The 123,434-nt window shown below is 45.1% G+C and overlaps 3 protein-coding genes across 6 annotated transcripts; 2 read left to right on the forward strand and 1 right to left on the reverse strand.

The window, feature by feature from the left end:
- Positions 1–8,617: 8,617 nt before the first annotated feature.
- On the forward strand, positions 8,618–34,969 carry NEK3 (NIMA related kinase 3). Of its 4 annotated transcripts, XM_074987296.1 has the most exons (17): positions 8,618–8,781; positions 11,225–11,335; positions 11,615–11,855; positions 12,211–12,304; positions 12,502–12,599; positions 15,536–15,619; positions 16,773–16,840; positions 17,570–17,656; positions 19,563–19,617; positions 21,802–22,002; positions 23,075–23,144; positions 24,870–24,904; positions 26,799–26,901; positions 27,777–27,929; positions 28,521–28,655; positions 32,063–32,189; positions 34,720–34,969. In XM_074987296.1, exons 3-17 carry the CDS (start codon positions 11,739–11,741, stop codon positions 34,784–34,786), a joined length of 1,494 nt encoding a protein of 497 aa, XP_074843397.1. In that variant the 5' UTR covers positions 8,618–8,781; positions 11,225–11,335; positions 11,615–11,738; the 3' UTR covers positions 34,787–34,969. The 4 variants fall into 4 exon arrangements, with proteins under 4 accessions (XP_074843397.1, XP_074843409.1, XP_074843420.1 ...); XM_074987308.1 differs by lacking the exon at positions 11,225–11,335; XM_074987319.1 differs by lacking the exon at positions 8,618–8,781 and having other exon boundaries at positions 8,830–11,335; positions 27,780–27,929.
- An 11,092-nt stretch (positions 34,970–46,061) lies between these two features.
- Positions 46,062–87,007, forward strand: NEK5 (NIMA related kinase 5). The gene is made up of 22 exons (XM_074987331.1): positions 46,062–46,178; positions 47,236–47,332; positions 50,348–50,445; positions 52,646–52,729; positions 52,823–52,893; positions 56,606–56,692; positions 58,851–58,905; positions 61,261–61,461; positions 64,331–64,416; positions 65,964–66,123; positions 69,991–70,184; positions 71,473–71,539; positions 71,891–72,010; positions 74,055–74,138; positions 74,241–74,345; positions 75,953–76,033; positions 77,356–77,418; positions 79,003–79,126; positions 79,327–79,458; positions 82,705–82,842; positions 84,304–84,418; positions 84,896–87,007. Exons 1-22 carry the CDS (start codon positions 46,062–46,064, stop codon positions 85,062–85,064), a joined length of 2,448 nt encoding a protein of 815 aa, XP_074843432.1. The 3' UTR covers positions 85,065–87,007.
- A 263-nt stretch (positions 87,008–87,270) lies between these two features.
- Positions 87,271–94,259, reverse strand: ALG11 (ALG11 alpha-1,2-mannosyltransferase). The gene is made up of 4 exons (XM_074982600.1): positions 94,187–94,259; positions 91,637–91,870; positions 90,203–91,134; positions 87,271–87,915 (listed from the first exon to the last, which is right to left on the reverse strand). Exons 1-4 carry the CDS (start codon positions 94,222–94,224, stop codon positions 87,644–87,646), a joined length of 1,476 nt encoding a protein of 491 aa, XP_074838701.1. The 5' UTR covers positions 94,225–94,259; the 3' UTR covers positions 87,271–87,643.
- Between the last annotated feature and the right edge of the window lie 29,175 nt (positions 94,260–123,434).

Here is a 123,434-nt window from a genome sequence, read left to right on the forward strand (position 1 = left end):
GAGAGATCGAGAATCTCAGAGAGACCGGTTCCTGAATGTACGACAGAGGGGACCACCTCTTGGGCAGGCCCAGGAAAGAGGGGCCAGCCACCCACCCCCCAGAGAGCCAAGCAGAGCCTGGACAGAGCACCCAGCCTGAGGGACACAACAAGACCCAGGCTGTTATCGCTGTGGGCGAAAGGGGCATAGAGCAGCCCAGTGCCCCAAGCTCCCAGACAGGTTGAGCAGCCCGGGGGGTCATGGAGTCAACTGGGTGGAGTCCCAGAAGCCAGAGGGGCTGGCGGCCAAGGCGGGTGATGCTGACATTGGGCACTCGGTTTGGGCCGAGTCCACCCCACAGACCAGCTCCTCAGGGGGACCAAATGCTGAGAGGTCAGTTTACAGAGTGGGGGCGGCACTGCCTCTGCGGAGCAAGTGTCTCTAACACCTCGAGGTAGACGGGAAAAAGGTCACAGGGTTCTGGGACACAGGCGCTGACATGACGCTGGCCCAACCTGGGGTGGGTGGCACCGGGACGCATGATACCCCATTCCCACCTGACGATAACAGGAATTGACGGGACCCCTTTGAAGGTGCCCATGGCGAGGGTGCACCTGAAATGGGGGAACAAGGAAGGCTCCAAGGAGGTGGGCGTGCACAGCCATTTGCCAGTGGATGTACTGATGGGGGGTGACCTGGAGAACTGGCCAGGTGAACACCCTCGTGCCCTGGTCCTGACCTGTAGCCAAAGAAAACAAGGGGTGCGTTTCCCAGATTCAGGGGTACAGGCCCAGCCAAAGTCACAGGAGCCACAGGGGCCAACCCTGAGAGAAAGGGGGTCCCCAAAAACCAGATCTCTCAGGCCAGGGGTGCTGGAGCCAGGCAGGCTTGGGGAAGTAGCATCCGCCCCTGCCCCAGCCGAAGAGTTCCAGTCAGAGCAGCAGAGAGCCCCCTCCTTGCAGAAGCTGAGGGAACTGGCCAGTCTCAGCCCAGCTCCACAGCTGGGGGAGGGCTGCAGGGAGAGATTCCTGTGGGAAAAGGGATTTCTGTACCGGGAATGGGCTCCCAGACGCAAAGCGGAGCCATGGAAGGTCCAGAGGCAACTGGTGGTTCCCCAAAAGTACCGGCGCAGGTTGCTATACCTAGCCCATGATGTCCCGCTCGCAGGACACCAGGGGATCCACCGCACCAGGAGAAGGTTGTTACAGAACTTTTTTTGGCCAGGGATCTTTGCAGCTGTCCGCCTATACTGCCTGTCCTGCGATCCCTGCCAGAGGGTGGGGAAGACCCAGGACAAGGGGAAAGCTGCCCTGAGGCCACTGCCCATCATAGAGGAGCCCTTCCAGAAAGTGGCTATGGACATAGTGGGACCCTTCAGCAAGGCAACACGTTTGGGGAAGAAATATATTTTGGTGGTGGTAGATTTTGCCATGCGATACCCAGAAGCAGTGGCCTTGACCTCTATCGACGCTGACACCGTGGCGGATGCACTGCTGTCCATTTTTAGTAGAGTGGGGTTCCCCAAGGAGGTCCTCACAGATCAGGGGTCCAACTTCATGTCGGCCCTGCTGCAAAGTTTGTGGGACAAGTGTGGGTCCGGCACACCTGGGCCACAGCCTACCACCCGCAGACCAATGGACTGGTGGAGAGTTTCAATGGGACTCTCAAGCAGATGCTGAGAACCTTCATGAATCAATACCCCCATGACTGGGACAAGTACTTACCCCACCTGCTGTTTGCGTACAGGGAGGTCCCCCAGGAATCCACAGGGTTCTCCGCGTTTGAGCTGCTGTATGGAAGGAGGGTACGGGGACCCTTGGACTTGCTCAGAGAAGAGTGGGAGGGGACGGCCTCTCCCGAAGGGGAGTCAGTGGTACAGTATGTACTGACCTTCCGGGAAAAACTCACTGAGCTCATGGGCCTGGCCAGGGAGAACCTCTCCATGGCCCAAAGGAAGCAAAAGGTCTGGTATGACCGTAACGCCAGGGCCCGAGCCTATGCCACCGGGGACCAAGTGATGGTCCTTGTACCTGTGCGGCGGAACAAGCTGCAAGCGGCCTGGGATGGGCCCTTCAAGGTCGTCAAACAGCTAAATGATGTAAATTATGTGGTGGAACTGTCAAACCGGGCCCACAGCCACCGGGTCTATCATGTGAACATGATGAAACCTTATTGGGACAGAGACAACTTGGTGCAGGCCGTGTGCAGACACTGGGAGGGGCAGGGGGATGATCCCTTGGTAGATTTGCTCACAAGGACTGGAGCCGGCTCCTTGCTGGAGTCTATTTCCCTCTCGGACCAGCTGACCCCTGCCCAGCAGACAGGGATCAAGGAGGTGTTGCATTCACACCAACAGCTGTTTTCTGACAGACCCGGATGCACTGACCTAGCTGTCCACCGAATAGAGACAGGCACCCACGGCCCTATCAAGTGTGTGCCATTCAGAGTCACAGGGAAGACGGCTCACAACTAAAGTGGGAGGTTGAAGACATGCTGGCTCTGGGGGTGATCCAACCCTCCTCCAGCCCCTGGGCCTCTCCTGTGGTGTTAGGCCCTAAAAAAAGATGGGTCTGTTCGGTTTTGTGTGGACTGTCGCAAGCTTAACGCCATCACTGTATCTGACACCCACCCCATGCCCAGGCCTGATGACCTTTTAGATAAGCTGGGAGGAGCCCGTTACCTCACCACCATAGACCTCACCAAGGGGTACTGGCAAGTGCCATTAGACGAAGATGCCCAGCTCAAGTCGGCTTTCATCACTCCTCTATGAGTTCCTGGTCCTGCCCTTTGGCCTCAAGGGGGCACCTGCTACCTTCCAGCATCTGGTGGACCAGCTAGTGAAAGGGATGGAGAGCTTTGCCCTGGCTTACATGGACGACATTTGCATCTTCAGCCAGACGTGGGAGGACCATGTGTCCCAGGTCAAGCAGGTGCTGGACCGACTCCAGAAGGCTGGGCTGACTATCAAGGCAGGGAAGTGCAAGATGGGAATGGCTGAGGTGACCTACCTGGGCCACAAGGTGGGCAGTGGCTGCTTAAAGCCAGAGGCAGCTAAAGTGGAGGCTCTCAGAGATTGGCCAACACCCCAGACTAAGAAGCAGGTACAGGCCTTCATTGGGATGGCGGGGTACAACTGGAGGTTTGTGCCCGACTTTAGCTCCATCGCAGCCCCCCTCACAGAGCTGTGTAAAAAGGGAAAGCCTGACAAGGTGGTCTGGACCGAGCAGTGCCAAGAGGCCCTTGGTGCACTGAAGGAGGCTCTGGTCAAGGCCCCAGTGCTGGCAAATCCAGACTTCAACAAACCCTTCCTGGTGTTCACCGATGCCTCAGACGTGGGGCTGGGGGCTGTGCTAATGCAGGTGAATGACAAAGGGGAGCAACACCCCATCGTGTACCTGAGTAAGAAGCTGCTGCCCCAGGAGCAGAACTACACCGCCATAGAGAGGGAATGTCTGGCCATGGTGTGGGCGCTGGGGAAGCTGCAGCCGTACCTGTTTGGACGGCATTTTACTGTGTACACCGATCACTCACCCCGACCTGGCTGCATCACATAAAAGCGGCCAACGCCAAGCTCCTGCAGTGGAGTCGGCTCCTGCAGGACTACGACATGGAGGTGGTCCATGTGAAGGGGAACAACAACACTATAGCCGATGCCCTGTCACGCAGGGAGGGCCCCGAACTTCCCCAGGTCACTGGCTAAGTGACCCCGCTCAGTTTGGTCTGGAAGTGGGGAGAGATGTGATGGAGTGGGGGGAGTGCAAATGCGAGACTCAGGCTAGATATGAGAAACAAGCAGAATAGCTCCCAGTGGCTAAGGATGACCCTGGGGCTACAACTGGCAGGTTACACCTCTGCCCTGAACAAAGAGGAGGGAGGAGCCGAGCAGGGGTTTGAATCAGGGGCGGCAGTTAGAGGCTAGGGGAAGAGAGAGCTGGAAGGCAGCCAGCCGGAGGAGGGGGAAAGCTACACCCCAGAGGGGCACCCCTGAGGGTCTTCTCCCCAGGACGGGTTGGAAGGACTGTCTCTGACTGCTGTACTGTGATTCTGGGAGAAACTGGGCATCTGTTGCCTAATAAACCTCCTGTTGTACCTGATGAGTGAGAGTCACTCCTTCTGGCAGACGGGGTGCAGTGCAGGGGGACCCCTGAACCCCATCACACCTCACAGATTTCTCCAGGATGCTACTGTAGGTCTCCTTACCATCCCCAGTGTTGGGGCCACAATCCCCCCACTGGTGCAAAGTCCAGGCCAGAGGGTGACGGAGGAGTGACAGATCCAGATCACTGCCTCAGCATAGCAGGCGTTCTCATTCCCATTCATCTTATGAATGTGACTATGAATGCTACTCCCCTGCATGCTGATACTATCATTCTCCATGCTGTGCCAGTCTTTGAGACTATGAGCAGCATCGGTCTTCCAAACGCCATGTGCATTAGCCAACGGAACACCCAACAGAGAGGCTTTTGGTGGCATCCTGGTCTCCTAGTCCCTCTCCAGTGCCTCCACCTCTGCTGACCACCCAGCCATTCTCTCCACTGTCTGGAGAGGAAGAAGCTCAGTTTTCAGAGGTTGACTTCCCTCCAGGCCCTGCTTCACCATACGATCCATTCTCATCTTCGCCAGATGGGGCAGTCATTCCAGGCAATGTCTCTCCCCCAATGACCTCTGTGAATTTCAGGACTTGTTTCAGAGGGTGGCAAAATCCCAGGGGATTCAGTTAGCAGAGTTGCCTGAGAAGAGACAGTGGTTGCTGAAGAACTTAAGGCTCCCCGTCTCCACCAAAATCGCCATCCTGCTGTGGAAGGCTATTGTAGAGGCAGCCAACAATATCTGGCAAACACTTGCATCTACACTGGCCACTAACAGGAGAGTGGACAAAAAGTATTTCATCCCTTCTGCAGGTATGGAGTACTTGTTTACCCATCCATAGCCTAACTCTTTGGTGGTGGAATCCTCACTACAGAGAGTGAAGGCCTCACAATATAAGGCCCTGGACAGAGACTCAAAACAGTTGGATTTATTCGGGCATAAAGTCTATTCATCCTCCACTTGTTAAGGGAAATCGGTTAATTTTATTTATTTTCTTATTAAGGTTTATGAACAAGATTGCAGCCTTCTTGACTCCATTTTGTTTTATATGGAAGCCAGAGTGCTGAGTCATAGTTACCTCAGGTTTGTGGCAGAAAACTTTAGGTGGGAAAAACCTGGAGTTTTGGCGGCCTTTCAGAATCAGGAGCGGCATCAAACAAGGATGAGTGCTTGCTCCGACATTGTTCGGGATCTTCTTCACACTCCTCCTGAAGCATGCCTTTGGATCTTCAACAGAGGGCATCGTGCTGCACACAAGATCTGATGGGAAACTGTTTAATCTTGCAAGGCTGAAAGCTAAGTCTAAGGTGCAGGAAGTCCTCATCAGAGATATGCTGTTCTCAGACGATGCCTTTAGACATACAGTAGATGGTACGTTGGTCTTTGCACACCCAGTGACAGCACAATTCCTCAAAGGCCTAGTGAACATGTATCCACCAAGGCGGACGGTAGCGTGCCCTTGGAGCCTGGATCTGGTCTTAGACACACTGCTGAGAGTCCAATTTGAACTCCTGGCCACAACTTCGTTCAAATTGCTGGTGCAAAAGACCAACATCCTTCTTGCAATCACATCAGCCTGAAGGGTGAGTGAGCTATTGATCCTCATGGCGACCCCACTACATACGATCTTCAACAAGGACAGGGTGCCACTCAGGTTACATCCCCGCTTCATCCCTTAGGTCGCCTCTGAATTTCATGTCAACGAGCCAGCATTCCACCCTAAGCCACACGCCTCAGCATGGGAAGTGCAGTTGCATTCCTTGGACATCAGAAGAGCCTTGGATTTTTACATCGACAGGACCAAGCCCTTTCGGAAGACCAAGAGGCTGATAGTGTCCATAGCCCATCACTCTAAAGGCAAGGTGATTTCCTCGCAAAGATTCTCTAACCTTATCATGTCCTGGATCACAACCTGCTACTCACTGAGGGGCGTGTCCTTGCCGTGCCAACTGAGGGCACATTCAACGAGAGCCGTGGCAGCATCAATGGCGTTTTTCAGAGGCATCCCCCTTCAAGATATCTGCAGGTTGGCAACCTGGGCATCTTACGACACGTTCGTGAAGCATTACGCTGTCTACCAACAGATAACTGAGGATACCTCCTTGTCCACAGCGATGCTGTCTGTCTTAGACAAGACCTGAATCCGCTACCTGCCTCTTAGTTTCTCGGTGGGGGGGGCCCGCAGGGAATACTGCTACTCAGTGACCTAAGGTGAAGCACCCACGGGGACACTCAAACAAGAAAGAGAAGTTACTCACCTTTGTGCAGCAACGATGGTTCTTCGAGATATGTCCCGGTGGGTGCTCCACCACCCTCCCTTCCTCCCCGCTTCGGATTCTTCTTTCTGACTTGGGTTTCAGATCCGGAGCGGTTTTGAGGAACTGGATCAAACCGGACTGCAGAAGTGATGAAAAGAGCGTGAAGAGGAGCAGAAGAGCCGCACATGCATGGTCCGGCAGAAACAGCTATCAAGATCTCCGATCTGCAGTGCCAGGGCGAGCCCGACACCTAAGGTGGAGCTCCCACAGGGACACATCTTGAAGAACCATCGTTACTGCACAAAGGTGAGTAACTTCTCTTTTTGTGGGCAAAGACCTGCTTTTTCAGATGCAAATTTAAGACTTCATTGAACTAAACAAGCAGACCTGTGGCACCTGCAACATGTACCCTGGATTCTGTTATTTCCGCCTATCTGATGAAGGGGGTTTGCCCCCATAAGTTCATGATCTAGTAAGTGTTAAGTTCTTAAAGTGCCCCAGGACTGCTTGTTCTTTGTTTTGCAGATTAACATGGCTACACCTCTGAGACTTTACTGAATTAGTAAACAATACTTGGTATACTGCACGTCTTGAGATTACTACATTAAGAAGCAATAAAAAGCTAGCAAGTATTGTCCCGCAAGATTCATGTATATATAGAGCTATATATCTCATATAGAGCTGGCAGTGACCTCAGGAGGTCAAGTCAAGCACCATCTCCCTTTCTCCCTGCCAATTTAGTAACCTGATTGCCCCAGATCCCTAAAGGGCCCCCCCCAAGGAGTCAGCACACAACCCTGGGTTTAGCAGGCCAATGCGCAAACCGCTGAGCCGCCCCCTCTAGCCCAAACTACATTTAGGCCTACTGTACATCCATGCACTGAGTGTTTATCTATTTTCATATTCTGTATACAGATTATTTTAACTCAACTGTGCTCAGAAGTGTAGTGTAAGTATGGCTGAGTTACTTTTGATATCTTTTGTATGAGAAACAATTACTTCCCCCATGCTTGAACAAGCAAATAAATTTAACAGGTAGCAGGCATCCTTCAGTCTACGTAGACTATGGATCACGCCCTTCATAGTTCCATTTGGGATCATCATTTGCAGTGTCGACTGCGACTGTGAAGGCCCACACAAGAGTGACAGTCCTTGCTGCATCTGTTGCATGTGTAGTGGGTGTCTGGCAGGTCCTTACTGAGCTTTCTGTGGGCTCGCTTCTCCTCTGGTAGCTGTCTGATCCTCATCTCACCCTTCTGAAGGCCCTTGTGTCCCTGCCTCCATCTGCTGCGATCGTCTGCCAGCTCCTCCCAGCTGTCCGGCTCGATGTCTACCTCCCTGAGGTCCCTCTTGCAAACATCTTTATAGCGCAATTGGGGGCGTCTGAGAGGTCTTTTGCCAGAGGCTAGCTGGCCATACAGGATGTCTTTTGGGATCCTTCCATCATTCATCCTGTGGACGCGGCCAAGCCAGCAGAGTCGCCGCTGCCTGAGGAGGGTGTGCATGGTTGGGATTCCAGCTTGCTCGAGGACGGCGGTGTTGGTCACTCTGTCCTTCCATGATATTCCAAGGATGTACCTCAGGCAGCGCAAGTGGAAGACGTTCAGCCTCTTTTCCTGGCAGGCATACAGGGTCCAAGTCTCGCTGCCGTAAAGGAGGGTGCTGAGGATGCAGGCTCTGTAGCCTTGCATTTTGGTCTGTGTGTATAACTTGATGTTATTCCACACTCTCTTGCTGAGTCTGGACAGTTGTGGCTGCTTTAAGTTAACAGGTAGAGGGGCAAAAAAGCTCCAAGTACACTGACTTTACCGCACTTAAGTGAAATTGAATTTTGCCATTCAGCGTTCTCGGGGAGAGGGCACTGATAGAGTCCTACACGTATGGAGACAGAGATTAAGCTCTGGCCGCCGGGAAAGCGGGGTGGTGATTGGATGAAAGGCGTGTGGGGCGGGTAGTTTCCTCGGGGACACCAGTGCCTCTCAAGCAGCAGGCGGCGCTGATCTCTTACATGATCGGGGAAGAACTTTGGCCCTCCCTGTTTGCTCGTGCGTCTGCGTCTCCTACACTCACCCTGCCACGTCCTCTCCTTGGATGGATTTTGTCCGCTAACCATAGAAATGACCCCGTGGCCGACCCGCCCCATGACGGCAGAGGGGCGGAGCCTGGCTCTTCACTGGTGCTCGGGCTGCGACGGCCACAGGTTCGGGGGGCGGCCCCAGCACGGTTCGGAGCACGCGGGCCGCCCTGGAGGCTGAGAGGGAGGGAGCGGGGACCCCGCCTTGTGACGGGGTAGGGGGACGCTGCGTCTGTAGCGTTCGGCCGGCTGGTACGGCGCCGCGCCCAGGGCATTACGTTATCTGCGCAGGTGCAGGCGCGTAGCTTGGCACGCGGGCCGGCGCGCTGTTGTGGCTGAACAAAGGCTGAAGCTGGTGGGGAGGCGGACACTTAATCTGAAGTAAGAGTGTCCACATGTGGAGTTCCCAGCGGTGCTAATAATCTCATTGCGCGTCACACCCGCTTGATTTTCTGGGCTAGCCGAAAGCCGCCTCTGTCCAATTCACACACACCCTGGATCGACTGCTGCCCGTCAATCCAGCAGGTGGTGTAGACCTGCCCTAGGTTTGGTCTTGTCTCTGCTGTTTTCAACAACAGCTGAACTATATATACTGCTGGTGCCCATCGCTAACAATGGGTATTCTTCTGAGTGTAGTTACAGTTTTATTGTTCTATCCCTTTTGTTCCTTAAGGAGTTGTCTTCACTTACCTGGAGATTGATCTCCCGGGGTTCGATTTAACTGATCAAGTCAGGACCTGCTAAATCCACTCCTGATGGGAGCCCCTTGGACTCCAATACTCCACTTGGTTGCAAGGAGGAAGGGTAGTTGGCAAAAGAGTTTCTCTGGTTTATCTCCTGCTGTGGGGATGCTGCAGAAATTCAGCCTAAGGTACGTCTACTCCTGCTATTCTTCTAGCTGGAGTTGCATATTTTAGGTTGACTTTCTCCAGTAGTCTAGGTCTGGCCTCAGTGGCGTCCTGTCTGTCCTAATGTTAATACTGGCACAGCCTTGGTAGATAGAGCACTGTCAGAAGACCTAGTGTAGATGGCTTACCAGCTGCTGTCACTGTGCAGGCACATTTTGCTTAGAGGGTTTTATGGACCAAGCCTTAAAATGCTGGTATTTGATTTATGCAAGAGCTCCTGGTGAGCACAAACTGGCGCTTGCTCTGGTGAGAAATTTCAGAAAAACTTCCTGAGGGTGAGAGTTATGTGGGGTGAAAGTACTTTAGGCTTTATCCTTTAACCTTTCAAACTTCTCATTGTCTGACTTTGATTAATGTGCTTTACATCTAATAAATATCACTAGTGTTTTTGTTAAATCCTTAATCAAAATGAAGGGTAGATTTTGTGACTGTTATAGAAGTTGACAGTAAGGACTATAGCATATAAAATTTGCATTGATGTTTGGGATGTGTGTTACAACATCATTCCTCTTGAATTAAAGGTGTTTATCATAGTTGGCTTTAAGGTACATGCAATTTCCTAGGACAGGAAAATACAGGGTGAGAAGCTTCACAATATTTATAAGCTTTTCTATTTGCTTATGGCAGCAAAAACTGACATTGCAACCCCAATCAAATGGAGTCAGAAAAAGGCCGTCATTCAATTAAATATGTTAAAGAAAAATGCAAGTGATAATCAGAGTCCAACATGGGATTGCTGAGCAAATATACATTACCATTTTATTATTAAATATTTATACAGCACCGTAAGTGTGGATAGTACAAAATTATCAAAAAGACAGTTGAAGATGTAAATGAGATATGTGCATCAACCAATGACTGCAAGCAGCAGAGGGTGAAGAAGAAAGATGAGGGATTACAGAAAATAAAGATCACATGACTAACAAAGTTATGTTTGACTGTAATATTGGTGTATTCCTTCTCTCTCTCTGCCTGTCTTCTTTTAAAAACAAAACCTATTAATGTATTTTCAGAAGATGAACTTAGAATTGACGGAGCAAGGGGGAAGGTTCGTAGGGGAATGTGTTCTGAGGTTCTTATTCTCAACACTTGGGTAATCTTGTCCTTGTCGGATACTTAAGTGATCTGTGTTTCAGTGTGCCCTTTGTAAATCATGAGGTATGATTTATCACTTGATGTTGCTGCCATTGCCACTGGAGTTAAGAACGTTAAGCCTAAGAGGGACATGAATAAGGGCAATCTCTTGTGCCTCTTCTGCCGAAATGACTTATTTTGAATAGTTTTGCTGATAGTTTTCTGTTCTACAGTTACATTAAGAGGAAATGTAACATACCATGTACACTGTGATATGTGAGATCTGTTTTCTCTGTAACCCATTATCTCAGCACTATTTCCAGATCTCAAGAAGTGGGTCTGCCCCTCGAAAGCTCATCAGCTAATAAATTGTTTTGTTAGACTTTAAAGTGCTACATGACTGCTTTTTTTGTTTTGTGAAGATATAAGCTAACACGGCTACCTCTCTGTGACTGTTCACCATTACTGATGTTTATCACACGTCCCATGTCTTGCTCTTTTTTGGATTTTTAATTTTAAAATGACAGATTTACTAGTCTTTAGAGCAAGGTTGAATTGGATCTTTTTATTAAGACATGCTATTAATTTGTTAAAACTCTAAATTTACTTTACTGAGAGAGAAATATTATTCATCAAACCATGCAAGCACATATGTACATGTCTGCACATACATACAAAGGCTTGATGAATGATACGTTTCTCTCAGTAAAGAAAGTAAATAAAGGTACTTGGCAGGTTGGTGGCTCCTCTCAATAAAAAGTTCCAATTCATTTCTATTTAGTCAATTAGTGGGGGCATGAAGGCCATCCAAAATAAATTCCACTAACCCTTTATACACACAGAGCAACACAATGTATTTTGCTTATGCAAAATATTTTCCATATCTCCCTGCCTGTGAACCTGTCTGCTTGGAATTATGACTCCAGCTGCAAAGTTGTACGTACAGGAAGATGGTAAGTAAAAGTAATGTCTAAGCACATCAGAGGAGTACTATGGAAATTAATTCATGTTTTCAGAGTGTTTTGAGCGTTCTGATTACAAAATGGAATACATGTACAAAGTACTACCCTAGCATGGGTTTGCTTTATAGTATAATTTTCTGAATACCTTATTCTTAGTAATGTCGTAATAGCGCAGAAGAAAAATTCATTTTTGTGCAATTCTGAGCAGTTGTCATTGCAATAATCTTATAATTGCATATTGTTGTTATTTTGCCATTTTGTATGATACAGATAGTATACAAGAATACAGCTTCTGAAATTTTTCAAAACCTATCTGAGTTCAGTATACAGTTTGGAAGAAATCTCTGAGATATATGACATTTAAGGAAACGTATAAGGCGTGGACATACAAACAATGGAAGAGTACACTGTGTTAAAAGTACTTGGAGAGGGATCCTTTGGGAGAGCTCTTTTAGTCTGTCATAAGAATAGTGGCTACAAATATGCAATGAAGGAAATAAGACTTCCCAAGGTAAACGTTTATACTGTCCTTCTTTGTATTTTTCATCTTATGCTGTAATTGCTTTTAAAAGCTCACTATACCTGCCATCATAGGCAGGCAAAAAGTATTCTTGAGAAACACCAGGATTTCAGAACGTAAGCCCAGATCCTCCAAACTTGTGCCTGACTCCTAGAGTTCTTGGTTTTATAGTAATGAATGGAGTTTTAAAGTTTCCAAGTGAATTTTTTTTTTTTTAAAGCCATTGAAGAAAATAAATTGAAGTCTAGGGCTTCAAAAGCAAATCTGGCTTTGAAAATGACATAGTATATATGAAAATATTATTGCAATGTTTGTATAATTATACTTATTATCCCTATGTTTTCAGTCTTCATCTGGTGTACAGAACTCTAGGAAGGAAGCTGTTTTGTTGGCTAAAATGAAGCATCCAAATATTGTTGCTTATAAGGAATCATTTGAAGGTAAATATGTAGGTTTTCAGAATTTGTTTGTATTATTTAGACTTCAAGTTCTTATTTTGTTTGCCAGCCTTTGTTGGGTCTGGATTTTTTCTTTATATGTTATGTATTTAAACATAGATATAGTTGGAGCAGTATAATAACAATGATATATTTATCATGATAATGAAATGACTAATTTAAAATTATCTAAAATTTAGCTGATGGACATCTGTATATAGTGATGGAATATTGTGATGATGGAGATCTAATGCAAAAGATTAAATATCAAAGTGGAAAGTTGTTTCCTGAAGATACGGTAAGGAAAAGAAACAAAACTAAAGCCAGCCGCATAAGAATACACCTTCATGTGAACTGATGATTATCAAATGTTGTATTGAAAATGAGCAGGATTCTCATAACTGATGTACCAGGTAGTTGAAGAGTGTTGTAAGTATGCTCTTTGTTAGTATTGGGTAAGGTATGTGATGCCACTGTCTTCCTCTCTTGCTTCTCCCCAGAATAACAGAGCTAACAGTGGCTCTTTGGAGAGCAATGGCAATATGTCTGATAAATACTGCACCAAAGGTGTATCTACACTATGAACTAACTTTGAAGTTAGGCACTTCTTCGAAGTAGCCAGCAGAGAGTCTACACGCATTTTTGCCTTGCTTCGAAGTTAACTTCAAAGTAGGGAGCCGAACTTTGAAGTCCGTACTCCATTCCTGGGAATGGAGTAGTGCCTTACGTCGAAGTTTAATTTAGAAGTAGGGTGTGTGTAGACGCTCAGCTTCGAAGTTGAAAGTATACCTTCCAAGTAAGCAACTTCAAAGTTTTGTGTAGTGTAGACACAGCCCAAGTGTGGCAGACTTGATTGTCAAAGTGTCACTTTCAGGAGCAGTAGTTCTATGCTTTGATTATATAAAGAGCAGCACAGGGGATTTTTTTGTGCATCTACGTATTTATGTGTAAACAGTAGTGCCAATGGCAATTGTATGTGATTGCACCTGCTGGTAGATGATGACATCTAAATTCAGAAGTAGCTGAGACTTCTGAAACTAGGGAGGCCTGTCACTTTCAGGCCTCATTTTCCATTGCCTTGCACCTTATGGTCACTGGCACCAATGAAAGTGCATGTAAAATGCTAGCAAATCAGAATGGGAGTGATTGATACTCACTTTAGCCTAGTGTCTAGGACTGGCGAACCAGGCCCAGCATATTCAAGGTTGAGGTTTTAAGTAGATATACTCTTCTCAGCTACTTCTGAACTGTCTTTGAAGGCTGCTTTTGTCACTAGCAGCCAATGTCGTATAAAACAAGTTTAAAATATATAAAACCCTACAAAACTGCTTTAGATTAAATAAAGAAATTCTTATGTATGTATGACATTGGCAGGATTTCTGTCTGAAGAATGGGTAAGACGGGGCAATTTAAATAATAACAAAATAAACCTGAGTGATCTGAGAGACTCTGAACATAAACAAGATACTGCTATGAAAAACATGGTGAGATTTATATTTCTGCTGCCAAGCAGCTAATGAAAATTAAAATGAAATCTGAAGGACAGTGAAGCCAAATTTTGAGGGTGTACTGCAAATAAAAAGTGAATGAAATACTGGCTGTATCTACACTACCCCCATCAAAGAAAGTGGCATGGTAATTAGCCTGAGTGGAGAATACAAACAAGGTGATGCGATGAATATGCATCACCTCATTAGGCTAACTCTCCCCACAGCAACTTCCAAGTTGCAAACTTCAAAGCGCTGGCATGCCGTGTAGCTGCAGGCATTTCGAAGTACCCATGCAACTTGAAAGTGCCTTTACTCCCAAAAATTTGTGAGAGGAAGGGCACTTTGAAGTTGTGCTGGTACTTTGAAGTACCTGTGGTTACACGGCCTGCCGGCACTTCGAAGTTGCCGTGGAGACAATAGCCTAATGAGGTGATGCATATTCATCGCAACTCTTTGTAATATTCTCTGCTCAGGCTGATTACCATGCCCCCTTCAAAGAAGGAGGCTAGTGTAGACACAGCCTCTGTGATACAAATGGAGGTCTCTATAAGGCCAAGTACTAACTGAATATAAAGTAATGATGTAGCCCCACCCAAATTCATTTTACACATTGTTTTGTTATAGTGATGATTTTACATTTTGGAGGCATCTTTTTAGTTAAAACTACAGGGTCAGGAAATGTTGATCTAATTCTGTAGGATGGCTGAGCATCTCTAAGAACCCTACAAAAACATTTAACATATGTTTTACTCTTAAAATATAATGTCTAGTTTACAGTTTAAGGCTACGTCTACATGAGCACACTACATCAAAGTAGCCTATTTCGAAGGACATCGAAGTAGGCTACTTCGACACATATCATCTACACGTCCTCCAGGGCTGGTGCCATCGATGTTCAACGTCGAAGTAGCGACAGGAAATGTCGAAAAGAGCTGTCCCTGAAGGAAGTGCGGAGCATCCACACACACAAGTGCTCCCTGTTGAAATAAGGGGCCAGCAAACCCTCAAGCCGCTCCCTTAAAGGGGCCCTCCCAGACACACTCGGCCTGCACAGCACGAGATCCACAGAGCCGACAACTGGTTGCAGACCCTGTGCATGCAGCATGGACCCCCAGCTGCAGCAGCAGCAGCAGCCAGAAGCCCTGGGCTCAGGGCTGCTGCATGCGGTGACTGTAGAGCCCCACAGGGGCTGGACAGAGTGTCTCTGAACCCCTCAGCTGATGGCCGCCATGGAGGACCCCGCTATTTCGAAGTAGCGGGACACGGATCATCTACACACGCCCTACTTCGACTTTGAACATCGTAGGGCGCTGTTCCCATCTTCGGATGGGAATAGTGATTTCGATGTCTTGCCGCCTAACGTCAAAATAGCACACGGCACGTGTAGACACGATGCGTGCTATTTCGACATTGTGCCAGCTACTTCGAAGTAGCCGGCTAGTGTAGACACACCCTAAATGTAAAAATGGCTTAAAGGAGCAGCAGTCTTTGTCCAGCCTTTATGTATACTGGTAGTGAGTGGTTTACTTGACCCATTGAAATGTCATATATTAGCAGCTAAATCCCACGGTCTAATGGGAAGTGGCCTAAAATTTATGCCTGATTTGCTTTTAATTCCCATCTTGGAAGGCTGTTGACACTGCGTACATTTGTTTTTTGCTCTATCTTATACGTTTTCATTCCACCAATTCAGTTTGTGTAACAGATGCAAATATATTGTTATAATTTTAGTCACTTTTTTCAGATACTTCACTGGTTTGTACAGATGTGCCTGGGAGTGAAGCACATTCACGACAGACGTGTGTTGCATAGAGATATCAAGTCCAAGGTGATTGGAATAACTGTAATGGCTGTTATTACAAATTGCCAACAGCTCTTGGGATAGTCTAGTCTCCAAATGCTGCAATTCATTTTAAATTATTGCTTCCAGCATGAGCTCATTAGATTAATAAAACTGTCAGGATTATAACTCATTCACATGAAACTTTGTCTCAAAGTATCTGCAGTCTTAAAATCTGTTATTTTGCTTCTATTCCCGAATGTTGCTTGTGGCTAATCGGAGACAATTTAATTTTATAAGCCATAGAACTGGAAGGACAAACACTGCACATATCTTCTTTCATCTTCTCTTTCCCATTCCTTTCTAAAGCGGGGGTGAGCATACTGTTTCTGTTGGGCCCCACTTTTTGTCCTTGCAACTAACAAGGCTTTCCCAACCTAATGTCTAAAGTGATGGAAATTTCTCTTATGTTCATAGGAAAATAAAAAAAAACCAAAAACAACCCTGTGGAATGTAAAAACTTTATTAACTAGTATATGAATGTGAATATACATTCAGAAAAACAGTAACATATTTCAACGTTTTAATGAGATGGATGACCCTGACACTTGGCAGCTGATCATGCTGCTCCCTCATTATGAAATTTCATGCCACTTCCCAAGGAGCCCACCCCCTACTTTGCACACACCTGCTCTAAAGGGTAGTTAACTCAGAAAGAGGGGTGTGACTGTGGTTTTGAGTACTGGACTGGAATGTGTAAAATGTAGGGTTATCATATTTGATCTTTCAAAAAGAGGACACCCCTGAGAGGGAGTGTATCTGTATATAACCAACTCACGGTATATTTATATACTATAACACATTAGTACAATGTGAGTTGGTAAATGCTGTTGTTTTTTTTTTTTTTAATTGTAACCCTAGGAAGATCCTAAAGTTCAGTTCTTCTTCTGCTACTGACTCTGGCCTTGGGCAAGCCATTTATTGTTTCAATTTCCCCTGTAAATTAAGGATAATTCTTACCTTCCTTGCGGGGAAAATATGAAGATTCATTTTGCTGCAGTGACAATAAGACGTCTATCTATAGCCTTTCTAAAATGTCCCTCACTATATTATCTATAGACTGCGTGATGCAGAAACATTTGTTAGAAAACAATTTTTAAGTATAGAAATTCCTACTTCTTTTTTTTTTTTTACAATGCAGAATATTTTTCTCACTCAGAATGGAAAAGTAAAACTGGGAGATTTTGGATCTGCACGTCTTCTTAAAAAGTATGTAGATATTGCCCCTGAATTCAGTGATCTAAACTATGTTTTGCCATTGCTCAGTTATTACAGACAGGGCTGTCCCTAGGTATATGCAAAATACCTAACTGCACAGGGCACCTGAAAAGTTGGGGCACCAAATTTTGAAGTGCTTTATGCAGTCGTGTTGATTTGTATGCGTAAGTATGGTCCTACAACCTCCACTGCAGCCTTCTTGGTTACCTTCTGCCTCCTTCCTCCAGCTGCTGTGTCCTGCAGGCAGCAGCAGGTCTTCCTTCTCCCTGTGCCCTCTATTCCTGTGTACTCCTCTCAGCCAGTGAGGGTTCTCTCCTGCCAGCTGGGAGCAGAGAGGACCCCTTAGCCTTTGTGGCTCTATTCTGGCCTCAGGCTTCCTGAGCACAGGTAGAATCCACATGGGGCGGGGGGGGTGGCGGTGGAATCCCTGAGCCGCAGGCCCCCAGCAGAAGCCATATGGAGAGAGGGAGGGACATGCCAAGCCCCAGGCCCCTGGAAGAAGCCCTGCAAAAAGTGGGTGGGGTGTGGAAGGGAACCTTCCCCTCCCCTCCTGGAACAAGCCAGATGACAGGGTGAAGGGACGTCTCGAGCCCCAACAGAAGCCGTGTGGGGTGGGGGGGGGTGCTCATTTGCATAGGACTTCATAAGTGTAAGATCGGTCCTGATCACGGAAGCTTGTGTCATTTCTACTCATATGGCTTTTCTTTTTTGTTTGGCAAGTCCAATGGCCTATGCTTGTACGTTTGTGGGAACTCCTTATTACGTACCTCCAGAAATATGGGAGAACATGCCATACAACAACAAAAGGTATGCACTTAATCAGCAAACAAAAGCAGATACATTATTGCAATGTATTATTTAACACTTGTGCTGTAGAATGTCTTGGTATATCAAGAAAACTGGTTTAGAGTTTGTTCTTGTGGGCTGTGGGAGTGTTTTGGGGGTGATTATCTCAACTTTCAGATGGGAAAGCATAAATTACACCTCACTTGAGCACTTCAAGTGCTGTACTGTTACACCCAAAAGTTCAAAAATCACAAGTTATCCCTCACAGATAGATAGATAGATTTTTTTTTTTTGAAGGTGAGATTGGGTTTCTCCATGTGTGTTTGGATTTTTGAACTTTCTCCCCACCCTCTGGATGTGACGTGCCCCTTTATTCAGATTTTCCTAAATGATGTACTTGGCAATGTCGAGCATGTTTGAAGTGAAGTGACTATTAGTAGCAGTTAAAGTGATAAGCTGTGTGCTCTGTCTTTTTAAGGAGCCGGTGAACCATACTATTCCTTTGAACGATTTCGGAAATTAAAACATAGAGCTGGGCTGGGTTAGAACAAAAGTAAAACAAATTTGTTAACAAAAGGAGAAAGGAGTTTCAGTGAGTTCAACATAAAGAATAGAGTTAAGAATGGTTACAGCAGATAACAGTGAAAATTCTTGCTGAAGATAAGATTTGTACCACACGTCCTTCCAGCAATACGGTTTTGTCCCCTGTCATGCTCCGGTCAGGATCTCTCCTCAGACACTAAGTGCTCTGTTACCTTACCTTTTTATGTGAAAGGTACCTTGGGGTTCTTTTCTATTCTGTCTTATAGTCAAGTGAACCTTTGACATAGATTCTTGTGAAGTTTCTCTCACACACACACACACACACACACACACACACACACACACACACACACACACACACACACACACACACACACACACACACACACACACACACACACACACACACACACTCCCCCGCCCAAGGTAATTCAAGTGATGAAGAAGCAGACATGGATCCTGCTGGTGAAGGAAGTTTCATGCTGGTTCCTTCTCCTAATGGTAGTCCTGTAGCACTTTAAAGACTAAGAAAATAGTTTGTTCGGTGATGAGCTTTCATGGGACAGACCCACTTCTTCGGATCTGGAAGTTCTGATGAAAGTAAGCTGGCACAATGAGAATTTAACAGAGGTTAAAAAAAATGAAGTGAAAACTGACAAATTGGCTACATAGAACAGAAGGAGGGGGCGCAGAGGGGGAGAAGAAGGGGAAGAAAATTACTTACTGCAAGTGTCTGTTAAGTTAAGTGACTTGTATGAGGTCATTATGAATATCAAAGACCAGGAAGCTGTCTTTTTAATGCGTAAGGTAATTGCTCTCTCTCTCTTAAGACCTAAGCGCAAAGTGTTGAACTTGAGAATAAACTCCAGTTCAGATGTCTCCCTTCTTACTAGACTTGCGTTACACCAGACTTGTCCTTTTTCTGGTGTTTACCCTCTCCCCATACTTGCCTGGTAAATACATTTTAGTTCCATATTTCCTTTATGTTTGTACAGTCCTTTGAGTGTTTACTGTACATACACCACACAAAAATATTAACGATCAGTGTTCCAGCTAGTTTTCCAATGATACTTTTGATGACACACATCAGATACAGTTTATGATATTAATAAATTGGAGCACACTGAACTGGTTAAGCCACCTAAAACTCTATACCAGATATCAGGGAACCTGCTGCCCTCTTGCACTGGGATACTGTTAGGGTCTCTCACATGCAGTTTTATATTCTATTCTGTAAATATTTCTGTTTACTTTTAAGTCAAATGTGTTTTTATTTGCAAATGGTTGAACTCTTGAATGATTAACATAACTTCTGCTAAATATGACATTGAATTGTAATAATTTACCTACTTGTATGCTTGACTTCTTATATTTATATTTCTAGTGATATGTGGTCCCTGGGATGCATTTTATATGAGCTCTGCACTCTCAAACATCCAGTAAGTCTGCTTATTTGTATTAAAACCATTCTAATTTTGCTTTATTTTTATATATAATATATCTGACTTTCAAGTATTAAGTATTAATGAACTCTGAAACTTCATTAGCAGTAACATTTAGTTGGGTGAATTAACTGGTAATTATGCATATATTGTTTCAAAGTATTCTATGTTCACTGAATTTTACTACATTTTAAAAAAATTATTATGATGGGCAACAAGTAGAAAGTTAATGTGCAATGAGTGTTTTGTTAAATGTGTAAAAATGACAGTACAAGGTCAGATTAATGGCTCATCTGCTCCAGTATCCTGTCTTCTGACAGAGGCCTTTGCCAGATGCTTCAGAGGGAAAGAACAGAATTGGACAGTTATGAGTGATTCATTCCTGTCATCCAGTCTCAGCTAATTCATTTTTGAAACCAGTTGTACTTTTGGTCTTCACAACATGCTGTGGCAGTGAGTTCCCAGACTGTCTGTGTTTTGTGTAAGATGTATTTCTTTGGTTTGTTTTAAACTTGCTCCCTGTTTCATCAGGCTCTTCCGGGGCAGCACACAATGGAGGCTTGGGGAGGCTAAGCCTCCATAAACCTCACACCACTGGGACTGGGGAGCCCGTGGCAGACCTGGCCAACTTGGGGGCCCCCCAAAACCGTTTCCCTCCATCGCTGGAGCCGTAGTGTGGCCACAGAGCTTTTCTGCTCCCAGGGCTGTAATGTGGGGAGAGTCATAGAGGAGTGAGTTGGGGGCAGAATCAGGGTAGAAGAGGAAGGGGCAAAATGGGTTGGAGTCATGGGCAGGGCTGTGGATGGATGGGATAGAACGGGTTTGGGGAAGGGGAGCTCAAGGTTCATAGCTCTGTTGTTGGAGACTGGGCAGAGAAAAGGGCTGTGGGTGTACTTTGCTTATAAGCCGTTGGTGAGAAACCCTGTCAACAGCTTTCTGAAAGTCCATGTACATTATATCCATTGGAATTACTCTTGTCCACATGCTCTCCAACACACTTACAGAATTCTAATTGATTGGTGAGGCATGATTTCCTGTTACAAAAGCTGGGGTGATGCTTGCTTCTTTACTCATTGGCTAGCTTTACTCATGTGGTTTGATTTTAATCTCGGTTGTATGAGGACGATGCCACTGATGTGATAGCAAACTTTGCCTATGCTGTTCCTGTGGAGACCTAGTAGTGAACATAAAATTTATCTGTGCACAGAGCTTCTTTTGTAGAAAAATTTAGTATGGTTTCAATTGGTATTGTATAGTTTAAATGTGAGACTTAACGATGATTAATTGACAGCCCAAGTATAACTACAGATGATATTAGATTAGGCTTTTTTGTGGTGGTACGTGCTGACACTGATTACTGACACCTCTGCATCAGTGCTCCCCACAAAGCCAGGGATCCCTCAGGTGGGGATGCCAGCAGGCTACATGCCCCAGCCGGCTCCCAGCTATGGGGCTGCTGTAGCCCCTTTTGGCCCCACAGCATCACTGGGCCAGAGCCCCCACAGCAGAGCAGGACCAGGAGGTGGAGCTCTTGCTGCCCTGTAGCAGTGTGGGGCTGGACCTGGAGCAGTGTGGGGCCTGAGCTGGAGCTCACACTGTGGGACTGGAACAGAAGCACCCTCATGAAGCCAGATCCCCCAACGACTCCACAGCAGCAGCGTCCAGGAGCCAGACCTCTACCTGCCAGCAGCCCCAGCTGCGGAACCCCAATAGGACAGAGGCTGGGAGCTGGCTGAGTACCAGCTCCTCTTTTGCACAAAAAAGCACTGTATTAGATTATATGGGACATGAACATACAGTAGACTGAAAGTGGAACTCAAAATTTTTGTTGTTTGTGGACTTCCATGTCTAGATGACTTTATTTATTCCATCATTACAGTTACAACGTTAAGAATAAACTGTCACTATTATGTTATTACCAGAAATACTGCTCACAAAGGTAGTACAGACCGACTGATTAAAACATTTGTGTTCCTGTTTAAGTGACAAAAAGCAGAAGGTTATATATTTGCCCTAATAGCAGTTGAGACCTGATGTTTTTCAAAACTCATTGGCCATACAGTTACATAATAAGCACTAATGTAAAAATAATGAAAAGTTAATGTTGCTCTTACATTGTCAGTTTTTCTTTTCATTCACATTTGCTTTCAAGGCTTTAACATTAATTTCTTTCAAATTTAGTTTCAAGCCAAAAGCTGGAAACATCTCATCCTTAAGATATGTAAAGGATCCTACAATCCACTTCCCTCACAGTACTCCTATGAGCTACATTATTTAATAAAACAGATGTTTAAGACCAATCCCAAGAACCGTCCATCGGCCAGCACTATTCTTGGAAGAGGCTGCTTAGCAAAACTTATCAAAAATTGTTTGCCAGAAGAGGTATGGTGTACTTTTATTTTGTCTCCCACTAACAGAATTTTAAAGTAGGGCCTGCATTTTACAGGCTAACTCAAATATCAATATTATCATGTCTTTATTTACTGAAAAATTACCTTTGGGATCTGTCTAAAGAATGTTCAGAATTAATCACCATTCTTTGTTAATGCAAGTTTACAAACGAGAAATCATTGTGGTAATGTGTTTAAGATTATACAAAATCTATGTCTATCTAGAGGAGCTTACAATCTAGGCAGCTAATGAAGATAACAGATCCAGAAATCACAAAGGCCTAAATGCTCCAAAGCTGCGTCTGCGCATGCCTCTTTTTCTGGAGGGGGCATGTTAGTGAGGCACTTCAGAAGATGATAATGAGGCGCTGATATGAATATGCAGTGCCTCATTAGCATAATTGTGTCCATGTGCAATTTGAAAGTGCCACTTTCTGAACGTACACTGCCCAGATAGACAGGGGCCTTTTGAAAGGACCCCCCTCCCCGGCTTCGAAAGTCCCTTCTTCCTAGAGGATTGTAAATTCCTCTGGACAGACATAGATTCCTGTAGGAAAAAGGGGTTCCTTTCAAAAGGCCCCTGTCTACCAGGGCAGCATGCGTTCCAAAAGCGGCACTTTTGAATCGTGCATAGCTGCCATTATGCCAGTGAGGCACTGCATATTCATGCCAGTGCCTCGTTAGCATTTTCCAAAGTGACTCATTAACATGCCCTCTCCGGAAGGAGGAGGCATGTGTAGGCACAGCTCAAGTGTTTAAGCCTATAACTCCCATTGAAATCAAGTGGAGTTAGACATCTAAATACCTTTGAGGATCTTGGCCAAAACAATCAGATGATTGTGAGCCAATACAAAACCGCAGAACACTGCACACCTATAGTTTTTTCAGAAAAGTGAGTTTTGATGAGGAATTTTTAAAATGAAAAACATTGTTGTTCATTAATGATTTAATCAATAGTGTGTAGTTATTGTTAACTAGAGGATGCTTTTGTTCCTGTTGGTTAAGCTATATTTTTAATACAAAATTTGTTAAAAAATCTGAAAGCCTTTGTGTACGATTTCCAGATGACAACTGAGTTTGGACAAAGATCAGAGGAAACCAAGAAACACAAAGATGATTTAGGAAGAATAAAAGGTAATTTTTAACAGAATAACTTTATAACTGACTTAATATGTATCAAAAGTGAGTATGAAATACAGTACAGTAGTGCCTTGATTCATGCGAGGGTTGTGTTCCCATGCACCCTTGTGTAACTGGAATTTCACGAGTTGGAGGGGTGCAGGGTGGGGCGGGCGGCTTTTTTCCCCTGACGGAACACATGTTCTGTAGCTGGGGAAGCAGCAGCAGCACCTGGAGCTCCTTTTGAAAGGTAAGTCCTGGGGGTGCAATTGGGGAGGGTTAAGCCTGGTGGTAGGTTGGGGTCGTGGGAGCATGCATGGGGTTGGTGAGCTGGCGGGGGGTTTGAAACGGGGCCGACGTGGGGTTGAGCTGCAGCTGTGTGTGAGGGCTAATGGGCCAGAGCCAGAGCCGTGTGGGGGGGGTGGGGGTTGAGCCAGAGCCATGCATGGGTGGTGATGGGGGTTGAACCGGGGCCGCATAGGGCTGGGGGCATTGAACCAGGGCTGGAGGGGAGTGGGATTTTGAGTTGTGCTCATGTTAATGCAAATTAAGCATTACTCGAAATCGCACATTTCAAAGGGTTACTGTATCTTTGAGTCAGGGAACTGTACAGTTCAGCAGAGTTTGGTAGGTATTTTGATGGTTACCTTTTACCATAAGGAACACATGTATCTGATATTTTTTGGCACAAGAGGGAAACATTTATGTGCCACATATTTTGTTTGTAAGCAGTCCTTTGCTTTTGTGTGATAAATTTAAGGAAAATAGTATCATTCTATGTTCTGAAGCTCTAGTTCAGTGAAGTCCTGCTCTTGCAGAATTCAAGCACAGGAATTTTCCCATTGGCTTCCTACCTTCCTAGATTACGTCCTACGTAAATAACAGTTTTTGAATGTACATATGGTTGTGTTATGTGTTACTTCCTTCCTTTTAGAAGTGTAGTGGAAAAACTGCTGTACAGTCATTGTAACTGCTGTTCTGAGAGCAAATATGTGTTAAAATATATATGTTTACTTTTTTTAAAGAAGCCTGAAAAATTAAGAAATTTCAAGAAATTACATTATTTTACTTTAAAGGTGAGCCATGTTTGTGTTTATGATAGACTGATGTCCAAGCAGGTTAGTTCACTGGCCTTTCACTTCTAAAGAGATTGTCTCAGACCCTGTGTGATATTTTTTCCTGTGGATGTTTACCCACTACTCAAAACCTCCTGATAATCACAGATAATCAACAGTTCCTTTTTTCCTCAGGGGAGTTGAATAGCAGAAGTGTCTCAAGCTGGGACTGAGGTATATTGTCATAACAGTGAAGAAGTTTTCACAGAATTTTCCTTCAAAATTTCTGACTAAGGGCTTGTCTGCACTAAGCAAAACATAGATCCTGCTGCAGTCAATCTTCCTGGGTCCAATTTAGCGGGTCTAGTAGTAATTCACTAAAATGAACTCTGAGAGCATCCCCATTGACCACAATATCCTCTCTGGTCAGAGGAGCCAGGGAAGTTGACAGAGTTCCTCCCATTGACCTCCCACTGTGGGGTCGCACTGGAAATTCAACTTAAGGTATGTCAACTTCAGCTGCACAATTCTCATAGATGGAGTTATGTATCTTAGGTCGAATTTCTTTTGTAGTGTAGGCCTGCCCTTATTGATGTTAATTTCTTACCTTCATGAGCACCACTTTACTTCAGCTTCCCATCACAACCGTAGATTTAATTTTCGAACATGTCCTTTAATTGAGCAGGAGCTGTGAGAAGAGGTGGGCATTCTGATAACAGGGTAAGTAAGCAAATGTGAAAAATATAATTCTTATTTTAGGAAATAACTTATATACCAAATTGTTGTTACAGACTATTTAGTGTATTCCTTAATAATCAGTAGGCTATTAGATCAGCAGTGGAATGAATTGTGACTGTGTTTATATCAATATGTCACCCCCATATTTATTATTGTGGGGAGTGCTTCCACATCTGCTACAGTTAAAATTGTAACATTTTCTGATATGTGAAGCTGAGAGTATGTTTTGTTTTTTTTTAATTTTGTCTTAGGGGCTTGGGTTTTCAATGTTTAGTTCCTGCCAGGAGAGGGATTTTGGTTTTGGTCTTAACGAAAATACCTCCTGTTTGTTTTGAGTTATAGCAGAGTGGGTAAAAATACACACGTCCATTTGCTTTAAAAACAAAAATATTGAACTAGCCACAGGAGAAACACTATGGATGTGTCTACACTGCCCATCCTTTTCGGAAAAGGCATGTAACGGCAGTGGATTGAAAATGCTAATGAGGCTCTGATATGAATATGCAGCACCTCATTTGCATAAAGGTGTCCACTCCCTACATTGAAAGTGCTGCTTTCGAAGTGGAAAATGGCCACGTAGATGGGGTGCCCTCAAAAGCGGGGCTTCCTTTTGAAGGAACCTCCTCTACACACTGTTTTGCATTTTGAAAGCAGCATTTTCGATCTGGCGAGTGGCCACTATTATGCAGATGAGGTGCCAATGAGGGGGAGGGATAAGTCAGTGGTTTGAGCATTAGCCTGCTAAACCCAGGGTTGTGAGTTCAATCCTGGAGGAAGCCATTTAGGGATCAGTGAAAATAAATGTCAGGGATGGTGCTTGGTCCTTCCAAGAGGACAGGGGACTAGACTAGATGACCTCCAAGGTCCCTTCCAGCTCTATGAGATGCATATCTGTGTGTGTGTGTGTGTGTGTGTGTATGTATATGTGTGTATACACACACACACATACATACATACATAGAGGCATCTCATTATCATTTTAGATCTGCTGCGTTTACATGCCCCTTCCAAAAGGAGGGGTAGTGTAGACACAGCCTTTGTCTTGGACATAATCTTCACTGAGAACTAGTGCTCATGCTTCATTTGGGGTGAGGGTAATTAAATTAAATTTAAACCATAAATGACTGAAAGATCACTTCTGAGCAAATTTTAGCAGAGCTCAGACAATCCCCAGTGATCTCATTTTCCAAAATACCAAAGACAAATGTTGCCAACAGGCCTCATTTCATTCCCCTGGCTACTGGGCATATCAATCTGTTAACTTCCTGTTTGGCTGTCCATTGTTGTTCTCCAGGTCAGTGACTGCATCCATTCATTCTCTATTACATTGCTTCTGCTTTAAAAAAATTATAAGATAAATACCCTTATGTAAATAAACTTGTGCTTGGTGTTGGAAACTTTAGGCTTGTTTATACTATGGGGAAGATCAACCATGAACAGATTTTGATTTCATGTGTCTGCTAGAGATGCGCGAAATCGAACCATCTGGGGTCGGCAGCCAATCTCTGTACTCCTCGCTATTGTGATGCATAAGGGAGGTCAACGGGAGAGTTTCTCCCATCGACCTCCCTCTCTTGGGACAGCCAGTTAAGTCTATTTTAGCTACGCAATTGCTGTATCTAGATTTGCCTGTCTGTAACTCACTCCCCCACCTACTGCAGACCAAGCCCTAGACTCTGTCAAGAAGAGTCATGCAGTATGAAATGGGCTCTAGGAAGTACTTTGCCCTTGCTGGTTTGATGTCAGTGGTGTTAACCTTACAAATCTTGACTAGTATTTTTGTTCAAAATATAGCAAAAAAATACTTGCAAGGATTATTGTTTAATTGCTTTAACAATACAAATAATGATTCATGTGGACTTTTTACCTTGTAAAGCAACATGAGGATCAAAGCTGTACTGGTAGCAATTCAGAACTGGAGAACATTACCAAGCTCTTGAGTGGGAAGACACTAGATCAAAGGGGCGCTGGTGAAGAGGGTAATGTATAATGACCTCAAGACTTATGAGTTAGTGATCCTGATCTGCTGTACATACTTCCACGTCTTTAACTTAAATATGTGATGCATAGTATACAATACTCTGTATACAGTATACGTGCATGCACGTTTTTGAGCTGCTGTACAATGATTCTTATTTAGGGTGACCATCTGACCTGTTTTTGGTGGGATGGTCCCATATTTGGGACACCAAAAAGGCATCCCGACTTATTTTTAAAAAGGGACTTACTGTCCCATTCCTGCTGCACAGGCACACCTGCCTGCTGGAGAGCATGTACTGTGCGTCAGTACTTGCTCTCCTACAGAGTGAGCTGGCAGGTTAGCTGGGGGAGGGGGAAGTGCGGATGCTCCATCCTGGCTGCTTCTCCGAGCCTTGGGGAAGGGGGGTTGGAGCACCCTGGCTTCTCCTTCCCTGCTGCTTCCCCAAGGCTTGGGGAAGGGGGTTGGAGCACCCCAGCTGCTCCTTCCCTGCTGCTTTCCCAAGGCTCAGGGAATTGAGGGGGGAGCACCCCAGCTACTCTGTCCTGGATGCTTCCCTGAGGCTTGGAAAGTGGGGGGGGGGGTGCTCCCCCCATATCCCATGTGTGACCATGGGAGATATGGTCACGCTATTCTTATTGTATATTTCAGATTAAAGTCTTGTCCCCAATGTTAGAAAAGTTGATTCTTTGAAAACAACTGATGTAGTAAAACTAAACACATGAAACAAAACTAGAGCTACACCCACTTCATTAAGTCCAAATTTTGACCCTAAGTGTCCAATCTGTGTTGCTAGAGTAATTTATTACTCATCATAGCGTTCGGTTTGAGCACAGAAACGTGTTAGAAGCCAGTAATTGTCTTTCTTTTTCATAGCAGTTTCATCAGAAAACTGTGAAGTCCCCCCAAAGAATGCTGAGTTACCATGTCCCCACAGGAAACGTTGGGACAGGGGAGTATCCAATACAGTGCTAAATGTCCTGGAAAATGCACCCTTGCTTTCTTCCAGCTTTGCATCTGAGGATAACAGTAAGATCAGCCTAAATGTATTTATAGTGGAATTTTATTTTTCTTTTCAGATAAGAAATGTGCAGCCTTCGTAATGTTGTAAAAATGATTTTTAGAAAATGATGGCATTATGCAAGAGAGATCCAATAATGACAAAAAAAAAAAACCCATATCAGTAAGGGTGCTCTGTTTTCAACTAATGTGCCTGTAATTCAAGTGCTGGTTGCTTCTGGCAAAGGCTTATATGGCCTAGGCTCTAATTATCTCAGTGACTTTTTCTGTGTCCTCTTAGGATAATTGCTCTTAACAGGAACACTTCAGCACGGTCTCCATACGGAAAAATGCGTAGATTTTACCTTGTACAGTACACCCATATACTGCAGGAAAGAATGCCTCATTCATGCTGATAGGACTTATAGGGGCTCCAGGGTGGGGAGCGTCAGCAGCTGCTGCTTCCCTGGGCTCAGGGAAGGAGCCCCGGCAGCCAGGCTATAGGTGGGAGTGGCTGCCATATTTGCAAAATTCAGGATTTGCGAGGGTTCTCAACATGGAACCCTCGCGAATGTTGAGACCCTGCTGCATATTAATGATTTGCTACTGTTGTTTTACTAGGTGGTTGTGTTATAAAATACAATGAAGATAAACCACGCAAGCAGTGGATCAAAGAAACTCCTCACACCTTGATGAACGTTCTCATGAATGCTGATATTAGCTTAGCATTTAAAACCTACACAGTCTATAAGCCAGGTAAATCCTAAGTCCGAAGGCAAACAAACGTTCTGGAAATCAGATCCATAGTGATTAGTTTTTCATTATATAGCATTGTTTATATATACTTGACTTTCAAGATCACATCAATTGTATATTAAAATAATTTTATTAAACAAAGTTTAGACTATTAAAAATAAATGGGGGAAATCTTACTGCACAGCTGCAAGTCTGTCCATAACTACTTTACCCCACACTTTCACCTACCATTTGTGGTGTCCGTGGCTGTGGCAGCCTTCTGGAAGGCAGGATGCTGAAAGAGCAAAGTATAAAAGAATTTCTTCTAGCAGATCTACTGCTTTAGTACTAATGGCAGAGTTTTGGGAAGCTAGGTCCCCAAGCTATATGAACACTATGAACAGTACAGTGTTGCAACTACACTGCTGTAGTGTAGACATCACTGCAATAACAGAAGGATTTTTTTCTGTCGCTGTCGTAAATCCACAACTTCGAGAGATGATAGCGAGGTCAACAGAAAAATTCTTCCGTTAGCTGAGCTGCATCTACAATGGTAGTTAAGTTGACCTAACTACATTACACACTGCATGAAATTTTTCACTGATTGGACTAAGGTGGCAAGGTTGAGCTAATTTTTAGGTGCAGTCGAGGTGCCAGCTTCTGATTCTACACTGTGTTCTCCTTTAGACTGCCTTATTAACGTGTTTAACTACTCGTTTAAAAATGTGTGAACAGCCTGTATGCTATAAGCATAGGACAATGTCTGTGTATTCAGATTGTGTTTTGGCTTCATACTTACTTTCTTTTCTTGCCCATATGTAAAACAGAAAAGAGTAAAGGAAAAAGTTAAAAGTGTGATTTGAGTTGGGAAAACATGCCTGACAATGATAGACTTAGGAAGCTCAATTTATTTAGCTTACTAAAGAAAATGTTAAATAGTGCAGGGACATATCTACACTACCCATCAGATGGAGGGGCAGCAATCAATCCGACGGGTCGATCGGTCATGTCTAGTATAGACACAACAATTGACCACCAAGTTCTCTCCTGCCAACTCTGGAATGAGATGTGCAGGTGGAGTCCACAGAAGAGAGTCTGCCAGTAACTTGCTGCAATGAAGATGTCGCAGTAAATAGATCTAAGTACATCAATTTCAGTTATGTTATTCACATAGCTGAAGTTGCGTAACTTAAACTGCGATAGTATAGACCAGAGCTAGGAATACTAAGTGGGGAAAAGATTTCCAATAGCAGAGAGTTCTGACTTTATAGGTAAAGGGACAATAACTTCAAATGGCTGGAAGTTGAATCATAAGATCATAGAATTGAAAGGGTCCTCGAGGTTCAGTCGTCTGCCTTCATGGCAGGACCAAGTGCCATCTAGACCAGTAGTGGGTAATCTGCGGTGCACAGGCTGAATTTGGTTCACTGCAGTTCCACCTGCAGCCCACAGACCCCCAGCTGACCTCCTCCCCCAGCACTTCTCACTCACTGGATCTCCAAAGCCCTGCATGTCCTAAGCCTCCCCACTCCCTCTCAGCATTTCTGGAGTGGCGCAAATCACCTCATTTGTGCTCCATCCCTGATTCTTCCTCTGGAGTTGGAATTCAGCTGTTCACAGGGTTCCAGCTCCAGGATGGGGTGGAGGAGGGAAAGAGCACAAATCAAGCATTTCACGGACTCCAAAAGTGCTGGGAGGTAGAGGAAGGAGCAGGTATACATGGCGCTCTAATGTGAGAGAGATATGGGGGAGGGAGGCACACAGGGGGACCATGGAGCTGCAAGTGAAACCTCAGTCGACTGCAGCAGCCTGTGGCCCACTGAAGTGAAGAAGGGCCACTCTTGCAGCCCACCCACTATTCCTGCTTGCCCAGCCCTGATCTAGACCAGCCCTGGTGGTAGTTTTTTGTCTAGCCTGCTCTTAAAGATCTCCAATGACTGAAATTCCACAACCTCCCTAGACAATTTATTCCAATACTTAACCACTCTGACAGAAAATTATTCTTAATGTCCAGTGTAAACTTCCCTTGTTGTAATTTAAGTCCATTGCTTCTTGTCTTGTCATCAGTGTTCAAAGAGAATAATTCTTCTCCCTCATGAGTGTAACAGCCTTTTAGGTACTTGAAAACTGTTATCATGTGCCCACTCAGTCTTCTCTTTTCCAGACTAAACAAACCCAGTTCTTTCAATCTTCCCTCATAGTCCTGTTTTCTAGAACGTTAATCACTTTTGTTGCTTTTCCCTGGACTTTCTCCAATTTTTCCACATCTTTCCTGAAATGTGTCACCCAGTATTGGACACTGCACTACAGTTGAGGCCTAATCAATGCAGAGTGCCGTGGAAGAATTACCTTTCTTGTTTTGCTTACAACACTCCTGTTTATACATCCCAGAATAATGTTTGAAGCTAGATAAATTCAGATAAAATATATATTAACAATGAGAGTAACTGGTCATTGGAACAGCTTGAATAGGGATACGGTGGATTTTCTATCATGTGAACTCTTTAAATAAAGCTTGGATGACTTTCTAAAATATATACATATTAGCTCTACTAAAATCTCTGAGCCAGATACAAAATTTAATGGGTGAAATAAATGGCCTCTATTATGTGGAATGTGAGACTAGCTGATCATAACGTTCTCTTCTCTCTTGAAAATGTATGAATATACTGATGTTGGTCGATTTCTCATATGGTAACAGTGAGAGGTTATTAATTTGAGAGCTGTATAGTCAGACCAGCTAATTTGTGTGACAAATAAACGAGTTTATGGACCAAGGACCCTGATTTTTGGCAGTATGTGTACTCTCTCGGGATAGGTTTAGTCCTACAAATACAAAAGGTGCAGTTTACCCAGTACAAAAAGGTTCTTTGAATGTAATTAGTGGGAATGCCTTCGCGTGGGTCAGCTTGCAGTAGAGTGAATATTACCAATATCTGTCTTCACTGTGGTTAAGTAGAGCTCTCCACATCCAAGTTAACTCTTTAGTTACGCTAGTTCAGGTCAAAGCAGCCATGCTGCAAAACAAGACTTTGTTTCACAGAATAATTGGTGTATCGCACAGGTTGATTGAGTTAGCAATACTGATCAATTATGTTAGCAACTGTTGTGAGCTGTGGCCAACAGATCTTGCCAGCTCCAATTTAAAAAATACTCCCTGTACAGTACTCACATTTTAAGGAGTTTTGTATGTGAATGGCAGTTGAATTAAAGGTAACACTTGTCTTATCTTTCATGGAACATAGTTTGATCGAAAGAGTTAACAAAAGGGGCTGCAGAAAGAATTTAGGAAAAATATATAAAACTTGGGGGGCTGGTGGAGCATTGGAAGTTGTGAATCTTGTTGACATTAATTTTGGTTTTGAAACACTTATTGCTTTCAGGTGAGGTTAGGCTAAGTAATTGTGGTGTTTCCCTCTGTTTCAAAGCCTCTGAAGATTTACTGAGAGGTCCACTTTCTGAGGAAGCCGGGGCATCTGATGAAATAGATGGTGAAGGTGAAGCCATGACCATGGATTCTGACAGGCTTGAACCAAGATCTGATGAAGACGACACGTATGTTCTAACACAGCTTGAAAATTGTATTCAGCTCTCGTAGTTTTCTTTAGATTTGTTAGAGCAGTTCTTAAAAATAACATTTTCTGATGAAAATTTGGCATGTTTAATCATTTTTCAGCAAATAAATTCATGTCTCTATCTAACCACATTTATTGCTCTGAGTATAAAATCCAAAGTACTTTCACTGTCATATTTCACATACTTGCTGCACTGTGGTGAGCCAAATGCGAATTAACTGCTCCCAGAAAGAAACTCCTCCCTCATCACTCAGCCTGATTAGAACCTGGCTTCAAGCTGCCTGCCATGCTGTTGCTGGTGCATGTTCAGCCGTTTCAGATGTGCAGTGGTGAGGTGTGCAGCCAATGAGCTCAACTGGAGCCTCAGAAAAAGCCCTCTGAGTGGCTGCAGTGCGCCTTGAGATGCCACACATCTACTGAATGTCTGTTCTCTCTTGCTGGTCTGTTAGAGGGCTTTTCAGACTCCATATTGCTGACCCCAAGACTATTGAATGGCCCTTCAGAGTGTGTAATGCCTACAAAAGCTGTTTTGACACTTGAGACATTTTTGGATTTTGATTTATACATTTATATTTTATGTTTTGAACCTTTTTCCTCTTGATTGTACAATTTGTGCAGTCGCTACCAAGTGCCATATTTATACGTACTGGCAATGTCAGAATTGCATACATCACAAGATATCCCTAGAGTTAGTTCTCTATTTGCCTAAGAATGGCAATATGGGGTCACACTAATGCTAGATTCTTCAGAGGTAAAGAACAGATCACGGCGAGTATTGAGTGATCTATCCCTGGCTATCCCATCCCAGCTTCCAGCAGCTGGAAGTTTAGGAGGACTCAGAGTTTGGAGTTACATCCTGACCATCTTGGCTGATAGCCACTGATGGACCTATCCTCCATGAATTTATTTAACTTGCTTTCAACCCATTTATACTTTTGGCCTTCACAGTGTCACATGGCAGCCTTCACTGTGCATTTTGTTTGTCTTTAAACCTGTTGCCTGTTAATTTCATTGGGTGACCATAGTTCTTGTGATGTGTGAAGGGGTAAATAACATTTCCCTATTCAGTTTCTCCATACCATTCATGATTTTGTAGATCTTTATTGTGTCTTTTTTTCCCTCTTTTACAAGATGAACAGCCCAGTATTTTAATCTCTTTTCTTGTGGAAGCTATTCCATGCCTCTAATCATTTTTATAGCCCTTCTGTGTACCATTTCCAATTCTAATATCTTTTATTTGAGAGATGGGGGGACCAGAACTGCATGAAGTATTGAAGGTGTGCACATACCAGGGAGATATATAGTGTCATAATGATATTTTGCATTTCATTATCTATTTGTTTCATAATGGTTCCAAATATTGTTAGCTTTTTGGTTGTTACAGCTCACTAAGTGAATGGTTTCAGCATATTAACCGTGATGATTTCGAGATCTCTCTTCCTTGAGCAGTAATAGCTAATTTAGACCTCAGCATTTTGTACGTATAGCTGGGATATTTTCTTCCGCAATGGGATTAAATTTAAATGTTGAGTAAAAGATAATCTGTCATTTTGTTGTCCTGTCACCTAGTTTAGTGAAATCCCTCTAACTCTTCACAATCTGCTTTGGACTTAAGAGTTTTGAGTAATTTTTTATGACCCACAAATTTTGCCAGCTGACTATTCACTGTTTTTCCCGGGTCATTTATACATACGTTAGACATCACAGGCCCAAGTACAGTAAACCCTTGAGTTATGCACAACCCCACATAACTCAAATTTCCATGCAAGTTGAGGGGAGCTGGCAGGAGCCAGGAAACTGACCAGCCCTGTCAGGGCGGCAGTCACATTAACCTGGGTTGCTCATATCTTGAGGGTTTATTCTATAGATAATTAGGAGTCCTCATTATTTTCCTCTCTCCATTATGAAAACTGGCCATTTATTCCTACCTTCTGTTTTCTTGTTTATCACTTACTGATCCATGAGAGGACCTTCCCTCTTAACCCATGACTGCTCAGTTTGCTTAAGAGATTTTGGTGAGGAGCCTTGTGAAAGGCTTTCTGACACACTTAGCACACACTCCACTTGTTAGTATTTCCCATTTTTTGATTTATGTGGCTCACTGCGTACAGTACAGCACTGGCTTTACAGATCACATTCTAAACCACTTATCTCTCCCCATTCATTGTGTAAGAGTCTAAGTAAGTGACTCAGCCTTATGGATTGCTTATTGTTCCTGTGATTTTTCTAGTTGCCTAAAAGTTAAATGGCATGATGATCAGCATTGCAACTCCTAAGCCCCCTTTGTGGATCTGGGCCTTGTCTTTGTTTTCTAATGAAAGCAGTAATTTGAATAAATGTTTCCATTCTCTCGTCATAAAGGTGCAAAGAATGTATCTTTTATAATTACGTAGTTCTGACTGTAATTCAGCATGTTATATGGGATAATTGTGGGAGAAGAAAAAATAGTAGTCAAGATTTTTATGACTATAATTTTAGCTTTGGGAATTTATTTTTTAATCTGTTTTTAGGGACTTTGAAGAGGAGGATGATCCAGATTGGGTGTCTGAATTGAAGATGATGGCCAAAATGCAGTGACTGAAAGAATATTACATAACAATTATATGTACAATATGTAAATTACATTTGTTAAATGTATCTAATCTGAATTTGATTTTTGTAATGCTAAGCCAACTGTTTTCAAGTCTATTAGTTCTGAATGTGTAAATTTCATACATATCACAATGCAGAAAAATTTTCATAATAAAAATTAAAACCCAAAGTAAATGAACAAATCTGAGTATTGAATATATGCTTCTGTAGAAATACCCAATCTATCTAGATTGATCACAGTGTGGCATGTGAGGAATGGTAGCACTAAAAGGACAATATGCAAGGTATTTTTTAATTAAAAATACAGATTTTTTATGGTAGAAACGATCTTACCTGAAAGTAGTTTTAGGGACTATAATAACTTTTTATAAAGGTAACAGAGAGGAAGCCATGCTAGTCTATACACTATCAAAACAAAAAGCAGTCCAGTAGCACTTTAAAGACTAGCAAAATAGTTTATTAGGTGAGCTTTCGTGGGAAAGACCCACTTCTTCAGACCATAGCCAGACCAGAACAGACTCAGTATTTAAGACACAGAGAACCAAAAACAGTAAGCAAGGAGTACAAATCAGAAAAAGATAATCAAGGTGAGCAAATCAGAGAGTGGAGGGGTGGGGAGGAAGGTCAAGAATTAGATTGAGCCAAGTATGCAGACGAGCCCCTATAGTGACTCAGAAAGTTCCCATCATGATTTAAACCATGTGTTAATGTGCCGAATTTGAATATAAAAGCCAGCTCGGCCGCTTCTCTTTCCAAAACGGTGCGATAATTCCTCTTCAGTAACACACATACCTTTAGGTCATTGACAGAATGCGCCATTCCATTAAAATGTTGACTAACTGGTTTGTGGATCTGGAGCATTTGATGTTTGTTTTGTGCTCGTTGACCCTTTGTCTAAGGGAGTTAGAAGTCTGTCCACTAGCCCGCTGCCAGCTTTGTCCACATATCTTCTCTGGAGATACCATCACTAGACCTAACCAAGTTACTCACAGAATCACGGGCACTTTCTCATGCTCCTCTACTAACATCATATATGTCATCATGTGCCAGCAATGCCCAGATGCTTTGTATAATGGACAGACTTCTAACTCCCTTAGACAAAGGGTCAACGGGCACAAAACAGACATCAAAACGCTCCAGATCCACAAACCAGTTAGTCAACATTTTAGTGGAATGGGGCATTCTGTCAATGACCTAAAGGTATGTGTATTACTGAAGAGGAATTATCGCACCGTTTTGGAAAGAGAAGCGGCCGAGCTGGCTTTTATATTCAAATTTGGCACATTAACACATGGTTTAAATCGTGATGGGAACTTTCTGAGTCACTATAGGGGCTCGTCTGCATACTTGGCTCAATCTAATTCTTGACCTTCCCCCCCCCCCCCACCCCTCCACTCTCTGATTTGCTCACCTTGATTATCTTTTTCTGATTTTTTCCTCCTTGCTTACTGTTTTTGGTTCTCTGTGTCTTAAATATTGAGTCTGTTCTGGTCTGGCTATGGTCTGAAGAAGTGGGTCTGTCCCACGAAAGCTCACCTAAAAACAATTTTGCTAGTCTTTAAAGTGCTAGTTGACTGCTTTTTATAAAGGCTGATAGTTCTCTCCAGCCAGTTTTTAATCCTTTGAGAATGCCCTAGACTTGATTGTTTTGTTTGTTTGTTTTTGTTTGTTTGTTTGTTTTTTGTTTTTTCTGCAAAAATCTCTGTTCTTCTTCGAGTGGTCCCGGTGGGTGCTCCACAATAGGTGTCGGGCTTGTCCGGCGCTGCAGATCGGAATTCTTCTAGCAGTTTCTATTGGATCGTGCATGCGCCGACGCGCATCGCTCCCTTGCGCACCGCCAGCCATGTGTGCGATCCGGTCCCCACCAGTTCCTTCTCAACCGCCATCGGCTGCAGACGGAATCCGCTCCGGATAAAGCCAGAGACAGATAAGAGAGTTGTTTTTTACGTGTAGTTCATTTGTTTGTCACTATTATACAAAAAAAAAAAAAAGAAAAGAAAGAGAAGAGCATATTAGATAGCAGAGAGAAGAGGAACGAAGGAGGGGCGGACAAGAAGGCTGTTAAGCCGTCCGCTGCCCTGAAGGCCGTGTATGTTATTTTGGGTTAGAAAGCACTGATTAGTGGCTAAGTACCCTATTAACAGTAAAGACTCACCGCTATGGCTTCCTTGGGGTTTAAGAAGTGTGAGTTATGCCGCGAGGCTATGCCAGCCTCAGATGGGCATAATGAATGCATTCGCTGCCTGGGAGAGTCACATGTTACCCAGAAGTGTTCCCACTGCGCTAAGCTTACAGCCAGGGCCAGGAAGGACAGAGAAATGAGTCTCAAAATGATCTTGTTTGATTAGGCTCTCCAGCCTGAACCTCCGGAGAAGCCTCACACAGAAGGGCCTTCTAGGTCACATAAAAGGAAGGCAGCCTCTTTGACCCCCTCTGTGCAGAAGAGGAAGAAACTCTCCCCGGCTCGATTCTTGCCGGTGGTCCCAGCGAGCAGAACGAACGGAATGCAGAGTTCTCAGCCACAAGCTCATGAAAGCAGCAGCGCAGCAGCGCACGTGACAGAGGCCGAGCCTCTGATTATACAACAGCCGGCACGGAAGGTGGCGTGAGCGCCAGCGCGGCAAGCGCCGGAATCGGCGGCGGCGGTGCTGCACGCGGCACCGGTTCCCGCGGTGCCGAGGGTGCAGGGGCACCCAGCACGGAGCCTACCAGCGCCGGAGGAAGCTACCCACGCGGCACCGCTGTTGACGGTGCTGAGCGCAGTGCCAACAACGGGGCCGAGATCCCCGGCTCCGGAGGGGGCGGCGCCCACCCCGCAGGGGAGGGGCAAGGCCAGAGCTAAAACCCGGCACCTTAGTCCATCTCCAGGCAGGGCTGCGCTGCCCTTATCACCCAGGCCCCCTCCCGAGATAAGCACGCCGCACTGCCAGGCTGCAACTCCACTGGCTTATTTCGGGCCTCCCTCTCCGTTCCTCCAACCAATTTCGCCGTAGCTCAGGCCACCTTCACCATTTTTGGGCATGGATCCCCTTGAGTACTATCACAAACCAGCTTCACCACTGTCAATGCCATCGCGGAGATCCCGCTCTCCCAGACATCGTGGGTACACTCCCCGATCGTGGTCCCGGTCTCCATCACCGGGCCCTTGCCCATGTTTCTATGGTCATCCTCATCATGTTGAACACAGACACTGCAAGTCTAGATCCAGGGGCAGCTCCTCTCCTACTACTTGTCTATACTCCCGTGTACACTCTCGCTTTGGGAGAGGAACGCAGTTGTCCCGGGGGAATTAGGTCCAGAATCCCAAGACTTCCCTTCACAGCCCACCAGGGAGCAAGTATACCACCGAACTCGGGAGCCAGAGGATTTGGGGGAGGTTTACCCCAGTGGTTCCTCCTCATCCTCCCCAGATGAGGCCGTGGCCCCCGGGGATGTCTCCCCTCCGGATGACTTTAACAATTCCAGGAGCTGTCCAAAAGAGTAGCATTCACGCAGGACATTCAAATAGCAGAGGTGCAGGAGAAGCACCATAAACTCCTGAAAAATTGAGACCCCCGGCTTCATCTAAAATCGCTATCCAGCTGGACGAAGCCATTATGGAGTCAGCCCCTAACATATGGCAGACTTCGGCCTCTATTCCGCCTATGAACAAGAGAGCGGATAAGAAGTACTTCGTCCCAGCCAAGGGCATGGAGTTCCTCTTTAGTCACCCACAACCCAATTCTTTGGTGGTCGAATCGTCCCAGCAGAGGTCGAAAACATCTCAGTACAAATCAGGGGGGTCAGATAAAGATACTAAGAAACTTAGAGCTGTTCGGCAGGAAGGTCTACTCCTGCTCTACCTTATTATTGAGGATGGCAAATTACGCGGCACATCTATCAAACCATAACTTTGACAATTACTCTAGACTCACTCCTCTCATGGATTCACTCCTGGAGGACAAGAAGCCAGTGTTTAAAGGCGATTGTCCAAGAAGGCTACGTGGCGTCGCGGACGGGAGTCCAGATTGCCCTGGACATGGCGGACACAGCGGCACGTTCAACAGCAGCAGCGGTAATGCGTAGGGAATCCTGGCTCCAGACGTCCGGTATCCCCAGAGACCTACAGGCGAAGATTGTGGATCTTCCCTTTGATAAGCAAAAGCTGTTTGCGGACTCAACCGACTCGGTCCTCCATTCCAGCAAAGACTCGAGGGCCACACTTAAGACCTTGGGTATTTATACTCCCCCATACAAGAAAAAGAAGTTCTATCCTCAGCAAAGATGCTATGCTTACCAACCACAGCGCGCTCAATATCAGTGAGGCTATGACCAAGGGCGCCATCAACAGCAGCAGCAGTACAGGGCCCCCAGACGACGTTCTCAACAAAGCTGTACACCCTCGGGACAAGCCCAGAGACAGCAAGTTTGATGGTTATGTCGAGGGCTGCACTATCAACACAATCGCTCAGTGCCATTCTCATCTCAAGTTCCATCATCGCCTCAAACCATACTACTCCCAATGGCAAAAGATCACCACAGACAAATGGGTGCTAGAAATTATAGCCACGGGTTATACGATCCCCTTCCAGTCACTTCCACCGATGAAACCTCCCACCCGGCCTCAGCTCAGGGACGCTGCCCACGAGGTGAGGCTGAAGCAGGAGGTAGATCACCTCATGTTCATAGGGGCTGTGGAAAGAGTGCTGGAACAATTGCAAGGGAAAGGTTTTTACTCACGCAACTTCCTAACAGAGAAGGAAACAGGAGGCTGGAGGCCGATTTTGGATCTACGGGGCCTCAGCCGTTACTTGCACAAGCAACACTTTCGGATGATCACAGTTGCCTCCATACTTAAGGCACTGGATGATGGAGACTGGTTTGCAGCCCTCGACTTACAAGATGCTTAACTTTCATATAACAATCCACCCGGCACACAGACGCTTCCTCCGCTTCACGGTCGGCGGGGAACATTTCCAATACAGGGTTCTTCCGTTTGGCCTATCCTCGGCACCCAGAGTCTTTACCAAAACCCTGGCAGTGGTATCAACCTACCTGCACAGACAGGGGGTGTTTATTTTTCCATATCTGGACGACTGCCTACTGAAAGGGGCCTCAAAGGCAGAGGTCCTACGCATGATACGCGTCACCGCAAACACGTTTACTTCGCTGGGCCTAGTTATCAAGCTCGCAAAGTCAAAGACCGAACCCACGCAAGATGTAGAGTTCATAGGGGCATGCATAAACTCTATCGCAGCAAGAGTATACCTGTCCGACGCCCGCTTCCGCGCCATCAACTCCCTGGTGCAAGTCATGATGTACAGCCCCGCGGTGCCGGTCTTAACGTGCCTGCAACTGTTGGGGCACATGGCGGCAGCGACGTTTGTGGTACAGAATGCCAGGTTACACATGTGAAGCCTGCAGCATTGGCTGGTGAAGTGTTTACAAACCGGCATCCCACACTGTCCACAGGGTAGTGTTGCCCACGACAGAAGTGCGCAGATCCCTAGCGTGGTGGGGAAAATCCCAAGAATCTGCTAGTGGGGGTGCCCTTCCACCAACCAGAAATTTCCATTTTTCTCACAACCAACGCCTCCCACATAGGATGGGGAGCGCACATTGGCAGCAAGGTGACGCAAGGGCTATGGTCCCCTGCGGAACAGACACTGCACATAAACATACTGGAGCTCAGAGCGGTGTTCAATGAGTGCAGACATTTTCGGAAATATCTACATGGCAAAGTAGTCGGGATCAATACCGACAATACCTTCACTTTGTTCTACATCAGTTGACAAGGAGGGGCACGATCCCGTGTGCTATGCACAGAAGCAGTCCGATTGTGGAACTGGTGCATCGCCAACAACATAACATTGAAAGCCTCGTACTTGCCGGGCGCCCACAGCGTGAAGGCAGATCAGCTGAGCAGGCGCTTTGCACTTACGCACGAATGGCAGATCCGCTCCGACCTGCTACGGCACATATTTCGTACATGGGGGTTTCCCCAAGTCGATTTGTTTGCCACCCAGTACAACAAGAAGTGTCCCCAGTGACTGCTCCAGAGCAGGAATAGGGCAGGGGTCCCTGGGGGACGCATTCATGATTTCATGGATGGGCCCTCTACTCTACGCGTTTCCCCCCACAACGCTTATCCACAAGGTTCTGCAGAAAGCCAGAAGGGGGAGAGAGCTTGCATGATACTCATAGTTCCAACTTGGGACCGACAACAATAGTTTCCCTTGCTTCTGCGTCCACCACTCCCCCTACCTGTGGCGCCGGACTTACTCACACAGGCTCAGGGGTCCATAGTGCACCCGCACCCTCAGGGACTACGCCCACAAGCATGGTTAATCCATGGCTCAGCGCCTTAGAGAGCACGTGTACGGAGGGAGTACGACAAGTCTTGGAGTGTCGCCGAAGGGCCTCTACCAGGAGGACTTACCAACAGAAATGGACACGCTTTACAGCCTGGTGTTCTGCCAAACAGTTAGCTCCCCTCAACGTTCCGATAATCGTAATATTAGAATACCTATTGGACCTCAAACGAGATGGGCTTTCTCTATCCTCGATTAAGGTCCACCTCGCTGCTATATCAGCTTTTCGGCATATAGAGGAAGGGCCCACCGTATTTGTCCACCCTATCGTCACAAGGTTCTTGAAGGGGCTGGTAAACCTGTACCCCCCTCGAAAACCGCTACCGCCGTCGTGGAGTTTGGACTTGGTGCTCAGCATGCTATCGGGACCACCCTTCGAACCCTTAGCCACGATACCCCTCCGACTCCTTACTATGAAAACAACCTTCCTTCTTGTGATTACATCAGCCCGCAGGGTGAGCGAGCTCGCAGCAGTGATGGCAACGCTGCCCTGCACAGTATTCTCAAAGGAGGCGGTAACCTTACGGTTACACCCAGCCTTCGTTCCAAAAGTTTCCTCGGAGTTCCATCTTAACGAACCAATAGTTTTACCCTCGTTTTACCCAAAGCCTCACAGCTGCAGCAAGGAGGCGCGCCTACATCTCCTAGATGTGAGAAGGGCGTTGGCCTTCTACATAGACAGAACTAAGTCCTTCCGCAAAACGGACAGGCTTCTGGTGTCTCTCGCTCCCAGGTCAAAAGGGGAAGGCCTCTCTTCCCAGAGAATTTCGAAGCACATTGTATCCTGTATAAAAATGTGCTCCAAGCTTCGAAAGACCCCTTTGCTGGCTCCACCTAGGGCTCACCAGGGCGGTGGCGGCATCAACAGCCTTCTTCAAGGGAATTGCGTTGAAAGACATCTGTAGAGTGGCGACCTGGTCATCCTACGACACCGTCGCCAAGCATTACACCCTGCATTGGGTATTCGAGGAGGATACCCGTCTGTCGACAGCAGTCCTCTCGGGGGCAAGCTGCACATAAATCGATTACCCCCCCTCCTTACTTGGGTTACTGCTGGGTAGTCACCTATTGTGGAGCACCCACAATGACCACTTGAAGAAGAAAGAGAAGTTAGTCACCTGTAGTAACGATGGTTCTTCGAGATGTGTCCCCGTGGGTGCTCCACCACCCGCCCATCCTCCCCGCTTTGGATCTCTGTCTGGTGTTTTTCGGGAGCATCCGAGGCGGTTGGTCAAGGAACTGGTGGGGACCGGATCGTGCACATGGCCGGGGGCGCGCAAGGGAGCGGCGCGCATCGGCGCATGCGCGATCCAATAGAAACTGCTGGAAGAATTCTGATCTGCGGCGCCGGGCGAGCCCGACACCTATTGTGGAGCATCCATGGGGACACAGCTCGAAGACCATCGTTACTACAGGTGAGTAACTTCTCTTTAAAGTGAACACTGAATATGATGATGAGTTAGCTTTAAACACAGAGAGGACATGTGTATGTGTGTGGTGAGTGAAAGGAGACATTGGTCTCTTTTATGAGGTGCTGGTGGGAACACTGACCGCCAGCTATTGGAATGCAGATTGTAGTTTTGGTGGAAAAACACTGGGCGATGGAGGAGATGTAGTGAAGATACTGGTCTATGGGAGTGTAGTGAAGATTCTGGGTGATGGGGTACAATCAGGACACTGGGGATTAGGGTCCAGGGAGAACACTGAGTGATGGGGGAGGCAGTGTGGACACTGGGTGGTAAGGATGCAGTGAGGGCTTTGGGTGATGGAGGGACACTGGATGATGGGGTGCAGCAGGGACACTAAGTCATGGGGTACAGTGGATGATGGGGATGAGGAGAGGACACCCAAGTGATGGGAGTACAGTGAAGATGCTGGATGACAGGGTGCACTGGATAATGGATGTTAGGGGTTCTTGGGATGCTATCTGATGTGCTTAGGATACCACTGAGCCATTTTTTCTGCCAGATTGGGTCCTTTACCTAGTCTTGCTGGACCAGGCTGAAAAGCCTCTTCCAGTCAAGTACACAGGCAGGGCCACATCCAGCCACAGAACAATACAGACCTTGAGATCAGTAGAGCCCTGCAAATCTGCAACTATCCATAGCTCGTTTTTGCAGTTACAAGTGCAGATACCAGTTTTGTATCTAGAGCCCTGCATATTTGTGGATATCTGCTTTAAATCTGTGAATATTCACATCCACTGATGTGGATGCAGATATTTGCAGATCATTTTTGCAAGGGCAGATACCAATAATGTATCCACACAGGGCTCTACAGATCAGCTCTGTGCAAGCTCCGATTAAGAGACTTGGCACCGTCCCAGGTGCTCACCTTCCTTGGAGTACAGCTGCTCTGGAGCCTTGTGGTCTAAAAGGACCTAGGGCTCGCAGGTGCTGTTGCTATGGTCTCTTCAGTAACTGGAGCCCCAAGCTGTTTAAATTTCGTCTGAAGCCCCATGTGGTGTGCTCTGTTGGCTGTGGGAGGCTAGCCCCAGCTCCGGCCTCTTCTGCCTGAGACCACAGAGCCCTTTTGGGTTCATGGAGCTGGGCCTTCTCCCACCTGGCCCAGGAGCCTGGCAAGTCTCTCTGAGCCTTACCTATTGTATAGTGCTCTCTCTTAGAGATTTCTGTTGTAGACAGTTCCTGGGGTAATTTTTGAACTTGTATCTTTCCTCAGTGAGTCATTAACATTGTATGGCCTTTTTACTGTTGTACGTGAAAGACCCTGGAGGTGTTTTGAACCTCACAACATGTTTCAGTACCACACACATAGCCAAATTTCATAACTTCACACGCAATATGTACCATCCAACAGCATTAGTATTTAGATCAAGACTTCAAATGATATCTCACAAGACATACTTTGTACAAAACTTATCCTAATTACATGACAGTGGCAAACACTGGGGTGTCAGCGTCAGTGGGGATGCATGAGGATATGGTGAGGGAGTGTAGTGACAATATTGAGAGATGAAGTGCTTTGGGTGGAGGCTGGGGTTGATGGGATTGCAGTGATGACACAGCAATGTGGTATATTGAGTAGTGAGGTTACAGTGATGGGGACACAATGAGTGATGGGATATAGTGGGTGATGGTGCATCGGGTGATTGATGGGTGCAGTGAGGATATGGTGGTGTAGTGGTAGGGTGCAGTGAGGATATGGGGTGATGAGGTGTGTTGGGTGATAGAGGGTGCACTGAGAACATGGTGATGGGGTTGCTGATGGTGGGATGCAGTGGGTGAAGGGGTGCAGGGGGATACACTGATGACTGATAAAGTACACTGGATGGTGGGGGTGCAGTGAGGATACTGGGTGAGGAGGTGTGTTGAGTGATGGTGGGTGCAGTGAGAACACAGTGATGGACACTAATGGTGTCGTGCAGTGGGGACAGTGATAGAGTACAGTGGATGGTGGGGGTGCAGGGAGGACACTGGGTGAGGAGGTGTGCTGGGTGTTGGTGGGTGCAGTGAGCACACGGTGATGGGGACTCGAATGGTGGTATGCAGTGCGGACACAATGATAAGAGTACAGTGGATGGTGGGGGTGCAGGGAGGACACTGGGTGAGGATGTGTGCTCGGTGCAGTGAGAATATGGTGGTGGGGACACTGATGGTGGGATGCAGTGACTGACAGCTGACACTGGCCCTTGGAAAGGGGGCCGCGCTGCGGGGGGGGGATGCCGGGAGGGGGCAGGGCATTGCCTGCTCTACGCTCCTCCCCTTTCGGGAGCCCGGGCTCCTCCCCCCGCTGCCCCACTGCCGCGGGGCGTGACCGGGCCGAGCGGACCGGACCGGACCGGGGCAACAGGTACCACGCAACCGGTCTGGCTCCGCCGGGCTGAGGCGCGCCGCGCCGAGGGCTGGGCGAGGGGCTGCAATGGAGAGGCGGGCTTGGCGCGTCCCGGCTCCATGGCAACGACGGGGCGGGGCGAGGCGAGGCGGTTGGGGTAAGCCCGGGCCCCAGAGCACATGGCGGGGAGCCGGGGGCAGAGCCCCCCTTCCACCCGCCGGGCTGCAGCGGGAGCGCTTGGCTGTTCGGAGCCGGGGGTCAGAGGGGCTGCGAAGCCAGGCCGCCCGCCCCGCCGCCGGAGCTAGCCCGAGGCTCTCGCTGGTTACGGGGCCCGGCCCAGGCGGTCCCAGCCCTTTCAGTGCGGGCTGCTAGCCAGCCAGGTGCCAATGACAGCGCTTGCGTGTTGGGGCTTGTAGCCGTCTCACGGGCCCTCCAAGCTTGGGAGGCAGAAATCCCGTCATCCTACTCGAACCCCCGCAGCCAGCGCCTTTGGAGGAGACTTCTCCCGCCCCCTGGCGCTGGCGGGGGTGGAACTGGTCTGATATCCCTGAAGGTGCTGGGGGCTGAAAACTGAGCATATAATAGTGATGGGGTACTGTGCAATCCAATCCAGTACACTGCAGTCCAGCACAGCTAGTGATAGCAGTGGTCATCCTGCACCTCTGTAAAATTTATGACTTCCCCTTTGTGTGAAATCCCTTGGGATATTTCCAGATCAATGATTACCTGTGACTCATAGAATCATAGAATACGAGGACTGGAAGGGACCTCGAGAGCCCATCGAGTCCAGCCCCCGGCCCCAATGGCAGGACCAAGTACTATCTAAACCATCCCTGACAGACATCTATCTAACCTGTTCTTAAATATCTCCAGCGATGGAGATTCCACAACCTCCCTTGGCAATTTATTTCACTGTTTGACCGCCCTGACAGTTAGGAACTTTTTCCTAATGTCCAACCTGAACCCCCCTTGCTGCAGTTTAAGCCCGTTGCCTCTTGTTCTATCCTCAGGGGCCAAGAAGAACAAGCTCTCTTGGTGTGGGATTCTCGGGTGTGCGATTCTTCTTTTTTAACTTTTTAAAAATTTTATTTTAGACGCTGCTTTAAGACATAGCCATCATGGATGAATATGAAATCATGAACCTGATTGGGGAGGGAGCCTTCGGCAAAGTATTCTTAGCAAAAGGAAAGGTAGACAACCAGCAGTCTGTTATCAAAGAGATCGATTTAATAAAGGTAAAACAACAAAAACAAGCTTGTCTTAATACTCATTTATATTTAAATTGGTCATTTCAAAGTTTTGGGCTAGTGTTAGCCCATGAGTTCCATGTTGCCAGGCTTTCATCCAAAATACTGGAAAAGTGGTGTGACATGATCAGGCCATAGAGCTAGCTCAAGAAGGAGAGAGAGGCAGCTCTAAACAAGCAGAGACAGCCTGGCTAATTAGCAGAGGGCTACTTCAGGGCACCGAGCAGCTGAACTGTGGAAGCAGTCAAGAAGGGGCTGTTATAAATCAGGTAGGGCTGGCTGAGCTCCCTTAATGCTAACGTGAGATTATTGAAAAAGCCTTCCCTGCTGGGAGAGTGAGAGCATTAGAAAATTAAGAATGCTAGTATTGCCAGAGATAATAGGGGTGGTGAAGAGTTCCCTTCGCCACCAGGTGACCCAGTGGCTGGGAAGGACTGATTATCCAACGCAGGAAGACCAGAGGTCACCTATCCCAGCCCCCCTTCAGCCAAGGGACAGAAGTCCAAACCGCCAGTAGGGCATGCTGGGGCCTATGTTGCAGTACCCAGATTATTTGTGGGACTGTGAGCCAAACCAGGGGTGGGGCCCAGGAGTGGGGCTGACCCTGCTGCATGTGGGTAACACATAACAAGGGTATTTTTCCTTTCTGTTTGTTCATCTGAACTTATGGATATCAAGAATGTAAGTAATGTGGGTCCTGCTTTTGCAAACACAGAAGTATGGGCCTTTACTCATGTGTGAAGCCTCTTTGACTAATGACGACTACTTATGGATAAATGCACATACTTAAGTGTTTTCAGGTCAGAGCCTAAAAATGTCAGAGAAAGTGTCAATATACTGTCAAATATCAGAACTTGTATATTCACTGCATATGCACCATATTTTTTAAATGGACAATAGAACCATTTAAATAACTTTTGCAATATAAAGACCATCTACCAGTTATTTAAAGTGATGGCCTCAGGCTGTTTGGACATGAGCTTTACCTAGAAAAAAAGTTTTACTTGGAAATTGCCATTTTACTGTTTTTTTTAACTCACTTTAGATGCCTATAAAAGAAAAAGAAGCATCTCAGAAAGAAGTAATTCTTCTGGCTAAGATGAAGCACCCAAATATAGTAACATTCTACAATTCTTTTCAAGGTTATTGTTTTATTTGTGATTTGTATGTGGAATGTTATGCCTGTCTAACACTTATTAATTCTCTTCCCCCACCCCCCAAAAAATGTGAGATTAAAATATTTACCTGGGGACCTGAAAAAATGTAGCTTAAGTATTTTGTACACATAAATGACTTCTGGAATTGCACCAAGTTATTAGCTATAACTTCTGTAGCACTTGAAGTATCTGTGGTGTTTTATTGACAAAAAGAAAAATAGGTTTCTTACAGCCTTATTGCATTATTTACAGCCAGCACTGGAAAAGAGTGTACTATGCAGCTTCCCCCAATCACCCATCCCTATTTTTGTTTTCTCTGTGTGTTTTAGTATTTTAAGCCTGTCTGTTTGCCTCTTGCAAATTATCAGCTACTGCTGACTGACAGGTCACCTCCCTCTGGTTCTTTAGGGGATTCCGCCTTCTTGCAGCATGGCCCCACTCTCTCTGCAACTCAGGGTACTCCTTCTTTTGGACTCTGCACTCAGGCCAGGTCACCAAAGTCCTCTCAGGATATCAAAGTCCCAATGGACTACTGTCCCGGGGCAGTCTGTGGCTCCACCACGTAGTGTATGCCATTTACTCATTCTTTTGTAGGTCTCTCTTCTTAGTGGTCACTCGATAACGAGTAGGACGTCGTCATGCCACCCTCCTATTTTTGTTGGTCTTGCAGGTGAGTCAGGGCTGATCCTCAGCCCAGGACAGTGGTGATTGGTGAGCGGGTGAGACTGGTGAGAGGCACTGATTTACATATTGTGTAGTTCATTTGCATAAATCTCTTTTCGCAAGTGATGTTTTTTTTAAAGAAAACAAGCAGTGTAGATGGGGCTCTTTTGAAAGTAAACCTTATCTTTGAAATCCTCCTTCCTGTTTTGTTTCAGAAAGAAGGGTTCTTTCAAGGATGGGGTTTATTTTCGAAAGAGCCTTATCTACACTGTTTTTTTTCTTACGAAAGAATCTCTTCTGAAAATAGTTTATGCAAATGAACCAATAAATCAGTGCCTTGTTTGCATTTTCAATTTTCCTAATTTGCATTCATCTTTCTAAAGAGGAATGCAAGTGTAGACACACCCCCTCTGTTTTCTTCTTTCTTTTTTTCTGATATCCAGAGGGGCTGTAAACTCCACCACCATGGTCGTCGTCTTCTGCCACCATTTTGCTGAGCTTATATTCACTCAGTCTGTTCCTTTTCACCCTCTGTCCACTATCACTGAGGGGTTATTTAGACCATCTAATCCCCTTCAGCTGAGGTATATCTAGTCAAATGGCCCCTTCTTAGCCTCGCCATCCTCTTCAGGGCTTGTATGGAATGACCAACTTAGGGCATTTATGATTTACTGTTTATCTGTTTCTATGTGCCTCAGATTTTTTTAAACCCTTGTTTATTTACCTCTCTCTTATGTTTTGTTTTTAAGTTGTTTGTTCTATTGTTCTGTTAAAAAAGACCACGCATTGTCATTGTTGTTACATATAATTGTGCAAGGTTGTCTTCGTATTCAGTATGATAGTTGGATTTTGCAGACAGATCTCTCAGGGATTTCTACATAATCTCCCAGTTACAGGTTCACTTATATTACAGGTGATATTCTCTTCATGCTCTCATTTTGTTAATGAACTAGAAATGTGGGATTCATCCTGGAGTAGTGTGGCTGAACTATCAACTGTTTGTCATGAGATGCTTCCTTTTCTCATTAAAGGTGTGATTTATAGATGACGCTTTGCCACAGAGATACAGGTTGTAACAGTGAGCTGAATAGATACTAAGTCAGAGGATAAACACAAGTAGGTATAGTATTTGGAAACCCAAGCTTGTTATGGTAATTTATGAAGTCAGTCATACCTAGCATACCAAAATATCCTAGATAATGCTTGGTTTTTATAATTAATTGAGAATCTCAAAGAGTATTTGTGTCCCAGCTGGCAAAATAATTGTGCAAGGCACAGGCCCAAAGAGAATAACAGAATAAAAGGAAAACTTTGGCTGATGGGATGTTACAATCTTAAATTCACTGTTTTATGGATCACTGATGTCTTGCTGAGTTAGTGATGTCTGGAATGATGTCCATTAAGACTGTGGCCTGGTGAAGGAGTTGCAGGCCTATACAACATTTTAGTGCAGCCTGGGGTTTATGTTTCAAGTCCAACTTGCATTTGAAGTTCTGAAAGCTTGGACAAAAGTTTTTTTTTTTTGTTGCATAATACAACAAATTACGGCCAACATACATGTTTGATAAAGGGGCACATGCATTCTTGTGTTCAACCAGCAAATCTGTGTCTCATACTTTCAACAGCCAACTGCATTTTGACTTCTCAGAACTATTTTTAGTGCTCGCTTTGTGTACTGCAATATTAAAATATTCACTTAGGAATAAAAGTGAATTAGCAAAATGCCTAAAGGGAGGCAGAATACTTCTCAAGAGAAGTTTTTGGGTTATGGCAAGAAAACATCCCTCCTCTTGGGGAAACTGTGCCAAGACACTGGAAATATCTGTGACCCCTGGAATAGTTCTCATGAATAAGAAACTAAACATTGAATAAAAGCTGTTGGATAATATCACATAATATATGAAGGCTGTTATTGGAGCCACACAAAACTTGGAAGCCAGAATAACCTCTGTTTATGGGCTGTAGGATCCTACATATGCTAGGATGGGATATCATTGGTTAAATATGTATTGGCCTCCGTTATTGGTGGAGATAAATTCACTTTTTCATAGTGAGGGGTAAGGAGGAATGAACATTTGGGGATATGGGGATCATCCTGAACATGAAACAAACTGTAAAACTCTACTTTAGTAAATCCCTGTCTCCCTTCTGTATTTGTTTTTTCTCAAAGCACCCATCTTACTAGAAATCTTTAGGACAAAAAGTAGAGGTAGAAGATCAGACGTTTAACTCTCCCCTCCCGCAGCCTGAAACGGAACAGCTGTAAGCAAAATAATTCATGACTCTGTCCACTAATACCAATGAACTAAGTAGAAAGACCTTCCTCTTTCCTTGCAGAAAAAAATAAGCTATACATTGTGATGGAATATTGTGATGGAGGTGATCTAATGGGACGGATCAATATGCAGCATGGAGTGCTGTTCGATGAGGACCAGGTAAAGGGATTGTTTTTGCAGGAAAGATTTATATCCGAGTATGCAAGTTTAAGACTGTCCATTATTTGATGATTAGTCACAGAGAGGTAGCTGTGTTAATCTATATCTTCACAAAACAAAGACACAGTCCTGTAGCACTTTAAAGACCAACAAAATGATTATTAGGTGACGGTGAGTTTTCATGAGCTCATCACCTAATAAATCATTTTGTTAGTCTTCAAAATGCTACTGAACTGCTTCTTCATTATTTGATGCAGTTTCTTGTCTTTTTATTGTTACAGTGACAGGAGACATGCAGCTAAGCCCCTTTAATTTCTGTGAGAATATACTGTTTTTGTTTTTGTTTTTTCAGTTAAGACCTAGTCTCTTTTTACACTTGCCCCCTTCTTTGAAGGGGGCATGGTAATCAGGGTGATGGAAGATTACTAATGAAGTGCTGCAATGAATGTGGAGCACTTTATTTAGGCAGGTTCTCCCTTGTGGCAGCTTTGAAGTTTGACACCTCGAAGTTGCTGTGGGGGGTGAATTTGCCTAATGAAGTGCTGCATATTCATTGTAGCACTTCATTAGTAATCTCCCATCACCCTGATTATCGTGCCTCCTTTGAAGAAGGGGGCATATATAGTCATAGCCCTAGAGAGCTCGCCTAAGATTTTTCCTTAGAAATTACATGAGATGGGATGTGAGGTGTAATGTAGTTCAAGGCACAGTGGCTTGAGCATTTGCCTGCTAAACCCTGGGTTGTGAGTGTGGGGTGGTTATAGGTCCTGCTGTGAGTGCAGGGGATTGGACTCAATGACCTCTTGAGGTCCCTTCCAGTGCTATGACATACGTGTATCTCCATAAAATTGTAGCTGTAACTCTCTTGTAGACACCCTGGCCCCTCCTGAAGTAAGTACTTTCTTTTCCTCAATAAGTTAATCTGTGATGAGCTTTCGTGGGACAGACCCAGATCTTCAGATCAATTTCATTTCCAATACAGACTGACTTATATAAGCACTGCGATTTGGCAGTTTTCATTGCAATTTTTTTCTTTTTAGTCCTCTGTACTTATATAAGTCAGTCTATATTGGAAATGAAATTGATCTGAAGAAGTGGGTCTGTCCCATGAAAGCTCATCACTGCATAAACCATTTTGTTAGTCTTTAAAGTGCTACATTTCTGCTGGTTTGTTTTGTTGGAGTACAGACTAACACAGCTACCTCTCTATTACTATTCCTGAATAAGACTGATTTACTGAATCAAATCATGACGTCATTGGGCTGTCTGTGTGTGTTGTAAAGTTATGAATATATTTAAATGCCTTCTTGAATAGGGGTGGACTTCAGCATTTGTTTACCTGCTTCAGAAAGCTCTTGACCATCAAAATATTCAAGTTCATACTTAATATTAAATACATGGTTAAGCGCTTTACTGAATCATGACCAAAGTAAGGATCCAATAACTGTGGCTTAAGATAGGGATATTGTGAGAAGTTGCTATTCAATCTTCCTTACACAGCTCTGCCATTTTAGAGTGTTGGCCTTGTAAATCCACGGTTGTGAGTTCAGTCCATGAGAGGGCCTTCTAAGGGTCTGGGGCAGGTTAGATTATTAAAAAAAAAAAATCTGTCAGGAATGGTAATAGATCCTTCCGTGAGTGCAGAGGACTGGACTCGATGATCTCTCAAGGTCCCTTCCAGTTCCACGAGATAAGTATTCCTAACCAGCAATCTTTATTTTTCTTTTCATTTTCCTTTCTGGACAAGCGACCGTAAGTGTCATTCAGATTGAATGGTAGTTTAATGTTTTCCACCACTGAGGATTAGGCTAAGGCCATGGAACTCCTCTTCCGATTTTATCTGAATTTAGATTTGAATTCTTAATAAAAAGGCTGCATTGGACTTGATTCCATGCTTCTTACTCAAGCAGGACTCCCACTACAACTACTGTAAGGTTTGTTGGAATAAAGACTCTAGGATTGTGGATTTATGTGTAAATTACTTTTTAATAATATTTAAAATGGGCAAATTGGTTAAATGAGTCTAATCAATCAAATTGCTATTAACAGCTTTGTTTTATTTTCCCCTCTTTTTTGGATATATTCAGCGTATATTTTAGGTTTTTCATTTGTTTTTGTTTTATGTTTTTCAGTAAGATATTCCATCAGAAATTACAGCAGTGCAGATTTAGAGTTTTAACACTTTTGTTTTTCGTTATAGATTCTGGCTTGGTTTGTGCAAATTTCCTTAGGACTGAAGCATATTCATGACAGGAAGGTTTTACATAGAGACATAAAAGCACAGGTAGAGTTACCATTCTTAATTTACTCAATCGTAGAAATGCATAGAAAATTCTTGTGTTTCATCAAAGTATACCAGTTTCTTCTTTATTTGCAGAATATTTTCCTTAGCAATAATGGAATGATAGCAAAGCTTGGTGACTTTGGCATAGCAAGAATGCTGAACAAGTAAGCATCTGTTTTTATACAATCTGTGTCCTATACTGAATGCCATCTCTGAAAAATGTCCCTGGTTCTGAAGTTCAGGTGCAAACTAAAAATGTATGCTGTGTCTAAAGAAGTCATCCAGGGGACTGAGGATCTGATACTGCCCTTTGGAAATCAATGAGAATTTTTGCCATAGACTTCAGTGGGAGCAGGAAAAGGCCCTAGGACTGCACAGACTGTATCAAGAACCAGAGAGGTAGCCGTGTTAGTCTGTAGCTTCGAGAACAACAAGAAGTCTTGTGGCACCTTATAGACTAACAGATATTTTGGAGCATAAGCTTTCGTGGGCAAAGACTGCTTGGTCAGAAGCATGAGTGGAGGGGGTGGTTTCAGAGGGGTATTTAAAGAGCGGGGTCCCAGTAAGAGGGAAGGCCAGAGCTGCCAAGCTGACAAGCTCTGGCCCTCCCTCTTACTGGGATCCCACTCTTTAAATACCCCTCTGAAACCCCACCCACACATGCATCTGATGAAGCAGGTCTTTGCCCACGAAAGCTTATGCTCCAAAATATCTTAGTCTATAAGGTGCCACAAGACTTCTTGTTATATATCAATAACGATACTTTATCTTCTTTAGGAAGTGTTTATAGGAGAGCACCAAGAAGATATGCCTAAAAGTGTGTATGGGGTACGTGGTGAAAGAATGATCCAGTGCCTAAAGCAGGGGTGGGCAACCCATGGGTTCTATATGTGCCACATGAGACTTTTTTTTTCACCATTGCCCATGCACAGGATTGCCAGATTCTGTTGGTTTTGTCTATATACTTTTTTTTTTTTTTGCTACAGCTATTACAAAACAGACATGACCTTAAAGCAAGGGCATTCGAAGTGAGGTGTGTGCTGATTGCACCCAACATTGTAAGAGCCATGTGCTCCCTCTGCATCCAGTCAATGTGTTGCTATGATTCATTCAGCACACCCTACAAATTTCAGGCATGCAAGCACAGTTATCAAAACTATACTATCCTAGGAGACAAAAATCTTGCAGTCCAGTGAGATAAAAGACCTTCCCCCATGTAGCCCACACACTAGCCTAGGTTGCCCCTAGGGTTCACATCATTGTCCCACCACAGACTTCCTCTGCAAATTGTGGGCAAATCTCTTAGCATCTCTGTGCCTCAGTCCCTTAGCTGTAAAATGAGGATAATAGCACTTTCCTATCTCACCAAGGTGTTGTGAGGAAGATTACATTGTGAGGTGTTGAGGTTCTGTGGTAATGGGAGACAGACAAATACCTAAAATGGATGGCAAGTGAGCTCTTGGATTTGTATCAGTAGAGACTTTTTCTTGAATATTTAAATAGTTTTCGTGGAACACAAAAATTACAAGAATACGTAGTAGTTCAGTAAAAGCATTAATTCAGAAAGTTTACACTACAGACATGATTGGCTTACTTAAGCATCACAACATTCCACATGTTCAGAAACATTTTCACCTCCTTTTTAGAGTTGGGGTATCAGATCCACAGGGAGGGTGGGAGCTAAATGTTCAGTGGGAGTTGTGGGTGCTCAGCATTTCTTATAATGAGGCTGTTTGGTGCCTCAAACTTGACATCCACAAAGAAAGTCACCCCAAAATTAGTGGCCACTCTTGAAAATGTAGACGTATGATACTCTGGACATGGTTACACAGCTGGTCAGTGGCAATGCAGAAAACAAGACTTGGACAGAGCTCCTTTCTTTCAGTCCTGGTTTGGGTAGGATACTCATACCTAGGATATAGTTTTGTGGTTTTATTGATATATTGCAAACCCCCCTGATGCATCATAAAATATTGCTGCACAATTAAATGCTTTTAAAATACTGTATTAGTGATAACCATTTTTCTCAGAATGATTGTAATCTGGTAGGAGTTAAGGCTGAGGTAACTGACTCTGTGGGCATGGGGAAGTTAATGGATGTATATACTTTGACTTTAGCAAAGCTTTTGATACAGTCTCCCACAACATTCTTGCCCATAAGTTAAGGAAGTATGGATTGGATACATGGACTATAAGATGGATGGAAAGCCGGCTTGATGGACAGGTCAATCAGGTGGTAGTCAATGGCTCAATGTTTGGTTGGTGGTCGGTTTCAAGTGGAGTGCCCCAAGGATTGGTTCTAGGGCCAATACTGTTCAACATCTTTATTAGTGACGTGGATGAGGGAATGGATTGCATCCTCAGAAAATTTGCAGATGACACTAAGTTAGGGGGTCAGGCAGATACATTGGAGGCAAGGGATAGGGTCCAGCATGACCTAGACAAATTGGAGGATTGAGGTTCAACAAGGAGAAGTGCAGAGTCTTGCACTTGGGATGGAAGAATCCCAAGCACCAAAAGACATCCTGTATGGCAAGCTAGCCTGTGGTAAAAGACCTCCCGGATGCCCCCAGTTGCGCTACAAAGATGTTTGCAAGAGGGACCTCAGGGAGGTAGACATCGAGCCGGACAGCTGGGAGGAGCTAGCAGACGATCTCAGGAGATGGAGGCAGGAACTACACAAGGGCCTTCAGAAGGGTGAGATGAGGATCAGACAGCTACCAGAAGAGAAGCGAGCCCACAGAAAGCTCTGTAAGGACCTGCCGGACACCCACTACACATGCAACACATGCAGCAAGTACTGTCAGTCTTGTGTGGGCCTTCACAGTCGACGCTGCAAGTGATGATCCCAAATGGAACTACGAAGGGTGCGATCCATAGTCTACATAGACTGAAGGATGCCTACTACTACTACAGTCTGCAGACCGCCTGGCTAAGTAGTGGTGCAGCAGAAAAGGACAGTGGATGAGAGGATGGATATAAGTCAACAGTGTGCCCCTGTAGTCAAGAAGGCTAACAGCATTTTGGGATGCATTAGGAGAAGCATTTCCAGCAGATCTAGAGAACTTCTTATTCTCTTGGCACTGGTGAGGCCACATCTGGAGTATTGCTTTCAGTTCTGCCCCCCTTGCCCAGTTTAGAAAGGATGTAGACACATTAGAGAGGGTTGGCAGAGGGCAACAAAAATGATTAGGGGGCTGGAGCACATGACCTATGAGGAGAGGCTGAGAGATTTCAGCTTATTTAGTTTGCAGTAGAGAAGACTGAGGGGTGGATTTGATAGCAGCCTTCAACTTCCTGAAAGGGGGCTCTAAAGCAGATCGATAGAGACTGTTCTCAGTGGTGACAGGTGGCAGAGCAAGGAGCAATGGTCTGAAGTTACAGAGGGAGAGGTGTAGGTTGGATATTAGGAAAAACTATTTCACCAGGAAGGTTGTGAAGTACTAGAATGCGTTATCGAGAGAGGTGGTGGATTCTCCATCCCGAGAGGTTTTTAAGTTCTGGCTTGACAAAGTCCTGCCTGGAAGGACTTAGTTGGGGTTGATCTTGCTTTAGGTGGTGGGGCTGGATTAGGTGACCTCCTGAGGTCCCTTCCAGCCCTAGAATTCTATGATTCTACGAAAGGGAATTCCTGAGCTTTTTATTGGAACATAGGTGTTCTCCATGATGGAATTACGCAGCTATTCTAACAGAGACCTGGAGAGTGTTTTAATTTTGTCCCTGAGGTGTCTAAATTAATATACTAAACTAGTGTTGATTTACTTCGGTGCAGAAATGATAGCCTTTCAACTCTTTTCATGTTACACACAAACCCTTCCCCCACCTTCTAGAGTAAACTCTTTATCACTTATATTTCTTTTTGTTCTCTTTCATTAGCACAATGGAGCTTGCTTGTACCTGTGTAGGGACACCCTACTATCTATCACCAGAGATCTGTGAGAATCGACTCTATAACAATAAAACGTAAGTCTCTAAATATATTTTTGTTTGGTGCTTGCATACCTGCATGAAAACAGGAAGTTACTTGCTTTGATAATCTCTTGAGTTAACATTGAAACTCTATTTTTATTTAAAAGATGTTTGTAGATACTTTATATTTTAATCCTATTACTCAGTTGTAATACTTTCATGTTGAAAATAAATCCTTTTGTTTGTTCGTCCTTTGGGAACCAGTGATTTCATCTTACTGTGTGTTATCATCATATCATAGAACTGGAAGGGACCTCTAGAGGTCATTGAGTCTAGTCTCTTGCCCTCACAGCAGCACCTATCACCATCCCTGGTAGACTTGTTTTTAAATCTAACCTGTTCCAGGCCCTTGAAAGGCCCCCACAAGGACTGAACTCACCCCCCTGGGTTTACCAGGCTAATGCACTAACCACTGAGCTATTATCTAACTTGCGGTAGATATTGTATACCTGGCTCCTTTTAGTGCTGAGTGTGCAAAATCTTGATCGCCTGAGTACTGCTTGTTAAAAATATTCTTCAAAGAATGGTGCTGGATTTGACAGTTGTGGACAGTGAAAGCCCCTGTTTTCAGTAACCCCTGTAGACAGGGGAAACTGGTGGGGAGGGGCACCGGCCATGTAAATAGTCCCCCCCCACCCTGGCAATCCATGGAAGGGCCAGGACAACCTACCTCTGCCCCAGCCCTGCCCCTCCCTGCCCTTGCTCTGTCCCTGCCTGTTATCTTCTCCAAACCCTCTCTCCTGAGTGATGCTGCCTGGGGGACTAGTGAGGCCAAGGGTTTGGCATTGGCGGTGGAGGTGCTGCTACCCCTCCTCCGCACTCTCACTATCAGCAGCACGGAAACAGAGCAACACAGCCCTAGCTCATTCTGCTTCTCTGGCTATGCTGCTGTACTTTCCCCAGTGCTGCTGGTAAGTGCTAGGTGGGGAGATGGGGGATCCCTGCCCTCTCCCACAAGTCCAGGCACTCTGGGCCTGCTGCCTGGTCCCTGGCCTCTCCTGTCCATGGGATTGGTGAGCCCCTTCCCTTCCCCCCCCCCAACTTTGCTCCTGCTTATAGAGTTTCCTGTGGAGGTGGCACACAGGCCTGAAATTTGTAGCGGCTCACTGAAAGCCTCCAACATATTAGGTGCTGAAGGTTGAAAAGTCATGGGTTATGGAGTGGGGGAGTCTGTGTACCCCTTTTCTATTTGGGAAGTTTGACTTCAGAACACAAAAGCCTTGATGCCAGACAGCCATGTCCACTTCAAAGCTCTCAGGGGGCTGCTTTGACTGCTCCTCTCACTTTCAGTCTTGGCTGACAGTCAGCCAGAGATGATCTGTCTCTTCTCTGGGCAGGAACATTCCTGCTGCTGTTAGCATCATACCTTGGTGAGATGGCTGCCATCTATGACAATAAGAGGGGAAAGTCAAAGGTATTCAGTTACTACAATGATGGATGTAATATAGAAATATATACAGAGCAATGAAGTCCATCTCTTGAGATACAGCTGTGTGGCCACAGATGAACTCTGCAGTAATCTCTGTATCCATCTCCATTCCCAGATTTACCTCACTTTCCATGGATTCTAAACCTAACCAGATTATTCACCTCAGAGTCTGTATCCAGTGAACTAATCTTTTGTGGCTTTGTAGTACAGCTACATGTACACTGAAAATGAAGGGGCAGTTGTTTGTATTTATACTGGCAGTCATGATAGGCAAAAAGAACCACTGCAGTGAGGGCTGAACATCTTTATTGCTCCTTCAAAGTAAAATTATTCAAAAACTATTTTACACTACTCCAGGTGCAAACCATTGACACCAGCCCATCAGTTCTGATCTTGGGACAATATGCTTAAAGGTAATGAAGTAGTAGGATGATTGTGGTTGTTATTTATGTGGTACTATCATTGTGCATGCTTGGAATATAAATTAAATTTTTAAAAAGGCACTTCATTATGTACTTCAGATACAAGAAAAATTAATTCCAGGTTATTTTTGATACAAAACCAAACATCTCTGCAAAATCATTAATGTTAACTTTTGGAGAAGTTTCGTCAAGTAATTTGAATGCTGAGGTGAGGGGATTGTGTTTCAAATTTTTGAAAATGTTAGATGCATTCTTCTGATATTTGAATGGCTTTTGATATTTGAATGGCTTTCACCCACAGAGATATTTGGTCTCTTGGCTGTGTTCTCTATGAGATGTGCACATTAAGGCATCCAGTAAGTATATTCACAATCCAATGTATTATTTTTTAAAAAAATGACCAGGCCAGAAACTTATTGCAATGAGAGTATTTCAAAGACATCTGTTGGAAGGAAGCATCTGTAATTTAATGGAGTTTGTATTAGAATGTGGTCCTCAGTCTCTCTCCTTAATTTCTCACATGAAATCTGTTTTGGGCACAGTGAAACAAAGTGAAGTGTACCCAGCTACCATATTTTTAAGTATATTCACTTCTAACCGCAGGTCAGATACACCTCTGAATCACTACTTTTTAGTTGAGAGTTGTCCTGGAACTTGGTACTGGGAGGTGGAAGCATCAGAAAATCCAGCACTGGTGAGGTCTCATTGGCACTGGTGAGGCTTCATCTAGAGTATTGTGTCCAATTCTGGGCCTCCCAGTACAGAAAGGATGTGGATGCATTTGAGCAAGTCTAGTGGAGCACAATGAATGATTGAGGGGCTGGAACACATGACCTATGAGGAGAGGCTGAGGGACTGGGGCTTATTTAGTTTGCAGAAGAGAAGACTGAGGGGCGATTTGATAGCAGCCTTCAACTTCCTGAAGAGGGCCTTTAAAGAGGGTGGAGAGAGGTTGTTCTCAGTGGTGATGGATGGCAAAACCAGGGGCAATGGTCTGAAGTTACAGAGGGAGAGGTATAGGTTGGATATTTAAAAAAAAAAAAAAAAAAATTTCTCCAGAAGAATGGTGAAACACTGGAATGGTTTACCTGGAGAGGTGGTAGAATCTCCATCCCTGGGTGGGATGATTTAGTTAGGGTTGATCCTGCTTTGGGTACGGGGCTGGGCTAGATGACCTCCTAAGATCTCTTCCAGCCCTAGGACTCTATGATTCTATGAGCAGTGACAAAACTCTCACCTTTAGGAAGACACTGGCATCTTAGCTAATTAGAATTAAATGGCCAAGTGAAAGACTGTGGACAAAGTCATTTTGTGCCTTTTATCTTACAGGATCTAAAGGTATTTTGCTAACTTTTATGTACAGAAATCAGCTGCCATTAAAGAGCACATGCCTTAGGGATGGAACATGGCTACTATTTAGTAGTGCACAGCTACAGTGTGGCAGTGACAGGAAGTGCAGAAGAATATCTTATCCAAATGAAATTGCAATGGAAATTTACATATGAAGATGTACTGAAGGAAGAACTAAAGCCAAACTTCAAACTGAGGCCAAGTCTACACTAGACCTAAAAGTTGATCTTGGGTACACAATTCCCGCTATTACAGTAGCGTAGCTGGAATCAGCGTTATCAATGATCTGTTTGTATATAATAATTACTCACACACAGAGGGAGGTTGACAGGAGATTGTCTCTCATCGATATCGTTTACTCGTTGTGAGAATGAGTCCCAGGGTCGACTGTTGAGTTCTGATAGTTTGATTGGGTATATCACCAGAAGGCGCACTAAATCAAACCCAGAAAGTACTAACATAAACTCATGTTTAAGCATCTAAGAGCAGACGTCTAACTTCAGATGCCAAGTTTGAAAAATATTGATCTGATCTAGTGTAGATTTTCAAATCCAAATTTATATAGTCTTTGGAAACATTTTTCAAAAGCCTTGATTTGATGTGGGAGCACTTTAACACTAGAAGAAACTAGACATAACATATTACAGCAAGCAGCATTCCTTTGATAGGTGCTCGGCTCCTGAGGTTTGTGTGGAATAGAGAGCAGAGCAGAAGCTGATCAGAATGACCAGAGGGGAGGATTGGCATCATGGAAGAAGCAGAAGCTGAGCTCCCAACTCTGCTTATAAAATCATGGATATGTCACACAGGGTGTGTCTACACTTGCATTCCTCTTTCGAAAGAGGTGTGCAAATGAGGCATAATTTGTGTATTTTGGCACCTCACTTGCATATTCTAATTTTGAAAGGGCTTCTTTCAAAAGAAGAAAGCCAGTGTAGACCCTGCTCTTTCGAAAGTAAATCCCATCGTCGAAAGAATCCTTCTTCTCGTTAAATAAAAGGAAGAAGGATTCTTTTGAAGATGGGTTTACTTTTGAAAGAGCAGCACCTACACTGGCTTTTTTCTTTCAAAAGAAGCTCTTTTGAAATTAGAATATGCAAATGAGGTCCCAAATATGCACGTATGCCTCATTTGCCAGCCTCTTTCAAAAGAGGAATGCAAGTGTAGATGCACCCACAGAGCCATATTGATGTGGGGGCACTAAAGCTGGCATGGGAATGGTACTGAGAAATGTGTGAGATCTCTTCCCTCCTTGCTGCTGTGATCTTGCACAGTGATTTTTAAATTGCAGTGTTGTACAGACATTCCCTTCTACATCAAGTGGCAGTAATTATTATTGATTATTATACTGTATTTTTCAGTTTGAAGGCAACAGTTTACACCAGCTGGTAATGAAGATCTGCAGAGGATGTTTTACCCCAGTATCTCCCAAGTATTCCTATGACTTGAGGATTTTAATTTCCCAGCTGTTTAAAATATCTCCAAGAGATCGCCCATCTATCAATTCCATATTAAAGAGGCCCTTTTTGGAGAAGCGCATTACCAACTTCTTGCCCCCTGAGGTAAATGTCTTGTGCTGCCACCTGCACTCTGATGCACCATTTTTTTTTGATTACTCAAGAAGTTTGGTTGATACAGGTAGTAGTGATGACATGATATATTTTTTGCAAGGTATTTGCCCTGATATTGCATGACACCGTGATTGAAAAAGTAGAAAGATAAAAAATTTACATGACACACATTAACTGGATTAACAGATAACTAATTGATAGGTTTCAAAATGTCATTGTTATGGAGAGCCATCATCAAATGGGTATTTCTAATGGGGTGAGTCCTGCAGGGACCAGCTCCTGGCTCTAAGCAATTTAACATTGTTACTGATGTCTTGGATTAAAGATCAAAATTGTCACTGATAAAGTTTGCAGAAGACATAAAATTGGATGGTGTGATATGTATAAAAAGCAGAGGACAGATCACTGATGCAAAATAATCTGGATTGCATGGTAGATTGAGTGCAAACAAACAGTGCATTTTAATATGGCTAAATGTAAATGTATAAATCTAGGAACAAAAAAATAGCCTTGTACTTACACCATTGGAAATTGACGTGGGAAGCAAAGTTCCTGAAAAAAAATTTGGATTGTGGTGGAATATTTGGTTGGGCTGAAGCATGAGGCTGTAGCCAAAAGACCTAATGTGGTGGTTCTCAAATTTCAGCAACCTGAAGACTACCGTTTTGATTTTAAAATTTTCAAAGCCCTCCAAGCCCTTCCTGTTCCACCCGAAGCCCTGTCCTTTCCCCAAAGGTCCTACCCCCATCTCTTCTCTTCTCTGCCTCTTTATGCACCCACCCTGACTGTGTCTGTCCCTGTTTTTCCCCCTCTTACACTAGGGAATAGCTGTTCTGCAGAATGCAGGAGGCACTGGGTGGAATGGGAAGGAGTTGATCAGCAGGTCCAGCCCCAAATATGTCTCCTCCACAGATCCCCTCCTCTGAGCAGCCCCCATCCCTGCTGCTTCTCCTTCCTCTCCCTCTCCCTGGTGTGCAGGCGGGAGCAAGAGGAGTTGATCAGCGGGGCCAGAAGACCCTCTAGATTTTCCTTGCCCCAGGACCCCAGTTTTGAGAGATGCTGGTCTAGTGCAATCCTTGGATGTATAAACAGGACTTTTGAGTTGGACTTGAGCATCTGACGAAGCGGGTCTTTGCCAATGAAAGCTTATGCTCCATTATATCTGTCGGTCTATAAGGTGCCACAGGACTTCTCATTGTTTTTGTGGATACAGACTAACGAGTTACCCCTCTGGGGACTTGAGCAGTTATTTCACCTCTTTTTGGCAGTGGTGTGATCTCTAATGGAATACTGTGTCCAGTTCTGACGCTCACAATTCCAGAGGGCTCAGAGAAGAGCTGCAAGAATAAGTGAAGGACTAGAAAACAAGCCTTCTAGTGATATAGCTGTCTGTCTGTCCCACGTAACAAAGATGGTTAAGGGATGACTTGGTTACAGTCTATAAATACCTGCATAGGAAACTAATATTTAATAATGGGGCTCTTTGGTCTAACAGAGAGAGGTTTAGCATAATTCAATGGCTGGATGTTAAAGCTTAGGACCATCCCTAAGCATATGCAATGAACGTGGCTGCGTACGGCACCTGAACATTTGGGGCACACAGTTTTTGGGTGCTTGTATACAGCTGCATGTGCTTGTATCATCTCTGATACAGCCTGCCTGGCTCCCACTGCACCCATCCCCAGCTACTCCCTCCTGCCAGCATCAGCAGAGTTGCCTTCTTCCTGATCCTGCCCTCCATCCACATGCGCCTGCGAGGCTATGGGTAGAGAGGAGCTGTCAACCTTTGTGGCCCACTCTGGTCCCAAGTAAAGCCCCATACCCTGGTAGGAGCTGCGCAGGAGAGGGGAGCCCCAAATCCTGACGTAAGCCAGCAGGGGAGACAAAGAAAGCCCTGAACTCCAGCAGAAACCATGTGAAGGGGAGAGCTTATTTGCTTAGGGACCAATGAAATGTAAGGACATTCCTGGACATATGCAGCATATGCAACTGTGTAGGGCACCAGTGCCCCAAATTTAGTGGTGTCCAATTGTCCAATCCTGCATATGCGTAGGGAAGGCTGCCTCCCCCATGTAGGCTCAGTGCCTAGGCTCTGGCACTACCAGCCCCATCACCTGGCTGTGCTCTTGCCCCCTCTCCCACCGTAGGTTTAGCGCTGGCTCTGCAAGCCCCCCGCAGGGCCCACTCATCAAGCAGCAGCAGAGAGAAGCAGTGGCTTCCCCTTAAGAACACCACTTCTCTCCAGCTGGTTGTGCAGCTGTCCTCTGCTTCTCTGGCCTGTGCTCCTGCCACCTGCCACTGCCCACACATCCTGCTCAGAGGTTGCAGGTGAGCTTCTCTCCCTGCCCTGCTTGAGGTTTGCCAACTCTCCTGGATCAGATGAACCAGACAGCACTGCAGCAAACAATGTCTAGTCTATCCGATCAGAGAAAGTTGGCAACCCCTCCCCCGCCAAAGCTTCTGCCTCCACAGTGTTCCCCCCACAGAGCATCTGCTCCCACTGCGGGAATGGGTGCTGCTGTTAGGCTATACAGGACACCAGCACTGGTAGGGACAGCCCTTTTTGAAGCCAGACAAAGTCTGATGGGAAATAAGATGTAAATTTTGTTAACAGCAGAGTAATTAACCATTGGCACAACTTACACAGGGTCATGGTAGACTGTCTATCACTGGCAATTTTTAAATTGGTTATTTTTCTAAAATATCTATTCTAGGAGTTACTTTGGGGAAGGTCTATGGCCTGTCTTATACAGAAGAGCAAACTAGATGATGACAGATGGTATCTTCTGGCCTTGAAATCTGTGAATCTGTTAAACAAGGTGAAGCACAGACAGTTCTAGTAGGTACTTTTTGTTTATAGGTAATACAGGAAGAATTCAGCCACACTGTAATACACAAAAAAAGACCTCCAGACGCACCGCCTGTTGCCAAGTTGGAGCAGGGTAAGTCTTGTTATATGACCAAATAGTAATAAAATACACACATTATCATGAATATTATTATTAATATCCCAACCTAATTTTAGTACTGTGTAGAAATCAAGACGTATTGTAGTTGCTGAATGAATGGACTGAGCTTTTTTTCAGCATTTTTTAATGCAACTTGCACACCCAGGGTTAGATTTATCATCGCTAATGTGCAGTGCTTTTTTTTCTAGAAAAAAACATGCCGGAACTCAAATCCCAACCCACCTCCCAACTTAACCTCCCTGCAGCCCCAAACCACACCCCAGACTGCATCCAACCTGCAGTCCCAGCCCCCATTCCCTGTTCTAAAATGAATGCTCTCCCCTTCCCCCAGCACCACGCACTCTCAGCACCCCTCCCTGCTCTAAATCAATGCCTTTCCTGTCCCCTAGAGCCAGGCATCCCCAGCCCAGCTCATTACCATGTATTCCACCAAACTCACTGGAGTCACCACCAAAGGAGGCATCGATGGAGCCAAGGTTGAAGGTGCCATGTAGGGGCTGTGCCCCTGGGCCAAGCTGCAGTCTGGGGCCAGAGACCTACCAGGGTGCAGGACAGCACCAGCAACTCCAGGGCAGGGGCTGAGGCTGGGGAATATAATATAGTCTGCAGTTGATAATCCATACTCAGGAGGAACTTTGCACTATACTAACTTGAATTTACTTCCTTCTCACAAGGGCATCACTTTATGAGGTCTTTGCAATAACACTGTGCGACTCACACTGGAGTGACTTACAGTGCTCATTTACCCAAGGAATGGATAAACTGAATTCATTTAGCAGTTCTTTTTGTCATGCAGTTCTGAAGAACTATGGTGAAGTGTTCTCTGATGGTTAGAGGAAATGACTGAGGGACAGATTGACAAAGATATTTTGGGGCTTAAAGGTGTAGCTAGGCACCCAGTGCAATTTATAGAGACTGCGGGGAGAGACTGCTCAGTGGTCAGAGCATTGGTCTTGTAAACCCTGCATGGTGAGCTCAGTCCTTGAGGGGGCCTTTCACAATTCTGGGGCAGGTTAAATTTATTTAAAAAAAAAATCTGTGTGGGATGGTGATAAGTCTTGCTATGAGTGCAGAGGACTGAACTTAATGAACTTCCCCCTTCCAGTTCTGTGAGATGCGTGTATATCTGTATATCACCACCAAAATTTACAGTGCAATGCCTAAACAGATTTAAGGCACAACTCAGTTGAAATTTGGCCCTGGCCCTGGACCTCAGACCTCCTCGGCTATATTCTTGAGTCTATCACCATGTAACTTTGAACAGATCTCTACGGACTTCAGTTTATCCATCTGCAAAATGAATGAAAGGAAACCTACTTCAGAAAAGTCTTCTGATGCTTAATTAATGCTTTCTGAAAGCCTTGTACTGCTTGGATGAAAGGCAAGAAATGAAGTTTAAAGTATTATTAAGGTGGAATAGAAAGGGATATGTATTAGATTGTCCAGTGCATGTTAGACATACACTCTTTAGTACAGCTTATAATTGTTACATGATAAGAACAATGGTAATAATTACCATAACAGTTATATTTGTATTGTTCAATACGTTCCTAAACCTCAAAAAGTGAGAGTCCAGGACCATCATCTTCCAAGATCAAGGATGATGGTACCTGTCAAGAAACAGGAATTATTACACAGTAAAGAATGGAAACCACCTTCAAGAGTCCAGCAGCCTATTGTCCAGGTACTGTGTCTTAAATATGTACAGAACTTCACTTGTTTTTGAAATGTAGCCAGGTCAAGTTAGAAGAAATCTGCTTTTTAATACAAGGCTACTTTGGATTATTGGCAGGAGCATATTTCAGAGTATTTGGCAATGGAGGCAGTCAAACAGTCCTGTGAAGGGAATAAGGCTTAATTCTGCTTTCAGTTATACTGGTGTAAATCTAAAGCAACTCAATGAACATTGTGTAGATGCTCCAGATTTATGCTGGCATGGCATAACTGAGAGCACTATTTGGAGCAGTATTCTTCTTATTTAGGCAAAGTTACAATACAATATTAACATATTATGTAAGTATATCATACATTATTTTACTTACTCAGGATCAGGTTAATATTCAAACAACCTGGCTAAATATTCTGGCTTGCCAGTTAAGGAGTTGTCCTTTTCTGAGTTTGCTAGAAAAAGTGACCCATTTTAAATTACAATACTTACCTTTTTTGGCATTACTCTTGTTGTATGCATTTGTTGTGAAACCTTCCCTGCTACAAGAATAATCCATATTTTTCTATTCCACAATTCCATAGAATTGTCACAATTTCCCAGTACTGTTCAAAACAAAATAATGATAAAAAAGAAAATGTGTTGGGTTTGAAATATATCTCCTTTAATTGAGCATTAAACAAGCTCATCAAAGGATCTCTAGGAAGTAAGCATTTTGTCATTAGATTAATCTTTTTAATAACTTCTTCTCCAAACCATCTAATTCCTGGACACAAGCACCACATGTGCAAATATGTTTCCTTTTGCTTGCAGCGTCCCCATGAGCAGAAATACAATGGATCTCAAACTGAAGTAAAATGCCATTTACAGAGTAATTATTTAAAACAAAAGGTCTTTGAGCTATACATAGTGAAGATGGTAAATCCCCATTCTTACACAGAGACCTTCTCATCCAGATCAATTTTTTTTCCCATGTCCTTCTCCTGTCTGGTCATCTGGATTGTTTTTTATTTTTTGTTATTTTTAATCAACATTTTTTTTCTATCAAAATTGCATATGTCTGAAAACTAAACCTTTTGTTGCAGTTCACGCCTGAGGAACTCCTCAAATGTAGTTAAAGGTGTACACAGAGCTGCCTTACATGCAGATTTCACAGTAAAATGTGTGATCAGAAGCAATCCCAGGAATTCATTCAGGGCTCCAGAACAATGTGAATAGAGCCATTGTTATAAATTGTAATGCATTGCATTTACAGGACACAAAGAACCATACTGGCTGACTTAGAGTGAGGAGAGTTGACATAATGGATAGAAAGGAAAGGATAGCAGTAAGAAAAATAACAAGTCCTGTGACACCTTATAGACTAACATATTTTGGAGCACAAGCTTTCATGGGCAAAGACCCCCTTTATCAGATGCATGAGTGGAGGGTTCCAGAGGAGGTTTTAAAGAGGGAGTCTCAGTCAAGGGGCTTGCCATAGTTGACAAGGCCTGTTTAGTCACAGAGGATGTGGCCTATTATCAGCAGTTAATGTGGAGTTGTGACATCAAGAGAGGAGAAATCAAGCCAGTTCAGTCAGGGAGGATGTATCCCATTATCAGTAGCTACTGTGGAAGTGTGAACATCTTGAGCAGAGGAACTGCTTTTGTAATTGGCCAGCCACTCCCAGTCTCCGTTCAATCCTTGGTTGATGGTGTCAAATTTGCAAATGAATTGCAGCTTTGCAGTTTCTCTTTGGAGTTTATGAAGGTTTTTCTGTTGTAGGACTGCTACTTTTAAATCTGTTGGGCTGTGTCTAGACTAGGACCCAACTTTGAAGGGGGCATGGTAATTAGGGTGTTGGGAGATTACTAATGAAGTGCTGTGGTGCATATGCAGCACTTGATTAGGCTAACCTTCCCCCACAGCAACTTCGAAGTGTGGAACTTCGAAGTGTTGGCTTGCGTGTAGCTGCAGGTACTTGAAAGTGTCTGTGCTCCTTCGAAGTCCCTTTTGAAGGAGTTTGAGGAGTAAAGGCACTTCAAAGTACCCGCAGCTACACGCAAGCCAGCACTTTGAAGTTTCACACTACAGAGTTGCTGCGGGGGGAGATTTAGCCTGATGAAGTGTTTCATATGCACTGCAGCACTTCATTAGTAATCTCTCAACACCCTAATTACCATGCCCCTTTTGAAGTTGCGGGCTGATCTAGACACAGCCTTACTGAATGTCCAGGGAGATTGAAGTGTTCTTCTGCAGGTTTTTGTATGTTACCATTACTGATGTCTGATTTGTGTCCATTTATTCTTTTATGTAGAGACTGTCCAGTTTGGCCAGTGTAAATTGCGGTGGGGCATTGCTGGCACATGATGGCATATATTATATTAGTAGATGTGCAGGTGAAGGAGCTCCTGATGGTGTGGTTGGGTCCTGTGATGATATCACTGGTGTAGATATGTGAGCAGAATTGGTGGTGAGGTTTGTTGCAGGGATTGGTTCCAGGTTTAGAGTTACTGTGGTGTGCTCTATAGTTGCTGGTGAGAATTTGTTTAAGGTTGGGAGGCTGTCTGTAGGCGAGGACTGGCCTGCCTCTCAAGGTCTGTGAGAGTGAAAGATTGTTGTCCAGGATAGATTGTAGAGCACTGATGATCCGCTGGAGAGGTTTTAGCTGTGGGTTGTATGTTATGGCCAGTGGTGTTCTCTTGTTTTCCTTGTTGGGCCTGTCTTATAGCGGGTGGCTTCTGCGTACACATTTGGCTCTGTCAATCTGTTTCTTCACTTCCTTAGGTGGGTATTGTAGTTTAAGAAAAGCTTGGTAAAGATCTTGTAGATATTTGTCTCTGTGTCAGAGGGATTGAAGAAAATGAGGTTGTACCTTAGTGCCTGGCTGTATACAATGGATTGTGTAGTGTGCCCTGGATAGAAGCTGGAGGCATGTAGGTAAGCCTAGAGGTCTGTGGATTTCCGGTATAGGGTGGTGTTTATGTGACCATCACTTATGTGCACAGTAGTGTCCAGGAACTGGATCTCTTGTGTGGACTGGTCCACACTGTGGTTGATGGTGGGGTGGAAACTGTTGAACTCACAGTGGAACTCGTCAAGAGCCTCTTTCCCATGGGTCCAGATGATGTAGATGTCATCAGTGCAAGTAGAGGAGGAGCGCTAGGGGATCAGAGCTGAGGAGGCGTTGTTCCAGGTCAGCCATAAAAATGTTGGCATACTGTAGGGCCATTCTGGTGCTCACAGAAGTGCCACTGATTTCAAAGTATAAATTGTCCTCAAATCTGAAATATTTGTGGGTGAGGACAGAGTCACAAAGCTCCGCCACCATTTGTGCTTCGCCCTCATCAGGGATAGTGTTCCTAACAGCTTGAAGTCCATCTTCAAGTGGGATATGGGTTTAAAGGGCCTCTTCATCCTTGGTGGCCAGGATGGTGTTTTCAGGAAGGTCACCAATGGATTGTAGTTTCCTGAGGAAGTCGGTGGTATCTCGAAGAAAGCTGGTAGCATAGGTTCTGAGTAGAGAGTCCACACATCCAGACAATCCTGTAGTGAGAGTGCCAATGCCTGAGATGATGCAGTGTGCGGGATTCCCATGTTTATGGATCTTTGGTAGTAGATAGAATAAACCTGGTTTGGGTTCTAAGGGTGTGTCTGTAAGAAGAATGTGCCTCTGGAAGCCAGAAAGCCCCTAAATGAGGTGAAAAAAGGTTAGGAGAAGCTATCCTAGGTATAGTGCAGACAACTAGGATTATCACCTAACTGAGAATGGGGATTGGGAATGTAATTTACATTAAAAACGTAACGAGTGTCAAAGATAAAAACTAGCATCTAGCTTATTTCTAGGCTTCAAAGTGATCATTCATTACCTTTTTGAAATTTCATCCTGTTAACATATATTTTCAGCATTGGTGCTCCAGACTTAAGATGGCAGAGAGGCCAGAAGCTGCCAGAGCACATGGACATTATGGTCATTACTATGATAAACTTGACGACTTGCAGAAGAGACTTTATGTGCATGATGACCTTTCTCACATCAACCAAAGAGTCGATCAGTATTATAAACAGAGAGGACAAGCTGCACCACCCCCACCTGAATGGTAATGATTTCCCTTGATTTAAATACTGAAGAATCACCAGTTTACTGACTCCTCAGCCTTTTTTGATCTTGAGGCAATGTTAAGATATTGAAGTGGAGGCACCCATTCAGTGTGATTTGTTTCCTGCTAATGCTAATTAAATGCTAATTTCTGTTGACCTTATTCAACTGTGAGATTCACTTCTGAATGTCTTTTCATGACATTTGAAAATATTCAATGTCGAAAATTCTCCTAGATCTCAGTGAAGCTCTGAATCCAAATACTGTGTGAGAAATAAAACTACCAAGGCTATACTTCACCAGCCAACCTTGTGTTGGTCAGAAGGCTCTAAAGTCAGTGGAACCACTGTGGCTCTCCAGCCTGGAGTTTGGGTTTAGAAGAGATCACAGAGAGATTTCCTCCCACAGAGTTTATACTATAGCCTCCTCTGAAAGGTTCCTTTCTCCTGCCATTTTATAAGATTCATGGCCCCTCTTATTCAGACTCCACAGTCAGAAATGTTCTCCTATTTTTGAGACTGCCTGTTCATTACTCATAAATTGACTTCAGGAAGCATTGCATAAGGCAGACCAGGATAAAGATATTTGGGGTGCCAGGTTTAAATGCTGCCTTGTTTGGGAAGCTTCATTTAATATTGGTTGGATTGTAAGGGTTTGGTCAAGGGAGGCAATGCTGGGAGTATCTCAGTTAAGGATGACTGAATTTAGGCTACCCAGCTTCAGCTGAATTCAGGATATTAGGGACAAACTAAGCTGAGGTGGGCTTATTGAATGACAGCAGCATTAAGAAAACATGATACCAAATAACTGAGGACCAAGGAATTTACAGGCAACTGCTGATTGTTTTGCAACTTAAACAAAAATTCTATGAAACTCCCCTGCTAAGGTAAAGTGAGGATATTATAGTTAGACACACACAAGTCGGGAAATGCAACAACTGAACATCCAACTTTAACTCTTGGCTCTTGCATGAGTGCTTAACAAAACTGTTTTTGTTTTTGTTTTTTTTAAACAACATGTTCATATACTATTTCTCAAACTTCAGAAGCCCAACATAATTGATGGAATGAAGAGGGCAAGTGAATACATGGTTATTCTACTATTATCATTCCATTAGTACATTCTTTATACATTTAACACTGTATAGCTAGACTTCAGGAAGTAACTTCTGGTAAACAAATAAAGATGTGGGCAGATGTGTATATTTATAGGTAGTTTCCATATTAGTATAATTTTTCTGAAAGCTATTAACAAAAATATCATAGTTGAATATCATTGTATTCTGTCAGGTCTACAGAGTATCTTCAAAGACGTCTTGAAGCCAAGCAATATAAGATGAAAGTGGAAAAACAGTTGGTAAGTAAACACTGAATTACGGAGTAAAATCAATAAGATGGAAATGAGTGAAAGTCCAGACGTTGAACCTGTGTCTTTCTCTCAGCTAAGTACAGCACTGAGAAATAGGACATTCTATTGTAATGTTTTTATTTATACCACAATATTTTTCTTGAGGTTTTTTTTTTTTCGTAAGAAAAACTTCCTAATGTGAAATACCACTGACTCTTTCTCCCTGAAATATTTACTGTACACTTGTGACAGTATAATATTTATGACACTTCTGATCAGGGTACATGGGAGAAACTCAGAAGAAGACATCTCTCAATGGAAACTCCTTTGCTCTGGAAATGATCTTTTGCATCTTAATAGGGCCTGCGACCATCCTCTGCTGACCCACATCACAACCAGATCCAGCAGCAGGAAGTAAAGGAAGAGCAGCTCAGAGCCCACCAGTTGGATCTGGCTAGAAGGAATGAGCTGAAAGAAGAGGTAAAAGGCATGTTCATCTTAGTTGGCCATAACAGTTTTATCAGACATAGTGGCAATTATACTTTCTATGTGAAAAGTAATATTCCTTCCCCGTCCAGAAATAGAATATTAGCATGATTCAGTGCTTTTTTTTCCTACACAAAAAGGTGCCAGGACTCAAGCCCCAGCCCCCTCCAGCTCAAATGCACTCCCCCCAGGCAGCCACAAACTGCCCCCTACAGCCCCACACCCCACTCAACTTGCCTCCCTCAGCTCAACCCCCTGTGTGGCTGTGCAGACCCAGCTCACCCCCCACAACCCCACCCCTTTCTGTGGCCCCAGACCCCTGTGCAGCTGAATGGCCACAGCCCCAGCCCCTTGCAAAGCTGGATGGCCCTGGCCCGCGCACAGCCCCACCCCATGCGTGGCTGCATGGGCCCGGCTCAAACATCCATCCCTTCACCCCAGCTCAATCACCTGCACAGCCACATGGCCCCAGCTCTGGCCCCCTGGCCCCTCTCCCCAGCTCAACCTCCCCCGCACAGTTGCGGGGCCCTGGCTCAACTCAACCCTCCTCCCCTCCCCTATAGCCCCAACCCATCACCAGGTTTAACCCTCTCCAGCTACCTGCTCCCCAAACCCAGGACTTACATTTTAAAAGGTGTTCCGCATACTCCTGTTGCTTTGCCAGCTGCACGGCTCCCCTCATGTACAGCTGCAGGAGCTACTCCTTGACTTGCACACTGAAAGAGCAGGAGTCAGTGTAATTAGTTTAATGGTCCAGCTGGGCATTAAGCCAATTAAACTGAGTCCTGCTCTCTCCCCTGCAGGCAGGGACTGGAGCCAGAGTGGCGACAGTGCCTTTTAAAAATGGCACTGGGAAAAAAGGTGATGGGACACATTTCTGCTGCGTTCCACCAGAAAAAAGCCCTGGCTGGATTCATATGCAGGTTGAATAGCACTGCCCCTACATGGCTAATTCCTAGTACAGGAAGCTAATTTGAGTAGCCATAAGAAGGAGCACAGTGCTGATTCTTATTGCACTTCCACTAAGTCAGTAGAAATGCATTGTTGAAAAAGCAGTGTGAGAGGAGAATGAGTTCTCACGTATACAAACCAAAAGATGTATTATTCTCTTATCTTGTTCCCAGTGTCATCCTTCCCTACCACACTTAGAGGTGCCACTAATGTGATATACAGTAAACTCTTTCAAATCCAGCATTGTATGATAACTCTCAGATAACAGGCATTTTAGTTACTGTTTTCTATAAGTACAGTATAGTGAAAGTAAATACAAATAAATATAGCATATACAGTATGGTTATAACTTTGGCTGACAATTTTGTCAGGAGAGACTTTTCCGACATTTGCCCCCATTCACATGGGGCCAAACGTTGGAAAACCCGCTCTGTCAAGAAAGCCCTTCTTTCTCTTGGAACAAGGTTTACATGGTTGTTGATAGAACACTTCCAACTGGCAGATCTCTTCCGAGAAATCTGCAGTCTGGACATGCGCTCTGTCAACAAAACTTCTGTCGACAGTCTAGGTGTAGCCTATATGTTTACAGTGTACAATACTACTTCTTGTTGGTAAATAAAGTACTCTGCATACATTTTTGTTTGTTTCTTAATATCTAATGTAGTTTTTCTTTAATGTTATGCATTGCTAGGTATACCTCCCTATCATCCAGAATATTTGAATATCCAGCAACCTCCCAGTCCCAGGGTTGCTGGATATGAAAGAGTTTACTGTATTGTTGTCCCGGGGAGTTGCTTGTATTTTTTATATAAACTGTACTTGATTCTGTGATGCTTTTGTATAACTGATAAAACAGTAATGCTTACTTCTCAGATGGACAATACACACAGTACATGCTAATATATTCAATTTATAATAAATTTGTTAAAATGTGTATATCTCTTACATACAAATTACATTAAAATAATATTAAGGTACACTCAAGGCTACTACATACAATTATACACACAATTTGGATGTCCAGGAATTATTTATTCTTAAGCAGTGTTGTTTCTAAGGGAAACTATATGTACAATCTGTTTAACAGGAATACCTGAAACAATTACAGAAAATTCGTCAACAGTACTACAACGATATAAAAGAACTGAAATTCAAAGCAGGAGCACTGCAGGTAACAACTCTCTCACACACAGTTTCTAGAAGCAATCATTTTAAATTCAATATCCAATTTACCTAGTAATTAAAATAAGCGTTTTGTAAATATATCCTTTAGGAGAATCCAAAAATAATAGACAAAACCTATGTTGTAAAACAAGGGAAAGCTGGGAGTCACCCTGAGCAACAGGATACTCCTGGAAGAAGAGAAGAACCAGTCCAGGTACCAGTATTATAGAAAAGAGTTTGAACACATGATCACAAAGTAACTAAAGTACAGTACATTAATGTGAACCTGCATAGTGCTAGTGTATTTCTCTAAGTAGATGAAGTCAAGGAAATCAGGAACACACAAAATAACTTAGATCTAATAGTCACTTTTTACTGCATGTGAAATTTTATGTGCCTCTATTCATTTTAGGTTTAAACTGAGACATTTCTCTCTTTTGGTCCTGGTTGGTTTGGCAGTATCTTTTCTCCCCAGTTTACTGAGGTGTTATTTTTGCTTTCTTTAAATAAACCTGTTCCTTTTTCATGCTTTAAAAGTAACAAGGAGTGGAATCCACTCACAGGGGCAGATATTTATGGATACTGAGGTCCTCATGTTGTTTCAGTTTTGCTGTGGAGGGACAAGACTTGCAGAGGCTGCACCGGGAGTGAATTCCATTGGGACTTCTTGGCCAGAAAAAGACTTGGGAACAATCTGTAGGAGAGAGAGGGCCAGAGGATCCCCAGTAGCATGGATCCTCAACTCTTGGTGAAGAAGTAAGGCAGTTACTAGCAGGGACTAGCAGCTGAAGAGTAGTTTCATTCTTGCTTTACAGACTTTGGAGGTGTGGGAGAAGGATGCCTCATCCTCTACCTCCCCCCCCTCCCCGAGAGTTCTTCAGCAGCCAGCTGGCCCAATTACGTGGGCTAGGGAGAGGATTTGGTCCAGAATGAATGCTATTTGGAATGAAATTCCATTCAGAGGGAAGAATGAAAGTCTAGTTGGTTAAAAGGCTTTGCAGTAGTAATCATACTGAACCTCTGGTTTTCATGGTTTTGTTCTGTGAAGAATCTACCTGGTAAAATAAGTTATTTCTTTTTGTATGATGATTATCAGGGAGTTGTGACAGGCTAATTGTTGGAAAACAGATGTACATGTTTTGAAATGGGAGATGCAATTCTAAGGTGTAACTTGGCCCCAAGTAGTTTATTTCATTGTACTAGAGACCACAGAATATATTGAAACCACTTGCATCTGGTACCTGATTTAATGCCTTTTAAATTAAGGGTACAGGCAGTGTATGGGAAATTAAGACTACAAGCACACAGAAACCCTTTCTCCTAACATCTGACAGATTGCACAGTGCACCTGTTGATTACTTGATTTTAGAAGGTCAAGTGTCATCAGAAGACAAGATTCTATGGAGGGCACAGTTTCCACAGTTAAGGTTGTAACCAGATTTCTGTTCTCAACTTTATTTTTCACCACCGTCTCTCAAACTAGAATTAGATTAATCTGAAACTTCTTATAGTGGTCCTGTGTCAGAAGGAGATTGGTTTGTTGGGGGGTTGAACTGACCAAGTATTCTTTAAATATGGGAGTTTCAAAAAGTGCAAACTCTTATTTTTCAGAAGTTTCCTAACTTTTTTTTGCCAAGTGAGCTAACATTGGCCTTTATTAGTCATTCCATTCCAATAAACTATGAAGCAATCAGCTGAATACTCATACAGAGAAATTAAAATATTTACATAATTAACTGGACACTTTGTACATACTCTGGTTTGAGGATTGTATGTATAATTGTACTTTTTGAGCTTTATACATTTTTTTTTTCCTTCAAGGATATTGAACAAAACTTGAAATGTATCAGATTACAGAACTGGCAAGAGAGAAAAGTCCTGGAAAAGAAGCACGAAACGAAGGTAATTGAGAGAACTTCCTTACTTTCTTTTCCTTTATAGCTTTCATTGATTTGTCTCAGATGATCCCAAAAAGCCGTGGTACTTCAAGAAACAAGGTTGTAATGCAAGTCAATGCCAGTGCTACTGTAGGGACTGGTGGATAAGAGTTTCTGTGGGAACAAAGGATCATCCAGGAAAGTAGCAGAGTTACATAGCCCTGCTCCCAACTTGACAGTGACTCCCTTTAGGTACTCTAGAATAATGGTGGGTGAGGTACAGTAATATCTTTTATTGGACCAGTTTCTCTTGATGAGATATACAACTGAAGAAGAGCTCTGTGTGATTAGACAGTTTTTCTCTCTCACCAACAGAAGTTTGTCCAATAAAAGTTACTTTACCCACCTTGTCTCTCTAATATCCTGGGACTGACACTCCTACAGTTACACTTTAGATACTAGATAGTTATCAGATCTCTTCTTATTTCTTTTTATCAATGTACATTAGTATTGTACACAAATGCTCCATTGAACTGAGGTTCATTCAGTGTTAAGTGCAGCTGTTAATTCATTAACATTTCCTTTGTAAGTCGTTACCTCTTGCAACAGACTTTCAATTAGACACCTCAGAAATGAAGGTTGTCCATAACTCTGAAACGTTTGTAACTCCGAACAAAATGCAGTTCAGGCCTCAGAGCCAACAGGCCAGGATTCAGGAGCATCTGAGCTCCTTACTCAGTTCCGTGTGAGTTTGCAAGCTCATCCCCCTCTAGGCAGGAGTGAGAACATGTGTTTCTCCTGACTGATGGAGGATGGGGCAGGGAGGATGAGGTTAAAAATAACATGTCCCCCTCCTGGCAGCAGGGAAGTGTAAAAGCAAAACGAAGACCACAGCACTGCTCCTGCTTAGGCTGACAGCCCCAGCATTTTACTGTAAGTGGCTGTCCTGGGAGTGCGAGTGTGGGTGGGGACCGGGTAGCTGAGAGGGACACTGTCAATTTCAGTTAATTTTCAAAATAGTTTTAGGTAGTGCTTCTTCCCTGCAGCTATCTGCTAATCTTCATGGCTATACTTTGCAGTTTTGAAAACCTTTTTCCCCTTCCCTGCTGCTAGGTGAAGAACAAAAACACAGGAAACTAACCATACAGAAACTAGCTGTACAGAAATAGCTGTCAAACATACAGTGATCGAATGAGGAATATATTTTTCTAATCTATTCAGTTGTAGTTTTCTTAGTTATCACTTGTAATAAAAAACAGTTTACATACACAATTTTGAATCTGTAGTTTCTTTTAAGATGTAAAGATTTTAATTAACTTCTTTAATAATGTGAGCTTCTTTTTTTAGGGAGGAGTAAAATTTGAAATTAATTTAGATACATGTGTTCCTGAGGACGCTGTGCAAGAAGAGGTATGTTGCTGCTATGCTAAAAACACATTTGCTTTAATAGTCTGAATGTATGATATCAGTTCAAAGCTGTAACTAGGAATCCATTATAATTCTCCTGTTCCCTTTGTTATAATGAAACCTTTCTATATGATATTGCAAATGTATGATCATCTGCCAGAGGAAGACTTTTGGAGGGGGAAGTTTGATGGTGATTGGGTGAAGCATGAATCAGAAACAAAAGGAGGAACACTGAGAATAATTTTACTTTTGTAAGTTTTTGAGGGAATATTATATCTCAAAAGTGATTTAGTCTGCAAATGCAATCTTGGCTTATTACTGACTTCAGTAAGGTGGCTTTGAGTATTTCTGGAACATGTCAATATCTGCTTTTGGAATTGATGGCTACAATTGTTTTGAATTGGTAGTTATTCAGAAGAACTTTGTACTGTCTATAAACTCTGTAATATATCTGTGAGTATATAAACTTCACAGGGTCCCTGGCTGGGACTCTTCCTGTGCTTATAAGGTGTGCTGAAAGATTGCCCATGTGATCTCAGTTGTTTGTTAAGCTTATAAATTGCAAAAAAATCACAGAGGGTGAAGGTGCATTCTGTTGACAAAACTCGTTTTGTGTGTGGACGCTCCACCAGTTTTGTCAAGTTTTGTTGACAAAACTCTCTAGTGTAGCTGTAACCTTGGAGTTTGCTACATTTTCAAGCTCTGCAGATCCAGGGGGGTTTCTGCAGAGTTCATAAGCTCAAAAGGAACATAGAGAATCACCAGAACTGGTGGTACAAGTGCAATGCTACAGAAACTTTCACAGAAATCGGGCTGCAGTCAACTTTTGCCTAACATAATTTACGGGGGAACCTCTAAAGCTACTATGTATATCATGGTTCAGATAGCCTATCTTTATTTCTGGGAATTGAGCTTCGCAGGAAAGATAATCTACTATTCTGTAATCATGGTTACCTGTTACTTTAAAAAATCGTGTATAAGACTACACTGAGTTTGCAAACCAACTGATTTTATACCCTTTTTGTGGGATGTTGATTTAGCTTATAAATAAAGATATATGATAACAGGGTCTTTCATCATTCTTTAATTGAAATAACTTATTCAAAGAATTTAAAAGTTGGGCCTGAGTCATTGCTGCATTCATTACTCTTGTGTAGCTCCGTTTAGATTTCAGAGGACAGGGAGTGGGGAATCATAAGCACGAAACATGAATAATACAAGGGTGAATCAGACATTTTGCACTTGGAAGAAAAAGAAATGACACTTTGGCTGATACAGGGAAAATGATGTGGTTATATTTTTTTTTTAACCCTAACAGCTGAATGTTGAACTCCTTTATAAATACACATTATTTATTAGGCACCACTCCGACAAATTGTCTTCCTACGTATTTGGTAAGCCTTTTGCAAACCAGTGTTTTAGAAATCATCATGTGTATTCTGAAACTGCTGCTGCATTATCAGTTTTCATATTGTTTTGTTCTTCCGTGTGTCCTCCTGGAAAATATTTGAAAAAAAAATCGATGAAAATGAGAAGTAAATGCCTACCCAATGTTTTTTTGTTTTGTACTAAATTCTTTTGTTTCAGGAACCAGATAAACTTAATGAGACCTTAACTTTTGAAGATGGTGAGAATCTTAAGGAGAAATGGAAGAAGATCTATGATGATGAGACACAAAATACTAGGGAAGAACTGTGCTCTCAGGAAGCAGGTATTAATTAGGGGAGAAGGTGGCAAGTGAATATAATATATCGACCATGGAAATTAATTAGTAGTTACACTCACTTAAATTCAATGACTCCTGTCATAGCATCAGATGGATCCTTGTTTACAGGATTTGTTTCTAATATATGTCTTAGCAAAATCCGTCTAAAAGGCTATGAACTATTTCTTTTCTTTTCTGTCCCTCAGAGGCTGGCAGTGTAGGTAGTGTCCCGGTAAACAGAAAACAGTGGGAAGCTAGAGTCCCACAGACTCTCCTGAATTTTCTAGCAGAAGCAGATGTCACGTCTGTCTGCCCTACAATGGCTGAAAGTGAACTTGGTATGAATTTGTTGTTTTCTTAAATCTGTGTACGGACAAAGACCAACTTAATCTAGCCAAACTAGTTATAGACATTAAAACAACTATGTTGATACGGTAGTTTCACAGTGGAATATTCATCAAGTCTGCTTTGCAGTTATTACAGGAATTTGTTATGGTAATGCTCGCATATATCCAACCAAAAGATGTAATAACAATTTTCCATTTGCTCTAATGTGTGTGTTCAATGGTGAGAATGCTATTTTCCACCTCTTGCACAGTGCTTTCAGAGCTACTGATGAAAAGCACTGTGTAAGAGTTTGGTGTTATCTTCAGTGCTTAGCTACTACTACGCCACATGAGCTAGACTGTAGCTTGCCCTGCATAGGTGTACAAGGGTGGTGGCATGAAACAAACTCACCACTAGGGCATCTCTGGCTGGTAGATGAGAGAATTAGCTCATTTTCCTCAGCTGGCACTTGCTTCTGGCCAGTGTGTTGTCCACTGCTGCTCCCTGCTCTAGTCGGTGCTCTGCTGCGGACCCATCTCACTCACAGAATTTCTGGGTCCTCTTTGGGACACTGCCCTCCAGCAGTGTCCACTGCAGTCTCTTCCCCCACTTCTTGGGGCGTCTCAGCAGTCCTTGTAGAGGGTGCCCACCAATATGGCCAGCTGTAGCCTCTATTTAGCCCCCTACTCCGGGGCAAGCCACAGCCTGTGTTGGCCACAGTTGGTGTGACTAAGAGTGATGCAAGGAGGGGGTAGGGAAACAACTCAGGCCCACCCACCACCAAGTCCCAGCTCAGGACCCTTCTGGCAGCAGCGTTGTCCTGCCCTCCTCTTCTCTCTCCTTCACTACTGTACTCTGGGCCACTTCCCCTGTGACCCCTTACACCTTCTGAGCCTTTATATTGGAGCCAGCAGACTGGCAGATGTCAGGCTGGAACCTCCCCCTTGATCTCCTTAGCATGTGCAGCACTGCTCTTTGGTGCTTGCTCTTCCTGAGAAATGGTCCCTTTACGTCCCTTATCAGGATCTAACTGACCCAGGTCTGCTGAAGCAGCTCCTTATATGGAAGGCTGCTTTAGCAAGATGCCTACTGATTGGCTCCCCCAGGAGTCCTTCATCTATTGGCTGGGGTGCTGCACAGGCTCCCTCAAGCCTGTACTAATCCCTTCCTTGCAGTAGTGGGACCCTTCCCCCTCTACAGGTGGAAAAAAGTGAAAGAAGCTATCTCCTGCCTTACAAATGTGCACAAGCCATAACCACAATCTTGGTCCTTTTATTTCTGGCACACAAGGACCAGAGCACCTAAGAGTGGGGTAGGGATGAAGTCATGGTTCGGCTCCTGTTCCTGCACTGATGCACAGAAATATGGTGTGACATGGCCGAGTGCCTGTTGCACCCTTCCAAAGGGTTGTAGCTGTTGTGCTCCATCGCTTCAGAGGAGGCTGCGGTGCCACCACTTCTCTCTGCCATGGGTGACTGGACTCAGCAAGACCATCCACAGGGACTGCCAATGATAAAGACAGAAGGCAGTCCTATGACCTTAGTTTTCACAAGGACCACCAGAGTTGAAAGCACAATTAAAAGCAGGTTTTTAAGCAAGTGCAGTTGTGGGTGCCATTTAATCGTGAGTGAAACCTACACAGCTAATATTGGCTGTTGGACTGAGGCCCTGCTAAAGCCAGGCTTATGTATTTTCCCAGGAAGCCCTCCATATCAGCATACTGAGGATTCTCCTCTTACTTTAATCTTCAAACTCAATTTTGCAAAGAACCAATTTTATAGCCATCCTCCCCCATCTGAGGGGAACGTCATGGAACTGCTTAGTGTTGTGGAAAATATCTCTGCTACTCTTACTCTAACCTGCAGTCAGTGTATTATGTATACTACTCTTCATGTCCAGTTTTGACAGCGTGTTCTGGTAGGCTCCTATGTTGGTACAGGGTGAAACACCATTATGGTATTCAGTAAATACAGGTAAAACCTCGCTGGTCTAGCAACCTGGGAATTTGCTGGATTAGGGGAGATCAGTGCCACCCCTCTGCTGCCACTGGCTGAGGGGCTCTGCGCTGGTGGCTGCAGAGAAGCCATCACTGACCGAGTGGGGCCAGGGAGTGCCCAAGGGAAGAGGAGGGGCAGCTGTGAAGCCCCCTCAGCCTCTCCACTTAAGTGCCCTGATCACTGTTCCTCTCCCTCTACTTGAATGCAGAAAATCAGCTATTTGCAGTACTCTGGGAGAGCGGAAGAGGAGTTGCTGAGCACAGGGCCCCCAGCTTTTCTCTTTGAGTGCTCCAGCCCCAGTGCATGCACAGATGCAAGGCTGGATTACAAGGTTCAGCCCGTATCAATATGGGCAATATCCTAACTCACAAACACTCACAAAAGGGCAAAAATAGCAGCAATTTCTCAGGACTTGCAGACCACCTGTTTTCTCTCCTCCAGCGAAAGGGATCAGTGACAGGGTAGCACAAAGATCTGGAAGAAAAGCACAGCTCTATCCTGTAGGTCCTTCTCTGTCCATGGGAGAGACCAGCACCACTATACTTACTATGTGTTGGTTTCACTCGCCCCTCCACATGCAGGTTTCTTAAGGGAGAACCTCTGAGGGATCTGTAGGCATGCAGCACAACTGTTAGGATTCCTCAGAGACTGTCCTAGCAGCCTCACAGCCACGTAGAAGTGGTGAGGAAGATGTTCCCTGAGCCCCAGGGGATCGGAGCCAAACAGTGTTTGTTCTTTTCCCCCTTACATGGGTTGAGACTGCAACATCCATTAGTCTTTCATTCCACCTTTGATGGCGTATGTCTAGGACAACTCCTCAGCATCTTTCTCAGCCCCTAAAGTACTAGTGAGATGATCAGGAATTAGTCAATGGAGTTGCACCTGCTTACACAAGGCATGAATTGTAGAAGGCTATTTTACTTTGGTGAAAATTATTTTTGAATTATGAGTGTAAAGAATTTAATTCTGTGTTCACTATTAGAAACAAGGGTCTTAGCTGATCTTTATAAACTTTGGTAGCAAATACCTCTGAAACAGGCCTCCCTTGCAATACCAGTCCCATCAAATACTGCAGATAAAGCAGTCTGCTTGGAGGAAGAAAATCCCTCATGGAAAGCAATTGGCTATTTTAAGGAGCAAAAGAGATAAAATGCTCCACTATAAAATGAAAATATTCAAAGTTGACAAGGGAAAATAGCAATAATGCCAAGTCACATTCCCATTTTATCACATGCTCCTGCTGTTCCTCCTGTTCTCTAGCTGGCCAGGTTGTTATATCTGAAGAAACACCAAAAAACAGGAAACAATGGAAAAAAGAAGCACCGAGGACACTTCTGAGTATTTTAGCACAAGCAGAACTGTCTAATGACCTCTTTGGCGGGACTGAAGAGGAAGCTGGTAGGATATTTATAAATGTAAAATACAGGATGAGTGCTCTTAATTTTACTAAATATTTTGATGAAGATGGAAATGAGATCTAAGAGTAGAGAGAGATGGAATGTTTCTTGGATTACACTGTTCTTTTTGTATTTGGCAGAGGATTTGTGAAACAAATCTTTTAGTCACTTGGCAAACAAGACTGAAGTGATGGGTTCAGTCATTTTGTAGATGGCTAGTATTTTAAAGCGAGGGCATCCAGATGGTAGTATGCCACTGATTTTTTTTTTTGTAGCTTGCTTACTTTAAAAAGTCAGCATGCTTTTTCTATCCAGTCTTATTTTGACATTTATCAGTGTCACTTTTTCAGGGAACAAGAACTAGACGAGAATGCAAATTCCAACATGGTTACTTCAGAGAAAATTATCTCTGTCAATGAAAATTTTTTAGAATGCATTTCCAAGACATTGGAAAATCTTCCATACTTCACAAGCTGCATCCTGGTTTTGTATACGTCCACATACATTGCTATAGATCTTTTACAACATATAGCATATGATGGCATAAGCACAATAACTGACTTCCTATGCTCAATCATGGTACGATTTATACACAAAGAAACACAATGTCTATAAGACATCAGCCTTGAGCCCTAATCAGGCAGGTTGCAGCACACCGTTAGGGTGATATTTTTTAAAAAGAGAAAACCCCAACACAAAGCTCTGTTTTGTTAATGAGCACTGTCAGTGTAAAACAACTTTTATAGTATTATTAGTGTAACTGGAAATTTTGCTCCAATGCTAAGACAGAATTAAATATACACCTTTAAAACCAGCTCAACTGCATGTGTCAAACACCTGAATTTTAAATGGATTACAGGGAAAAGTCTTTCATTTGCAAGTTACACAGTCAGCACTCCCTAAGTAATTAACATGCATGCACTGTCTTAACATAATGCTATTTTGAAAAGTACACCATCCTGACAACATTATTCTTTCCCCATAGCTAGCCTAGTTCAAATTTGTTACAAAGATTCAACAAGCCACACTGTGAGTGCTATAATAGGATCACACACTTTTTGCTGATTTATCTTTTACTATTAAGCCTTATAAACTAGACTTAAGACACAATTCTGCCATCTGTGGTCACATTAAATATTTTGCTACACAAATAGCCACACTAATTCCAGTTGGATGTTTGCAGAATAAGGCCCTTCAGGAATACCAGGGCAACTTTAAAATTCATCATTCTCTGAACTTTCAGATCAATGTTGTCTTCCGCTCCACTTCCTAGGTTTTGTTAGATTACAGAGCTATAGCTACATAAATATTTCTGTGAACAGCAACAATGAAAGGCTGCTGTTTGTATTATTGGATTTTAACATAATCCTTTTGAATAATTTCTCTAGTGCTTTTTAGATACTTTATGTACACTTACCAATTATTTTATATACATATAAAAGGTACCTTCCCCCCTTTCCAGAGAGGACACTAACACCCTGTCCCCCAAAAGAGAATAAGGAAGATAATGTGGAGTCAGGCTTCACTACTGATACCGATGAAAACAGACTTGAGCCAAGATCTGATGATGATGACACGTAAGTCACAGATGTCGAGAGGGTAACTTTATTCCAGAAGAGGAAAATACTGTGAATGACACACTCCTTCTCTAATGAAAATTGGCCCAGCAGGTTAAGTTGCTTAAAACAAAATCCTCTTTGCTCCTCTAGACTTTTCATGGTGTCATTAAACAGAAAATGTTATCAGCACCAATTTGGATTTCATATCACGTTAGGCTACAGAATAAGGTCAGCTGATATACATTCACAAAGATGCTAGTACTAACGCTTTCTACAACATTCGTATAGAAAACAATATGGTCTGTTTCTACATCATTTATGTTGGCACTTCAGAGGCGCTTAACATGATGTAGAAATGGGGGCAGGAAAATATTTAAATTTCATACCCAGATTTTATACTTTTTTCTTTTTTAATGGCGATCTTATAGTCTTTGAGATCAGAACAGTTAATAGGTGACATCTTGTTAACATCCTTTTTCTCTGTTAAACGTGTAGGAATTTTGAAGAATCTGAAGATGAATTGAGGGATGAGCTGCTGGAATCACTAGAAAAAGTAGTAACTTCTCCGGCAGCGGTGCCAATCCAGTCAGCAAACAAAGACAAACCAGAAGAAGAGGCAGTAAACTCAGGAAGTGAAATACCTGGGAAACCTGATGAGATTTAAGACAATAACACTGATCCATTTACTGTTGACATATGTAATAGAGAAGGCAGGCAGGAAGCAACAATCAGCTTAAAATAGGATGTTGTCTGCTGCTTCAGAACTTTCACAAGTTGCTGGAAGATGCAACCAGGGCAGGGCCAATATTTTAAAACCAGGTGCCTAAAGTTAGGTTCCTCAGTCTGTATTTGGGCACCTGAAGAAGTGGCCTGCTTTTCCAGAGTGCTGAGCACCCTTTTGAAACAAATGAGTGCTGCTAGGCATGGTGCACTTTTGACAATTGGGACACTTGCTTAAGTGGCCAAAGTTATCTTTCTTGAAAATCTCAGGGCAGAATGATAAGCAAAGTCAGCTCTTGCTCATATCTTTACTCATCTGTCACATCTCTTTATCCACACTAGCCCATTCCTGACTATTCCGAAATGACAGAAGTGTACTCTTCCAGTGTTCATATGCCTGCTCCCCTAGTGCTCTTCCTCCAAATCCATCCGTTTTGTGAAGCTTTTCATGTTGTCCTGTACAGTTTGTAGCTCTTGCTAGTAAGCTAGTGAGACAGGAACCCATAGTTTGACTTGCACAACTCCTACTGTATATCACACTATGTACACACTTAGGCTTTTTATAATGATTAATAGCAGCAAAATTTACTAGAACCATTAGAAATTTGGATATATAAAACCCTAATGGGCACTATATTTGCCCTTTTCCAGCCTTCTGGAATCTCCAACTTCCCAAGATAACTAAAGGCTCAGATACCTCCTATCAGCTTCTTGGGTATTCTAGGATGCATTTGATCAGGCCCTGCTGCCTTGCAGACATCTAAGTAATTTTTTACCTTTCTCTTCTGAACCTAGCCCCTTTGCACTAGCATTCACTGTTAGGCATTCCTTCATGAGACTTCTTGATGAAGATAGAGGGCAAGCAATGAAACTGTAAACACAACTTTTTTTTTATATTGTGAAAGGAAGACACCTAATATAGACAGAGATAGATTTAATATTTCAGAGAGGATCTGGCTCTGTTAAGGTTTGCGGCAGAAATATAAACGAGCATTCTTCATGCCAGTTTATCAGGGTTTTTTGTCTACTGGAACACCACAGTTCAGCATTCCAGCACCATTATTTCCAGCACTGCCATTTTGGAAGGCAGCTGTGCAGCTCCAAGCTGCATGTGGCACTTTAAGGAGCCATTAGTGGCTCCCACTTCTGAAGCTCTCTTTGGGCTCCCTGCCTGCTGTGCTGAAAGAGGACTCCATTTAATTGGTTTAACAGCCATTAAATCAATTAAATTGAGTCATTTCAGCACCACAGGATGCTGGAAGCTGCCTCTTCCATGCTCTGTGTGGGGGAAAGGCAGAGGGCTGGGAGAAACTGCGCAGCTGCAGTGAAGAGCAGTGGTGATGTGACAGCACGCAAAGCTCCTGGCCTGGGTAAATTAAGTCACTGAATCCTGGGCATGTGTGTAAGTGGGGAGAGTGGTTTGGGGCAGCAAGCGGTTCAGCCTTGTGGCAGGAGGGGAGCCGTTTGGAGCTGTGTGGGGTGGAGGGTAAGTTGCCTGGAACAATTTGGGGCTGCGGGGGGTTTAAGCCTAGGGGCAGGCGGTGCAGTTTAGGGTTGCAAGGGGATTCTGACACCTTTTTCCCTCTAGAATAAAGCACTGCAGCTTATACTCAAAGAGCAAGTAGAATCAACAATAGAAACGTCAAAGCAGTGTTTTACCACGAATGGATTTTTTTTTTTTTTTGTCTTGAGGAGCTGATTCTCAAAAAAAAAAAAAAGCCACTTGGTACACAGTGTAAATCCTTAAAACCTGTCACATGTTTAAAGCCTGCCAACACAACAGGCAGGGAAAACATACTGGCCATGTCTACACTGTCCCTCCCTTTCGGAAGCAAGTAAATACAGTGGCTGGAACATGCTAGTGAGGCATCTATATGAATATTCATTGTCTCATTTACATAATGGCAGCCATTCACCATGTTGAAAGTGCTGCATTTGAAATGCAAATTAACCATGTAGACGGGATTCCTTCGAAAACACCCTGCTTCCTTATTTTTTTCCAGGAAGAAGGGTGCTTTCGAAACTGGGCTTCCTTTCGAAGGAACCCTGTTTACATGGCTAGTTTGCATTTTGAAAGCAGCACTTTCAATGCAGTGAGTGGCTGCCATTATGCAAATGAGGCAGTGGATATTCATATTGGTGCCTCATTCGCATTTTCAAACCACTGCATTTACATGTCCCTTCCAAAAGAGAAGGGCAGTGTAGATGTGGCCCCTTATTTAAGTCTTCCCAAAAAACCCAAACCCAACAAACTAAACGTGGAGGCATTTCCACAAGCTATTCTACTACTCGTGAGAAAATACTAAGAATTTAGGAAGTTTAGTACTGCCTTGTAAGTCCACTAGAAACACAAAGGTAAGTTTCATGGAATGGGGTTCTCCCCCTCCCCTAATAAAAATCCTTTACTATAAAAAGCTGATGTCCTGAGAGAATTATAGAATCTCTTTTATATCATCATTAGATAGACTAGAAAAATATTTATAGGTGACATATATACAACTTATTTTTACACAAATACAACATTTATTTAAATAACTGCTCTGCACACGATAAGAATGCCACTTCAAACTCTTGGTCAGCAAATCTGTTCACAAACTGACGTGCATTTTGTCTGATTTCCAGCCTCTTTTCAGGAGATAAAGAAAGGATATGAGCCATAGCCTCAGAATAATCATCTTCATTTTCTGCTAGAAATCCTGTAATATGTCCTTCATAGGGTATCACAATATCTAGTTTGGGACCGCCAGAATTGTGCGCCAGAATAATTGTGCCAGCTGCCATACATTCAACTATTCCTGAAAAGATACAAAACATGTTATTAAAAATACATTTCCCATACGTACCTAGAGCTTGTTGGGCTTTTTCAGTGAATTTTATTTATTTTAACAAAAACATTGAAAAAACACTTCTGAACATTTTTTTTTGAAAAGGTTTCAATGAAAAATGTTTTTTAAATATGTTCAATGAAAACCCTACATTCAAATTTTCATAGTGGTTTGGAAACTAAAAATGAAGATTCCAGATGATTGGATAAAAATTAGAACAGTCAGTGAAAACAGAACTGCACTCTCAGCTTTTTTCTTTTTTGGGTGGTGAAAGGGTGGAGAAGATACAGGAAAACCAGTTATGTTATTTTTATCTGAACCCTACAAAGTTTTCTATAATACCTTTTTAATGGTGTAAATCAGTGGAGGGTGGGAGACTAACCCTAGTTATGTGTTTCAATAATGTGCAAAAGCTTTATAATTGTATGGGAAAATATAGTGCTTGAATTCTAAGTTGACATTAAGTGCTGTTTTAACATTTAATTTCTTAGTAACTGACTTGTGTTTTGACCTCTGATTTCAAGCTCAGTCTGACAGTATAGGTATTACAACAGAAGAAACTGTTTGTCAGTGCTATCCAGACACCTCAGCCATATCTTTCAAGAAATAACCCGCTTATATTGTAACTTTGGATTTCTAGTCTGAGATTTTTAAACTGCACAGAAGTATATTTTGCTAGTCTAAGTTGTATATGCATACTATGACAAATAAACTACTTATTGAAAAAAAACAGAGAATGAAAGTTGCACTGCACTGAGCATTATTAGCTTGAGACCAACAGCTGAAGTCCAATAGATCAAACACTTTCAAAAAGTAGAAGAGTGCTGGAAATAAAATGGTATATTGCATCTGTACTCAACCCCTACAGATTACACAACCACCCTCAAGAGATATTCTGATTATTGCCCGTGCTGCTTATCTGAGCAACAACTGCCAGAAGTAGCAAAAAAAAAAAAAAAAAGTTCTCTCTCAAAGCTTGAAATTGTGTTTTCTAAAGATAAAAGGCCCTGAAAGGTGAGGTGCTAAATCAGCCTGCAATTTGTGGCTATGATCTCAGTGGAGCATCTATATGCCATTCTTAGGGGCAACTATATCTCCCTGTCCCAAATAGGGGACAGAGAGATATGGGGCGGGGGGGGGAAGGGGAAAAGAGGCATCTCCTCCCAGCTGCACCAAGCCCTGGGGAAGTGGTAGCTGCAGGCATTCCTGGCCCCAGAAAAGCAGCAGTTATGGGCACTTGTGCCCACACCCCCGAGGGCCTAAATACGGGACAATTAGTCCTTTCTGAAAAATAAGCTGGGGTGCCTTTTTGGCATCCCAAATACGGGACTGCCCCAACCAATACGGGATGGTCGGTTACCCTAGCTGTTCCGGCAAGAAGTGCAGTGTTTGGTGTGAGGAAAAAAAGAGGAAATGAGTAAAGTAACTGTGGATTTAGAAGACCAATAAATTGGCATCAGCCAGAACTAGAATTCCTTTGATAGACTGTTAGATGTACCTTCAATACCAGTAAGCTTTTCTAAGTACTGACCCTGGACTAGAACTCAGAAGAAAGCATTTCTGACCACTGCACAATCCTGAGAAAGCACTGAACTACATTACATTAGGACACTTCTGGCCGTGGCGCTTCAAAAGTGTGCAGCTCGGTGCAGCTACACGGGAGTCCTTTTCAAAAGGACCTGCACCTTTCGAAAAGGACCCCTGTGTAGCTGCACTGAGCCACGTGCTTTCGAAAGCAGCACTTTCGAAGCGCCATGGCCGGAAGCGTCCTAATGCTAATGAGGCGCTGAATATTCAATTCAGTACCTCATTAGTAATCTTTGAAATGGCCATTAGCATGGCTGTTTCGAAGATTTGTGCCCATGTAGACACAGCCTGCGAGAGCTCCACCAGTGATAGTGACTGCACTACCCCCAACAGCAGCATGGACAGGGCAGACATACCCTATGCTTTTAAACTGACTGAACAGGCTTTATGTACAACACGGGACTGTATTGCGTAAATCAGTGCTGTTAATACATTTGTTTAATATACTTTAGTAATGACCAATGACATCAGTTTCTGCCTGTGGAAGCTACAGCCAAGTAAATAATCCCTCCATTAGGCTTCAAACCTGCCTTATCCAGCATACATACAAGAAAGATATAAGGTCCACCATACTCCACTCCTCAAATGGAAAAAGTGAGCAAGTTGCTACTTCTGTGCTTGAGCTAAATTCCAATTATTAAGCTGCTTATAGTCAAGGAGAAGTACTCACCAATTCCAAAGTGCTCATTCCACATGGTGTGTAGACCAATAGTTGCATCTGCCAGACACTTCTTTAGCTCCTCAAATGGAATGTTTACTTTGAACTCCACATCTTTGTCAACTCCTAGTTCTTCACAAAGCTTTTTCAGTCTGTTTACACGCCGCTCATCTTGTTCATTACGGCAGCCTCCAACCAGGATAAGCTTTGGCAAGGGCTGCTGTCCCACAGTCTTCTTTTCCAAAAACTTAGCAAAAGCTCTGATTTGCAAAGGATGGTCCTTCTCTGGCCTGAACTGTCCTACAGAGACAATGGAATGTTCTGTAGTGTTCTTTTCCTCTCGTAATGGAATATCCAAGAATGTCTGAACATCACAAGGTGGGTACACAACACTTGTGCAAGCGCCAGATCTCCAGAGTGAAAGGATGTGATTTAGGGTCCATGAAGAATTAACCATAATGACATCACTGCGAGAACCAACCAATCCATATACGAAAGCAAATAAGTAGTAATACACAAGTTTAAGTTTGCTGAGAAGCGGATTCCTTGTAATGAAGGCTGCATTGTTAAATCTGGCATTCTGACTCCTAACTACAGAAAGCATATCAGTGCTGATAGTTGGATAATGAACGTAACACCCAACCCGGCAACCTCCTAAGTACTTAAAAAGTGGCAATGTGAAGGCATAACCCATTGAGTCAATATACACGTTGGGAACACACTTCAAAAGAGCTTCCCAGCCAAGAAACACAGACCCTAAACTTTGACCCAGCAAAGTGAAGTGTGGGTAGAGAGAGGCCTCCACAAGGTACCGTTTTTCTAGAAACACAAACTTCACAGGATGAGTTAATTTGATGTTGAATCTTCTGAAAGCACCTTCTAAAATCTGTTCTCCAGTGACATCTTTATCGCCAGTATAGACAACATATACTGCATCCTTGTACCTGAAAGAGTACAGTGAAGAATTTCACAAATCTTTATAAAAATGTTAGAGTATATGCTACAGACTTATTGCCTTCTCAAAATTCCCAGAAGAACCAACTGTTTGCCTTGACCTTAAATCACATATTGGGAGCCTAAAAATTGTGTGATCTGCAAAAATGCAGGGTTGTTTTTTTGGCTAATGGAACGTGTTATTCAGCAGAATTTGACTGGTACAGCAGGATATTCCCACTAGGAAGATGAAATTTCAAGAGTACAGAACTGGTCCTTCTAGTGCAAGCCAAAAGTAAAAAAGAGGGAGAACGCAGTGCAGACTGTGGATTTGTCGAAGAGTACAGAGGTTTTAGATGCAGTGTTTGAAGACCTCAGACAACTTTGGATTAGATGCAGTCCACTCAACTGTATATTGGATGCCAAAAAGTACACACTTTTTTACGATATTGCTGTCTGATTTTTTTCATGACACACAATATAAACTTGCCTTTCCTGTGCATGTGCACTTACTTTTTCTGCAGGGCTCTTATGGCACACCACAAGACTCTTTCCCCTCCACCACCTGCATTGCAATACGGATGGAAAAATGCAACAACCAATTGATGTTTTCCATCTTTTCCTGTTGAGGGAAACTGATTTTTTCTTTTCTGTAGCCACAGCCTTACTCCCCACAGTAATACAACCAAACAGAGACATAAAGCTCCACTCAGAAACAGTCCAGGGAGGAACAATGAGCATAGCAACCTGGAACAAACAGGAGAAATCAAATTCAAACATTTTAAAAACAGTAAATGTTATATATTTTTCCAAAACAACTTCTCTTGAGGTAATTGATATCAGACCTTGTTTTAACCTCTAGCTTGTTACTAGCTTGGTTTCAAATCTCTGTTTGGAAGACCGCAACAGACAAAAGGTTACAACAAGCTGTGGACGTGATCTAAAATTATAATAAAACAAAAATTCCAAAATAGTTATCTTTGCCATGACTCCATAGAATATCACTAACAGACACAGATTGGGTAGGTGGGAGTTGACAACTGTTTACTGCAAGACAGCAGTAAAGGAAATAGGTTATTTCATCCTTCCCTTTCTCCTCACCTGTTCATCCTATACACCTCTTCTAGCTTCTTATAACCTAGAGACCAGTGGCCAATCATGTATTCTCCCCCAATAACTGCAATATCTGTGGAGTGGGGCTGCTGCTAAGGGAGGCTCTCTGCTTGTCCTGGCCCCACACTGCCAGCTCGTTCAGGGAAGTGGCCAGCATGGGGGTGGAGAGAGGGCAGGAGTCTCTGCATGCTGCTCCTGCCTGCAAGAAGTAAGCATTACCCCTGTAGGTCCCATTGGCCATGAATAGGGAACTGAGGGGGTGGTACTGGCAGAGAGGGACAGCCACACACCCTCATTCCTTGCTGCTCAGGGCCACAGAGATGTGTTGTCCCCTTCAATGAACGGCACCAGCCTGGGGCAGACAGAGAACCTGCCTCAGCCTCACTGCATCACCAACTGGGAGCTGCCTGCAGTAAGTGCCATCCAGCAGGAGGACAACTCCCAGCCCTCCCCTAGAATCAACATCCTATATCCCTTCCTGTACCCCAAACCTCAGTTCTGAGCCCCTTCCCAGAACCAGCACTCTATACTTCTTCCTGCATCCCAAACGCCAGCTCACAGCCCCCTCCCAAGGCCGATACCTCAAACCCCCTTCTGAACCACAGCCCTGAGCACCTCCCACAGCCAGCACCCCACATCTCCTCCTGCAACCCAAGACACTGTCCCAGCCTGGAGCTTCTTCCTGCAACCAAACTCCCTGCCAGAGCTTGAATCTGTCAATCTCCTGCCTCAGGCTGAGCCTTGAGCCTTCTCTTACACTGCAAATCCCTCAGACCTAGGCCAAAGCCTGCACCCTCTCCTGAACCCAAACTCTTAGACCAACCTGGTGAAAGGGAGTGTGGGTGTGGAAAATGAGTGACTGAGAGCAGTGGGAATGAAGGGGAGGGCTTCAGGGAAGGGATAAGGCAGATCCTGGGCTGCCCTTAAATTGAGAAAGTGGTCTCGAGTATGAAAAGGCTGGAAACCACTGACCTAGACTGTAAACTCTAGAGGGGCAGGGACAACATACAGTGCTTTGACATCTGATGCGATATATTACAGCAGGGGTGAGCAAACTGTATGTCAGGCCCCACTTTTTGTCCCTGTAATTAGCAGCCCCCTACCTGTCTAATGTAACAAACCAATGGGAATTTTGGTTATCTTTACCCCCTCCACTTTACACACCCCTGCATGACAACAACAAAAGTGATTTTCTTGCATCTTTTCTTTGAAGATACCAAACTATTTTACTAATAGTGAACTAAGCATCCCTGCAGCTACACGGTCAACCAGTGTAATCCCTTCCGCAGACACCAAAACTAAGGTACAGAACTATTAATTGACTGAGCTTTCCCACTCATTTCTGAGATTTAGAGAAGAACAAAAATCAGGAGTCCATACGCCCTAGTCTGTGCCTGAACCACCGTCTTTGGTGGTTCTGAGCCAGTGGAAGTCACAGAAGTGCTAAGATGTCATCTCTGGACTACAGCACATAAGAGATTTGGGGTAAACTTTTCAAAAACGGCCAAGTCACTTGGGAGCTAAGTTCCAGTCTGAGAGGTGACTGCGGCGGCTCAGGAGCACCAGACTAGGTCGGCAGTACAAAGTCAAGGCAGCATCATTACCCTATTCAGGGCCGTGCCCCTGCGGGATGTCGTGAGACTCGTCGGGAACACGGGCAGAGTTCTGACACTGACCTAGCCGCCTGCTGTCGTAGCCGTGGCTGCCGTAGGGTTGCCACCTCTCTGAATTCCTGCCTCCTCTGTCCGGGGGCTGGCTGGGAGGGGCGGTAGTCGGTTTTTAAAGGACAAGGGGCCCGTGCAATGTCTGTTGCCGCACTGACTCCAAAAGCCCAGCCACCGCTGCGGGCTGGACAGGCACCGCTCCCGCCGGGGAAACATAACGGCGGCCTCTGAGCAGAGCCGGGGGACAACGGAACTACCTCCTCCCGCCTTCCCGCACGCTCCTCACCTGACCACAGAGCACAAACACAACCCTCCCGCCGCCATCTTGGACAACACTGCGTAACCTTTCACCTCGGAACCGATTGGGCCGCGAGAGGCGCGGCTCGACCTTTGCTGCGTCTCCATTGGCTGTCACAGGGAGAGCCCGGCGAGAAAGGGGCGGGGCTGGCATTGGGCGGGCTCAGCACGCAAGGGCGAGTCGGAGTCGGAGGCGGGGGCGTGGCCGGGAGCGAGAGGCGCTGGCATGGGGCGGGGTCAGAACGCTAAACGGGTGAGGGTGGTGGCTAAGGGGCGTGGGGTGTGATCACGTTCCCGGCTCGGCTCTTCGCCTTAGGAGCCAGTTAGGAGCCCCCTTTCCCGCTCTTGCTGGTGGCTGGCTGTGCCGCGCTCTTCTGAGCGGGAGCCCGCAGCTGCCTGCTTCCACGGTTCCCACAGGGCGGCTGCAGTGCAGGCGCGTGGGCTGGGGTGTGATAATGACCTAAAGAGCTGCCTAAGGAGCAGTTGCTGTTGAGTCAGGGGCTGCTTCTACTGGGCCAGGCTGCTTTCGTCTTGCCCTCCCCAGCAGGGATCCCCCACTCCCCGGGAAGGTGGGTGCAAAGGAGGAAAAACTTGCTGCATGTGGTTGAGGTACGATACAATCTCTGGACCGCACAGCGTATGTGCTATAACGGAAACATGTCCACTGCATGTGGTGGAGGAGCCCGTGCTTCCCCCGGGCAGGGCTCCACTAGGAAAAGAGAGGTGATCTCAACTGGGATTAGTTTATTACATGGGAGCTATCACAAGAGGCAATCCTGTTTCTTTGTAAAATCCTGCCTTTTTTGGCAGGGAAGGCCTAAACCAGGTGGATTGCAGTTGTAGCACAGGTTGTCAGGTTAAGGTAAAGCTTATGGCAGAGTCTGGGAATTCTGCTGACTCGTGTCCAATTTATTGCCTTGCCTTAATTGGGATTTTACTCTCTGTCACTACTTATAAACAGACAAAACCTAGTTTTCCTACTGAGGATAAGGCAAAGATGATGGTGAGTGGACCATAGGCAATGTGGTGTGACTTCACATTTCTTCCTACACCCTAGGTAAGTCATGCATGGGGCATTCACTCAAATATATGAAAACTAGTGAAAATTATCTAGTGGTTAGAGCATAAAGCATTCTGGGTTCTACTTCCAACCTCATCTCTGCTCTGCTGTGTAGTGTTGTGTAAATCCCATCTCTCCTCTGTTTCATAATAGGGATACTAATGCTTACCTAGATCTCTGGGGTATTATGGGACTGAATTCATTAGTGTTGCTGAATTGCCTAGAAAGGTTCATATTTAAGGCCTTCTACAAGTGCAAAGTATTGTCACTTTTTTAGAAACATAAAGGCTGTGATTGTAAATGGATAATCACTTTTCTTTGTAGATAATGTTAAACAGGTATTGTTAGGTGAAACTTGGCCGAGTATAAAAAGCTTTTAGAATACTTAAAACCTATAGGCATTGTTACAAGGTGTTAAAAGACAAATCTAATGGAAGGTTTTCTATAAAATACAAGAATGTCCTTTGTAAGGTTCGCAGCTTAAAATTCCTTATTCTGCAGGAGAGGCTGAAAATATTTTCTAGAAATAGAAATGAAGTAATGCTAGCTTCAGAAAAAAGGAATGCAAAAAGGTAGGCAATGGTAAATGCTGAGGGCTCGTTTTATTTTTTGAAATGGGTAATATTGTTTAAGGTAACATCTCTTTAAATTCATATTGATGAGGATTTTAAGAAGATAATGACATAATTTTGACCTAAGTCCTTTTAAAAACTACCCATAAAATAGATTGCTCAAAAAAACCAACAAGAATTCCTGTGACACCTTTATAGACTAACGGATATTTTGGAGCATAAGCTTACCCACGAAAGCTTGTGCTCCAAAATATCTGTTAGTCTATAAGGTGCCACAGGACTACTTGTTGTTCTTATAGACTAACAGATATTTTGGAGCATAAGCTTTTGTGGGGAAAGACCTGCTTCGTCAGATGCATGAGTTGGGGGTGGGGGTTCAGAGGAGGATTTAAAGAGGGAGTCTCAGTCAAGGGGGGGGGCAGAGCTAACAAGGTTTACTCAGTCAGAGTGGATACAGGCCTTTATTGTCAGTTAATGTGGAGTTGTGAACAGGCTGTGTCTACACTACAAAAATAACTTAGAAGTTGCTTACTAGGGCACTACTCCATTCCCAGGAATGGAGTAAGGATGTCAAAGTTGGGCTCCCTACTTTGAAGTTAACTTTGAAAGGAAAATGCTTGTAGACTCTTTTCTGGCTACTTCAATGTAGTGCCTAACTTCGAAGTTAGTTCGTCGTGTAGACGCACCCAAAGAGAGGACAAATCAAGTCAGTTGAGTGGGGGGATGTGGCCCATTATCAGTAGCTAATGTGGGGGTGTGAACATCAAGAATGGAGAAACTGCTTTTGTAATGTGCCAGCGACTCCCAGTCTCTGTTCAGTCCTTGGTTGATGGTGTCAAATTTGCAAATGAATTGCAGCTCTGAAATTTCTCTTTGCAGTTTTTTTCAATTTTTGTTGTTTGTAGGACTTTTTTGTTGCTCTAGAAGTAATCTGTTAGCTCCAAAGAGGCACAGTAACCTGCTTTGGCCTTGATCCTACAGTGGTAGTGGATTCCTGTGCAAGGTTTTCCTCTTTCTTATAATTATTTCCATTTTTTTTGTTAATTTTCATCCTACACACAATTATTTACGTAGGTGCCTCTTCATATGGCTAAATGGTATGTGTTCACTTTCACTTATTTCAAATCACACTTGACCTTTGGCTGCCTGATAAACCTAAATAAACAAATAGTGTAGTTTCCTGGCAAAGTACACATGTAACTCATTAACAGTAAGAGATTTAATTGCATAGATATTCTAGAATATTTAGGATTTACTTCCTGCTCTACAGGGGCACATATAAATTGCTAGATGCATTTTCCAATGGAGGGTGTTTGTCACTCTTTCATTGTTCCTATTACCATTTTTTAAAATTTTATCTTCCATTTTGTCTGCATTGAGAGACAATGTACACAGTCCAAAGGTCAGAAATGAAATGGAATGTGAAGGGGCACATCTGCATTCATCACAGTGAAGCTAAGTTTATGGGGAGAAGATACAAAGATGACATAGTTGTAGATAAAGTGGCTTATTTTAATAAGCACAGTTGTAATGTGGGTTTATTAACTGAACAACCTAGGGGAAAAAAACTACATAACACAACTGAGAAAATACCACTTACAGGCAGCCTGCTTTATTTCAACAATGGCTAAACTACTCGGGCAGGGAGTCTGAAGGGCACATTCCCATCAGGAGCCTTGCAGGTACTGTACCCAGAGAAGAATACAGATTTACTAAAAGTATATTGTGCGAAAAAGACAACAGGGCATAACAAAGCAGTGGTGTTGGGTTTTGTTTTGTTACTGACATAGCAGCTTGTGGTTGGGCCGGAATGCCAACAACTACTTTAATGACAGTTTCATTAATGAGATTTTTATAGTACATGGATTTAAAAAAATTACTCAGTAATAAAGGAAAGTAGGGCAGAAACATAGGAATTTACAAGCAAAGACTTCAATCCTGTTCTTAACAAATGCTGTGGTAATAGTCTTTTGTCTGTGAGCTTAGAATTTTTATGGTGCTTTCTTTTTTCCTAAAATGTTCAAAGTATCATTAATGATTTATCATGAAACAGTTAGTATGTGCTTTTGCTTTCTATAAATTTAATCTTACACTGAATAATGGGAATGAATTCCACCCCTTTCCTGTACTGGCGGAAAGGTGTTGCTGGTTAAAGCATGGATGGCAAAATCTAATCAGCTGCAATACAGAGAAGTTCTAAGGTCCTTTGTGAATCTGAAGGTAAATGTCTTCATTTCCATTGTAGTTTCTGCGGTGTATCACAGGAGAGTCCCAGATGGGTGACTCTTCACAGTCTCCAGTCTGTTACGGAGTTAAGGTTTTTCACATTTTGAAGAGCTTTCAGTCAGGCGAGTGGTGTCTACAAGCCAGAATCTGGGGCTGGCTGCCACAAAGCCCTGACGACCAGGGTGCAGGGCCAGTGGCAGAGCAGTTTCGGACTGCAAGGCGGGAGTTAAGCCTGGTGGTGGGCAGGAGACAGTTTGGGGCTGCGGCGGAGGGCAATTAAGGCTGGGGGTGGGCAGTTTGGCGCAGCAAAGGGTTTAAGGTTGGGGGTGGGGGGTGCTTTCGGGCTATTTTGTGTTCGGTCCCCCTGGAACATGTGGAAAAATTGCCATGTGGCCCCCGGTGAAAAAGGCTGTGCACCCCTTACTTGGACATATACTTATTTGTCTGCTGCCATAAAGACAGCAACCGCTGTTGTATGGCATAGTTTTGGCCAGTCTTTTTCGTGGAGATTCTGGTACCAGAATTAAGAGTTAGATCAGTGTCTTTTCTGACTGCTGTAAGCCAGTGTTGAAATACCGGGCCCGTTGCTGAAGGAGTGTGTGTCAACACATCCCTATGCAGAAAGGCTGGGTGCGTGCTGTCCTGAAGGCAGCTATTGTACAATTCTTGAAATTCTTATTTGAAGCTGAGGACTTGGACCAAATTCCCAGTTGTGCCACCTTGTTGGGAAGGCTGGGGTAGGAAACATCCATTTCTTGGAGTAACCAGGACTTCTAGGTTTTGGTCAGTTGGGTTTTAGGACCAAGTTTGGAGGTAGAAATACCCAAGATGATTTTTATCACATCTTTCAGTTGTCTTCATTACAACTGGCTATAGATTTTATTGGGACATCTTTGCTTGTTAGGAGTAACTGAGGTTGGTATGGAGTACTTCCAAGTGTCTATATTTGAGAGTTCCAAAAGAATGGCTAGTGGCATTGCATGTCTTCCCCGGATGTTCTTGTAAGTGGAGCAGGCACAGCAAAGATCAATTTCTTATTCCTTCCTGCTTAGCATGTATAAGAAGTTGCTAGAACAGGCAACGTGGAGCCACAGTACATTCGGAATACCAATAGTCAGTGTTCTCCGTAAGCTGAGCACTTGGGCGGCCGCCCAGGAGAGATTTAGGTGCTGCCTCACTTCCAGCCTGTGGTTCTATTGGTGGTGCATGTCTACACATGCCTTGGTGCGCATAACAAAATTTATTCCACCCAGGGATGGAAAAAAAATTAGCGGGAACACTGCCAATGATGCTCAGCTCTGTGTTCCCCTAGTCTAACCCTTCCAACCCCGATGAAGCCCAAGTAGAGGAGGAAGTTTCTTTTGCCAGGCACATAATCTTCTATTTATTAGATCCACTCTCTTTTTGTGGCAGTTATATGGCTGAATCACCACAGAAATTGAAGATTTCAGTATAGGAATTTGGAAGATAGCCCCTCAGAGGGCTTTATACAATAGAAGATAACTTCGGTAGCTACCAAACAGCACAGCCTCCCTAAACCTCACTGTATGGTCACAAGGCTCTCCCGTAGCATTGCAAGTTTAGATATTACATTATCACCCTCTCACAGGAGAACTTTTTTTTTTTTTTTGGCTCATAACTCACTGAAGGCCTGTGAGTATTCTGCTGCAGCGTTTCATCTGCTTTTAAGGTGTCAGGGTTACTTTGGGGTGGTTTTTTTCCCCAGAGTGTGCTGCTGTCTCTTCTCAGAGTCTTGCACCCCAGCTTATACTGGGACCTGGGTTTTATCCTTCAGGGAACCAACCATGACTACTACTTCAGTAGGGCTAACTGGACTTTGAACCCTGCAGAAATTTCTCTGGGAACCTGGGACAGCCCTTGATTAAAGTGACTCAGAAACAACCCAAAGCTGTAAAGCGTACGGGGCCAAGATCTAAAACCAGAGTCGTACACACATCTCCTTTCCTGTGCTTTTATCTCGCTATCCATAGCTCAAGGCAGGACCAACTTATTCTCCTGTGTTTGGGTGGGAGAAACAGCCTACCCTTTTTACATCATGCTCCCTCTATTTCTGAGGGTACGTCTTCACTACGGGGGCGATCAGTGTTGTTGTGGTTGATTGTCTGGATAGAACAAGAGGCAATGGACTTAAACTGCAGCAAGGGAGGTTTAGGTTGGACACTAGGAAAAAGTTCCTAACTGTCAAGGTGGTCAAACAGTGGAATAAATTGCCAAGGGAGGTTGTGGAATCTCCATCGCTGGAGATATTTAAGAACAGGTTAGATAGATAGTACTTGGCCCTGTCATTGGGGCAGGGGGCTGGACTCAATGGCCTCTCGAGGTCCCTTCCAGTCCTCATATTCTATGATTTAGCACATCTGAACTCACAGGGTGCCCCAGTCGGTGCTGGTATTCCTGCTCCTCACAATGAGCAAGGGAGGTTGACAGGAAGACCGAACAGAAGCTCAAATTAAGGTATGTTGACTCCTGTTACGTGATTAACGTAGCTGGAGCTGTAACAGAGAGGAAGCCGTGTTAGTTTGTGCTCCAACAAAATAAAGCAGGAGCAATGTAGCACTTTGAAGTGGTTTATTCACTGGAGTTGTGTATCTTAATTTGACCTTCCCCTTTATTTAGGCCAAGTGTACATTTAAATCTTTGAAGCCTGTAAGCTTTCAGTGACATGCTGGAAAGCTTCTCCCAGCTGACTCAGACCCGCTCCATTTGCTAGCATCTTGGAGGTTTTAGAATCCACTTTCATCCCCATGGGAAGAGTATCCCATACTCTGGAGGGCCTGGATGGAGCCTGCTAATTCACTCCCGGATGGTGCCATTTTTATCTTAACTCCTTTGAAGTTATCTTATCTGTACCTCTTGGTTCCTTTCTTTTAGGGCCTCCTTTTGATTTAACCCTATGCTTCCAGTCAGGCAGCAATACAAATGGAACAAGGACACCAATAAGTTACACGTTGTATGCATAAGAATAATGCAGATGTCTCCTATTTCAACAAAGATGATGCCACATAAAACTTGTATTGGTCTGTCAGTTCAGAGAACTGATACTAGTTTTATTTCTGTAGACCCTCTTGTGGCAGAACTAAAATTGCATGTGATATTAAAAAGAGAACTTTTTTCCACTTGATGTGTTAAATATTCTGCTGATATATATTTTAATTAGAAATTATTTAACTTGTGACTTCAGCCTTTGTGAGACCTGCAGTGCCCCAAGCACTGTATTTCACTTATTGTCAGGTGTGAACTGTCCCAACATTTTTAGAAAGCTGTTTCTGTACTTAACACCTTGCACATCTTAATGAATGCATAGTGGGAGAGCCTGTAAATGATTTTCCACTGGTGGTCTGAAGTGGGTCTATCCCAGGAAAGCTCACCACCTAATAAATTATTTTGTTAGTTTTTAAAGTGCTACTGGACTGCTTTTTTTGTTCCACTAACTTCAGTGAGAGCAGAATTTCTTTCGTATCTTACTTTATTTTTCTCAGCGAGAAAAGGCTTGTCTCTGTAAACCCAGGCGTGGCTGAGATACCAGAGGAATTATGCTGCTCCCGCCCTCTTCTGCCGGCATGCAACATTTTTGCATTGGAACATCTTTGAAGTTACTGAGGACCAACTGCTCTGGAAGGCGGAGCAGTTTCTGCCTCTATAGCTGGCCTTTAGGTAGGCCTGAGAGAAGCTGCATACTCACACTGCCCATAGATCCTCCCTACTCCTGCTAACCACAGTCTCTCGAGGCAGAAAGGGGGCCATATAGGTAGGCTTCAGTAACGAACAACCTTCCCTCTAAATTTGCTTTGTACTGAGTGGGCTAAAAATGCCACTGCTGTTGAGCATTCCATTTGTGTCCTGGGGAAAGCATTCTTTTTCGTTAAGTTCTCTTACTGTAGTAATGGAGTATGCATGCGAGAAGGGTGTGCGCGGGGCAGGGGAGGAGAGGGTGTGCGTGGGGAAATTAGGTGCATCCTGGGAAACCAACTCCTTGTGTGGGTGGTGGTGCTATGGCCCCATCAGGCCCCAGCTCTGGAGTCCCTGTTGTGGATGATATCACACAACCCATCAGTCCTTCACAGGAGCTCCTGCACAAACAGTATCCAGGTGCCTCCTCCCAGGCAGACTTGAGCATGACCTTGAGATGGCAAATGCTTCCACTCCTCCCACAGCAAGGAGACCGGCCACGCCTTGGGAGAGGGAGGGGACAGAACAAGGCCTTAAAGGGCTATGGCCTGTCCGTGCTGGGGCTGCACAGAGGAGAGGTGTATGAAACGGCTTTTTACTTCCACAGTACATACAGAATTGATAACTGGCTGTGCATGCACACGGCTAATAGAGTACAGTAGCGCCTCGACTCACGCAAGGGTTGTTTTCCCCACATGTCCTCGCGTGACTGGCAGAATGCATGTTCTGTAGCTGGGGCAGCAGCAGGAGCACCTGGACCTCCTTTTGCAATGTAAGTCGGGGTGGGGGGGGGCGCAGGGTGGCAGGGTTAAGCCTGACAGTGGGTTGGGGCTCTGGGAGAAGGCAGGGGTGGGTTAGCTCAGTGGTCTGAGCATTGGCCTGCTAAACCCAGGCTTGTGAGTAATTTAGGGATCTGGGGAAAATAGATTTAAAAAAAACAAAAACAGGATGGTGCTTGGTCCTGCTAAGAGGGCAGGGGACTGGACTCAATGACCTTCTGAGGTCCCTTACGGTTCTATGAGAGGTGTGTCTCCATATATATAATTATTGAAGCCTGGGGTGGGTAAGGGTTGCTGGGAGGGCTGGGGGTGGAGTTGAGCTGGAGCCACATGGGGAAGGGGCGGGGTGAGCTAGAGCTGTGTGCAGGGGCAGTGAGCCGGAACCATGCTGGGAGGGGGGTGAACCAGGGCTGGGGATTGGTGAGCCTGAGCCACACGCAGGGGGTCTGGACCAGGGCAGGGGTGGCGAGCTGGAGCTGTGCTCAGGTGGTGAGCAGGGCTGAGGGGTTGAGCCGGAGGCACACGTGAGGGAGCTAGAGCTGGGCACGGGGCCAGAGCGTGAGCCAGAGCCATGTGTGAGTGGTGAGTGGGCTTGAGGGTAGGGGTTGAACCGGGAAGGAGGGATTTTGAACCGGGGCTGCACGCAGGGGGTTGAGCCGGGGCTGCTCAGGGCCAGGGGGAGTGGGATTTTGAGTTGTGCTTAACTGGCATTGATGTGAGTTAAGTGCAACTTGAAATTGTGCATTTCAAGGGTTTACTGTATTGGTTACCTAGACCCTCATCCTGAAATAAATTTTATGCAATAAGAGCCCTTTGAAGCCCAGTGGAACCATTGGGATTCTGCCTGGGCAGAGGGATCCACAGGTGTTAAACATTTTTTCTCCAGAGTCTTAGGCACCCTCTCAGCACCCCAATTATACAAATTGTTTTATTTTTAGTTCCTAAACTCAATGCATGCACAACTTGATAAAGCCACTGGTCAGCAATCAAACACAGTGAAACTGGAGTAAATTGCATGCAGGCGTATTCGTATGACAGTCATGCGGCCTTTAATACTCGATTATACAGTTGAGTTCTTTCTTTGCTTGCCGTATGCAGTACAGTTCTTTGAACTTAGCATTTCTATAGGGGTGTGCTCTTAGCGTCCAAAATGCATGGGCCTATGTGTAACAGGAGGAGTTTAAGCTCATTTGGGTACACAGTAAGTTTTCGTGTCTCTTCTGACTATGCATTACAGCTGCTTGTTGTGTAATAAATAAAGTAGCATCATGATTTTATATATGGTATTATGCAAAATACAAACCTGTGCCATTCAGGAAGTTCTTTGCTCCAAAAGGCTTACAGTTTAAGGCCCACCCAGGGACAGTACGGAACAATACAAAACCACAGGAAGAGAAGCAGATGTGTAAAACGTAAAATGAGATCTGTGTTTTTAGAAAGAAATTTCGGGGGTGTGGCTTTTACTAGTGTGTTGTGATAACATTACGTTATTTAAAAACAAAAATATTATGGTAAATAAATATAATATGAATTTTCAGTCAGGTTCATTTTAGAGACATTCTACTTCTAGCTGAGCCAGAGTAAATCTGAAGTAGAGTTGAACCTGATTGTGGTATTTGGGGCTAAGGACAGGCATTGCAAAAGTCTGTAGTGTACAAGTTATGTTGGCAAAAAGCCATAGTGGTGGTTATATTGCTTGTGTGTGTGTGCGCAGTTTTAAGTCCTTGCATTCATTGGTGCTGCACATACTCACCAGGACAATGCATGGCAGGGCAGGGCAGAAACGGGTGGCTGGTACTCTGGATTCGAGTTCCCATCATGCAACTTTCTCCATCTTATTATGTCTTCTCTCTATCCCATAATTTTCACAGCTATTTTTTAAAATCCCGCAAACTTCAAACTGGGGGCAGGTTCCGCTGGGGGACATAGCATGTATTCAAGGGGGGAAAAACTTACTGAACGCGTTTTACTCAGAGCAATGTATAATCAGCACAGCTGATTTCACCAGACCCAGCTGGTCCTTTGATGGCAGTGTGCATTTTGATGGATCTCTTTAAGCTTGCATGACATTGTATAAAATGGTTGTTGTAGCCAATGGATTAATATACAGGCAACGGAGGGTATGTCAGCCACAATCGTACCGTTCTTAATACTTTGTGAAAGTTGAATATTACTTTTTAAGTTGGTGTATGTATACCTGTATGGCTGAGAGTGGGAGAGGGGGGGTGTAAACTATTACAGGCATAAAGAAGGGGTCTGTAATCAAATAAGTTTGACAACCACTGGTGTGCCAGGCCCTGTGGTTTGGGGGCTGTCACAACTTTTGTCGTGCTTGTTGCTTGTCTGTGCATGTAATACTGACAATGCACTTACTAATTTTTGTCGTTCTTGCTGTAAAATTTACAGCCATACCATGTGTCACTGATCCTGTATTGTCACTGTGTACGGTCACAAGTGCTTTCACTACTGCCAGTGAGAAGTGGAAGCAACATTTTATGTCCATTTTAGTTACTGACCTGTGAGAGCTGCAGTTGGTGTGTGTAACAGAGAGAGAGCCCTGTTAAGTCCATATACTATTGAAACAAAAAGGCAGTCCAGTGGCACTTTTTAAAGACTAACAAAATAACGTATTAGGTGATGAGCTTTCGTGGGACAGACCCACTTCTTCAGACCATAGTCATACCAGAACAGGGAGACCCACAGCCCCGCCCACTCCCCGTGCACCCCGCAACCCACCACACCTTCCACAGGTACTGTACCTTTTCCATTGGGGCCCCCCCCCAAGTTTCACTTACTTTTCAAGCTGCATGCTGCCACTCCTTCCCCCAGTTAGGAGCACTAGGAACCAATCAGACTCTTACATGTATTTTGATGGTAATTTAGTCTCCCTCTTATGAGTTTTCACCTATGAGCAGAAAGTTGGGAACGAATTGTGCTCATATAGTGGGGGATGAGTGTATAGTCAGAACAGAAAGTGAAAGTGAAGATTCAGCGCTCCCTTGCTGTGTTCCCCTAGCAGTGGTTCCCAAACTGTGTTCCGGGGGAACACTGGTGTTCCACGAGCTACGACCAGGTGTTCCACCAGTGAAACTGAGTAATGGCAGTCTCTCTCCCCATTCTCAGGGGAAAAAAATAAACATTGGGATGTTTTATCTGTCATTCCTGCTGTATTTGTTTTGTTAATATTGGAGTTGCATTTACCATACAATAATTTAATATTATGATGAAATATTTACCATTAGTAACATTCCTCATAGTTAGTGTTCCTCAGAGAGCACCATGACAACCCCGTGTTCCACGCCTGGAAAAAGTCTGGGAACTGCTGCCCTGGCATTTTACCTTAAAATACGCTCATTGACACTTCTGCTGTGGTGTGCTTGTGCACAGCACCAGCTGTCGTGAGCAGACCCGCTAGGGGTGAAGAGGTGGAGGGAGGGAATTGGTAGACTGGCATGAGTCAATGGCATTGAACACTGGCACCATTTTCCTCAAATGATTGTGACTTCACTGTTATCTTACTCCTGAGAGAAACAAAGGCGCAGAGAACACAGCTGCTGCTGTTGTCCGAAAGGCTCCCAGGCCCAGATGCTGCTCGCCTGTCTGCAGAAATGATTCCTGCAGACGTGGTCACTGCCAGGAGTGGGGAAGGTCCAAATGTGGATGAAGAAATAAGGCCGCTGCCCCTAGACACCTTCGGGAGAGGATTACAGCATATTTCCATGAAAGTTTGGTGGTGGTCTCTCTCGAGGCTTCAAGGAATGTCCCTCTGCATGTAAACAACTCCAGATACCTCCCTCCACCACTAGCTTCAGAGGGGAATAAAAAGCATCTCTGTCCCTTTGTTTGAGTAAGTTAATGAAAAGTCAGTAGCTGTGCCCTGGTTATGTTGGGGGCCCTATCAATGTAATGGGAAATAAACTTACACTCTTACCTGAAGCTTTTTTCTCTGCACCTGTGCTTAACCGACTGGACTTAGGTGGTGCCCCAAACTGCTCTGGCTCACAGCGTAGATGGAGCCTCCTCTCCTCCATCTCTTCTTTGTCCTCACAGTTCAGGGCTGGGGTCTATGACTTGGGCTCCTCGGAGGTGTCCATAGTGATATTTGGCGTTGTGGTGACCGCCAAGTAAGATATGGGGCTCTTTGTAAAAAACAGCAGATGTGTGACTCAGTCTCAGATCCGTTGTTGCCTTCCCTGGCTTTCTGAGGGCCTCTTTCCCCTGGCACTGCTGCTGATCCCGATTGTACCCTTTGTTCTGCCTCATCTGCTCAGAGATGTCCATGCATCTGACGAAGCTGGTCTTTGCCCAGGAAAGCTCATGCTCCAATAAATGTGTTAGCCTATAAGGTGCCACAGGACTTCTCGTTTATTTTTCCCCAGCGATGTCCATGTGTCCGTGTCTGCCATGTAGCTGTGCTTGCACAGTCTCTTCTCACCACAAGTTCAGCAGATCCTGTCCACCCCAAGCTAGCATGCATGGAGCAACATGGGCAGCTGAGCAGTTACACACACCAACTCATGTAGCTTGGCAGGCACATCTTTCAGGAAAATGCAGGCACTTCTACAGCAAGTTTTCTGAGCAGGAGTGCTAAAATTTGACCTTTTGACCTCTAAGTACAGTCAGAGTGCCAGTGATACTTTTTAAAGTCACTAAGAGTCCTACTTACAACAGCTTCATTAACAAATAAATAAAAGATGTAGAGCTTTACTGTTTAGCTGGTGGTTGGTAGCATTGATTGATCTTTTGTGAATCCACAGGCAGCATGGCTTTGAGCAAGCTCCCAGCTGCATAAGAACATAATGGCCATGTTGGGTCAGACCAAAGGTTCATCCAGCTCAGTAGCCTGTCTGCCGACAGCGGCCAATACCAAGTACCCCAGAGGGAGTGGACCAAACAGGTAGAGATCAAGCGATTTTTTTTTTTTCCCCCTCCCGCCATTCATCACCAGCTTCTGACAAACAGAAGCTAGGGGCACCATTCCTTACCCATCCTGGCTAATAGCCATTAATGGACCTAACCTCCATGAATTTATCTAGCTCTATTTTTAAACCTTGTTTATAGTCGTAGGCTTCACAGCCTCCTCTGGCAAGGAGTTCCACAAGTTGACTGTGCGCTGTGTGAAGAAAAACTTCCTTTTATTTGTTTTAAATCTGCTGCCCATTAATTTCATTTGGTGTCCTCTAGTTCTGATATTATGTGCACAAGTAAATAATTTCTCCTTGTTCACTTTCTCCATACCACTCATATTTATATAGCTCTATCATATCCCCCTTAGTCTCATCTTTTCTTAGATGAGGAGTCCTAGTTTCTTTAATCTCTCTTCCTATGGGACCTATTCCAAACCCCTAATCATTTTAGTTGTCCTTTTTTTGAACCTTTTCTAATGCCAATATATCTTTTGAGATGAGGAGACCGTAGCTGCGTCTACAAGTGCACGCTACTTCGAAGTAGCGGCACCAACTTCGAAATAGCGCCCGTCGCGTCTACATGCGTCGGGCGCTATTTTGAAGTTAACTTCGACGTTAGGCGGTGAGACGTCGAAGTCGCTAACCTCATGAGGAGATAGGAATAGCGCCCTACTTCGACGTTCAACGTCGAAGTAGGGACAGTGTAGACGATCCGCGTCCTGCAACGTCGAAATTGCCGGGTCCTCCATGGCGGCCATCAGCTGGGGGGTTGAGAGACGCTCTCTCCAGCCCCTCAGCTCACTGGTGGCCGCGTGGAGCGGCCCCTTAAAGGTCCCCTCCCCCGCCCTGACTGCAGGAAGCTGAGGCAATGTGCAGGCTGCAGCCTGCACACGCGGGCAGCCTGCCGAGCCCTCAGCCTCTGACAGCGGCGATGGCTGCCCAGCAGCCCCCCCAGCGCCCCCAGGGGACCCCCCCCAAGGGGAGCCAGGGCAGCCAGAGGACCAGCCAGTCTGGGAAGCGGCAGCGGGGCCCCTCTTGGACGGAGGCCGAGCTGCGGGACCTGCTGGGGCTCTGGAGCGAGGAGGAGGTGCTCCAGGTAATGGGGAGCAAGAGGCGGAACGCGGATGCGTTCGCTCGGCTGGCCGACGGCCTGGCTGCCCGGGGTCACCCTGCCCGCACTCCGGACCATGTCCGGAGTAAGGTGAAGGAGCTGCGGCAGGGTTATGCCCGGGCCCGGGATGTGGCCAGCCGATCTGGGGCCGCCCCCGTCACTTGCCCCTTTTACAGGGAGCTCAGGGACATCCTGGGCTCCCGGCACACCTCCTCCCCTCCGGCCACCCTTGACACCTCGGCTGACGAGCCCCAGCAGGCCCTGCAGCCGGAGTCCGACCCGGAGGCAAGCCCCGCACCCCGGGGGCCCCCCCCGGAGGCCATCCCCGGGACATCGCGGCAGGAGGAGGAGGAGGAGGAGGAGGGGGGCTCCTCCTCCGCAGAATCCAGCCTGCAGATCCTCCTCCTGCCATCCCAGAGCAGCAGCAGGGCCTCCGACCCCCGGGGATCTCCGGACCGTGGGAGCGGACCCACAGGTAGGTACCCCTCTCTGGTGGACACCCCGGGGCTTGAGGGGTGGGGGTAACAGAGATGTGTCCAGGGCCCCCCACACGCTCACATGGCCATGGCCCCAAGGACACCAGGGCCATGGCCCTCAGAGCACTGCAGCCATCAGCCCCTGCCCCCCCCACACCCTGCATGACAGTGCCATGCCCCATCCCCGGGCCAGGGGGGAGCGGAACCTCGAGGGGCCCCCGGGCGGAGGGGGTGGGACACCCCGCAGCAGCAGCATGTGATGGAGTGGGGGGAGTGCCAAAGGGAGACTCAGGCTACATATGAGCCACCAGAGCCGAGGAGCTCCCAGGGCCAAAGGAGGATCCTGGTGCTACAGCTGGCAGGTGACACCTCTGCCCTGAGCAAACAGGAGGGAGGAGCCGAGCTGGCTTGGAATTGGGGGGCGAGGGCGGGGGCCACAGGTAGAGGCTAGGGGAAGGGAGAGCTGGTAGGCAGCCAGCCAGAGGAGGGGGAAAGCTGCATCCCAGAGGGGCCCCCCTTGGGGTCTTCTCCCCACGACGGGTTGGAAGGACTGTCTCTTCCGACAGCTGGTGCTGTCACTCCTGGGAGAAACTGGCCATCTGTGGCCTAAGAAACCTCTCCTGCTCTCAGACCCTGCGGGCTGAAGTGAGAGTCGCTCCCACCAGGGGACGGGGTGCAGGGCAGGGGGACCCCTGAACCCCATCTATCACAGCAGCATCTCCCGGGGACGGGGATGGGGAACCTGCAGCACAGGGCGGGGGGGACAAAGGCCACGGCTCGGGGCCCACACTAACGCCTGTCTCCATTCTTCTTTCCCCCCTCCTCTCCTGTGTCCTGCACCTGCACCATCCGAAGGACCGGAAGAGAGCGCCGGCGAGGCCTCGGTTGTCCCGGAGAGCCCTCCGGGACCCTCGCTCCAGGGCAGCCCCTCGGCGGAGGAACGACCGGCCCCGCGGAGGGCAAGACGGCGGACCCCGTGCCTGCTACCGGCGGCGGCAACGGACCCCCAGCTGCTGGCCATCCTCCGCCGGCAGCTGGAGGTGTCGGAGCAGCACCTCCGGCTGCAGGAGCAGGCGCTGGCCTGGCGCAAGGAGGCATGGGGGGCCTATATGCGGACATTCAACCGGCTGGTTGACTACCTGGCCCCCCATGCCGCGCCGGCCGAGCCACCGCCCACCATGCCCGCTCCTGCAGCCCCACCACCAGCTGCTCTAGCCGTCACCGGGCCGTCCGCTGTCGCCCCACCACCTCCCCGCGAGGGCCACCGCGCCGAGGGACCCCTGGAGCCACCCGAGACTCGCCGGCGCCGATACCTTCCGGTGCAGCCCGCTCCCACCCAGCCGCGGACCAGACTGCAGGCACGGCGGAGCTCCCGGCCGGGCACGCCCAGTGCTGGGCTGTAGGGGCGAGGGGCCCGGGACGTGGCCCCCCCCTTGTTGTACATAGTTTGGACTGGTTTATTTTGGTGCCCCCGTTTGCCCCATCCCCCCCCTGTAAATAGTTCTCCCCGTTCTCCTCCCTGCTTTTCTTTTTTGTTGATGGCGCACACTGATTTGCTTTCTGGTTGTATTGTTTTATTTGTGCCCATCCTGAATTGGTTGAACGTTTGTCCCTCCTTTTTGGTTTGTGTGTCACATATTTATTTATTTACCAAAAAAAAAAAAATTCGTTAAGACAAAAAAAACATTTACGTTTACCCACAAGTTCGTGATGTCATTTCTCCAGGACAAGTGGGGGGGGGCGGTGGGGTGCTCCATCTTGTGGGCGGTGGGGCAGGAGTGTGGGAGAGGAAGGGGCGGGCAGTAGGGGGCCTGGGCAGAGTTCACCCCGCGGCCTGTTGGTCAAAGTGGGCCCGCAGGGCCTCCCGGACCCGGGTCCCCTCTGCGTCCACCTGCCGACTGGGGGCAGCAGGTGGCTGCACGTGTGCCCTGCCGGCCTCCGCGGCCCAGCCCTGAAGAAAGGTCTCCCCCTTGCTCTCCACGAGGTTGTGCAGGGCGCAGCAGGCACCCACAATCTGGGGGATGTTGTTGGGGCTGGCATCCAGGCGGGTCAGGAGACATCGCCAGCGTCCCTTGAGGCGGCCAAATGAGCGCTCCACCACCTGGTGCGCACGGTTCAGGCGCTCGTTGAAGCGCTCCTGGCTAACGGAGAGGTGGCCCGTGTAGGGGTGCATGAGCCACGGCCGGAGGGGGTAGGCCGCATCTGCGATGACGCAGAAGGGCATGGTGGTGTCCCCCAGAGGGATCTCCCGCTGGGGGATGTAGGTCCCCGCCTCCAGCTGGCGGCACAGGCCCGAGTTCCGGAAAACCCGGGCGTCGTGGGTGCTGCCAGGCCAGCCCACGTAAATGTCCTGGAAACGTCCCCGGCTGTCCACCAAGGCCTGCAGGACAACTGAATGGTAGCCCGTCCGATTGAGGTATCGTCCTCCACTGTGGTGCGGGGCGCGGATGGGGATGTGAGTCCCATCCAGAGCCCCGAAGCAGTTGGGGAAGCCCAGGGTGGCAAAGGCGGCGACAGTGGCATGTGGGTCTCCCAGCCTCACGAGCCTGTGCAGGAGCATGGCGTTGATGGCACGCACCACCTGCAGAGAAAGCACATGGGACAGCCCCAATGAGGGGTGAGCAGGGTGTGCGTGGCCCTGCCCTGCCCTGGCCACCCTGCCCTGCCCTGCCCTGGCCCCCCTGCTTTGCCCTGCCCTGCCCTGCCCTGCCCTGCCCTGGCCTCCCCCTGTGGGTTCTCTTACCTCCATGAAGACAGCCCCGACGGTGGCCTTTCCGACACCAAACTGCTGCCCCATGGATTGGTAGCTGTCCGGAGTGGCCAGCTTCCAGACAGCGATGCCGACCCGTTTCTCCACAGGGAGGGCACGCCGCATGGCAGTGTCCCGGTGCCTGAGTGCGGGGGTGAGCCACTGGCACAGCTCCAGGAATGTCTGGCGGGTCATCCTGAAGTTCCTGAGCCAGTGGTCATCGTCCCACTCCCCAAGCACCAGCCGCTCCCACCAGTCGGTGCTGGTGGGGTAGCTCCACAGCCGCCGGCGTGTGAGGCGGGGGGTGGAGCGGGGTGCTGCAGGGGTAGGGGTTGAGCCCTGCTGCCCTGGGGGCATCTCCTCCCCTGGGGCAAGAAGGTAGTCAGCTGCCTCCCACATGGCATGAGCCAGGGCAAGCCCTGCTCCTGCCGGGAGGGCTGGGTGGACCTCTAGCTGCTGCTGCTGCTGCTGCTGCTGGGGGTCCATGACTGTGGCGCCCGGGGTCTGTGTGCCTATATGGCTCCTCAGACCGCGTGCTGTGCAGGCTGAGTGTATGTGGGAGGGGCCCTTTAAGGGAGCGGCTAGCTGTTGCCCCGGAAGCGCTAATCCGCCCGTTGACCCTGTCTGCAGCTGTGCCTGGCATCCCTATTTCGATGTGTGCTACTTTGACGTGTAGACGTTCCCTCGCTGCGCCTATTTCGATGTTGGGCTGATCAACGTCGAAGTTGAACATCGACGTTGCCGGCCCTGGAGGACGTGTAGACGTTATTCATCGAAATAGACTATTTCGATGTTGGCTGCACGTGTAGACGTAGCCCATATCTGTACATAGCATTCAGGATATAAGCGTACCGTAGTTTTGCATAGGGGCAATAAGATATTCTCTGTCTTGTTCTGTGTCTCTTTTTTTTAATGATTCCTAATATCCTGTTTGCTTTTTTTAACTGCCGCTGCACACTGCGTGGATGTTTTCAGAAAACTATCCACAATGATTCCAAAATCTCTTTCCTGATGAGTTGTAGCTAAATTAGCTCCTGTCATACTGTATGTGTAATTGGGGTTATTTTTTCCAATGTGCATTACTTTACATTTATCCATATTAAATTTCATTTGCCAATTTGTTGCCCAGTCACTCAGTTTTGTGAGATCCTTTTGAAGTTGTTCACAGTCTGCTTTGGTCAAAACAATCTTGAGCAGTTTAGTGTCGTCTGCAAACTTTTCCACCTCACAGTTTACCCCTTTCTCCAGATCATTTATGAATAAGTTGAATAGGATTGGTCCTAGGACCGACCCTTGCAGAACACCACAAGTTACCCCTCTCTGTTCTGAACGTTTATTTATTCCTAGCCTCTGTTTACTGCCTTTTAACCATTTCTCAATCCATGAAAGGATCTTCCCTCTTATCCCTTGACAACTTAATTTACGTAAGAGCCTTTGGTGAGGAACCTTGTCAAAGGCTTTCTGGAAATCTAAGTACGCTACATCTACTGGATTCCTCCTTATCCACATGTTTGTTGACCCCTTCAAAGAACTCTAATAGATTACTAAGACATGATTTCCCTTTGCAGAAAGCATGTTGACTTTCGGCCAACAAATTATGTTCTTCTGTGTGTCTGACAATTTTATTCTTTACTATGATTTCAACTAATTCGCCCAGTACTGGCTGTATGGGGGAGGAGGAGCAGAGCTGAGCTCCTGCCTTCCATGCTGCTCTTGGCAACTGTGCCGGGGGTTGCTGACTGCTGCTCTACAGTTTGAGCTAATAGCCAGCTGGCTCTCATGAAGCTGAGGCTCATTCTTTCTGTCTGCAAGTAGTCTAGGTGCCACTATGTGGGCCAGTGACCGACACCCACTAGGTATTTGAGTTACAATGACACTGGTATGTTAAGAGCAGCTGTTGTCCTTCTCCTGCAGTGCTGTAATGAAGTCGAGAAAAGTTGGTTTAGACCCCCATAGAGTGAACTTACAAACTTTTTCCCCCAACTTCTTATGTGGATTAGAAGTACAACACTGTGAAATTTCAGATTTAATTAGCTGAAGTCATGAATTTTCTGATTGCTAAAATCCTGCAACCATGAAATGGACTGTGAATTTGGTAGGGATCTATCGGCAATGTATCTAAGTCAGATGAATGGGCAAACTGTTCACTTGGCAGTCAAGGTCTGGCTTTGTCAAGTAGAGGTTAGGTGTACTTTTGAATAGTAACATTTCTCAACTTCCCTTTTCTGTTTCACCTGACATGCGTGCATATGAGCATGTTCCTTTTGTCTGTTGGCTTAAAAAAATCTGACCTCCCAGGTTTGCTCTTGAACCCAGGCTTCTCATGTTGCAGTGCAATTGTTTAGGAAACTTGAATATACCTTTTGTTTAGGCAAGAACCTAGAGGGATTAGAAATGAGTAGGAACCAGCTTTTTATAAAATGTAGGCTAGTTTATATTGGGAACATAATGTAGAAGAATGGGGTATCTTTGTCTGGGTTTGGAAAGTACTTCACACAATACAGATGTTACCACAGCCTAAATGAAAATGTTTAGTGACTCCTGATGCGTTAAAGCAAACTCTGGGATGTTCTTTCAATTTTCTGGTATGTGTTCCTTATCCTCATAACACTGTTTTTTAAATCATTCATTTCGGCCAAAAGTATCAAATTACATACATCAAACTGAAATGAACTCATCCTTTATTATTTATAATCAAACCCATGATGTGCCAAAACAGTCCTGGAGCAATGAATTCCTTTACACCAAAGATTAGCTCAGTGAAACTTAGGCTAGGGCTACACTAGACATAGAAGTTGACTGCGAATACACAATATTAGCTGCACCAATTGCGTAGCTCAAATCAATTTATCTGTTGTCGACTTCCATGTCTGTTCACACGGCAGAAGGTTGAGCATGTTTGTCCCTGCCATTTTCCTTATTCCTCACCTCTCACGAGGAGTACAAGGGTCGATGTCAGCCCCTGGGAGCGTCATTTTGCACATGAGCTAAATGAAACCCCGAAAGATCGACCCTGAGCTGGTCGATCTTCTGCTGTAGTGTGGCTCTCACCTTACAGGAGATCCCCTAATTCCAGGTTTTGTCTACATTGGCAATTGAGCAACAAAGCTTTTGTTGTTTACAGGTGCTGTTCCCACTACCCCTATTAATTGGTTAATCAGTTAAATGGTAGGGTAACCAATTAACCGGGATTTTGCATCCCTAGTGTGAACACAGCCTTGTTGCTGAAAGTCTGGCAGTATAAACACTGCGCTGACAAAAATTTTCCACCACAAGTGCTGTTTGCTTTGTCCACATGAGACCATTCCTGCCGACAAAGCATTATTTACATTAGGACCTGGTCTACACTAGGAGTAGGTCAAATTTAGGTGACTTAGGTCAATTTTTTACCTAAGCCACCAGTCCATAGTAAAGGGTCCATTTCATTGACTGATCTTTTTAAAAGGCAAGAAGAGGTTTTTAGTAGGGCTATCAATCATTTAAAAAAATTAATAATGTGAGTGAATGGTTGGGGGGGGCATGCTGAGAGCCATTGAAACAAACTGGAAACCACTTCAAACCAGGGGTTTCAGCAGCACCCCAAGTCCCCTAGTTCTAGCACTTCTGACTGTAGGTTAGTAATAGTTGAGTGACTTTTCGCATGAATGCAGGTCTGACAGGCTGATAAATGGCTACCTGTCGATGTAATCTGAGGCAGGCCTGAAATATAGAGGGGACTATATTTCATTCAAGACATTACCATTAATTTAGTAATAAAAGGAAGTAGACTACATGGCACTGCCAATAGGCTGCGGGTCCAGGAGCTGTGATTATGCACACGGCCTCCGAGGAGCTTCTGCTTGGCTGTTTGAGTTAATTATGCACTGGGTTGCTGCACACAGGTCGTGTTTGAGGAGCTTGTGAAAGCAGCCTTGGCAGAGCAAGCAGCAGTGCCGTGTGCAAAGATTAGAAGTGCTGCATGCAGTCTGTTGAGTGCAAAGGGATGCCAATTGGTGGGAAGTGTATAAACCGGGTGCAGGAGTACACAGTTGAGTGCAGCATGCTACTGACTTATAAAGCGGGCAGATTAGAAAGAGGAACGCATGAGAAGGAGAGAATAGTGAGGCAGGGGGGCAGAACTTCGTAACATCTCTTGAAAACTCCCACTTGGTATTACAATATTTGAAGCCTCGAAAGAAAATGAACAGTGAATCTGACAGGGATCTGAAAAGGAGCCAATCCACCTTGCCTTCTTCAAACAACAAAAATGTAACCCTGGTGACTTTTCATAAGCGGCAGTCATCTAATGCCATCCCTGCACTGCCAATAGTCAGTGAATCCCTCAAGTCAGGATCTCCTGGAAAAGCAGGCGGCTGCTCTGAGAAAGAAGAGAAAGTTTCACAGCATTACTCTGTGGGAGCATCAGAAGTCAACGGCATGCATGTAAGTTGGCTAGCAGATGTACGAGAGCTTAATGCATTGTGTACTGGATATAAAATGTAAAGTGGTACAATATCCCTTTATATTCAAAGTTTAAGATGCCATGAGTATAAATTCCTATAAAATCCTTAGAAGTTCTTGCATAAAAATTGCTGTATGAGTACAAAGTACTTTGAAATTCTCTGGAAGATCTGAAAGTGCAAAGTTTTAAAATATTAAGCAGCTTTAACTACGAGAAATCATTGCCAGATTTTCCTAGAAAAATACAAAAAGGGAATCCCTACTAATTACAACATAAACCTACGTTCTGTTTAAGATGTTTATTTTAGAAATTTAGGTATCTGTTTATGGTTTGTGTGAAATGAAATGAGAAAATGATAGAGATTACATGAACAGTGAAAATGATCGTAAATGTAGATAAGCAGCTTATATAACTATACCAATGATATCGGCAAAAGTTCATGGTAGCACAGTTGTTATAACTGCCTTCTCAATCACGGTTATCTGTAATTGTATTATAGTTTTATATAACATATCTTCTTAGTAGGAAGTGCTCTTTCGTTTTAAAAAAACTGCACATGTAACATGCAATTGTGGTTCTAACTAAAAATATAGGTGAGACGACATCATACTAAATGTGTGCAAAATGAAACCCTGGAACCTCAACCCTGACCAGGTCAATCTTCCGCAGTAGTGTGGCTGTAGGCTATCTGTAGTTTTATGGAAAACGTCTGTAATATGAAAAAGAATCATCACATTAGATTAGGCTAGTTCTGCCAACACATCTTTATTGCAGAGTTGGTTCAGATATTTGTAAGGGCTACATCTACATGAGCACACTACGTTGAAGTAGCCTATTTCGAAGTAAAGACATTGAAATAGGCTACTTTGATGTGTATTGTCTACATGTCCACCAGGGCTGGTGCCATCGACGTTCAGTGTCGAAGTAGCGATGGAGAACATTGAAAGGAGCCGCCCCGGAAGGAAATGCGGGGTGTCCACACACACAAGTGCTCCCCGTTGAAATAAGGGGCCAGCAAAGCCCCAAGCCGCTCCTTGAAGGGCCCCTCCCACACACACTCGACCTGCACAGCACGAGATCCACAGAGCCGACAACTGGTTGCAGACCCTGTGCATGCAGCATGGACCCCCAGCTGCAGCAGCAGCAGTAGCCAGAAGCCCTGAGCTAAGGGCTGCTGCATGTGGTGACCATAGAGCCCCACAGGGGCTGGACAGAGCGTCTCTCAACCCCTCAGCTGATGGCCACCATGGAGGACCCCACTCCATTGAGTTCCTGGTTGTGTTTTTAAAAGGGTCAAGGAATGTATGGCTGTCATTTGGCTCCTAGTGACAGCATGTAGTGATTACTATTATTGGTTAAAGGTGTCTCTTTGAGGGTGAAAGGAGGAAAGAAATGTCTGTGTGGACACTCATGGTTTTACTAATTAAAATTACATTTTGTAAAGTGGCTGCTGGTTTATTAAAGATTGAGCTGGTAGCACCTCATATCATTGCAGTGAGGTCGGAGGGAGAGTGTAATTTATAATAAGAAGATCTCAGCTACTAGGCTGGGTGACAAATAATCTCAGACAAGGAGGACGTCCATGTTACGCTGTGATCTGCCAAGAGGATTGATTCTCACGCGCTTCCTGGCTTTTTGTGAGCTGGCAGAGGGCAGAGGTTCACAGCAATAGAGTCAGCAAGGGGACTAGAAGATGCCACTTGTGTTGTCAGTGCATCTGATGGCCCAGTGCAGTGGTGGGCAGCCTGCGGCCCATCAGGAGTCTTTTTGTAGTCTGTGAGACTTTTGCTCACCGTGGCCCAATTACGGGATTGCCAGATCCTGCTAGTTTCTGTCTGCATAATTTTTTTCCTACTGATATTAATGTGACACACATGTAAAGCAAGGGCACGTGAGGTGAAGGCGTGTGTTGACTGTATACAACGTTGACTGTACAAGTGGCGTGCTCCTCTGCAGTCCAGTCAAAGCACTGCCACGGTTCACTCTGCACATCCTGCAAATTCTAGATACACAAGCACAGTGAGCAGAACTACCCTCTCCTGAGAGACTGGTTATGACAATCTTGAAGCCCACTGAGATGAAAGGGGTCCACTTGTGGCCCACTCGCTAGCCTAGGTTGCCCGTCGCTGGCCCAGTGCCGTCTCTCTCCTGGTTTTGGTACAGATAGGTCACCAAGCTTCCAAGTTAAGATATAAATGAGTTTTGTTTTAAGTAAGGCAAAAAGGGGCAGCCAAACCATCACCTGTATCTTTCCATAAAAGTCCACTGTTTTGTCCACCAGGGAATGGCTTTTTTTGCCTTACTGACCACTTTAGCTGGCGCATCCTGTATTGCACCCCAGCCTATTGTTATCACTAGTTATATGCATTGTGATAAGGCCCCCTGAGGCACCAGTATAGGCCCCGCTGTGCTGGGAGCTGTTCACGCTCCGAACAAGAGACCATTCCTGCCTGAGCTGTTTGCAAACTAAACTAAACTAAGACTCGACAAGCTGGTGTAACAAATAAGTGGTGGGAATGGGAAACTCTAGTGCAGCTTCTCCTCACTGTGCTGGTTGTTGGGTTATTAGAATCATAAGGCTAGAAGGGACCTCAGGAGGTCTTCTAGTTCAGCCCCGTGCCTCAAGCAGGATCAACCCCAACTAAGTCATCCTAGCCAGGGCCTTGTCAAGCTGAGACTTAAAAAACCTGTAGGGATGGAGACTCTACCACCTCCCTAGGCAATGCATTCCAGTGCTTCACCGCCCTCCTGGTGAAGTAGTTTTTCCTAATATCCAACCTACTCCTTTCCTCTATAACTTCAGACCATTGCTCCTTGTTCTGCCATCTGTCACCTCTGAGTACAGTTTCTCTCCATCCTCTTTAGTTTCTCTCCATCCTCAAGAAGTTGAAGGCTGCTATTAAATCACCCCTCAGTTTTCTCTTCTGTAGACTAAACAAGCCCAAATCCCTCAGCTTCTCCTCACAGATCATGTGCTCCAGCCCTTTAATCACTTTTGTTGCACTCAGCTGAATCTGCCTACTGACTTCCCCATGTCCACAGAGCCTATTACCTCATCATAGAAGCTAATCAGATTGGTCAAGTATGACTTATCCTTGGTGAATCCACATTGACTACTCTTGGTCACTTCCCCTCTTCCAAGTGCTCCAAAATGGATTCCTTGAGGATCCCCTCCATTATTTTCCCAGGGATTGAGGTAAGGCTGACTGGTCTATAGTTCCCTGGATTGTCCTTCTTTCCTTTTTAAAGATGGGCAGTACATTAACCTTTTTCCAGTCATCCAGGATCTCTCCTGATGGCCAAGAGTCTTCAAAGGTACTGGCCAAGGGCTCAGCAGTGACATCTGCCAATTCCCTCAGTACCCTTGGGTGCGTTAAATCCAGACCCATGGATCTGTGTACATCTAGTTTTTCTAGATAGCTCGTAACTCATTCCTTCACCACGGATGGCTGCCCTCCACCTTCCCATATTGCATCGTCTAGCACAGTAGTGTGGGAGCTGTCTGTCCATGAATATGGAGGCAAAAAAAGCATTGAGTACTTCAGTTTTTCTTACATCATTTGTCACTAGGTTACCTCCTCTCATCCAGTAATGGCTCCACACCTTCTCTGATAACCCTTTTACTGTTAACATGTCTGTAGAAACCATTCTCGTTACTCTACTCTAGGCTAGCCCTCAGCCTGAGGCACTGTGATATGGCTTTTTCTACCAATCCAGTTCAGTCTTCTTCTCGATGCTTGGGTATTAAGGGACCAAGGAAGGCTGGTGCTCCATGATCTGGTGTGTGGGGAATGCTTATGATTACGGCATTGGATTACCTCAGAAATTGGGAGAGTGGTAAAGAAAGAGGAGGACAAGTCACTCATACAGAGCAGCCTGGATTGGTTGGCAAGCTGGGTGCAAGCAAACAATGCATATTTTAATGTAACTAAATGTAAATATATACCTCTAGGAAGAAAGATGCACGCTGTGCTGACAGGCTGAGGGAATCTATCCTGGGAATTGGCAACTCTATAAAGGATTGTGGTGTCTAATCAGCTGAACATGAGCTCCCAGTGTGTTGTTAAGGCCAAAGGAGCTAATATGAGCCTGGGCTAGATAAACCAGCAAATAGGTTATTTCCCCTCTGTAATCGGTACTGGTCAGAGGGGTCGACAGATTTGCTGGGCCCCTGGGCAAGGTTCAGGCACCCTGGCTCCGTGATCCTGGAAGGGGTAGTGCTGTAGTACGGGCCAACCCACACCGCAGCTATGCGGTGCTCCAGTGGCAGTTCAAAGGGTTCAGGGCTGTGGCGCTCCTGGGGTAGATATGGTGGCCAGAAGCACCAGGCCTTTTTGAATCATCTGGCTCCCTGCAGTAGTTGTCCCCCTTTGCACCCCGCCCCCGCAGTGGCCTCCTCTCCCATTGGCGGGCTTGGTACTGGTACATACTAAAGAGCAAAACCTGTTCACCGCCAAAGACTATTAAAGTTTCCCAGGTGCTTTGACATTTTTAAGCCCCTTTTCAAAAATAGTCCCTTTGAGTTTTTTTTCCATTAAGTCTCACAGCCTGGTGGATAGCCTCATTTTATTTGTAGTTGTTAAATAATATTCAGAAACCACATTTTAGGGTCCAGCATGTGCCTTGGGATATTATCAAGTGTATTTCTGTCTTATTACATTATATTAGCAGTCTGGAGCTTTCCTTTGACACACAGAAACATACACGCCAGATATTTCATAAAACTACTGAACAAGAAACAAAACCCTGGTCAAATACTTGAAACTAACTAGAAATACCAGTATGGCGGCCAGAGGAACTCAGCCCTTGCCTTGAGTGAAATCTTGAACCTAGTGAACTAGGTGGCCAAACTCCCAATGACTCACTAGGGTTAGCATTTCACCCCTTGTTTATAAATGATGAGGCACATCTTTTGTGATGGAATCATCATCTGCATCTGGTATGTTTAGAAGAACTCTTGCTAGAGCTAGTCAAAGAAAGGGAAGTGGCTTTTTGTGAAAACAAGACTAGACAAATTTTAAAATCAAGGTGATTTAAATCAGTAATTCTAGTCATGGTTGCAGAAAACCTTCATTTTTCAAATAGCTCATTTTAATCAATTTTTCTATTTGTATTTCACACGTATAAACATTGATTTACCACTAAAGAGAACCTTTGTACCTGCTACATCATTTTCGGTCTAGGAGAATACTAAACCTCAGGTTGCATCTCCCTGGTCCAGCACCCTTAGTACCTGAGTGGTCCCAAAGCAGGGATTTTGCTGGACCCGGGGAGGTCAGTGTTCCCCTGCTGTCTGCCTGCCCTGCTCTGGGGTTCTGCTGCGGGGTGTCAGCATGCTCCCAGAAGCCAGTCCCAGCCCCTGGCCCCCTTGCCTTGGCTTCCTGGCCCCAGCAAGGCTCCTGCTCCCCAGCCACTGGCAGCTTCTCAGCTGCCCAGCCCTGTCCAGAGCTCCCCAGCTGCTGCGGCCTGGCCCCATGCATGGCTCCCTGGAGGCTTCCCAGCATCCATGGCCTGGACCCTGCTGGCTTCTTAATTCCCACTGGGTTCCCAGCCACTGCTGGCTTCCTGGCCTCTGTCAGCTTCCTGCCCTGCCTGCAGCTGTCTAGCCCCATCCAGGGCTTCTAGCCCCAAGACTCATAGCTAGCACCCACTCCTGGCCACTGGGGCTCTCTGGTCCCCAAGCATCCGTAGTACTGCCATCTAGTTCAGTAGCCTGTCTTTGACAGGGGCCAGTGTCAAATGCTTGAGATGAAGGTCTAAGAGCCCTGCATTAGACAGCTGTGAGATAGTGTGTCTCCCTCTTTCCCTGTGTGCCATAAGTGTCACATGGGGGTGCACCCGGGGCACATGAGCGCACGCTCACAACCCCCACCCCCGCAGTCACCGTGAGTGTCGCACCATTTCTGATGAGTACAGGGACAGTTCTGCTCCCTCCCCCGCTGCACCCCAGCCCAAGAGCGCTACTCCCAGGCCACACCACTGCAGGGGACGGGGAAGGGAGGGACTTCCCTGCACCCACCGGAAGTGGCAGCTGGGGGTGGTGCAGCGGTGGGAAGAGGGGGAGGTATGGACTGGAGCGGGGAGGCGCATGAGTAGGAAAGGGAGGGGTTTGGGCCGAGCCAGGGCACTTTGCTGGTGCTCCCTCTGCAATCCCTGCTTGGGTCATCTCTGCCCTGCACATTAGGCTTCATCCTGGTTTCTAGTCGAGATTGTCTGAAACCCTTACGCATGAGATTTAATGTCTCTTCCACAAGCAGGCGTCCCTCACTGGCTGTTCGGAGCACTCACTGAAGGGGCTCCTGAAGTGGGAGGTAAGCTACTCCTAAGGCTGTTTTTGATTCCTGATGGCTCATTGACCTGAATGAGCTCTTCTCTGCCAGCCATCTAGACTAAGCGCATTAACCTAGTGGGCATTGCCCAGGAACAGCGATGTGCAAGAGATACATAGTCAATATTCATCACTTCACATGCAAAAAATGATACCTGTGTCCAAATAGGATGCTCATACTGAATACACTCTCACTTTCCAGTGACCTCTCACTTGACTTATCTTGCACCAAATACGTCATAACTATGTCATAACCCTATAATAGTATCACCGTGAAGAATATGGGCCACAGTGTCACAAAAATGTTTCCTTTGATCAGTCTCAGAAAGATAGCTGTGTTAGTCTGTATCTTTGCAAAACAAGCAAGCAGTCCTATAGCACCTTAAAGACTGACAGTATTATTTATTGGGTGATGAAATTTTCATAGGACAGATCCACTTCTTCAGAGCTATAATATCCTGATAAATGACAACTGAGAGGGAGAAAATTTAACAGAAAGAGGAAAAAAAAAGAAATAAAAACTGACGGATTGGGTTGTAAAATCACGTTTAACCAGTTAATAAGTTAAAAATGGTAGGCTTGACCGGCTAACCAAATGGGATGGCTGCCCCCTGTTTCCCCACCCGCAGCGTGGTGGGGCCTGGGGCTGCTCCAGCTGAGCTGGAGTGCCATGACGTGTGGCAGCCTGGCAGGGCTGGAGCAAGTGTCTTCTTGCAGTGGGCGGAGGGCTGCCCCTACTGCAACAAGTATCATCTATTTAGGATGTGGTTCACGTGTTACCATTAACATCCCTACTTTGGATATCATGTGATGTAGGCTTTTCTTCTCTTTTTGCCAGTTCCATGTTCTAAAAGGAGTTTTTCAAGCTTTCTCTTGCATTTCTTCGTTCTTCGTGAGC

The sequence above is a fragment of the Carettochelys insculpta genome, chromosome 1 (assembly GCF_033958435.1).
Source record: "Carettochelys insculpta isolate YL-2023 chromosome 1, ASM3395843v1, whole genome shotgun sequence".
In the NCBI taxonomy this organism is placed as follows: domain Eukaryota; kingdom Metazoa; phylum Chordata; order Testudines; family Carettochelyidae; genus Carettochelys; species Carettochelys insculpta.

Coding starts and splice junctions, on each gene's coding strand:
- ALG11 (XM_074982600.1), bottom strand. CDS start 94,224: ATGGCGGCGGGAGGGTTGTGTTTGTGCTCTGTGGTCAG. Junction 91,135..91,636: donor ATAAGAGCCCTGCAGAAAAA/GTAAGTGCACAT, acceptor GTACTCTTTCAG/GTACAAGGATGCAGTATATG. Junction 87,916..90,202: donor GAATGAGCACTTTGGAATTG/GTGAGTACTTCT, acceptor GTATCTTTTCAG/GAATAGTTGAATGTATGGCA.
- NEK5 (XM_074987331.1), top strand. CDS start 46,062: ATGGATGAATATGAAATCATGAACCTGATTGGGGAGGGAGCCTTCGGC. Junction 52,894..56,605: donor ATAGCAAGAATGCTGAACAA/GTAAGCATCTGT, acceptor CTCTTTCATTAG/CACAATGGAGCTTGCTTGTA. Junction 74,139..74,240: donor TCAAAGCAGGAGCACTGCAG/GTAACAACTCTC, acceptor TATATCCTTTAG/GAGAATCCAAAAATAATAGA.
- NEK3 (XM_074987296.1), top strand. CDS start 11,739: ATGGAAGAGTACACTGTGTTAAAAGTACTTGGAGAGGGATCCTTTGGG. Junction 15,620..16,772: donor ATAGAGATATCAAGTCCAAG/GTGATTGGAATA, acceptor TTTACAATGCAG/AATATTTTTCTCACTCAGAA. Junction 23,145..24,869: donor TGATTTAGGAAGAATAAAAG/GTAATTTTTAAC, acceptor TTAATTGAGCAG/GAGCTGTGAGAAGAGGTGGG.